The sequence below is a fragment of the Momordica charantia genome, assembly GCF_013281855.1.
Source record: "Momordica charantia cultivar OHB3-1 chromosome 9 unlocalized genomic scaffold, Mcharantia_2.0 BLBB01000009.1, whole genome shotgun sequence".
NCBI classification, from domain to species: Eukaryota; Viridiplantae; Streptophyta; class Magnoliopsida; order Cucurbitales; family Cucurbitaceae; genus Momordica; species Momordica charantia.
The window spans coordinates 112,696-253,351 of record NW_028275167.1 but is presented as its reverse complement, the minus strand read 5'-3'; the positions used below and the strand labels follow the sequence as shown (position 1 = coordinate 253,351).

At 34.8% G+C, this 140,656-nt stretch overlaps 12 protein-coding genes and 3 non-coding genes across 28 annotated transcripts; 5 read left to right on the top strand and 10 right to left on the bottom strand.

Moving 5' to 3' along the window:
- Positions 1-8,436: 8,436 nt before the first annotated feature.
- Positions 8,437-16,138, bottom strand: LOC111024201 (pre-rRNA-processing TSR1-like protein). Of its 2 annotated transcripts, none has more exons than XM_022301837.2 (22): positions 15,927-16,138; positions 15,657-15,752; positions 15,452-15,537; positions 15,295-15,372; positions 15,052-15,174; positions 14,770-14,820; positions 14,524-14,664; positions 14,306-14,428; positions 14,143-14,220; positions 13,908-14,000; positions 13,698-13,811; positions 13,016-13,093; positions 12,315-12,413; positions 12,028-12,219; positions 11,010-11,085; positions 10,719-10,822; positions 10,373-10,632; positions 10,152-10,295; positions 9,850-10,074; positions 9,315-9,393; positions 8,965-9,028; positions 8,437-8,840 (listed from the first exon to the last, which is right to left on the bottom strand). In XM_022301837.2, the coding sequence occupies exons 2-22, from the start codon at positions 15,745-15,747 to the stop codon at positions 8,722-8,724; spliced, it is 2,418 nt and encodes an 805-aa protein (XP_022157529.1). In that variant the 5' UTR covers positions 15,748-15,752; positions 15,927-16,138; the 3' UTR covers positions 8,437-8,721. The 2 variants fall into 2 exon arrangements, with proteins under 2 accessions (XP_022157529.1, XP_022157530.1); XM_022301838.2 differs by having other exon boundaries at positions 15,452-15,522.
- Positions 16,139-19,117: 2,979 nt separating this feature from the next.
- On the bottom strand, positions 19,118-19,824 carry LOC111024205 (RmlC-like cupins superfamily protein). The gene is made up of 2 exons (XM_022301844.2): positions 19,548-19,824; positions 19,118-19,469 (listed from the first exon to the last, which is right to left on the bottom strand). Exons 1-2 carry the CDS (start codon positions 19,661-19,663, stop codon positions 19,244-19,246), a joined length of 342 nt encoding a protein of 113 aa, XP_022157536.1. The 5' UTR covers positions 19,664-19,824; the 3' UTR covers positions 19,118-19,243.
- Positions 19,825-22,013: 2,189 nt separating this feature from the next.
- On the bottom strand, positions 22,014-22,094 carry TRNAL-AAG (transfer RNA leucine (anticodon AAG)). The gene has a single exon. It is a non-coding gene; the product is annotated as a tRNA-Leu (tRNA).
- A 4,139-nt stretch (positions 22,095-26,233) lies between these two features.
- HOT5 (GroES-like zinc-binding dehydrogenase family protein) lies at positions 26,234-33,151 on the top strand. Its single transcript, XM_022301826.2, has 9 exons — positions 26,234-26,395; positions 26,495-26,631; positions 27,853-27,899; positions 28,085-28,410; positions 29,550-29,632; positions 30,390-30,465; positions 31,880-32,037; positions 32,134-32,295; positions 32,800-33,151. Exons 1-9 carry the CDS (start codon positions 26,362-26,364, stop codon positions 32,914-32,916), a joined length of 1,140 nt encoding a protein of 379 aa, XP_022157518.1. The 5' UTR covers positions 26,234-26,361; the 3' UTR covers positions 32,917-33,151.
- Positions 33,152-38,528: 5,377 nt separating this feature from the next.
- Positions 38,529-50,343, top strand: LOC111024191 (DENN (AEX-3) domain-containing protein). Of its 4 annotated transcripts, none has more exons than XM_022301820.2 (20): positions 38,529-38,688; positions 38,991-39,536; positions 40,164-40,361; positions 40,696-40,779; positions 41,564-41,623; positions 43,799-43,843; positions 44,834-45,033; positions 45,136-45,433; positions 45,642-45,751; positions 45,850-45,946; positions 46,055-46,234; positions 46,306-46,395; positions 46,989-47,051; positions 47,184-47,258; positions 47,931-47,981; positions 48,372-48,449; positions 48,856-48,990; positions 49,101-49,208; positions 49,325-49,390; positions 49,950-50,343. In XM_022301820.2, the coding sequence occupies exons 2-20, from the start codon at positions 39,192-39,194 to the stop codon at positions 50,094-50,096; spliced, it is 2,430 nt and encodes an 809-aa protein (XP_022157512.1). In that variant the 5' UTR covers positions 38,529-38,688; positions 38,991-39,191; the 3' UTR covers positions 50,097-50,343. The 4 variants fall into 4 exon arrangements, 3 of the variants coding, with proteins under 3 accessions (XP_022157512.1, XP_087974003.1, XP_087974004.1); XM_088117877.1 differs by having other exon boundaries at positions 49,815-50,092; XR_015787331.1 differs by lacking the exon at positions 49,950-50,343 and having other exon boundaries at positions 48,856-48,974.
- Positions 50,344-64,096: 13,753 nt separating this feature from the next.
- Positions 64,097-74,843, top strand: ABCC5 (multidrug resistance-associated protein 5). Of its 2 annotated transcripts, none has more exons than XM_022301827.2 (12): positions 64,097-64,911; positions 65,097-67,347; positions 67,478-67,798; positions 67,882-67,968; positions 69,067-69,762; positions 70,376-70,540; positions 71,766-72,060; positions 72,242-72,456; positions 73,084-73,389; positions 73,719-73,782; positions 73,896-74,135; positions 74,266-74,843. In XM_022301827.2, the coding sequence occupies exons 2-12, from the start codon at positions 65,233-65,235 to the stop codon at positions 74,355-74,357; spliced, it is 4,596 nt and encodes a 1,531-aa protein (XP_022157519.2). In that variant the 5' UTR covers positions 64,097-64,911; positions 65,097-65,232; the 3' UTR covers positions 74,358-74,843. The 2 variants fall into 2 exon arrangements, with proteins under 2 accessions (XP_022157519.2, XP_022157520.2); XM_022301828.2 differs by having other exon boundaries at positions 64,097-64,915.
- A 1,442-nt stretch (positions 74,844-76,285) lies between these two features.
- Positions 76,286-78,906, top strand: LOC111024206 (uncharacterized). Its single transcript, XM_022301845.2, has 2 exons — positions 76,286-76,415; positions 76,723-78,906. The coding sequence occupies exon 2, from the start codon at positions 76,887-76,889 to the stop codon at positions 78,666-78,668; it is 1,782 nt and encodes a 593-aa protein (XP_022157537.1). The 5' UTR covers positions 76,286-76,415; positions 76,723-76,886; the 3' UTR covers positions 78,669-78,906.
- Positions 78,907-80,788: 1,882 nt separating this feature from the next.
- On the bottom strand, positions 80,789-80,870 carry TRNAS-AGA (transfer RNA serine (anticodon AGA)). The gene has a single exon. It is a non-coding gene; the product is annotated as a tRNA-Ser (tRNA).
- Positions 80,871-82,234: 1,364 nt separating this feature from the next.
- On the bottom strand, positions 82,235-82,316 carry TRNAS-AGA (transfer RNA serine (anticodon AGA)). Its single transcript has one exon. It is a non-coding gene; the product is annotated as a tRNA-Ser (tRNA).
- Positions 82,317-83,324: 1,008 nt separating this feature from the next.
- Positions 83,325-90,121, top strand: LOC111024199 (NAD(P)-binding Rossmann-fold superfamily protein). Its single transcript, XM_088118037.1, has 12 exons — positions 83,325-83,536; positions 83,646-83,742; positions 84,360-84,424; positions 84,609-84,694; positions 84,820-84,904; positions 84,992-85,062; positions 86,105-86,236; positions 88,152-88,267; positions 88,408-88,531; positions 88,615-88,683; positions 89,497-89,617; positions 89,706-90,121. Exons 1-12 carry the CDS (start codon positions 83,440-83,442, stop codon positions 89,843-89,845), a joined length of 1,203 nt encoding a protein of 400 aa, XP_087974163.1. The 5' UTR covers positions 83,325-83,439; the 3' UTR covers positions 89,846-90,121.
- Positions 90,122-93,181: 3,060 nt separating this feature from the next.
- PSB28 (photosystem II reaction center PSB28 protein) lies at positions 93,182-94,303 on the bottom strand. Its single transcript, XM_088117636.1, has one exon. The coding sequence runs from the start codon at positions 93,864-93,866 to the stop codon at positions 93,330-93,332; it is 537 nt and encodes a 178-aa protein (XP_087973762.1). The 5' UTR covers positions 93,867-94,303; the 3' UTR covers positions 93,182-93,329.
- A 289-nt stretch (positions 94,304-94,592) lies between these two features.
- LOC111024183 (cytochrome oxidase complex assembly protein) lies at positions 94,593-99,216 on the bottom strand. Of its 2 annotated transcripts, none has more exons than XM_022301800.2 (4): positions 98,921-99,216; positions 98,288-98,425; positions 95,623-95,810; positions 94,593-94,888 (listed from the first exon to the last, which is right to left on the bottom strand). In XM_022301800.2, exons 1-4 carry the CDS (start codon positions 98,977-98,979, stop codon positions 94,707-94,709), a joined length of 567 nt encoding a protein of 188 aa, XP_022157492.1. In that variant the 5' UTR covers positions 98,980-99,216; the 3' UTR covers positions 94,593-94,706. The 2 variants fall into 2 exon arrangements, with proteins under 2 accessions (XP_022157492.1, XP_022157493.1); XM_022301801.2 differs by having other exon boundaries at positions 98,288-98,422.
- A 963-nt stretch (positions 99,217-100,179) lies between these two features.
- On the bottom strand, positions 100,180-104,478 carry LOC111024181 (hypothetical protein At1g04090). 6 transcript variants are annotated; one of them, XM_022301797.2, is made up of 6 exons: positions 104,142-104,478; positions 103,604-103,883; positions 103,432-103,478; positions 103,272-103,348; positions 103,074-103,182; positions 100,180-102,099 (listed from the first exon to the last, which is right to left on the bottom strand). In XM_022301797.2, the coding sequence occupies exons 5-6, from the start codon at positions 103,177-103,179 to the stop codon at positions 100,496-100,498; spliced, it is 1,710 nt and encodes a 569-aa protein (XP_022157489.1). In that variant the 5' UTR covers positions 103,180-103,182; positions 103,272-103,348; positions 103,432-103,478; positions 103,604-103,883; positions 104,142-104,478; the 3' UTR covers positions 100,180-100,495. The 6 variants fall into 6 exon arrangements, with proteins under 6 accessions (XP_022157489.1, XP_087973275.1, XP_022157486.1 ...); XM_088117149.1 differs by having other exon boundaries at positions 103,276-103,348; positions 103,604-103,936; positions 104,142-104,477; XM_022301794.2 differs by having other exon boundaries at positions 103,276-103,348; positions 104,142-104,477.
- Positions 104,479-106,334: 1,856 nt separating this feature from the next.
- Positions 106,335-111,167, bottom strand: LOC111024190 (Nuclear transport factor 2 (NTF2) family protein with RNA binding (RRM-RBD-RNP motifs) domain-containing protein). Its single transcript, XM_022301819.2, has 9 exons — positions 110,761-111,167; positions 110,519-110,653; positions 109,829-110,138; positions 109,272-109,528; positions 108,727-108,916; positions 108,179-108,300; positions 108,045-108,110; positions 107,590-107,668; positions 106,335-106,851 (listed from the first exon to the last, which is right to left on the bottom strand). Exons 1-9 carry the CDS (start codon positions 110,794-110,796, stop codon positions 106,697-106,699), a joined length of 1,350 nt encoding a protein of 449 aa, XP_022157511.1. The 5' UTR covers positions 110,797-111,167; the 3' UTR covers positions 106,335-106,696.
- A 2,130-nt stretch (positions 111,168-113,297) lies between these two features.
- PRP39 (Tetratricopeptide repeat (TPR)-like superfamily protein) lies at positions 113,298-140,086 on the bottom strand. 3 transcript variants are annotated; one of them, XM_022301846.2, is made up of 14 exons: positions 139,928-140,086; positions 138,927-139,421; positions 131,314-131,423; positions 129,074-129,303; positions 128,302-128,469; positions 126,509-126,866; positions 125,865-126,008; positions 116,687-116,839; positions 116,495-116,611; positions 116,100-116,180; positions 115,873-116,022; positions 115,384-115,689; positions 113,850-113,954; positions 113,298-113,692 (listed from the first exon to the last, which is right to left on the bottom strand). In XM_022301846.2, exons 2-14 carry the CDS (start codon positions 139,384-139,386, stop codon positions 113,573-113,575), a joined length of 2,502 nt encoding a protein of 833 aa, XP_022157538.1. In that variant the 5' UTR covers positions 139,387-139,421; positions 139,928-140,086; the 3' UTR covers positions 113,298-113,572. The 3 variants fall into 3 exon arrangements, with proteins under 3 accessions (XP_022157538.1, XP_022157539.1, XP_022157540.1); XM_022301847.2 differs by having other exon boundaries at positions 113,298-113,689; XM_022301848.2 differs by having other exon boundaries at positions 138,927-139,244; positions 139,928-140,084.
- Between the last annotated feature and the right edge of the window lie 570 nt (positions 140,087-140,656).

Below are 140,656 nucleotides of genomic sequence, written 5' to 3'. Positions count from 1 at the left end.
TTACCAAATTCCACTCCGCTAAGAGGGAAAATAATTAAGGAGTTAATTAAGGAAACGAAATAAAACGGGGGACGGGAAATGACGGTAATACCCCTGGGGTTTGGAGGAAATTACGGACAGCTCAGCTCAGATATGGTCGGCCCGAGTCCCTGTCTGAAAATCAAAAACGTTGAAGCGGTAAACTTTGGTCGGATTCGGGTCCAATCAAACCCATTTCCTTAACTTTTTCTTTAAAATTTAAAATTTTAAATGACGTAGCGATCTCAATTTTACGGATATAATTAATAAATTTCACTCGTCGGATCAAATATTATTTGTACTTTACGTCTTATTTTATTTACTTTTTAAGTTTGGTTCATTTTAATTCTCTAGTATCAAAATATTTGTTTTGGTCTCTAATAAAAAATGATCGTTTTGATCCATTCGTTTGATTTTTTATCTCATTTTTTCAATCACACTTTTAACACAATACTACACTAAATGTAATTTTTAAAATATAATCATGACTTTATATTAAAAGATTTTTAATATATAATGATTTAGTCTTATAGTATAAGTACTAAACTGAACAAAAGTTGAAATTATTTAAACCAGAGAAACCAAAATGAATAAAAGATGAAAGTATAAAGACTAAAATAGTATTTAACCCTTATAAAATAATGGTTAAAAAATACATTTGGACATTATACTTTCATATAAGTAATTATCAAACTTTGACATGTAACAATTTAGTTCATGAATTTTAGTATATAACGATTTAATCTCTATAATTTAAAATCTATAACGATTTAGTCTTACCAAGAAAAATCATATAATTTGAAAAGTATTTATTGCGGTTAAAAAACCACCTCACACATTAACAATATTTTTCATGAATCAAATAATTATCCATTTTAAACTATAATAACTGAATTGTTGCATATTAAAATTTAGCAGAGTAAATATTGCAAATTTTAAATTATAGATACTAAATCAATACCATGACAGTTAGTGACTAGATTGTTACTTATATGAAAGTAAATTCAATAAAGAACTCTTTAAGAAAGTTACTAATGTTTTAATATGGTCAACCTGAACATAATTCAATTGATAAACGTATATATCTCTACCAATAGGTAGTGAGTTCGAACCTTCACCTCAACGTGTTATTGTACTAAAAAAACAAATGTTTTAACATGATTAACCAATTATTATTTTTTAATTATTAGATAATAAAAATATTTAAAGGACTTACTAAGTAAAGATAAAGTAATAGATACACGCACATTCAATTATATCAGCTTTTTTATAACTTCTATTTTCATCTGTATAATTTTAACCTTCTATTTTAGAGACTATAAATGTTTTACACAAACTATTTTAGTCATTGATATTAAGTAATCACAAACACATATTCTATTTATTTATTTAACGGATATATGTACGTAAACAAATATTTAAAACCACATATAAATATTAGTTGAATACGTGATTTTAAAAAGTTAAATCGTTCTTATAGTTTTATACCCTGTCGTTGCTACAAAAATTACAACTTTAGTCTTGTGACTTTTGATTTAGTTTCGACTAGTTTCCTTATACCTTTAAAAGTTCAACTCAATCCTTAGATTGAGTTAATCACCCAAATGGTAAACTGTTTTTTACTCTAAAAAACTCATCCCTTTTTATATATTTTCTTCCTAAATGCCAATGCAATTAATTTAATAAAAAACATCATTCATAATAGAAAGATGTGTCACGTGCTCAATACTTGAGGGCATGTTCAATTTATAAAATCATTATAAAATTTTACCGAAATATACTGACCTAATTAGGCGTTATAAGAACAAAATTGAAACTAACCTCCAATTTTTTTTATTTGGTCGTCATAATTAAAAAGGAAAAAAAAGTTTGAATCAATTAATTTATAATTATATATTGTATTTGTCTATTCGAGCCATCGGCCATAAGCACGTGCTCGTGACAAAACTGGCATACTATGTAAATAAAGGGAACCCTATGGGCTTTTCGGTAAATTGGAAAATCCATCTGACTAATCTACATGGACGGTCAGGATTGCATTAGTGTGGATAATTAATGTTTTATTTATTTATCATCATTAAATTGTAGGATGAAGACAACAAAAATATTCAGACATGGAGTTGCATTAAGGATACGGTCCGTTATACAGAAGCAACATGACATTCAATCACTGTTTGCCACGTATGCCCTCAAACCTTCCTTTCTCGGATCTCATGCTGACCTGGCGCCTTCTCATTGGTCCATTCTCTAAAACGGTACACATTTCTTAACCACGCGCTCAGGAGGGGTCGTTTCCGAATTATTAAACATGTTTGATATTCAAAACATTTATTTATATATAAACAAGTTGGCTTGTAAAGATTTTTACCCTCAAATTTATTTAAAATTTATGTAATAGATTAAACTTTTTTTTTATTTGCAAAGTAATATTTTTGGGAACATTTAATTTTTTTATGTTATAACTTTGTAAGGTGTATGAATTTTTACTTTAAAATTTAAGCTTTTAATTTTATTAAATTTCATTTTAAATTTAGGTATTGTGTGTAATTTTCACATTAAATACAATTTTAGAGAATCAAAAGTTTTTTTTTTAATTTTTCCTTTGATTCTTGTTTGAGCACGTGTGGAGATTAGACGTTTGATCACAAGAAATTGGTAAACAATGTCTTGTCTGTCTGGGAGTAGTTTATGTTGGTACTAAAAAGGTGGGGTAGTTAAGATCACCCAGTTGAATATTGCTCCAAGTCAAGGACGTTTAATTTTGGAATTTAGTTACCGAAAAAGAATATGTCTATTGTTAGTATGAGTAGTAACTATAAATTTTTTTAAGCATTTCTTAACTATTCTTTTATGATCTCAGGATCTCTCTCATTCGAATGTAGTATCGATTCATTCATGTACCCCTCATCCTTACTCGAAGTCACAACGAATAAAAGGTGAGCTAATGTCGTTGAGGTACTGACATGCACTCTAATACTTAAGTGAGTATAAGAACCGATCAAAATAGAGAAATCAACTCAATTTCGTAGTATTGAGAGGGGGAGAATTATGTAACTCTTTTTCAAAAGGCTTACGATACGGTGGATTGGGATTTTCTCTCTGAAGTTCTTCGTAGAAAAGGGTTTGGGAGAAGACGGTTGGCATGAATATATGAAATATTGCATTTTCGATACGTCATTTTCTATCATCATCAACGGTAGACGAAGAGGCAAATTTAAAGCCCAAAGAGATTTGAGGTAGTACGAGGGTCCTCTGAAGGCTGCTTAGAAGATTTCAAAGCTGTGGGAAGTAACAGGGTACAGGCGACTCATCTTCAATTCGGCATATGATATTCTGATTTTTTTAGCCAATGATGAGGAGACGTTAACCAATTTGAAGGAAAGGGTTTGTTGTTTTGAAGAAATACGTACGTGGATAAATCCCAGCTTATTGTCGGCTTAAACGTCAAAGAAGATGAGATCTTATCTGTGGCTTAATTAATGGGTTGTGAGGAAGGTGCATGGCCTCTCTATTATCTGCGATATGTGGTTGGCGAGCTTTTTTTTGGGAGCCCAAAGCAAATCAATATATAAATTAAAAGACTTGTGACTTGTGAGAGAGTAAAGGTTATCAATAGCTATAATAGATTGTGCAACAAAGGAATGGATAATCAAGACTCATAACACTTATTCCTTATATCTTGAATTTTCCTTTGACGATTGCTGGCCATAGTTGGGTTTTTCCTGCTCTTAATTACTCAACTAATCCTGGGAACAAACTTTAATTAACGACAACCAAGCTCAAATCCTTTGGTCTAATGCAGTAGCGGGGCTTTTATGGAGAGTGTGGCAATACCATAATCTTCCACAACATCGAGTTAGACCCAAGTTCCTTTTAGGATCTCGTAAAAATCTTTGTTTCATCTTCGTCTTGCTTGCTATTACTAAACCTTGTTTTAAATTATGGAATCACTCAAATTTTCACCGATTGGAAGGCTTTTTGTAACCTTTTGGTGATTGGAGATATCTCATATCATCTCCTTTTTTTTTATAATCAAAGTTTCATTTCTTGAAAAAATAAAATAAAATAAACTCTTTTATTGGTAGGCAAAGGATAGGAGTTTTGAATGGAAAAAGTGTGTGCAAGCTTGCATACTTAAAAAGTTAACATCGACTCTCTTCAGTTGAGCTTCGCTATGAACTCCTCAATTGAATGATGTGATTTGTGTTCTAGAGAGAAAAAGGAGATTCAGCGAAGTGAGAGAAGACCAGAGGAGAGCCAAGAGAAAGCATGAACCAAGAAATGGGTTGGTACTCGACGACCCAAGTTGGTCCCCCCGACTGACCAGTGCTCGGCGTCAAGATCGTCTCAGCTCCGAGCAGTTCTCGGCACCTCGTCCGAGAACTCAACCACGATGCATGCCAACCCGAACCCATCGCGTCTCGACTTTTGGTCCGACGATAGGCCCATAATAAGATACGTTGGCCCAGATGACTAGATTTTTTAGATGTATTAGGATTCGACTTCTATAATTCCTAGAATATACGGATTCAACTTTTATAAATAGAGAAGTAAGCTCAACTCTAAAGGCATTCACAATACCCTACACTTTATACTCAACTACTCTGGTTCTAACTTAAGCATCAGAGTTCGTGTGGCAAGAGTCACACCGATCTTAATGTTATTATGTTTTGTAGGTGTCGTTGATCCCTTTATTTTAAAAGATTGATGTGAATTTGACGTGATAAGAAACAATTTAGCTAAAAATTGACATTGAAAGATTTTCATTGGGTATAAAAATATTGTTAGAAAATTTGTCTATTAAAACCAAAATAGTCACTTTTAAAGTATAAATAAACCAAGATAGACGTTTCAAGAGAGCGCGTGAGATAGAGAGCGTGGGGAGTGGAATGGGCAATGACAGCGCCACGTGGGAAAGCGCGTCTTTGACACAGCGCTTTGACTTTGAGAAAGCGGAGATGAGAAAAGTTGGAAGCAATCGGAATCAACGGTCAAGATTAAAGATCTTGAGAGTACGGTGCAATTTCAACCGTCCATTGATTTTATTATTATTATTTTCATAAAACGAACATGAAAAGATGTCTCCATTTTCCAATATCACCGCCAATAAAGACGGGAGCTATCAATTATTAATGGTTAATTATTAATATTAATATTCTCAAATACATTATTATTATAATTATTTATTAAAAAAGAAAAAGGAAAAAAAGGGCGGAATTTAATTCACGTGAATGCCTCCCTACTTTTATCAAACGCGTTTAGGCAATTAGTGAATTACTTTATTATAATTGTAACTCAATTCATTTTTAAATGCAATATTACCTTAAACCGAGTTACTATAATCACACTCATAAATTAAACAAAACTTTTAATTATATAAAATTTGGAAGCTATAATATTAACATTTTAAAAGCTATTTTATATTCAACAACTATCATTTCAATCGAGACATAACTCCAATATAAATGTATTTTGAGGTAGGATTTGGGTTAATTATTTGTCAAAATTCACATAGCAATTTGAGAAAACAAGATATTAATGTTGAAATCAATTTTTTTAAAATTGAATTGATCACCCAAACAATCATCGATGGTTGGTTTGGTGGTTGATTTAGGACATATATTGTCACTCAAAAAGTCGTATGTTTGATTCTCATCCTAATATGTTGTTGGACTAAAAAAATTATCGAATTAATTTGATAAAATAAAATAGATTTATTTTAGACTTAAATGTATTTCATAGATCACAAGTCTCAATTAAAAATGGTTGAAAAAGCATGAAACTATACTGTACATAAATGTCATTCAAAAGTAAGATTCAATTATACCATATTGTTTCAAAACCTCTAAAGTCGAGGATGGCAACCAAACTGTTCTTTATGCTATGTCCAGCATCCTTGAGGAATGCTTAAATTTCTTAAGAAAATTGGAAATGAGGAACAAAAAAGGGAATGTTACTCAATCGAAGATTGGTCCAAGTCAAGCATGCTTAACTATGGAGTTTTTATGATTGAGATGTCGAAAATGAAGATGTACTTTGTTAGCACATGTAGTAATTATTCATTTTTTTTAGCCTTTTCTTATCGATGCTTCCATGATCTCAGGATCTCTCTCATTCGATATGATATCGGTTCATTCATATACTTCTACTCTCTACTTGAAAGTCACAGAAACATTCTCAAAGTTGTATATAAATTTTGGAAACAACCAAAAACAAGTTTCTTTTTTTTTTTTTGTTATCTTTTCTAATTTGTGCTATAATTATTTTATGATACTCATTTTTCTTTATTAAAAATAAAGAAATAAGAATATTACCAAACGCACACTTGTGTGGACCCATTTGAGTATGACATTTGTTTGTTAGTCCCTATTTTCATTATTTTTGACTGTGAGGAGATGCCCCAAATTTTGTACCCTAGTTTACTTTCTTGAAAAGTGTGTTTTCTCCAAAATCTTTTGGTTATGAAAGAAGTAATAATCTTTTATCCTTCACCCCAAAATTGTTTTCCCTATATCATATCATTTTTTTTTAATGTGGTCAAGGCCTTCAATCCACATAAGTTTTTAATCAGCTAACGAATGATGGTTTTGAATAATTTTAAAATAAAAAAATTTAACTATATGATATAATTGAAGTTTACTCCAAAATTCAAAAGGATCCATTTAAATCACCCGCACTCACGTGTATATTTAATTTGTTTTTACAACGCACGCGATATCACATTTTTGTTTTCTTTTCAATGAAAAACTTAGGATGAGAGTATTTTTGGAACAATTTTTTTTTCTTTTTGTTTCTCAGCATCACTAATCTTATCAATGGATATAAAATATTTAGTGACAATCCTACTAAATGTTGATACTAGAGTTTCACAGAGGTCCATGTGTCTTTCTATACGGGTAGTCATCAGACACATGAGCCTGCAACAACAATCCTCGACATCGGTGTGCTGCCCCGCCTAACAACCTTTAACGATCAAGTTAGTAATTGGAGAGAAATGTAAGTAGAGATCACTTTAGGAAATTAGTGATAGATCTTTCACTTATCATGTGGTCATGATAGTTCTCTCTTTTAATAGGTGTTCATGGACGACCAAGAAGGAAGTTTCGTACGTGGCATGACGGAGTTTGTTGTCGTACATTTTATTACGAACCATTAAATTGATCCAGATATTATTTACAGTAATTGACGTACTAATACATTTGGTAGGCAATTTATATTAATTAATGTTTATTGTTATGTTAAAAATATATATATCAGTGATTGATTATATTTAACTCACTAATTCCAGACTAAATTGAAAAAACAATCAAACACGTATATTTACCCCACCCATAAAACTAAAGCCTTTTTTTTTTTTTTTTTGCATTATTTTAATTTTATACTTTAACCAAGCTTAGAAAAGTAAAGAGTCCTGAGGTTGACTAATCATAGGGGATTATAATGGTGGCAAATTGGGCAAGTTGGTGAAGAGATAAAAGACATTTTAATTATTATTGTTGTTGATATTATTATTTTGTGTGTGTTTCAAAGTCTATTCAAATTTCAATTTGATGAATTTAAATGGGCACTGCTCAAAGTCATCTGAAAGTCAATGGACGCTATAAAATTGAGAAATTAAATCATTTTATTAGAAAAAATAATAAATTTGTGTTTTCTAGAATCAATGAAAATGTTTGATTGAAGGAATAATGAATGGACTTTTATGCTAAAATGGAAAACTGTGTGTTAAATTCTTAGAAAATGTTGCTAATGAGAAGAATGTTTTTTTTTTCTTTTGAAATTCTTCAAAGAAAATAATTGATTGGCAATAAATAACCTGAAAATAAAAAGAATGAAAAAATAATAATAATAAATAATTTAGGCATATTGAATTTAAGTTTAGCTTAGAGTTCGAAGGTGAAAAACATACCAAATAAACCATAAAGGTTGAAGTAAGCACAAAACAAAAAATAAAAAGTGGAAATCTAAGACACTTATTTGAAAAAATTATGAATTTTTTTCTTTTAGAGTGTCCAAAATTGGCCATTTATGCCGATTCATAGGGACTTCAAATATTTTAGGCTTGAAATAATTTTGCTTTGTAGATTAATTATGGTGTTAATATTACAATTTTTTACTTTTTGGGCTTCATAATTTATTTTTTTTCAAGTACATTGAGGCAAGAGATGTTGAATCTTTATAGTTTTTTGCTTTACTTTTAGGTAGCTTGCAAGACTTGATAAGAATAATACCATTTGGAACAAGAGGTGTTGAATATTGTTGGAGACTCCATTGAAATTTATTTACTTTTTGATTTGATACATAACAACTTCATTTTATCAATTTGTCAAATTAAATATCAATTGTTGACAAAAACGTAAAAATATCGACACGTCAACAAATATTTAATTCTCGATCTTTAAAATTCAACTCGGAATATGGGCACAAATCATTTAACTGCATTGCTGAGGCTCGAAAATAGTTCTCAAGAACCAACCTTCCTGTAGTTTTTAGAATCTAAAAAGTTAATAAAAATTTACACAAAGATTGAGATTGCAATAACATCGAAATCACGTGAAAATGGGGACTGAAACTCTGGTTTTTTGAGACTCTAGAATCAAAATTCTTCCTCCCTGTTGAATATTACATAATAGTATGGTAAAAAAAATAACGGGGAGAGCCAGAAAGAAACATCTACCAAAACTTCAATCTGACTAAAAAAAATCAAGCATCAAGAAGAGGGAAGAGATGCTCCGGCCATTTGGGAAAAACACGCTTGTACAAGCTCATGCAAACGGTGTCATGTTGCTGTAAAACTCCATTGAGAACACACTTCATAGCTCCTGTGTTCCACAAACATGTTTATGTTACAACAGAACAACTCTCAAGGGTTGTGAGCAACATATTAGCAGTGGATGTCAAGGATAATCAAGTAGACAGCATATATTTGCATATTTGGAAGCATACCGTGTGTACCGACAGGTTCCTTGATGCGACCGCGTCTTCCACACTTCGTCCACACATCCACAGGCTGCAATAATGATACAAACATTAGGAGGAATTTTGTAAGTGGCAAACTTTAAACTGACCATCTTTTCTAATGAGAATTATAACTCAACCAGGATCTCTACACAATTTTCTTATCCATATTTTTCAAGGCAAATTCTTTGAGCTCAAGCCTCCATTAGAGTTCCTATGAGCTAGAAAGTTTTCAAGTCCCAGTACATTGATCTCTGATACTAGAGAAGTTCAGTTTCTACCAATCCCAACCAAAAAGCAACAAGATTACCAACTCATTCCTATGCAATTGCTCTTACCTTGAACCATCTCACGTCATCAGGATTATGGAACATGTATCTCACAGTAGCTTTTAGTTTCGATACTCGTTGAGGGTAACTGCACACAACAAAGGAAACCATTTTCAAATTAAGAATAACCATTAGCATCAGCAGATTTATCATATTTATAAACATCATAAAAATCCACAGAAATTTTATAAAAATAAAGTTCAACAATGAAATATAAAATATTTATTTTTGAAAAACGAAACAAAAGAGTCAAAAAAAATCAACTACACTACTAAAAACAATCAGCACAGAAGACGGCTAGCCTTAAAAGGCTTATTTTTAAAAATTTGATTTGGAATTCAAAAGATAGTATCATGTTATAAGAGAAATCTACAAGATAATAAACGTTGCTATGCCAAGATAAATTAGTAGACACCCATTTCAATTTTCTCTCTTCATGGGAAGTATAACTAGACTATTTGATAAAAAGAAAAATAAAAACCAATTCTTCAAACGAGGAGATAAAATAATCATTACTTAATTGATAAGTCATAGATAACTGTACCCAGATAAAATAATCTTCTTCAGGATTATCCGTCTGGGGTCAATGCTCTTTAACGAACCAGAAGCAGCAAATGAAGAAACTCCTTCAACGGTCCTAAGAACTATTAAAGGAAGGGGAGCAAAAGATATAGGAGCATATATTGAAGCAATAGAGAATCTTCCAGCATGAAGAAATCTCTCCATCTTGTGCTTGTCTGAATTAAAGTTGTCAGTTGAAAATATTGGCCTGAAAGTTAAGAGATGGTCACCTAAAAATATAATAGCGAAAGATGGAGGACTCGCATGGCAAAGTTAGAAAATTACTTGGTAACAAATTGGCGAAACCCAACGTGAAACACCAATTTTTCTTTTCCCTTAAGGGGAGGGGAATTTTTATCATGTTTCTTGGTGTTTTGAACTGTTCCAACTTTATTGGAGGTCTCTTCAGATGCATCATGCCGCTTGATGCTGCAACAAGATTAGTTAGAAGCTAGTATTTGAATTATAACAGTAGAATGGGTAACATTTCAGCCATCAGGAAGTACCTGAAATGGAGGACAGACATCTTGGACTCATGCTGCAGAAGTCCACAAGCTGTAACAGGCATTGCCTTGGCTAACTCGCACAATTTCGAAGCCACAGCAACAGGCACTTCTTTAACATGCAGTCTTAAATAGGAGCATGGTGCCACACAATCATCTCTGTTTCCTTGCTCTATTTCTAAAGCTTTAGCAAGAACGTGCTTTTGCGTCCTGGAGATGTTATTGAATTCAAAAATTCTAGCATATTCTTGAGGCAAACTTTCCTGAATTAAGAGACAGAAGTTTTGGCGAATTAATGTATTGTTAAGAAACAGTATGAGAAATCATTATTGGATAAGAGTAACTATACTTGGGGATCCCACGAGGATGTCCTAAAGGATTTGAGACCTCTATACTTTGCAAAGCGCTTTCTGGCAGGAATGTCCATAGGCGTATCCACTTCATCTGGGAATTCTGTAACAAATAAGAAGATTATTGAACATCCAAGTATAACATCTAACACCAGCATCTAACGACTTTCACGCTCAGTAGTAATGCATGCAGAAAATTGACATCAATACACCCACTAATCTCATAATGGAGATGCCACTCCCAAACCGCCATGTTCGTGTTTCTTCATAATATCATAAAGCCGACTAACCTTCATCTTCAGCATGAGCATTTTTAATCTTTTGAATCTCCTCCAATTTTTGTTCGTTGGTCAAGTCTTCACAATCCTGCATTGCGAGGAAATTTAAATCTGAAAATTAAATAAAATCTTCACAACCCTAACGAGTCAATATTTTCAAATAATAAATATAAAACTCATGACAACCCCAAATTTCGAATAAAAATCAGATATGAAAAATCTTTCAATTAAACCAAGTATTTGAAACGTAAAAACTAAAACTTTTCAGTAGAGGCAGTAAACACAATTTATCCCACATCAAATATACATAAAAACTCCAAAATCCTTCATGAATATCAAATATTGAGGTCTGAAAATTTTGTCAACAAAGTCCAAAATTTTTCGATATAAAACAATCCAAACAAATATTGGTTTTCAAAAGAAAACCAAGTACATAAAATGTGAGAAAACTTACAAACTTTCAAAATTCTATTTAGGAAGGATACGAGAATTACTTACTTGAATAAGAAGAACCCAAACAAACTAACAAAAGGGAAAGAGAAGTAGCTACCTAAAAGAAATCTACTGCTAGGCCTTTTCTGAGCACTCTCTCATTGGGAATTTATAGGGAAGAAAAGGTTGGATTCAATAGACCAGATAAAAAATTAGCTTATCTAAATCGTAAATCATTTTCCTTAAATGAAAACGAAATACAAATTTATCTAAGACAACCCAATTATTCAAATATAAATTCAAAGCAATTTATTGAAAAATACTTATCTAAAAAATATAATATTTTTTTCAAAATCATTAAATAAATACTATGATAACAAAAACCCCGGGTGTTACAATTCTTTTAGGATTTATAATTCTTCTCTATTCATATATATATTCTATTTTTTCAGCGTTCTAAAAAGGATCATTACAACCAAAAGGTTGCATATTGAGAATTGCACCGTACGGTGCTAGTTCTCTAGCTTTGACACAATAACCACTATCCGTTGAATAAGGAAAGATAAATCAAAAGATGAAAAAATAATGCAATTCTCACCATCATCACAGAAGCCATATCGGTCTCCTGATCAGAATTTAACTCCAAAGAAGCTTGATCATCATCACTGATGCCCGGATTATTAAGGTCATCCTCTACATTTGGATAACCTTCTCCGTCCAACATCATACCATCAGAGTCATTGTCAACATCAGAATCCTCATCATCTGTCTCACCAATTCTCCAAGCATCCTGTGGATTTCAAAAAAGCAAAGATGCTGACAAGAACTATGAAATTGCAAACATGTAAATCGAGGGGGCGAGAATTAGAAAATTAATATGGAAACCTGATAATCAGAAGTGCCATCAGCAAGTGCAGTTCTCCTCAAACGCTTTTCTTTCTTATTTCTATCCGCCTCAGCCCTGTCTGCCTCAGTTGGCCAAGTCTATGGGGAAAAAACAACAACTATGAATATAACCTATGATGTGGGATGAGGAGATTGTTCTAGAAATAGCATTTGACGTTATGATTGGAGAATATAGCAGCGTCTATTAGCTCTTACAGATTAGTTTGAAAGTAATAAAAAAATTGATGCAATCATAAAACTACAAAGCAAAACAACAAGAACAATAAGTAAAAGAAAATAGCCTATGCCACTTGTCAACATTCTATATCTCTATCTCACGTATAGAATGTATCATACATATTTACTTTTTAACTACTTTTGTTAGATGGAGACTGCAATCATTGAAGAGAGTACTTTTAAGTAATTAACCATTAAATGGATACGATGCTCACATGCTAGGGTGAGTTATCACCATTGAAGGAGATCTGATAGCTAAGAATAAGCAAATGGCTATTTCTAACTGTAGTATAAGTTTGAAAGGAGAAATTCTACATGGAGTTCTAAATATTATGCATTTATCTCCCACCAGCCACCATGTTGGCTTTATTGTTCCCAAGAAATAAGAAATAGCTGGTGAAATTAAGAATAGAAAACTATGCAAGAAAAAGAAGGATCCACGTCTTAACACACTTCTATGATACCTGTTCACCAGACAGAGGATCAGGATCGTTTTCAACAACCAATGGCTCTTGCTCTGACGGATCCAATGAGCGAACAACCTGCATGTGAATAAACTTGTAATTTTAAATGTTGAATGATGAATGATGTGAAGGCAAAGTAAATAAAAAGCATGAGTTATATACAAACATAAAATATCATTTAAAAACATCTCTTCAAACAAAATGCCGAGGAAAATATGCATCTTATAACCTATCAAAGAAGGAAAGTCCAACCCCCAATTTATTCTTTTTCTCAGACTGAACAGTTATTGAAGAACTATTATGAAAGAATAATTTTACAGGAGATAAATATTAATATATCATCGAAAAATTGTCAGCACCATTTGAAAAAGAAGAACAGGTAATCATTTTGATTCAGGAATTGCAGAAAATGACTTTTACTTCCATCTATGTTTTCCTGACTCCTTAACTCAAATCCCAATTGTACCAATAACATGAATCTGCCATCAATTTAGCAGCTATGATCAGAATGATTGAAAAACTCAAAGTTCTTTTATTTTAGTTAACGAGAACATCAATGAGAGGAAATATAGAACTTCGATGAGAAAATTCAAAATAAATAACTCAAAACTAGCAGCCATAGTAGAGAATAACCGATAAAAGACAAGGACATCTCTACCCATGCAATGATGATGTTCATTACCTCCATGTCATTAGTATCCATGGCATCTTGTTCTATTCTTGGATTCAACGGAACTGGATCCTTGAGAACTTCAATTTTGCAAAGCTGGAAATCTCCTGCTCCAGCGACATGAACCTGATGCAAGGGAAGGCAGGTATGAACACCATATCAACTGAACAAATTACTATACCAGAAACAAGAAAATGGCCGAAGCAGAACAAATCACTATACCAGCTGATTCACAGAGAGACACCGAGAACGTAAATAACCAGTGAGAAGAAGAGTACATTTTCCTGGAGTACAATTATCGGCTACCACATCAACCTATGGGATAACCAGAGAATTAGCAAAATGATAACATAATTAACAAATAGGTGTACCTTGTAGAGTAAAAGAAAATAGTAGTCAAAAGATAGGTGTTAAAATACACTTATTTAACCATGTTTACAAAAATAACAATAAGAACCTTTTGAGACATCAAATAAGGCCTTTGATTTCTCCAATGAGGAACAGTGAGCCTTTGCTCCTTAAAAAGCCACATAAACTGCAAATATAAACCATGAAAAGTGTATATAAGGGGGAAAAATGTAAATCAGCAGCCACAAAACAACGAACCTATGCTTATCTACCTTGTGTAACTCATCTTTAGTATCTGCCGGATGAAACTTACAATCCTCTGGAAATTCAGAAGCAATGCTAGAAATACACATTTTTTTGAAGTCATTCCTTTTCTTTATATCAGTGGGTAGGTCCTGCCAGCAAAGAAAATTTACTTTACCTATGCATGCAAAGAATTCTTCACCTTTTAGATTAGAATTCTCAAAAAGGAAATAAAATGGTAACATACTCGAACAAGGACCACGGTACTTGGTAAGCCCAGAGATCTTAATAGGGAAAGGCATTCACTTCCAAATGAATCAATGTAGAGAGATGTGCTTCCTTCAATATAATAGCTCGCAGAGGCCACGAAAGCAATTAGGTCAGCTACCTACAAATTAATAAGTACATAGCCAATGCAGAAGCTTTTGATCAAAATCCAGAACGTGATGTGTGAATAAATAACAAAAGATACAAGTTCATGAGAAGTTAGAACCTTAGCCATCTCCATACATGATTGCAAATCACCATAGGGTGCTTTCAGTACCTAGAGCATATAAATTCAGTGCAACGGAAGCAAACATAAGAATTGGTACACAAAAATTAAAAAGGGTTTGGAACAACTCAATAAAATATGGAAAATTAATTTGGCCACGGCTTCAAAAATTAAAGAAATACGAATTGGGGCTAGTCAAAATTAAAAACACATTTAATAGTTGATGTCCCAATAACATTATTAAAAAAAACGTTTCACTAAAATCACAAAGATACGACTTACTGTTGCCCGTAGTTTGTACTCTGAAGAAGCAACTGTTGATGAAGAAGCTCCGGGAGATAGTAGTGACAAAAGATCCTCAGCAAGAGGATTTAGGTCTACCGAGGCGGAGAGCGCAAAAAGAACCTGTTGAAATTGTAACAAGTAACTATTATCAAAGAGAATAAGAAAGCCGATACAAGTGAGGAAGGAGTAAGTTGTAAAGAAAGCCAGATATGAAATGTTATTGACACTCTAACTACTCACTATAACTCTGGGAGGACTCCTTGATCCACTTAATGCCCTTTTATCCTGCAAAACGGCTGTCCTTTTCTGCTCCCGAATCTACAAGAAGCATATTAAGCCTTCATCAGACTGAAAGGCACCAATGCGAGTAGGGAGAGAAAGATTGGATATTAAGTACCATCTTACTACGCTGATGACGAGCGGCCCGAGCTCCCTTAGCAACACTATTCTTCGTAACTTTGCATTTATCTGATAGCCCAAACACTCAAATTATAAACCAAAAACAACATAAGCCCAGTTCTGGTTATAGAAAAAATCAACCAAAATAAACATGAATATAAGGAAACAAAAAGTAGGGTTTCATAAAGTAGAGAAGAGAAGACCTTTTAAAGAGGTTTTGTGTTGTTGTCTCGTTGCCTTGGTTGAGAAGCGCGATTTATGGGGTTTATTGACTTGAGCCCGATTCCCTGCCATGGAAACTGTGAACATAGCATTGGCATTAGCAGACGATAATGAAAGCAGAAGCTAAGACATGGATAACACTGCCATACCACTATTTTCAGGTGAATTATAAGCGAAATTTAGGTATATAGCAAACAATAGAGGGTCTGATGAAACTTGAAAGACAAGGATGTGGGAGCTAGAGAGAATACCTGAGACCAGAAGATTGCGGCGGAGGCGGAGGCGGAGGCGGAGGCGGAGACGACGGCGACGGCGACGGCGACGGCGGGGCTTTCAAGAAGCCATCGTTGATGAGTTGAAGGTTTTATAGAGAGAGAGAAAGAGGAGTGGGGAATAGAGAGAGGGTAGTAATTCTAATTGATATTCCAAATTTTCCAAATTTTCCAAAGTGATTGTTCCCTTCCACACCACTGGGGACTCTTAAATTAGGTCTATAATTTATAATTTATAATTTATATCGTATTTTAATTACTTCAGTTTTTAAAAGTTTGATATTTCATATATTTGATTTCAAACCATATCAACTAGCAGACATGAAAAATTATATCGTGAAAGCGAGTATAATTCAATGAAGGGTGTGACTCCCCTCTCCAACATACTGTACTAAAAAAATAGAAAAATTATATTGAGTAAAAATGTTTGGAGAAAAGAAATGGGCAAATTTTATTGAGAAAATTTACACCTTCATATAGTCTTTCTTTCATATTATAATGTCGGAATATGCGGGTTGAAATTTAAAAATAATCAATTATCAATAAAATTTAAAACTAAATCGTTATACGATGAAAATCGATTCTTACTTTTGATGACATTTCTTACGATAGGGACTAAATAGTTACAAACTTTAAACTATAGTGATTATTAAATTGTTAGATGCTAAAATTCAAAGACCAATTATTACCAATTAGAAAAATACAAAGATAAAATGTATTATTTAATCTCACTTTTACCATTTGAGTGCAATTTTCTCACTTATTAAGGTTTAAAGGTTTAACTTTTACTTTTGAATATTCATGAATCAAGTTTTTTTTATTTGTAAAAAGTTTGAAGGTTTGGTTTTTGCTGAGGTACAAATACAAGTGCAGTAATTTTTGTAATTTATCTAATTATTCTTTTTAGTTTTTCCAAGTGAGGTTGGGCCGTTGGGCTGTTGCGTGGTTAAGTTAGGTAGGTGGAATAAATGGGCCGCTCATGAATGGTCTTGGCTAATTTGTATGGTAACTAGTCAAAAAATAGGAAACAAAATTAGACACTATAATTATGTAAAATAATTGAATGATATAAAATTTACACTCATGAAACAATTTCATTTAAAATAGTATCCATCACTCGATTTACTAATATATTCTTTTATATCTCAACTCAATATTAATTAATTTTTAAAATCTAAACTTGGTTACTTGTTACATTTTAAATCCCTTAAATTTTGTAGGGTTTTCAAAAGTAAGAAATATCAAATCTCCAAAATCTTCCAAGCTCATATTGTAATACCGGATATAGTTTATATCTTCATATATATATATATAATAAGTAAATTTGGGGATTGTGAGAATAATTGAATATTTTGTAATAAATTTCATTCTTTACGAAGAAGTTCTGGGAGTTGCGAAGGAAACCTCGAGCTCATATTGGTCATGGGTTGAGAACGGGAATTGAATTTTATGAGAACTAATTTATAAATACCGTCTAATTGAATTGAGTGGGGTGCATCCCCGAAATTTTGGAGATAGAGATGGTGTGGAGATTCCTCGATCGAGTTTTTGAATAATCCTAAATCGAAGTCGAGCTGACTCACGGATTCGAACTCACAACCTCTTAATTGGAGGTATATGTTAATTACCGTTGAGCTATGCTCGGTTTGGCGATTAGCATCTACTTATTAGAGAGGAGAGATATATAGATAAACCGACGCCACATCTGAGCGAGAGGTCCTTGAATCATGAAAATTATGATCAGGAAAATTTTAAAATAATTTGATAGTTGCTATTAATACTAATAAGATGTGACTTTCTTTTCTCAGTAGCTCATCAATCCTAAGACTCCATACAATAAACTTTATTCTTGTAAAAGAACAATATCTATACCCTATTTATTAAAGAATAAAAAGAAGAGGGAAAACGGTTGGCCCATAATAGAAAATAAAAATTCGAAGTTATCTCCTTGGTAAGGAAAAGCTGTTGGAATTTGGGACCACATACTTCTTTTATACATTTTTATTTTTAAGCTTAAAATATTATTTTCGTTTGTTGTACTTTGAAATTGGATTTAGTTTGATTCCCTATTTTAAATTTGGTTCATTTTAATTTATCCACTTTTAAAAGGTTTATTTTATCCTATACTTTTAATAAAAATTGATTATTTTGATGCATATTTATAAAAATTTAAAATAAATTATAGACCTAAAGAATTTTTTTTAATATAAAATCATAGTTACATTTCAATAGATATATAGAAAATATAATGAGTATAGTGTCGTGTTAAAATTGTAGTAGAAAAAATAAAATTAAAAACAAGATTAAGAGATTAAATTGGTCACTTTTTAGAGGTACAGTTAACAAAATAAATATTTTAAAAGTAGAGGTTAAAATAAACTAAAATATTTTGAAAATATCAAGATGGTAACTCTAAAACTTAAAATAAAGGGATTAAAATCCTATTTTGAATTGTCATAAATTTTTTTTAATAAAAAGGATAAGTTTAAAGGGAAAATAGCAATCACAAGAAAACAAAACATAATTGACCGGTCAAAGGAACATTAAAAGCTCCCCTTTTAAATATGGGAAACAAGATTGGTTTGAATGGAGACTTTCTCTTTGACCATTTACCTCTATTTCTTAAAATAATAATTATCTTTAATTCTCCATTTATTTTCCATACGGCTGGACATTAAAATCCTTTATTTTCAAAAACTTCATTTTCATCTTATATTTTTAGCTCACGTTTGTTATCGTTTTTTAGTTTTAAAACATATTGTTCGAGTCCCTCTACTTCTAAAACACCGAATATTTTAACGTTTCGTTTTGATTTTATTTTTCATTTCAACTTTTTATTATAATTTAAAGTTTTCAACGACATTACATTTATTATATTTCTTAAAATGTAATCATGATTTTATATTAAATAAAATAAGATTAAAATAGTTATTTTTAGAAATCAAAAAAACAAAATGAACCAAATTTAAAAATATTTTTAACCTAAAACTAAACATGGATTAATAACCAATTGGTAAGTATTTTATACATTTTAATTATTTTATTAGGAAAAATGCTTGTATATGCACACTAACCAATAAAAACTCCTCCCAACTTTGTGATAGGTTCTATTTTTCTGAATAAATATCTATGGATTCATTTAGTTACCATCCATACTACCACTAAAAATCTACATCGATCAAAACTTGACTGGTGGCCATCAAAAAATGAATTCTAACAACATCAGAAAGCGAGTCGGCTTGTAGACTAAGATGAATAAAATTGATGTATTTAAGAAGGAGAATATATGTATAGAATTAGGAAGAAGATTGAAATCTGTAGAACTTATCAACAGCAACAGAGACATCCCAAGTGCAGCTGAGCCCTTTAGGAATGGTGACCAAATCCCCAGCGCCAAACTCTGTGTATTGTTCACAATTGGAACCTCCCTTTTGATAATATGCCTTCACTTTCCCCTTCACCAGATAGCAAGTCTCTTCTGCCTCAAATTTCAGCTGGTATTTCCCCGGCGAACACCCCCATCTGAAAACGCACGTACATCAAATTTTCTAACTACTACTAAACTCAAAAGCTTAAACTAATAGATTAAATTGTACTTACTTTGGCCAACCGCTGATGTTGAGTTCTCGGAGCTTTGCTTCAGAAGGCTTGCTTTCTACTACTATTCTAAGGTCGTTGTTGTCGGGTTCTTGGTCCGCCATGGATCTGTTATACATCTGTATATATGTGCAATCAATCTCTAAAAGGGGAAAGGAATGATCTTTTTGGATTTTTGGATGTGGAAAATAAAAGGAAGGAAGAAGGTTGTGAGATTTATAGAGAGAGAGGGGTTTGTTTTTGGTTTTGGGAGAGACAGGATAGAGTTAATTGTTTCTTGGGTGTTTTGTGTTTGGCTTTATTCTTCCTTTCACTTCACATAATCACACTTTTTTTTCTTTCCTTTTTTTTTGCTTTTAAGTTTTGGACCCACCCACCTCTCTATTCTCTCTCACTTTATTTAGTCGTTGCTATTGTTGGAAAAATATGCATATTAAAGGACACAAAATAAAATTCCGAACGTAACGTTGTTTCCTTAAGACAATTTTGTTTCCTCTATGATGTTCAAGATTTCATGAATAATTGTCTCCCAAGATATGACGGATATACCAATCTGTGAATGCAGCACTTCACCCACAGTACTTAACGAACTAACAGTATTTAATTAAGTGTTCGTACAGAGGAGAAATGAGAGAATTTTGAGGGATCAGTTTTCTATTTTACAAAACTGAGAAGAACCACGTATTTATAGACTATTTGTGGCAATTCAAATAGACATATATTTTCATCTAAAATTACGTCTTTTGATAAAAGGACATAACCTTTACAAAGGACGCACCAGTTCATGAAAAATTGTGATTCTTCAATTTTAACAAAAAATAATTTTATTCAAAAAATTCCAACAACTATTTCAAAAGTTGATGGTTCGATCTCTTTAATCACGTTTTTAAATAAAAAACGGGTGGATCTTAATTTCAATTAAGGAAGTTTTATGATTTAAAGATTAAAGTAGTGGAATATTTTAAAAAATAATCTTATATCTTATGTATTATATGTGAGTTTATTTATGTCGGGCTATAACAAACAAATAAAAAATAATATTTGAAGATAAAAATTAACAAATTTATACACATATAAACCTGTGTTATGTATATAAAATTCAAGTTTTCCATTGAAACGAAAATCAAGTTTCATAAAATTTGAATTTTATATATACCATGGGTTCAAGTTATGTGTTTATAAATCTGTTATTTATGTTTTTAAATAAATAATTGAATAAAAAATAATATTTGAGAGTGTTTGTGGCCTCAATGTATAAAATACTTATTATCATACTAAAAGTCAGTACTTTAACTTCATAATTGTTGAACTAAAAAAAAGTGAGAGTGTTTGTCGACACAGACAGACATAATTCAATTGGTCCAATTCAACTTTAGTGTAAATTTTGATAGTAAAAAAGATCTAACTAACTTTTTATAACACATATTTGATGGAAATTGATAACTAATGTATTTGAACAACTCATATTAGTCACGCATTTATGATTTTGATCCTTGGGAGAACAAATAACTTTAATGTTAAAAAAGAAAATGAGTTATTGACTCGAAAAGGACTCGAAAAGCACAATTATCCGGTTATATGTATTTTATTCAAGTTATTTTCTTATTATAGAAAATAGAAGTATTTGTTTCTTGGGAAGCATGTTTATTATATTACGTTTTCAAATTAATAGAAATAACAAAATAAAGAACAGCATCTCACACGTTTAAAAGGATGAAAGAAAGTTTTTTTTTTTTTAAGATAAAAGAGAATATAAAATATTATTATCATTATTATTATTATTATAAGGGTTTCCCACGGTGGTTCGTTGATTATCCATTTCCATTTGTCGGGAGCTAATGTGAATTTTTGGGAATCTGGCTTACTGGGTCAAAGGGTTGACCAGATTCTTCGGGACACGTGGCGGGATGTGAGTGGAAGACTGAAATATCGAAGTTTGACCGAACTGAATATACTTACAAATTTACCGACATTGCTTTTTGTCAGGTCATTTTCCATCCCCTGCCCTCCACCAATCATTTTCTGCCACCGCATACTAGCACCCAATTCTCCATCTCCACCCCACGTGCTATTTCTCCCTATTTTCTTCCCCTCTCTCTTTTTTCTTTTAATATTAAAATACTATTTTCGTCCCTATTATTAATTGCATAGACTTTATATGTTCTATCTCAAAATTAATTTTGTTTAGTACAATATGTGGGCATGCCCATGCTTGCTTTGGTTTCTATCTCAAAATTAATTAGTAAGAAGAGGAAATATACTTTCACGATGGTGTCTTTTTTGGTTCAACCAATATTGATTGGATTTCATTTTATTACTTTCGGTATTAGAATTTGTGTGAAAATTTTAAGAATAAGAACCAAGATGGTCACTTCGGTGACATAAAATACCATAGAAAAGAAAAAAGAACCAAAATGGTCCATTGCTAACATAAAATACCATAGAAAAGAAAAACATTAATAATAAATTTGTTGAGAGTGGGATTTGAATCCACGCCCTTTCGGACCAGAACCTTAATCTGGCGCCTTAGACCAACTCGGCCATCTCAACTTCATATAATTGAAAGACTAACAAAAAATAAAATTGAGTTACTTTTGAACATATTGTCGTTTTAATATGAATTTACGAAAATAGTTTCTGTTTTAAACTATTTTCGAACATATTGTTGCATGAGAGATTGTCTCTTTAGAAAATGATTTTATTAAATAATGTACCAATTTTATCATAAGTCGTATTTTGAAGAGACAACTTTGAATGGTAGTGGCATGCCATTTGTTGTTTGAAAAAATGACCTCTCTAATTTTTGTCCTTACAAAATCATAGACATACTCAATAAACTATTAATGATGAATAAATTTATATCTTCAATCAAAATAAAACTGTATATACAACTATAGCTAACGAGATCTCTAAAAGTTTAAACTATCATTGCTAGCTTTTAATAATATGTACATTTCGCATTTTACACGTATAGTTATGAAGATCTTAAACCACCCTACATCTTTATGAGCAACATATATAATTGAGATTTTACACAATTTTTTTGCTTATAACTTGCCAAATGATAAAAGAAGTGGCTCAATTATGCTTGAGAACTCCATCATTCAAGGTGAACCCCCACAATAATAATAAAAATAACTCTTATAACTAATGGATGAACCAACTCTAAAAAAGATAAACATATTTATGATTTGGAAAGATGATAAATGATGAAGAAAAAATCTTCAAGATTTCAAACTCTCCCTAAAACAGACAATAATCTTCTAAACCAGCTTGTACAATGTGTGTGATAAGTGGAAATTTGACTCAAATATGTAGTTGAAAACTTAGTTCACTATGATTCTTTCAAACGTACACTTACTTATACTAAGTAGAGGTTCAATAACCACACTGATTTAAGATATGAGATCAAACTTAAATTTAAATATTCAATTACTTTTTTTCTTTATTGACAATTTCAAGTTGCATCTCAAAACAACCTTCGCAATCATTTCAATTATCACAAATAATTGCAATTTGTACAAAGAAGAGAACATAAAAACAACTTGTTTTAGCTCACACATAAAATACATATACACAATCAATAAATATCATGATCAAATTGTGACAATTATATGATTTGAAAATTATTAGTGCTCATAAAGTAGAAAAATCAGTCTGTATAAAATTTGAAACAAGCGATCCAAATACTTACTTCATTTGAAAAAACCTATCTGTTAAAAGGTAAAAAATATTGTAAAATGTATAATCTCAACAAAATATTCTGATGTGTAAGTTATTTTGCAAATTTATTTTGATAAATGGTCAAATGTTTACAAATTTTACAGTGTCAGATTTCTTGATTTAAAATTTTTTTCAAATGTCAAATTTACCTTATTGATGATATTTATATTTATTATAATTTATCTTTTATTTAAATGTAAAAGATTAATATTCCAACATTTTGTAATCATTAAATTATTGTGGGACCTAAATCAATCATTTTCATAATTCCCTAATTTACTCCTTAATATATTCTACTAAAGAATGAAATTTATTACAAAATATTCAATTATCATCATAATCCCAAATTTACTCCTTAATATATTCTACTAAATAATGAAATTGATTACAAATATCTTTTCATTTTATTAAATTTTTTTGGCCAAATTTCAATAATATAGCCATTATAACATATACTTTTATATATATATATATATATATAAACTATATCCAACTATCTTTTCAATGATGTAGAAATATAAACTATATCCGACTATAAACTTAAGCAACATATACTTAACAATAGTGATATAAACTGTAGTCATTATAACATACATTTATATGGAGATGTAACTTATATTTGGCTATAAAGAATATACAACTATATCCCTCTACAATTAACAAACAAAGCAAATAACCTACAAACCTTCCGGTCGGCGATTAGACAATGGCCGAGATAAATAGAGGGCTAGAATGATTGACGGGCGGCCAGTGACAAAAAAGAAACATCGGGATAAACGGACGGAAACAATGGATGGGCGGCCCGAGAAGAAGGAGAAGTTAGACGGATTGTTTCAACGACGAAGAAAAATGGAGACGGCAGTCGGAGACGAAGAAACGCAGACAGCGGGCGAAGACGAAGGAATGGACGAAAATAGAACGATAGAAGAATAATAAAAGTCGGAGAAATGAGGTTTTCAAATTTTCTCAATATTGGGGGATTTTTGAGATTTTGATATTTTTTCACTTTTGGAAAGTCTAATTAGACAAAATTTAAGAGATTTAAAATGTAACCTCCCGAGTAGCTAATTTTGGATTTTAAAAATTAATTAATATTGAGATGAGATAAAAAATGATATATTAGTAAATTGGGTGATGGATACCTAAATAGGGTTGTTTCATGAATGATAAAAGTGTAAATTTTATACCATTCCTTCCTTTTATGTAAGACTATTTATGAATGTACTAATCCTACGTAATATATATAATTTCAAAGAGTTAAAAGGCCAGATATTTGGGCCTTATTATATGGGCCGTCTTCTAAGTCTTAAGTCCATTACGAAGCTGGCCGAATTACTTTGTGCCACGTGGCTAGTCGAACAGACAACCACGTAGCGGTTTATCCAGATTTTATGAAGGGGCCGGGTCGGATATTACGTATTAGGAAAAATCTTACCTTGTCTGCAGGACAAAAATTATTGACATTTTAATTAATTAGGTCTAACAAAATATATATATATATATATATATATATATATGAATTTTCATTATTGTGTCTTGTCGTCAAACTACATTTATATCAATTTTCACATTGAAAAAAACAAAATGAACGGAGGGAACAAATAAACATTTTCAAATATTATAATTCAAACTTATCACTTGTAAACTTAGTACATAATTGCATATGAATAAAAAAAAAGTTTAGTATAATAAAGAAGCGATAATTAAAACAAACGTCCCGTCTTTAAAGAGACTGTTAATAAATTAATTGACATGTGCACAATTAAAATGTAGGTAAATATTGTAGCATGTAAAATGAACCGACTTTAATATTCTTTTTATTATTTTTAGCTTTTGCAATTGGTACTTGTAATTTTAAATAATTTATTTAGATCTATAAATTATGGAAAATTAATATATTTTTATTTATAAGATACTAGATGTATCAATTTGACCTTAAAATTTAACTTTATCAATTTGTACCTTAACTTTGTACGAATAAACTTTAAAGAGTGGTTAAATTAAACATTCCTACGACTTATAAAACATACATTAGCTAAAAACTTATGCATTTAAACAACATTAAAATTGCTGTTGTTTTCTTTTCTTCCCAATATGATTTTTAATTCTGTATGAGCTGTTTAGTGGTTTTGCAAACTGTGATTTTCATTTTTGTTTTTTCTTCGGTTAAAATTGGTGAGTGAGTTACAAAAAAAAATTTAAACTTAAAAGATAAACATTATAACATTTATTTAAGTTTAAATTTTAAATGAACAAAATAAAAAGTTTGGAGTGAAAATTTTGATTTTGTCCATAAACAGTATAAAAAAATTGAGTTGGATTTTTTCTTGTCCAATCTACGCAGTAGATTTAATAACAATTTCACACCTATACAATGGTTACTCATATAATTTTAAAAGAGAAAACAAAAATATTATTAATATATGCACAATATTAATAACAAATTTATATACCGATCCCAGTGATTAAGACATTTTGCTCATTTTATAGAAAGTTTAATCTTCCACGTAATTTCATACTTATTTAATAAAAGAAGGCAAAATGATTATTTGTTAGTATAAATAATTTCTATAGATTAAAAATAAAATATTTATCCATCAATATTTTCTATGAAATATTTATTTAATAATATTTTCATTTATTGTTTTTATTTAATTATTGTTACCCAACCACTATAAATATAATAATGATAACCCCTACAAATATAATAATTAATGATAAGATTATACTTTTATTTGAAAACAAATTATAAACAAAAATAATAAATATTTATTATTTTTATTATTTCCAAATTTGATATACAAATTTGTGGAGATAAAAAATATAAATAATTATCAAATACTTAAAATTTTTTAGAATGAAGCGATTAAAAACAAGAAACTTCATCACGGTTAACCCATCTATATCCGATTAGATGGTGGTGAGTTCAATTCATTTTCGATTGAATAAACAATGATAGAGATATATGTAAATTAGAATTCACTGAAAAACAACATTGTTGAAAACGTAACCTTGGCTTGCGTTGCCTCGGCTGTCACTCTCTCTATAGCCTCTCCTTCCTCCTCCATTTGTCTCGGCGTATTCAGTTCTATCCATGGCTACTCAAGGTCAAGTTATCACCTGCAAAGGTACTCCCTCTACATTTTCATCCTCGCTGCATAATGCATGTGCTTCATTTTATGCGCTCTCGATCTTTTGGATTGAATTGATTTCATGATTCTTGCCAGCGGCGGTGGCCTGGGAACCCAACAAGCCATTGGTGATCCAGGATGTTCAGGTGGCTCCGCCGCAAGCCGGCGAGGTCCGAGTCAAGATCCTCTACACTGCTCTTTGCCACACCGATGCTTATACCTGGAGCGGCAAGGTTGTTTCCTTTTTCCCTACTTCTGATTTTCGCGATTCTATCCAATTATCGATCGCTCTGTGCCGCACGTTTTGTTTTCTCATTTGATGGGTTCATGATTTTTACTTCCTTTCTATTGGGCGGTGGGAGGGAATGCTGGGAGTTTTCTTATGCATAGATGATCATCAGGCCGTCTTCACATTCTACTCGAGTGAGCAAGAGATTGTCTACTTGGAAAATGCTCAATTCTCTAGAGACAAAGAGTAGTAGACTTATCATCCGCTATATTCTTACTAAGTTTCCTTCGTTATATCTTTCTAAATTCAATGTTGTTACCACCAAGAGCTGGAAAGGCTCACGAGGAACCTTTTATAAGAGAGGTACAATTTGGCGGTGGACATCATTTGGTGACCATGGGATTAGGTGCAAGCCTTAAAAAGCTCTGGGCGTTTAGGTATTGGGAATCAACTTACCAGGATCCTAGCTCTAATGGTTAGATAGCTTTGGGGATTAAATATTTCCACTTGGGAGGTCACCCTTATGGCGTATTGCCTTATGACGAAATTCTGGTAGGTTGGATTCTTTGCTGTTTGGTGGGGAAGAATTAGAAGAATATTTTTAGGGCTTGATAGATCTTGGGAGGATGTGTGGGGTTTGGTGCATTTTGATGCTTCACTTCGGGCTTCTAACTCAAATTTTTTTTGTAATTACACTTCCTTTTTTATTACCAGAAGTTGGGGGTTCTTTTGTACAAGTTTTTTGTGCTTCCCACTTTTGGCCTGGCGTTTTCTATGACAGGCCTTCTTTTACTTTCCTTCATTTTATAGAAAGTTTGTTTCGCTTTAAAAATTTGAGGATCAAGTTGGTTGTAGAACAACTGTTTTTAAATTTTCAGTCATCATGTATACCGTTGCAATGCAATCCATACCAAGTTTAGTGTAAAGTATGATCAAGAAAATAATGATAAAATAGTGCTATTATTTTACAACTAAAAGTCAATCACTTTGATAAGCAAGATGTATTTTATTTAATTTGGATTGGAAATAATTTCATTGATTGAATGAAATTACAAAAGAGGGGACGAAAGCCAACCCCTAACATTTTGATGTCATTAGTTCAATACCTCTTCTAGCCAACTGGTACCCACCTAAGATTTGAAATAATTTACAAGTCTTTTGAATGCTGAATGTCATATAATGTTCATATTAAATTTTAAGTTTTCTGATGTTCATTTCTTTTCAGGACCCTGAAGGTCTCTTCCCCTGTATTCTTGGTCATGAGGCTGCAGGGTATGCAATTTTTTTAAAAGTCAGATCCCAGATATTATGGTTTTTAGTACACACACACATACACACACACACACACACACACACACACACACACACACACCATGTTACACATGGTCTGCAATTCTTCCTCTGTATGCTTAACATTATTGCTCAAGCGCCAAGCGGCATGTTACACCCATGGGCAGGATAGTTGAGAGTGTTGGTGAAGGTGTGACTGAAGTTCAGCCTGGAGACCATGTCATTCCTTGTTACCAAGCAGAATGTCGAGAATGCAAGTTCTGCAAATCAGGGAAAACAAACCTCTGTGGCAAAGTTCGTGCTGCCACTGGAGTTGGAGTAATGATGTCAGATCGCCAGAGTCGTTTCTCCATAAATGGAAAGCCTATATATCACTTCATGGGAACGTCGACATTTAGTCAATACACTGTTGTTCATGATGTCAGTGTTGCAAAGATTGACCCAAAAGCTCCATTAGATAAAGTATGCCTTCTTGGATGTGGCGTTCCTACAGGTATAACTTGCATCAAAATCAATTACGTCTCTAGTTGGATTATTTCTGCACTCAACTTTCATCAAATAAAAGAATAAAATGAAGTAAAAAGGCCAAAAAGAAAAACTAACGATTCCACCGATAAAATGGGTACCAAAAAGTAAGAAAATTACGTAATGCGATTGAATTGTTGGTGATAAAAAATAAAGGGAAATGACAAAAAAGACTTGATTCAAGGACCCAAAGAGAAGCTTTTAGACGAGTCAGACTCAAGGCATCCTCCCAAGATTCTTCTACACATGCACAAAAGAGAGAATAAAAAGACTCCTACTCTCTGACCCCAAGTAGTTCAAGAAATTGCAAAAAGACCAGCTTGGGATAACACTCTTTGTGGAGCTCTCTTATTTCTGTTATTATTTCTTTGATTTATACCAATTATGGTAGTTTTTAAATCTCCCCATTGAGTATTATTGTTCACCCTTTCTGTATTATTCAATATTCAATTTTTTTTATCTAAAAAAATTAAAACGAGATAAAATCTCAATAAGTAAAGGAAATAAGTTAGACAAATTACATTCTCATATTTCTTCTGAAACCAAAAGTTTCATATTTATTTTACATACTGTTTCAGGATAATTTACAACTTTAATCATTCTAAGATGCAAAACCTTTTTGTCTAACATGTCCACGAGATATTCAAATTTTCCTTTGAGAGTAGAAGACCTGTAGAACTTGTTCTGACATAAGCCTTATTGGATAACTCCATACATGTACATACAAACTGTATTAATGATAGGGCAAGGTCATCGAATCATGGTCGCACAAAGAATATTACTTAATTTTTAAATTTCTCTTAGTTGTAAAAATTCATTTCTTCATCTTATTAGAAACGACACTGTTACTTTTACAACTAGCATAATTGTCCTGTTTTAGCTATGAAAAGTTAGAAAAAAAAAATGTAGGAAGATTTTAGATGGACATTGTTGCTGTGGTGTTTTCTATCTAAGGAAAGAAGTGAGCTGGTGTTATTTTTGTTTTTCTGTTTTTCTGGTTTACTCATTTCTTTTGAATGAGGGGGCATTGTTCTCATTAAGTAATATCTTACAGGTAAATTATTTTAAATTCATTATTTCATTTGCTGTAGCATATGCTATTTTCAGGTCTTGGAGCTGTTTGGAACACGGCAAAAGTAGAGCCAGGGTCCAATGTTGCTATTTTTGGCCTAGGGACTGTAGGCCTCGCTGTAAGCTTCATATCAGACCTTCCTGTTCTTTTGACTGCCCCCTCTTGACCTCAGTTTGAGTCTAATTTAGCATGGATTTCTTCACGACTTATGTTTTGTCAATGTTTTAAAAGGATATTCAGGTTTAACAAGGTCCAAGGTGAAACTCAATTTTTATGCCTCAGTTTACATTTTCAGTTTTTCAGAGGCTTGCAGCCCTTATAGACAAGAGGTGTACGCCTCCATTGCAAGGCATCTAGGCTTATAGTCATAGGCAATAGGTAGATGGCCTCACATGATAGCTACAAGAATAATACTGACTACTCATATTTTGAAATATAAAACCAACTAATGCATGTATATCTCTGTTTCTCGTATAGAAAAAAAAAAATTAATGCATGTAGATATATAACACTAAAGATACTTTTACCACAGGCTAAGAATAGATGCAAAAGACTAGAAGTAAGGAACGTACTGATGTTTGTGACAGAAATTAAGATGTGGAGAATAGAATCTTTATTTAAAAAAAAATACAATTGATGACGAGTTTTCCGTCCTACTTTAAGCATTTATATCAAAGCTTATGCCTTAGCAGAGCCCGGCAGTCTTTAGCATTCTTAAACATTGGTGTTTGCAGTGGATTGATTGCTGTAAGCAATTTCTTCACGAACCAAGAAACATGACCTAGTCCCCTTCATTTCTATACCTTCTTTCCTTATCTACCAAATTGTTTCTCTGGCTAAAAGCATCGATTTCTTTGTTACCTAAAATTTTACAGGTTGCAGAAGGTGCCAAAGCAGCTGGTGCCTCTCGTATAATTGGCATTGATATTGACAACAAAAAGTTTGAAATCGGTATACCTTGATTACTTACATCCTATGCTTTATTTCTTGAATTTATAATCTAAGGAAAGTTGTTGTGAAGCATATTATAGTCTTCGAGGACTGTGGTTCTATTTTACATTTCATTATGGTCAGATCTTGTAACTGTTCCACGATTTATGAGTAATATTTTTTCCGTTAACATATATTTCTTGAATATGCTTCTGGAAGTAACTTTTTATTAAATGTATGTCTATATGGTCAAACAATCAACTTTTCTATGGCACAACAAACTGTGTCTGGCATAACATAACAGTTTCTTTTCCTATTATATATTTTAAACGTTATAATACTATACTATGTTGAATTTATTTATTGTTGAAAAATGAAAATCCATATTTCAAGAAAATTATCTCTCCAAAGTTTAACCAGTTAGTTTTATAGTTGCTTTGAGGATAAGGAGTTCATAATTTTGTGTTCTTTCTTATTCAATCTGATTGAATTGCTCCTCATTGAACTTGTCCTTTTCTTGTTTTTGCTTTTTGTCTTTTTCTATCGCTCCTTCTAGGGCTGGTATCTTGAGCAATTTTCCTTTCCTTAAAAAAAAATTATTGTCTGCATGTCATTAAGTGATATATTTGAAACAACAGGTCCTTGTTATCTAGCAAAGGAATGGAAACACGGAATCAACACTAACATAAATGGAGGATGACATTTGTCAATCTGATCTTTTTATATTCAGTTTTTTGTTTTCTATTCTTCTTTTCCCAATTTACCTCTTTTTTTGAACATAACTAGATTATGCCTTAACTACCAAATTTTCCCTGTATCTCATCAGTAGTTTGATAATGTTTGGTTCCTTAATCTTTACTATTTTTGTGACCACGAGGATAGATATTAAGTAATGATGCATTTTACTAATTTTGTTTGATTTAAGTGGTAACTTTCCCTAGCTTTTTTAACGCCTTTATCTGAAGTTTGGGATATGAACATCCATTCAAACAGATTTAAGCTCTTCTTTATCTGCGGTTAGAAAGGAACAGGAGGTCTTTTGAGGATATTTCTTACAATTTAGCTAATCTTTTGAGTATTGTACAGCTCACAACCTCTAGGTGGTGCTATACTTGGAGCAAATTTTTTTTTAAACTATGATACTTCAAAATTAGAAGGTTTTTTTGACTTAGCTTCCTGATCCTTCAAAATTAGAAGGCTTTTTTGACTCAGCTTCCTGGGAGGTGGTCCCCTCTTCCTCCTGCCCTTAGCTTAGCCTTGTTTTTTTTTTTTTTTTTCTCTTTTTGTGATTAATACATCTTTCAGGTTTCTTAAAAAGACAAAAAGGAAAAAAAAAAAAGAGCTAACAGTGTATAGTAAGATTTGCACTTTCTTCAATGATTCTTGAGGGGTCAATGAGGTGTTTTTTATGACATTATTTACCGATACCTTGCAGCTAAGAAATTTGGAGCGACTGAATTTGTGAACCCAAAGGAACACGACAAACCAATTCAGCAGGTAATTGTTGATCTGACAGATGGCGGTGTTGACTATAGTTTTGAATGCATAGGGAATGTCTCTGTGATGAGGTCTGCTCTGGAATGCTGCCACAAGGCAAGTGTTATAACCTATAACAGATCTTATTTCGTTGATAGATCATTGAAGTAGCTTTTTACATTTGTAAACATGTGTGATGCATCTTCCTAACAGGGATGGGGAGAATCAGTCATTGTGGGGGTTGCAGCGTCTGGCCAGGAAATATCAACAAGGCCTTTCCAGTTGGTGACTGGTCGTGTCTGGAAAGGAACAGCCTTTGGTGGTTTCAAGAGTCGTTCTCAAGTGCCTTGGCTTGTTGAAAAGTACTTGAAGAAGGTATTTAGCGACTGTTGACCATTTTGTTTTTCGTTATCTTTTTAAAAAATAAGCTCGTCTACTAACAATTTACAACTGCCTTGTTTTCTAATTTACTTTCTAAATACGTCCTTCAATTTTGGTTAAGGCTTAGTGTCTGTTTAGTCCTCTATCTTCAGATGAATCTAATAGGTGCGGTAGATTTCAATTTTTTGTCTATAATAGATTTATGTTGCTAACTCCATTAGTTTAACGCTTCACTATCAAATACCTAAATTTTCTCGAGATTAGCCTCCCATGTAGTCTTTAAATATAACCATTAGCTGCCACATAAACGGTAAACCAATGGAATTAACTTCAAGGATCCATTTAACATAAAATTGAAAGTTTAAGGACCGGTTAAAAACCTTTTAAAAGTAACCAAATAGATACCATCTTGAAAATTAGAGACCTGCATGAAAGTTTAGGTACCAAACTTCTTATTTAACCTTTAAAAGTTACAACCGATCTCATCCATGGTTGCAGGAAATCAAAGTTGATGAATACATAACTCACAATTTGACCTTGGAAGAGATCAACAAAGCGTTTGATCTGATGCATGGAGGCGACTGCCTGCGCTGCGTTCTTTCTGCTCATCCCTAAGTAAGGTCAAACACGGCTCGATCTGTTATTCGTTATGGAAGTTCCTAAAATAATGGTGTCGAAATGTGTGTGATATCTTATAGGACCTTAATATGCAATGAAATGATGGTGTTGTAGCTCTATCCTCAGAATTGGTAAAAGTATTTGGATGCCTCTATGATTCTAAACAGTGTTGACATTTGAATTAGGATGGCTTCGGTGATCATAAATGTCCCAATCATTTCATTCAAAGTCACATCAATATGTTGTTAGTACTTCAAGTTATGTGCTTCTCTAATTTTGTGGATCATGCTGCAAATTAGCTCCTACATCACTTTCATTCATGTGTCAACTTTTTTCTCCCATGGATTATAATTACCATGGACGAAAATATCACCGATATATCGGTAAGTTCACAAGATGCTGATAATAGGGGGTAGATTTTTCTTTTTTTCTTGTTTGTTAGAATTGAAAGATATTAAGCCTTCTAAAAATGTCCATCTTCTTCATTTTAAATTTTAAAATGATACAGTTTATTATTTTTTTAAAACTATTTTATAACATTATTTCTCTCTATCTCTTCTACAGAATGATCAGCCATCAGGCGCTATCTTTAAATTCTTATATATTTCTCTCTTTCTATTACATGATGTCAAATTCTTTAAGTATTTGTTTATTTATTTTATTATCATTATCAAATGATTATTTGTTGTATTGACCATTGACCATGTCTATTTGTCAATGAATCAATCTAATTTTTGTTCATTTATGAACCTTCATTACCATCTATTCTTTTTTAATTAGAGCAGATTTTTTACTTTTAAGTGTTTGATATATATGTTTAAAACAATGGTTTAGGACTTAAATGAGCAATGACTAGTTTCATAAATAAATAAAATTTCACAAATTTTATATAAGTTTTTTTTTTTTTTTTTTGCTGGAATATCTGTCATTATATACATAATTTTTTTTATAAATTTGAGTCGGTTGATATTATATTTTCATCCTTGGTAACCTAGAAATAAACATGGGTGCTTTGGTAAAACTTAAATACATTAAAAGTTGTGGACTAGTTTCCTGTTCTGGTAAAAGTCATGTAAATAAGAAAATAAAGTTTCAGTTGTTACATCACATGTCTTTAAATTTTCAATTATCACGTTTCTATTATTTGATGTTAGTTAATATTCAAAACTTAAAATATTAATTAATTAACCTGACTCAAATTGATTAAGACACCTGACAAAAAAAAAAAAAAAGGAGAAGAAGCATACTTAAAATAATAATTAAAACAGAACAAAAACCCACTCAAAAGTCAGAAAATAGAAAAGAAAAAAAATTAAATAAACCAAAACCTAAAGGTGTGTGCATATGAGTGTTTTTACCGAAAGTAGAAGTTTACTCTTTTATTTTGTTCAACTCTCTGGGCTCAGAAATTTTGAATCTAACTCGAAAGATTATACCTTCACCATTGAGCCATTTCAAGTTGACAAAAGTAAATAGTAAAATAGTTATAAAAATATTTAACAACATAACACATTGGGATTTGATTTTACACTTTTAAATTAGTTTTTTAACTCTTTCTAATATGCCATTTTGTATTAAGGAAAATAAGATATTTATTTTCCAATGGCTAAGAATGAAATTAAAAAATGTCTATGAAAATATCGATAAATATTTTTGAAAAAATCATAAGAATAAAAAATTAATAAATAAGCATTTCATCATTTAAGTTATTGTTATTAATATTATGTCTACATTAAGGATGTTTTATTAATTTCTTTGTGAGAGTATGAAAATACTGATTTATTTTTTAGGTCGATAGAAATTTAATATCATAAACTTGTTTCGATACCAAATTTCTCGTAATAGTATAAAATTTCTTCACCTTTCCTGACTTAGAGCCTCGAGATTTCACAGCTTTCCAAAAGCTCACTTTTTTATTTTCTTCTTTGAGAGAAAACAAAAGGCCAAAAGCATAAACAATGTGTGAATGAACGATTTTCTAGGCAACTAGGCACGTGCCCCCTACTTCCACTTCCCACCTACGAAAATATTATTGCTTAGATACTAAAAAGTATGGAAACTAAAATAGATAAATTAAAAAATATAGAGACCAAAATAGATGTTTCGTGTTTTTACACATGTTTAATTGGTTGTGTAATAGAAACTAACAAGTTTAAAACTCTATTTGGCAGGTGGTTTATTGATCTCAGGTTTGTTAGCTCCACAAACTACACAAATTCATGTTATATAAATAAGTGAACGTGCCACATATGCGGTTATAAAGACTAAATAGGGACAAATAGGACAAAGATTGAAATAGACACAATCCTAATTATTCATGGATCACATTTAGTTACTGTTTGTGTCTAGGTCACTAAATAAATTTTTATTGAATTTTCAATTTTGTATCTAATACGTCTCTAAAGTTTAAAACTATATAGATTACTAAACTTTTAATTTTGTATTTCTCCCTAACAAATTAAACATTTAAAAAATTAATGGATCTATTAGATATAGATCAATATATTTTCAATTTTGTATCGGAAAAGTTCATGAAATTTAAACAATGTCGATTAGGTTAGAGATCTATTAAATATAAAACTGAAAATTCAAGAACCTATTAGACACAAAATTAAAAGTTTAAGGACCTGTTAGATACAAAAATTGGAAGTTCATGAATGTTTCTGCGGAATTTGTGAGGTGCGAGATCTGTGCAAGTTGAGCGACAAAGAAACAAACACTCCAACGTTCAAATCATGATTGAGAGGAGTGATGACGTATTTATAGGAATTAGGTGGAAATATTTTTGTTATGACAACTATCAGTTTGTTTCCATATGTAGGATGAAGCTGTCAGATTCTTAACTTAAGCAAAACGAGCCAAGAATCCTCTACTTGTGTGAGATTCCAAATGAGTGACATTGAGCTCCATTGGTTGGCACTGGGAGGTTGATGGTGAACTACCATTCTCAGTCTACGTGGCATTTTGTGATTCTTTCTCCTAATAATGAACCTACTACATACAAATTTGAAAGTTTAGACACACAAAAAGTTTAGGGGCTAAATTTGTAATTCTTAACAAATTATATACTACCCCAAAAAATCGAACATACGTTTTCAAGTTTCAATAGTATATTTCTTTGTATGACTTAAATATAATGTATACAAATTCAAGTTTCCTAACTCCAAACTCCATAAACTTAGACATCCCTCCTACAAGATTCTTATTTCTTGTGTTATATTTAATATTTATAAATATGATAAAATTATTTAACGACCATTACAATTCTCCCATTTAATACTTTTAACTAAAATTTAAAAAAATCAGAGATAAAATATTATTAAGAAAAAGGTTCTCTGGTGACAATATGCACAGTTCTCTAAAGGAAGAAAGAAAAAAAAAAGGGTTGAATTAATTGAACTATGATTGTCCATTTTGATATTCAAAAAGTAGATTCCTTTAACAAAAAAGTCAACTTCAAAAGAAGATATTCACACACTTTGCAGTTTGCACCCTTAATTTTTTATGGTAATAAAATAAAATTAATTTACATGAAAGGATGAGATGCAATAAATCAAACTTGACTTTGAACAAACAAAATGTAAAAAATTAATTGGTCTAAATGTTCATAAATATTATTTAATGACGATTGCTATTGTAACATAGATAATTTCCAACTTTTCTTAATGGGCATATGAAATTTAAAAATAAAAATAAAATTGTCTTTAAGAGGGAGTTTAAATCATTGAAATTGTTTTGAAAATAAAGATGATTTTCTCAATATCCTTCGTATCTTAATTATTTTTAAAAAATATTTGTCCCCAAATGTTGTATACCTGTTGTTTTGGCTATTATATTTTGAATGTTTTTCTTTTACTTTTTGGATTTATGAACTTAAAAATTTCAGTGGGTTAATAGTTTTTGGGATAATTTGAATCTATTAACCCAAAAAAGTTATATTTAACATAAATCTTGAGATATGATTTTTTTTTAAAATTCAAATACAAATTCGCATAAAACCATATAACATCAATTTTAAAATAGTAACAAAAATTGGATTTGAAGTTCAAATGAAAAAAGATATATTTTAAAGTATAAGACTAAAATAAGGTCAAATTACAAGTTTAGTATCTGAACTTAAAAAAATGTTTTCAATTCCATCGAGTATGTCCTTAACCTATTAAACATTTAAAAAAACTCATGGACTTATTAGACTCAAAATTGAAATTTCACTTTTCTATAAGACATGAAATCAATTTTCTGACTAATAAGTCCTTGAATTTAAGACAAAATGTCAAAAAGGTCAAGAACAAACTAGATTTGAGGGACTAATTAGACACTTAATGACTCATTAAACGCAAAATTAAAAGTTACTCATTCGATATAATATTAAAACTTCATATATATATATATATTAAATACAATTTGTCAACATTTTGTTATTAATTTTTTAAGTACAAATTTTGAGATTGAAGTGACGGGTGCGCTAAGGTAGTGTTTTAAAGACTTATTTAGAGTAGATATTAAATTTAGAAAAAGCATGGAGACAAAAATATAAGAAAGAAGAAAGTAGGAGGACAAAATGGTAATTTAAGATTTAGGTAAATTATTGAATTGAAAAAGGAAAAGAAGATTTATTGCTTGGAGATGACGTGTAAAGTAAGAAATGGACGAGCAGCGGGAACTGGAGATCCAACGGTTGAGATCGAACCGTAACGGCCGCGCGAAAATCAACGGCAGAGGTTTAGGAAAGTGGGGCCAGTTGTTCAGACAGGTGGAAAATGTGACGACACGTCGGTTTTCTCAGAGTCGAAAGGTCAATCGGAAGTTATCACTGTTTCTTCTCTTCTGACCCTGCTCTACTTAATTATTTATTTCTCAAAGTAAATAATTTCAATTCATTTATTTTTCCGAAAAAAAAAAAACAACTTTCTTCATTATTTTCATTTAATACCAAACATTTAATTTGTGGAATGAAAAGACATTTTTGTAATTATAAAATAAAATTATCATCTTGAATATGTCAATATAAAATATATTTCAAATGAATAAAGTATCTATCATCATCTTAAATGTTGATGATTTTGATAGTGATATGCGATATATGTGAAGTTCGATGTCACATATGTCAATTTAAATATAGTTCAAGCAAATGAGAGACTTGTTATCATCCTAAAAATTGATGATTTGATGATCGGTTAGTAATTATAAAATTCAATAAAAAGAAAAAGAAAAAAAGAACATGAAAGATTAACCACCAATGTTTTCATTAAATTATGAAATATCAACAAAATATAAAGATAGTGTTAATAATTAAGATTTTTTAAACTTATTTAAATGAAATCCTCCATTAAAAACAAAAGTGAACATGGTTTTTTAATCTTTATGAGAGAATTTCTATAAATATTTTATCTTTTCCTAATTACAATTACTAAAATGTTAGCCTGAAAATTCTTGGTCGATAGATGTATATCTTCGATTAATGCTAGTTTCTAGAAAAGTAGGAAAAAAAGAGTGAGTGAAATAAATATATAAAGTTGTTTTGTTTTGTTGTGAATGGGGAATTCCAATTCTAATAGAAGGAAGGATTATTAAAAAGAAAAAAAAAAAGTTGAGCTTTGTTTCAACCTGAACCCGCTCTCTCTCTCTCTCTCTCTCTCTCTCTCTCTCTCTCTCTCTCTCTCTCTCTCTCTGTTCTATTTCTGTAAAATTTAATTTTCCATCGCTCCTCTGGTTCTGCGACGAAGCACCAACCAACCCAGAAGAAACTCACACACATCCATTCATCAGGTGAATGCTGCGATACATTATTCATTTCTCTTCCTTCTTTTTTCTCTTCTTCCTTCCCATCCCATCATATCATTACCATTTCCATTTTCTTACGATATAGGCCATGATTTTCACTTCCCCAAATTCACCGGATTCGTAAATGCCCGATTCGCTTCTCTGTTATATGTTTTCATTGCATTCTCTCCTCAGTTTTCCTTCCTTTTGCTATCAGGGGGGATTCTTTCCCTTTCTGCATGGAATTGGAAACATTCACGTTATGTCGTAGTCGTGTGTTTAGTTTTTTGATTTTCGGAATATTTCAGCTTCTCTGCGACTCGGGTGTTGCTCGAATCCTGTTTTAAGAGGGAACCAATTGTGAAATTGCTTTTTGTTTCCATGTGGGTCTGCTCCTTTGTACGCCCAATTATTCGATTGAGAATGTAATGTAATGATGGCGAGAGGTGTTGAGCCGGGCGATGGTAAATTGGTGCAATGAGCGTGGAAGATGAAGTGATTGTATAACAATGGAGACAAGGGAAGATGCTGAAGTGGGGGACGATCGGCCTCCCTCGCCAATCTGGGTGTTGCAACATTTCTCCGAGGAGGCGTTTAGGGTGGCCGGAGAAGCTATCAATAGTGTGTATCATGGGGGCCAGGAAATGGGGGTTGGACATCGACGCGCTCGGAGTGAAATTCCCAGGGCCAAACACAGACGAACCAACAGTTTACAGAGATTGAAATCCCACATGCAGAAGGCTTGGGGATGGGGGAGGGACACACGGGAAGATGATTACGCCTTCTATAGTTTCGATCCTGAGATCATGGCTAATCAAAAACGTCAGTGGTATCAGTTTCACTCCAAATCTCTGGTATCTAATTAACTCCAAGTTTCTGTATTCTTTTCTACAACATGGCTTTCCCGGGATTTTAAACTAAAAGCCGGACATGTTCGTTTTTGAAACAGAAAAAGAAATGATGTTTGTTTTGCATATGAGGTCCTCTTGGTGATGTTATGATGATGGATTCAAGTTGTTCAATGTGGAATCTCCAATGGCATATATTGGTTTGTAAATTAGTAAGACATGAAAATACAAATACTGATATGATTAGTTTGGATTAGCATTTAAAATTGGCGTTTGGTGGAGTTATGATTGAGTAGAACAAAAATGAGTTAAAAGGAAGTCTATAAATACGTCATTGTTGTGCCTCCATATCTAGTTAAATTATTGATCTTTGAATCGGATTATCCAATACCAAAGATGAACAGAGCACTGTTCATATTTACATATAAACTACGCCTATAAGGCTATAACTATAACTGGTGCTCTATGAGGCATATTTTGTGATGAAAAACAAAAGTGTTGTATGATTGCATGGTCTTTCAGATTTTAATGAGCTCAACTGAGTAGGTCTTATTAAACTAAATGTAACCATCATATTTAGATAAATAAAAGAAATGTCAATACAATGAATTTTAATATGTTCATATTTTATAGGACCATGTATACCAGGAGCCCACCTCTCTCTTTGAGCACTTCATTATTGCAGGGCTCCATCCAGATACTAACCTTGAGATTGTGGAAAATGCATTTGCTAAAAGGAAAAAGTGGGAGTTAGAAATGAAAAATAATGAGATGATGGATATGAAAATGCTGGAGAATAGAGGGCCATCACTTCCCCTGCTGGAACCTCAGGTTAACTCTAATCTGGATCAGTCATCTGGTAGAACTCTTTTATATGTATTGTAGAATGATCAAATGTGTAGTGAGTTAATTCTTTGTGCCTTTGTTAATGTCTATGAAGGAAATGGTATTGAGATGCTTCTTTTTTGTTATGCCTGCTGGAAATTTAGTTTGTATAAGAAATTTACTTGCATAAAATTTTGGACTAAGGTAATGGAAACCATTTGGGTCCTCATATCTATAGAATACCTTGTTTCATGTTTATTTTCGGCATCTGTTAACTATTGCTTTATTGTGTTTGTATGTTTACATATCAACGTAATTGTGGTTGTACCTGCACGTACAGATACTTTTTAAATATCCACCTGGGAAGAGGCTGCCAATGCGTCTGAAGGACTTGTCTGCCTTTTGTTTTCCTGCAGGTGTTAAGGTGAGCTATTATCCATCATCCATGATGTGTTAAGGAAGAGTTAGACTCTTTAACTAATAACCATTCTTCATGATGTTGCTTTGATCCATTTATGTAAAAATCAAGATATGGGAAATCTGACTTTTATCAGATTTGCTTTGATCCATTAACCATTCTTCATGATGTTGCTTTGATCCATTAGTTTGTTTTTATATTGTATCTTCCAACTTTTATCACATCTTTCACATCTTTTGGTGGTTCTCTTTTGTATCTTTTCCTTTGAGAGTTTGTATCTCCCGAACTATTTTCTTTCATTATTTCAATGAGAAGTTCGCATCTTGTTTAAAAAAATATGAGAAATCTGGTAAAATATATCTGCCACTGTCAAATTTGACAATTCTACCGCACTATCACCAACATTTTCCATGTCATTGATATGTTGATCAACACCGAGTACAAAATAAGCTATTTTATTACTAATCAGTTGTTAAATGCAAATAAACTATTGTTGTGGTGTTTTGCAGATGTGAATTATTATCATTATTTTTTTGGGGATTTAGATAGGAATTTGAAAACCTTATTGGAAAATGGCTTTTGATGACAGTTATTTTCTACAATAAATGAATGTGTCATTAAGCTATCATCTTTCTCACTTGTTATTTTGTGGATGATGTTATCCTTATGGCATAATGGTATTAGACGGTTATTATTGACTTAATTGTTTTAATTTGTCTCTGTTTTCTGGTAATGTTTGTTTACCAGTAGAACTAGAACAGATATTCACACAATGACTCTAATAACGCAGGCACAGTTGATGGAGAGGACTCCATCACTCAGTGGTCTGAACGAAATTGTTTATGGTCAGGTACCTGGTACCAAATATTAATGTATTTTGTGACCTTGTAAACTATGCCTTCCTATATCTAGTGTTCTCCAATTCTCGACAAGTTTTATCTTCTAAACTTGGAATAACATTTGTAGGGTATGGTAGGATTGAATATGGTGATATTAAGAAAATGGCAATTGGTTTCGCTTTTCTAACCTAACCTAACAGTTGGCTGGGTCTTCGGGGTCGGGTGAAATTTTATAAACCATCTTCTAGACTATCATTTTCTTATATGGTTGTATATGTTAATATGTAGGTTTAAATACTGTACTTTTTAGTTTTGGTTCATATTGGTCCCAATACTTTCAAAATATCCATTTTGATTCGATAATTCCAACTTTTATTCATTTTATACTTTCAATGTTCATTTTGGTCTCTATACCGTTAAATAGCGTGACCATTTCGTTCCCTGTTTGAAAAATTTGTATTTACATCATACAAACCTTTAATACAAAGTTATGGGCTATGAAACTGAATGATAGACTTGTGAGCAAATGTCCATGACCTTTCTCATTGATGAGTTGGACTATAAATAGTACGGGAAGTGTAACTTTTTACAAGATTTGAGACTGATATCTCAGGGAGTTTGAATAAGGAAGATCTCAGGGAGTTAAATAACAAACAAATAATTCAAAGATATAGATACATTTAATATGCCCCGCAAACTTATGACACATTGGAAGGAGACAGATAAGTGCTGAAAGCAATCAATGGTATGAGGCTTAGTAAATGGATCGGCAAGTTGTGATGTTGTGGGAATTTAGTGAAGATAGAGATCCTTGCGAACAAAAAGTTAAGCTAATGGGTTACGATAAATTTAACCTTTTATAGATATCTTAACACTCCCCTTCACTTGTGGGTTTTGAAATTTGCACGAGGCCCAACAAGTGATAATTAATATTAAATGGAGAAGAAATGACATTATAAGGATTCGAACACAGGACCACCTACTCAAATACAATGATGGACTTGTGAGCAAATGTCCATGACCTTTCTCATTGTGGCATTGGAGTATAAAAGAGTACGAGTGTAACTGTTTACAAAATCTGAGATTGAGATCTCAGGGAGTTTGAATAAACAAGATCTCAAATTAAATAATAAACAAATAATTCAAAGATATTGGTATATTTGACAATGACTAAATTTTAAGAAATTTAAATTTTGTTGAATTTAGTGTTGTGTTGGAATTGTGATTGAAAAACATGAGATAGACATTAAATAAAAGGGACCAAAGAGTCACTTTATAAAAGTACAAGATCAAAATGGACATTTCGAAAATGTAGAGACTAAAAGGGGAAAGTTAAAAGTACATAACCAAAATAGACATTTTGAAAGTATAGGGACCACAATGAACAAAAGCTAGATGTATAGGGACCAAAATAGTATTTAAACTATATTTTAACTCTTTGGATTTCTTTTTATTTCTCATTTTTCTTCATTGTTTTTCTCAAGCATAATCGCGTATGTGTCTCTTTCCAGCTTGATATTCTCTTCAAATCCTTCTCTCTATATCTTGTTCTCAGTCTTTGGACTCGTTGGATAAACTTTTTCATTGGAACAAGTTTTATGAGCACTGTAATATCATCTCCCTTTCATGGTGTATACATTTTTTTTTTTTTTTTTTTTTTGTGAATTGGTATTTTTATTGTATAAAAACCTATCATTTTTTTTTCTTTTTGCCTCTAGTTTTATATATCGTGATGGTCATGGTGCTTTTGACAACATGGTCAAGTTTGTAACCTGTCCAACCGAACCAACCCATTTGTTAAAGAAACCACTTTTGAAATTCATTGTAATAGGGCTATTGATTATAAAGTCTTTTGTGGTTGGGGTGATGTCTCATCCCTGTTTCCTTCTTTTGTATTTCTGAGTAGTAGTAAACTATGGTTTCTTATTACCCAAAAGAGCACTATAATTGGAATTAGAAGGATGAATGACGGCAAGCTGTTGCTACTCTTAAAGTTAGAGTTTTCTAAACATAGGTGGAGAGACAAAAAGAATGTCGGTGGAGTTTTTCCTCGCCAATTTTTTCAGTTGAGGATGGTTTATCCTCTATTTCATTAGTAAATGTATCATATTTCATTTATCCATGACAGTTAACTTACGTTTTGGTTTCCAAAAACAAAATGATGCTAGTATGCTCTATTGTTACAGGAACATTTAAACAGAGATGATCTGGCATTTATTTTTTCTCTTAAGGTAAAATTCGTGCCCATTTCTTCAGCTTATGTTGGATCTTAAATTATTTTTGTCGCCACATGTGCCTAAGTCAACCTATGGATGTATTTCTTTTGGAATCTACTTTGATGTCCTTGACTTTTTAAATGCAAGACCGTGAGTCATAAGCAATCCAAAATTCACTTGTTTTTTAATTTATAGTCTAGTTCATTGTCAGTTCGCCTAGAATATTTAGGGTTGTTTTTTTGAGCTCTTTGGGGGGTGCCTTGGGTTTGTAACATGGATTGTTGGGCTCTGATAGAAGAGATTTTGTTTCCTCCTTTTTGAGATAAGAGAAGATTTTTGTGACACACTTGCTTCTTTGCCATTTTGTGCGTGATTGGATGGAGAGGAATAATAGAATTTTTAAAGGATGAAGAGATCCAGAGAGTATATCTCTGGTTCAATACTTGTGGGGGTTAGTTCGAAGTTATTTTGTAATTATTAGTTAGGTGTTATCATTTTGGATTGGAGCTCCTTTCTTTCGGTAGGCCTCCTGTTGTTGGGCTGATTTTTTTAATGTCCTTGTACATTCATCTTGTTTTGATTTTTCTCAATGAAAATTCGGTTTCTCGTGGAAAAAAAAATGAAATTTATAGTCTAGTTACTACTTGGTTGTATATTGTTCTAAATGTGTTTGCAAGTTATGATAAGATCTTCTTCTTCTTTGTACTGATTTCCAATCTTGAAGTATATTCCAGCTGGCTTCTTTTTTTACCTATTCTTAATGGTGGAAGTGTGAAACATTTGCTGAAATTAGGTTATACTGTTAAAATCTGAAACTTGTATCCCAGTGATTTTCTTTTCTTGGGATTTTGGTGCTTATTCTTCATTCTCCTTAACTAAAGCCAATAGACATAACAAAACTTTTATCTTTTCAAGTGGGAGTTATCTTTTTACTCACTCCCATATGTCTAGTTCATAGAATATGAGGGAACCGGTGGTTGCTGAAGCAACTTTCTTTTCCTCCAGGTTGCCAACAATGCGACTCTTTATGGCGTATGCTTACATGTGCTAGAAATCGTTCAGAGGCCACCTGGTATTCTAGGCATCTCAACTTCTCTTGCTCATTCTCCTGGAGTATGCAGCCGTTTTTTGGTTTCCGCACCTCGCTGCTATTGTCTCTTAACAAGAGTACCCTTTTTTGAGTTACATTTTGAGATGTTGAACAGGTCCTTTGTACTTCAGTGTCTTTGTGAGCTACTCTCAGACTCATGAGAGAATAATATTTTCTGGGTATAAATAATTTAATTCTTTTTTGTTACTGGATGCAGTATGATAGCCCAGGAACGTCTGAACCGGGTAACTCAGTTTATTAGTGAGATTTCTCTCACTGATTATGTCCCAACGGAATCAAGACCAAATCAACTGAATGAGAATGTTGACTCTCCCAAAAGGGAGTCCTTCAGTGATTGGATGACATCTGCAATACCTATCGACAGTGCAGTGGCTCTTACTGCTGCTGCTGCAGGAATTATATCTGATGATAAGATCCTAACGCCTTCAGTGAAAACGTTGGAGCCTCGAACTCCTGGAAGTAGTACAACTAGCGAGGCTACAGAGTTGAGTCAAGTAAGGAAAACAAAAGTGAATGATGAAAATTTAATTTACTTAATTCTGAGGCTGCAATAAAATTTTTTTACTACCAATGTAAATTATTATAAGAACACTTCTAAAAGATCTCAATCAATATTAGATGGCGCCTCTGGTTCCTTTTGTGTTTATCATCTGGTGATTAGTGCTATTTTGACTGTTTTGAATTTTTTTTTTTTTTTGCAAGATGGAAAGAACAAATGGAAGCTGTGAGAGTGGTCGTCTCTCTATAGGGAGATCTTTCTCATCAAGGCATCGCGCATTAGAACGCCCGGGGAGTTCTGAATCGCTATTCAGGTGGTAGATTTATTCTGATATATAATATACTCCTATGTTGTTACTATAAGACACCTTTTTCCCAGTACCAGTTTCAGTGATATCATATCATATGGCAGTCCAGTTAGAAGTATGGTTTCAGAAGATGAGGATGATGATCTTTTTCCAAATTCTGAAAAGGAATTTGGTGATGACTTAATAATGGAATGGGCAAGGGTTAGTTAACTTTTATTGCTGATTTTCTTTCTTAAATATAACAGTAATGATTAATTTCTATCTATATCATTATTTATCTAATTGTTTACTTTGTGGTTTTTATGATAGGAGAACAAGTATGATGTTCTGCAAATAGTTTGCGGATATCATTCTCTTCCTGTTCCTGAACGAGGATGTGAATTATTATTTCAACCTCTTGAACATTTGCAAACTATTCAATATAGAAGACCTGCAATTCCATCGTTTTGTTTTTGTGAAAAATATCTAGATTCATTAAATCCAATTGAGGTACTCTTTTGTGTTCATTGTTCTTAGGGTATGTTACAAGTCACTTTAACGGGTGATTAATTCTTTGATAGGTTAAAGCAAAGTTGGCTACAGCTGAAGAAGCTCTTGCTCTGTCAATGTGGACAACAGCCACTATATGCCGAGCTCTCTCTCTCGGAAGTGTAAGCATAATGCTTTTTGCATGATTTTGCAGGTTCAGAAATTGTACATTTCTATTACAATGTATTAGAATGAATTATTGCAACTCCCTTTCTGAATTCTATAACGCAATTAACATTCTGAGTATATGGTTGTTTTGTGAGTTTATATTGTTACTTCAATTTTATATTATGACATGTGAGTTTCCATTGCAATTCCATACCTAATAGAGATATGCTTCTTCATTTGGAAATATTGATGCGTATTCTGTGCTATTAAAATATTAACCCAAGAGGTTGGGTTCAACCAAGACTTGGGAACCAACTATGGTTGTGATAATAGCCTATGGTTTTAACTTGGTGAAAACTGAAAGGGTGGAAATTGTTTGGGTTGAAGAAACATAAAATGATAACTGGGAACTTTGGTTGGTTGTTTTTTTTTTCCTTTCTTCTTCTTATCTGATCAGGTTGGTATAATAAATTATTTTATTATCTTTATGTTTATGTTTGTGTCGCTGATTGTTATCCAATAACTTGACTATTCTCTCTTGATTTTGGTTCAATTGATACCATATGTTTGGTATTGACTTTGAAATTTAATCACTTTGTTTTTTTAGGTTATGCAACTGGTTGCGGGGATTTTACTAGAAAAACAAGTGTTAGTAGTTTGTCCAAACCTTGTAAGTTAGTCCTTTTTTTTTTCATTTATAATCTTGTGTTTAGTTGTTTATTTTTAGCTCTTCACTATTCTGACAACTAAAAATTAATTTTCGATTCGAATTGATTTTCATAGAGTATTTCAATTAGTGCAGGGCCTACTTTCAGCTACAGTGTTATCCCTTATACCTATGATTCGTCCTTTTCAATGGCAAAGTTTATTTCTTCCGGTGAGTTCATAGATAATAATATCTCTAGTAAACTTTTAGGAAATAGATAATGTCTTCAATTTTTCATTGCCCTTAGACTGGCTCATTAACAAATAACAATAACGAGAAGTTTTTATGTTTATAGAAATGGCTCACCACCTTATTGTATAGAAATGACAAATGAGAAAATCTGAATTAAAGGCTATTTGAACTTTGAATTCAGGGTTGGACAGGTAATTTGATTAAGAAATATGATGAATATAAGTTCACTACTCTAACTTATTGGGAGCCAAAAGTAACTGGAAACTGTTAAAGTCACACTGTTTGAATGGTGAATCTGAAGTGGAAGATTGCCGTTTATGTTTGCTTTTCTCCATTGGACATACTATTCATTTCCGGAAAGCCTATTCTGAAAAAAATTATTGTGGTTGAATCAAATTAAAGATGTACGTTTCTTATTCATGCTAATTAACAGTTCAGCTACATAGTACTAGTTCTAAAACTAAAAAACAGAGGCATATATAGTATTTAAAAGATGCTTCTCTGTCTTTCTTGCAAATTTCTAGGAGGAATGCAGACACTTGATTAAATATTTTATTACTGATTTTACGCCCCAACTGGGATAAATTGAAAATTATAACTTGCTTGAATTATTACTTCTTCCCATGTTGTGCTCATCTCCATAATTTTCAGGTTCTACCAGGAAGAATGTTTGATCTCCTTGATGCACCAGTTCCCTTTATTGTGAGTTAACATTGATTTCTTTTATCTAAATCCTTGCTCACAATCAAATGCAAACTTTTTTTTTTTTTGGCCTTCTATCTGTAGCTGATTGGAGGCAGTTAATTTTGAAAATAGTGGGATATTTTATTTCATACCAAAATATCACCTTGATATAAAAATCTGGATGATTACACGTCTTTAAATGGAAATAACAATATGCAATTCTCTTGGTACTTTTTCATTTTATCAATGAAAAGTACTCTTTCCTTGTCAAAAAGTAACAAAAAAATTTATATAGAAGTAAAGAAATAGAAAGTTCATTGATGTAGATGTTTGAGCAAATAGGTTAAGGTTTGTTAATGAATCTAAATTATCTTTTAATGGCTGTTTCCCTTTTTGATAATTTTGCAGGTTGGCACGCACAATAGACCAACTGATATGAAGATCAAAACGTCTAATTTAGTTATTGTTGATGTGCTTAAGGATCAGGTTTGTTGGGATTTTGCCGATCCTTTCGTTTTTCCACTGTTTATGTATCAACCAGGTTTTAAAGTCCACTATTGTTCTGCTTTTATTTAACAAAAACATTAGCCCAACTGAGATGGACCCATGATTATAAAAAGAAGCTCCAATTGTTAGCATCAAAACCAAAGGAAAACTAGTAGACGCCGGAGATGGCCAAAACTGTTACCATTTACGAACTATTTGATCATAGTTATTGAAAAGAATCTCAAAGAGACAAAGACGCAGAAAACTGTTTCCTAAACAGATTCTCAAACGCTCCTTATTGGTTTCTGGTGTTGCTTTACAAACAAATATCTTCTTTTCATTTCGGTTTCTTTCCCTACTCTTCAAGATAGTAGCATTGTTGCTTTTCTATTTTCTGCTCGTTCAGGTTAGAACATGTCCCTTACCAACACTTCCACAATACAAAGAGCTAGCCTCCAGACTAGGCCCAATCCATGCTCGACTGGCAAACAAGCGCTCAATTGCCAAAAAGCATCCTGTATATAGGTGCAATGAATCTCAGGTTATTATGGATTGTTGTATTCTAGCAGACTTGGCAATGTATTTTTCTTCTGCTCCCATGCTTTCTGCTTCTTCTATTCAACTCTCGAATTAACTTTGATTTGATTGCAGGCCGAATACGCCGCTCAGTTTTTGAATATCATGAGGCAATACATGGAGTCATTGTGTTCAAATCTTAGATCTCATACCATAACTAGTGTCCAGTCAAACAACGACAGGGTCAGAGAATCTATAAATTCTGTTTTACTATTCGTCTCGAATCTCCGATAAGATAACCAACCACAGTCTAACATGGCTGATGACTATGAAACTCAGCTCTTTATTTATGATTTCAGGTTTCTTTACTTCTTAAAGATAGCTATATTGATTCCTTTTCTATTAAGGACCGACCGTTTATTAAGGTGATTTCCACTTCTCAGCTTGATTCCTTTGTCATTTATATTATGTTCTTTTAGCCGAATCACATGTGCATCATACTTTATCATATTACAACTCTTAAGTTTTTCTTTACTTCCTAAATATAGCCCGCAACATTTAAAGAAATCCAACTCAAATCATATAGTCACGTAAAAAAACATATGGCAAACATTGTCGGCTTCTATCAGTACTTCTATATCATCTGTGGCACAAAAGTGCTCATTTCTTGATAGCTTTGTGATTTGGTTGTTGTTCATGTTAATGCTTTAGTTAGCTGATTGATGAGTCCCACATAACTGTGAACTATCGATGTGATGTGCATGGAACTCTGCTTCATATTGTATTGTCTACTCTAAATGAATCGGACAGGACAAGATGTTGATGGTCTAGTTCTCGATGTTTTGCAAGAAACCAAGGCGGGAAAACATTGAAACCATCTAGAATATACAAGATGTTTTTGACTGATATTTGAAGCCAAATAATTGAAAGTGCGTCTTGAGTTACAAGGATCTGATGTGATGATTGGGTTGGTGAACTTTGCAGCTATTAGTAGACACACAGCTTTTCAGTGTTCTGTCGGATTCTCGATTGTCGAGCTTCGAGAATGGCTTCGGTGAAGTGAATGCTTCCACAGCTCCAATGGCAGAGCTAGAAGTGCACAAGGATAAGGTGCAGATAAAGAATCCCTGAGCCTGAGCCTGAGCCCTACCACTGATGAGGACAACTGCTGCCTTGCTCAAGTGTTTTTAGCCAAACCAGTTTTGTAACATAACATCAATAGCAATACTGAAAATATCCCAATTTTTTTAGTTAGGATATATATATATGTAATGTTGTGAAATTCATGTAAATGTTGGTTACTTAAATTCAACAATAAACAAGTTGATGCAGAGACTGATTACTCTATAATAAACAAGCAAATTTTCTTGGGCCTGCAGTCTTGTTTTGATTTTGTTTTTTTTTTTTTTTGCAAAGATACATTGATTATTTGAATTCTGATTATTGTAACTAGATATCAAAATTAATCCCAACATCAATTTCCTGTCTACAGCTCTCCTCTTGGGTTTAATTATAAACTATATATTCAAATATAGACTTAAAAAAAATGGTTGGTTGGTTGGATGGGTTTAATGTATTCTAAGTGATCGATGACGATCCGAACATATTTAGTTTTAAAGAAAGCTAAGAAATAGAAAGAAAAGATTGTTGATTAAAATGAAAGTGTTATTGCTAGAAAGAGATTATATTTGTATTTTACTATATATATATATATATATATATATTAAAATAAAGCTTTAAATAGGTTATATATGTACAATGATTATTTCTTAATTAAGGGACATAAAAATCAGTTTGATGTTAAGAACATCTTAATTTGATTTGATTTGATTGATTTTTGGTTTACCATTACACCCCTAAGAACAAGTAAACCATCTTTAGTTATGTTGTTCACTTAAAAATAATTTAAGATGTTAAAAAGAAAAGGGAAAAAAAAAACCAAAACTTTGGACTATAGAAAACAGATCCACTATCCAAAAGAAAAGAAGGATCCATATATTGAATAACAAATTGGGCCCTTCTCTTTAGTCAACTACTAATGTTTCAATAATGGAACTGATTTTAAATATTTTTACAAATTTTATCTTAAAAACAATGCTATAACTAAGTCAACTCTAACGAGTATGACTCGATTGGTTAAGACGTATTTCCTCAACCAAAAAGTCAGAGTTTCGAATCTTCACCTCACATGTTGTAGTTAAAAAAGAAAAAAAAGAAAAAATTGAACTTACTTCAAACTTTTACCGGAGCGAAAAAATTGGTGATCTTACCAGAATTCATGAGGACCATCTTCTATATATTCAGAAGTATAGAAGTTACAAAAGACCGTCAAAATACTTTTGATGCTCGTCAAAATTCAACTAAGATGGTAACATGTACGGCAATGACTATATTAGAGGTTTGTTATTAGTAATGTTTACATGAAAGTGAGATTATAGCTAGTCACGTTACATCTTCGCTATTTTTAACGATCATAGTTTGAGGAAGGTTTGTGCAAATTGCCTTTTAAAATTTGTCCTTATTTTAAACTAAAAAAATTCAGGTATGTTTCGCTGGTTACAAAGAGATGTGGGCTCATCATGGTTGGAAGTTTATACATGATCATACTATGAGATATAAGAATAGAAAAATGGATTTAGTCCATGATTGTGACCTAGAGATATAGTCTTACTTCATATATTATTAAAAACCTTGGATATGCTAGTTGAGAGAAATAATAAGGTAGGGATCCAACAAATGATCACGTTGGAGGATATCACAGGCGAGAGAGTGATTGAGAGGTTATGAAGTTGGCAAGACTCGTTAGTGATAGGATGAGTTTTGAGTTGCATGTGGAGCATGAACTTTTTAATGATGATCGCGATCATAGTGAATACGATGACTCATTTGATGGGTATGTCGATGGGGTCTAGTAGACGGGGAAGTGTGATAACATTGTTAATAAGCTTTGTGAAGTGATTAACTTCACTATGAGAAGCCAGTGATCGATCATCCTATTATTTTTGTGTCTAAGTGGATTCTGAATTATTTTATGAGATTCCAAATGGCAACTAATTGGAACAAAAAGCCACAAATACAATGAAATTACACCAATGCCACTAACTCAAGTCACGCAAACCATGCTTTGGAAGGAGACTTGGCCACCAAGAAATCCAATGTAGAGTCAAACCAAGCATAGATCAAATGGTTAATACACTTATCTCTGATCAGAGGGTCATGAGTTCGAACCCCCACCCCCACAATGTTGTAAAAAGAAAAAAGAAATCCAATGTAAAAAAGCATAAAAAAAAGACACTCTATATTTTAACCCGACTCGTCCTATTCATATGGAGAGTCAGACTAGATTAAATCAGCAATTCCTATTTAATTATATGGAGGCCAAAAGACCTTTCATAAACTAGGAAGACAGCTGTAAATTTAAAAAGTTGCTAAAATTTTTCATCAAATGAAGTAAATGGTCCAAAGGGTAAGTAGAAGAAAGTTTGAGAAGAGAAAAAGAAGGGTAAGAGTGGTATTGGGTTCTTTTAGATGTTAAAAACTTATTGGGTTGAATTATAAATTTAGCAGGTTCAACTTTCATATTAATGTTTCAAACTTAGAAAAATGTCTAGTGGATTTCAGTTTAAAGTATATAATAAATTCTTAGAAACTTTTATTTTGCATTTAATAATTTTCTAGACATATTTGATATTTTTAAAATTAATTCATCTATTAGATATAATATTGAATTGTGTGTCTAATAGAACTCTAAACAAAAATGTTGATTGGGTCAATGATCTATCACATACAAAATCTAAAATTCATATATCTATTAGACACAAAATTGAAAATTTAGAGACTTATCAAATACTTTTTAAAATTTAAGGAGATCTATTAATTGTTGATGCAAAAATTTGATCGGATCGACCAAACCTGCAAAATAAAATTATTACACACTGGTATGGTGCTAGCCACACACGCTCCGATGTTATGAATTTTTCCTATCCATAACACTAGACCTCACTTTCAAAGTTGAAGATATTGAGGTAACCGAAATATCATACTTTTGCTCAGGGAGTATTTGGCGTAAATCCATTATCGGTCATTTATTGTTAGCCATTCTTAGACGATTATCTTTGGTAGGCCATTCTTGGTCTACCATTCTTGGTTCTTCATTTGTTACCGGCCATCCTTTGTCGCCATTCGTGGTTGTCCACGGCCATCATTGGTCCATCATTATTGGTCCACCATTTGTGGTTCGTCATCTATTGTAGGTTAATTATTGTTGGCTTTCTAGCTCATTGATGTTGATCGGTCTTCAAACTTACTGATCTTGATGAACTTTACTTCTAACAATAGCCTCCACTCTTTCAATGAGATTTTACTAGGTCGAAGGCCACCATCTGACAGACAACCTCTATCTTGAGGGTAGTTAATCTTTCGCATTCAGTGTAACCTTGAATCAACAAGACGTTCCATTTAATGTGATTTTTCATAGTTTGTTCACCTCACGAGTCAATGTTCTGTTTAATCAAGTATTTGGGTAGAGACAATAATGGTGACTTTCTCCAATATCATAGATCCATTATGTGAAAGTATTGCTAGTGAAGAAATCCATATGCTTCAAATTTCACGATGTATGAGGCAATTACTACTTGTGGGAAGATGTGATAATATTTGGGTCTACTAGCTATCCAATTGAGGTACGATCGGGGAACAAGCTAGTTTTTGTTATGCTTCTTTGGGGAGTAGCATTAGACTTGTTTATCATAATGATGAGCAGGAACTTGATGTAACGTTGTTTTCACTGTCTATGTTGAATTTGTTTGCTCAACTCTTATCGACTTTAGAATTATCTTTAAACTATTTTGTTTTTCTCTTTAAATGAAAATCATGTGAGTAAGTCGACTTTTTGACCTGTTCATTTATTGAAGGCCAGAAGAATTGAATATTTCCTTTGAGTGATGATAGATCTGAATGATTGCTTTTTGACTAGTTGTTTTGGGTGGCTATCTTGTGAAATTTTCGCAAGATCAAGTTATTATTAGATTTATTTGCTCGACTTGATTTGTAGGACTCTAAACATGACTAAGCGACTGCTTGTTTTGCTTCCAAAGACCTAAATAAAATTCATTCTCAACTCAATTCTTATTATTCATTCTTGGCCCAAGCTTATCTCTCGACCTCGAGCTCGTTCTCGGTTTCAAACTTGTTCTCAGCTTCAATATTGCTCTGAGTTTCGAGCTTGTTTCCTGGTTTTCTAGATCATTCTCGAATTTGAGCTCGTTCTTGGCCTCTCGATTTTGTTGTTTTAATCAAATCTCTTAGGCTTCATTGATTGGCTTTTGTAGCCCAACTAAACTGAGCAGAGGAACTGGCGAGTGATGAGCCGACCAGATCAATTAAGGTCATGAATGGACCAAGTCGACAGAGAGGCCCAGACCGAGCCAACCAGGTCGCCTACAAGACCCAAGCTGAGCCAACCAATTGATTCACTAGTTGGCTTTAGTCCTTGGTTCTTGTATCGATTCTTTTTCTTCGGTCTCGTCTTTAAAAGTTGTGCATGCTCATGGATCTTCTAGGCTTTTAATCAAATCTCTTAGGCCTTAACTAGCTGTGTTTATTCACCCGATTTCAGTTTTCCTTGTGTTTCAACTAGCTAGGCTTGTTCTCTTGCCTTTAGTTTTAATACCTTTGGGTTTTATCGACCCGTTAGGTTTTACTTGCCTAATTCTGGCGTTCATACCCTTGGTTTAGAATTGGCTTGGTTGGCTACTTCCAGCTTCATACCCTTATTGAGTTTTTTAATTAGACTGACTGGCTTTTAATAAAGTCTCTTAGCTCCACTAACCGGCTTGAAATACCCATTAGTTTTACTGTCCTTAGGTTTTAATTGATTGGGCTCGTTCCCTTGCCTTTTTCAACACCTTTGGGCTTTGACCATTTAGGCTCATTTGCCATTGGCCTTCTATACCTCTTATTTTATTGACTGACTTAGTTTGTTTGACTGCTTTAAGCTTTAACTGATTGAACTCGTTCGCTTGCCTTTTTCAGCACCTTTGGGTTTTGACCATTTGAGCTCTTTTGCCATTGAGATCGATTTTCTATATCCTTGGTTTCAGTTCCACAAAAGCCGAGTATTGTGCCTTAGCTTGAATTATGCTGAATTATTTTGGTTACGCTAGCTGGTATATGATTTGTACATTTTCAGTTCTAAGGCTCCACTTCTCTTTAGTGATAACATTTCAGCAATTCAACTAGTCAAGAATCCTATTTTTCATGGGCGAACAAAACACATTGAAATTGATTTTCATTACGTTTGTGAACGAGTTGTTCGTGAAGATCTTGGAGTAAAGTCAGTTTGTAGAGCTAGGTTTTCTGTTTAGAGTTAAGTTGTTCTGTGATTATTAGTTACAGTGGTGGTTATTACATTTCTCTATGCATTTACTATGTAAGCTTTCTCTAAGTCTTAGTAAGAATAGCTGTTTCATGAAGGATTATGACACATAGGACATGAAACATGTTTGACAAGATGGTTTTTAAAAACAAATTTTCTGAAAGAGAGAGTACAAAAGATAATTTTTGAATTTTTAGACCGCACTCACAAAACATCAAAGATAATAAGACATAAAAAAGGAGGTTTTCGTCGTTTGGAACTTCATAAAATAATACTTTCCAAACTTTAAAAATTATAATAAATTGACATTGGGGTTTTGTTTTCTTTTCTTCAAAATTTATATTTAAATCACTTTTAGCTTTTTTTTTTTTATTCTTATAGATTCAAATGTAATACTCATTTTGTTTTTTTTTTTAAGTCATATTTGAAAAATAAACTCACACAAGGCAAACATGAAATTTTGAGGACACTCATCAACACAATTTTTACCTAAAATTTAAAATTCAAAATGGATAATCCCAAACAAGTAAAAAAATAATCTTTTTTCTTCATTTTAATATTTGTTGAAATAATATTTGGGCCTCTTTCACTTTGAAATATTCATTTTGATCTATTTATTTTTAATCTCATTTTTCATCCTAATTTTAACATGACACTACATTCAATATATTTCCTAAAATGTAATTATTATTTTATTTCAAAATTTTTTTGTAAAATTTGTGTTAAACTTTTGCAAAAAGAATATCCGATTATATCCTCCGTAAGAAAAGGAAAAAAAATCTGATTACACTTTTGCGAGTATTTTGTTAAAAAGAATTCCTGAAATTGGAATATTATGAAATTACAAGGTAAGTGGGGCCCATTGTAGATTATTTGTTATTTTTTCTCTCTCCACTTTTCTTTCAGTGTCAGATTCGAAACAGCATTTAATTGATTCATTGACTAACTGTAAAAAAAATTGCTCGCGTTAAATATATATATACACACACATACATATACACTATCCTAAGTCCATATTAAATCAATTATTTTATTTTGTTACTAATCTAAATACTATGTAATGCATATATGTCTCCATGGATTAACATTAAACTAAAAGGCATTATGAACTAAATCAGATTGATGTGGTGTGATAGTAAATTGTGGTGATAGCAAATTGCTAAAAAATAGAGGTTGCCTACTTAATTTCCAAATGATCAACTTTTATCATATTTGAGAAAAGATTCAATTTTGTAAACTAAAAACTCATAAGAATAATATTTATTAATAGCACACGTATATTATTGGTAACATTCTTCAATAAATATAATTCTTTTTGGGTTTATTTCAAAAATGGCAAAACTAATTTGTATTATTGATAATACATTTAAAACATTATTGAAATCTACTCACTAATTTTTGTTAATTATTGTAAATAATGAAAACAATTACTTTTTCTCATTTTTTAAATTGGTCCAAAAATAATTCTATTTTCAATTATTAACAGTGTGTTTGGAATGGTCTAAATGTATCAATATATATAATTATAATAAAAAGTTTTGAAAGGTCAATAATGTCTTAACCAACTGTATTATATTCAAGTTCATCTATCAACATTTAATATATTACTGATAATAAAAATGTGAGGTATGAGAATTTGAACTTCTAACTCAAAGAAAGAGTAGAATGTTGATCGTGTGATTCAATAATTAGAATTCGTTTTGGGTTTATTTTTAAAAAATGACAAAACTGATTTGTATTATTGATAATATATTTCAAATTGGCCCAAAAATAATTCCATTAATAATACGCATTATTGACCATGTGTTTTAACATTAATTTACTCACTCATTTTTATTATTATCCTTATAAGAATTATTTTTGGATTGCTAATCCCAACATCACTCCATAAATAGGTATTACCATTCTAGAAGTGGATAGTTTGTCCAATTCAATTTTTCTTTTGTTAAAATAGCTCAAAATAATTCTATCACTTATTAACATTATTTTATTTACAACATCAGAAAAAAGAAAAAAAAGAAAAGCTAACTAGGAAGAAATACAAGTACTCTAATGTCATTCTTTTATTTACAAATAAATCATGTGTTCTAAAAATAGTTTCAAAACCTTCGTGAATTCGATTAAAATTCACCAATCATACCCTTTTGTTAGTTTTAAGGGAATGTGGAACAAATCGATGATTTTATTTTTTTCTAAGTTTATTTATTTATTTTTGAAAAGATTTATTTTTTTAAGGAATAAGAAGGTGAGAGTTCCAGCTTTAGGAGGTAACAGCTAAGTTATACTTTATCCATCCAAACTAAAAACATTTGAAACTATATTCAAACTATATGGATATATTGTTATAGGTAGAATTAGAGTTTGCCATTGGACCACTTATTCGAGAATACATGTCCAGGCCTTAGCTCGAATATATTGAGGATGAGGTGTTACAGACATGGTAAAAACTCTAGTCAGAACCAACTTGAAAACACGGATGCCACTAGCGTAAAATCTACTAAACATCTATGGAGCGTCGACATAGCAGCGAACGTTTTCCAAAACTCCCATATAAAGCGGCCGAAATCTATTCATCTCAAAGATATGCAATTCCAACAAAACTTAACTAGGTTCGGTTAGATATTGATTCATACTAAACACTAACTTAAGTTTCACAAGGTATGTAGTCGTAGAGATGACAATGGAACGAGACAGGACTGAGGTAGGACCAAGGGACTATCTTCATCCCCACCCGTGGGGATTTTTCCCCGTACCTGCCTCCACATGCAATTTTGGGATGGGTATAGGGGCAGATATTCTCTAGCAGGGACCGTCCCTAATATTATGGAGAGTTTCTCGTTGTTATTTGGATTTTTTAGAATATACTTATTTTTCTTAAAAAAATGTTTTAGTTTCTTAAAATAAACTCAAAATATTATAATAGAACCTAATAAATATTTAATCATTTATTATTTAAAAATTAAATGGATGGGGTCAAAGATACCCTTCTCCACCCTTGTCTCGTTCCCGTTGGAGACCTCGATTAAAATCCCTCATTTAACTCCATATCGGGTCAAATCGGAGATTTCCCAACTCAAGTTGGTACCCGTGGGACCCGTCCCCACGAGTTTCTTTTATCATCCCTACATAGTTGAGCACCAGACTGGTGCAAGGTTCTGTTTTGCGTTTGTATTGGTCATCACCTCAGCTGAAAGATGTCTTCTATTAAGAGTCGACTCGTCGTCTCGTTGAGAATCTTGCATCAACATATATTAATTAGATTTAGTTAAAAACTATCCTTAAAATTACTCTTAAAAGAAGATAATAAACTATTGTTGAAAATAATGAAAAAGAAGAGGACATGTACAGGAGAGACTAACAAATCCTAATATTCCAACGAGGACTGTAGTCTTTTTTTAAATATAATAATTGAGGTTTAGAGATATGTGTCCATTAGCGTTGAGCTATACCTTCTTTGGTAGAACTATAGTCTTTTTTATCTTTCATTGATCCTCATTCTTTTCATGAAAATAAATGGATACTTGGTTTAAGAATCTTAAAAGAGAAGTGTGCCACGTGTATGTATAATTTAATATTACATTACCTATTATTAATAAAACCATAAAAAGTTAGAGAGAGATTAATATCTGATCAGAAATGGGGAAGAATGTAATCATAAATAAATATTGGTCAATTCAAAAGTTTCAACCAACTTTTAATTTTCAACAATGGCGTGCAAAATAAACTCGTGAAAATATAAATATCTGTCGGTAAGGTGAGAGGAATTAAAATATATATATATAAAATAAAAAGAATTTTTACTTTGTTCGCCATTTTAAATTTTAAAACACCACACAATGTACTAATTTTATTCAAAATATTAAGTTATAAATTTAGTTCCTATCATATTTCGAATATTGTCTTATCTGTTCCTTAATCATTATTTTTTTCTTTTGAATCTAGTCCTTAAACTTTACAAAATCTTTAATTATATTTTTAAGCCTTAGGTAATGTTTTTATTTAGACTCTATTTTTCTTGTTAGTACAACAACGTCTGAAGATATGGATTCAAACTCATGATTTTTTAGTCGAGAATATATATCTTTAACCAATTAAACTAGACTCAAATGTGATTATTTAGTCTCCATTCTTTTGGTCTGTCCAACTATATGTTAGATTATATTGATTCAACTAAAATTTATTTAATGAGTATTGCCACGTTACTTTTCGACGATAATTTAATGATGGAAACCAAACACAAAAATTAATCCAAACTTTAGAACATATTGAAGCTTTTAAACGCTTTTAGAATTCCTCAAAAATATTTGAATAGCTATGTTCGTTATAGAAGCTATATCCTCAATAAACGTTTTTATAATTCCTATGTCCTTGAAAATATTTGAATAACTATGTCCTCAATAAATGCTTCTAGAATTCCTAAAGGAAAAAGAAAACTTTTGGAAGCTAACTAATTATATGCTTCATTTAAAAGTAATTTAAAAGTCGTTATTTATTTTTAGAGATCTTAGATGTCCAAAATTTTAGAGGCTTAAAAATACCGATGTCCGATATATTTAGATAACAATGTCTCTTTTGTAGGAAAATTTGTAACGATGTCTAAGAATGTTCGAATAACTATGTTAGTTTTGCAAAATTCCCTTCATATAATTTATTCGTTGAATTTTATATCTCTTATGTCTTTTTATTTTTTATTTATCAATTTATTTTTAATTAAATTTAATGTTATTTTGTAGACCATATTAATTTGATATTTTATATGAAAATATTTTAATATTAAAAATATTTAATTCCAATTTTAACTTATTACTTTTTTCTCAAAGATTTTTATATAACTGATGGCATTTTTATTGGATTATGTTTTTACACTACCCAGTCAAGAAATAATTGAGGGAAATAATATTGATTTGTATGGGTTTCTTTTACATGTATAAGTATTATAAATTTAAAGAGAATTTACAAAGTAACCAAGATATTATATAATTTAATTGAAGTCTATTCTATTTTTTTAAGTACATAAGTTTATCTTTTTTTTTTTTCAAATACATGAGTGTATCTTATCTTAATTTCATATTAGTTGTTTATTAGTGAAAGAATACATTAATTTATTTTAATTATAAAATTTAAAAAATAAAAAAAATGAATGAAAGGCAATATACGGAAAAAAAATATACGAAGAAAATAATGAGAACAAAAGTGTAACGAGAGGATGTCCTCAAAATGGAAATATTAGAAACTCATGTTTCAAGAGGGTATAAAAAACACCTTAGATGCCTCTTGTATGGACATCTCGATATGTTTTCCTACCTTCCTATGAAACAAAGAGGGAATTCAGATGCTTATGTCATAGGTCTCTCATATGAAACAAAAGATTAAGATTATATTATATTTTCTTAAACTTACCAACGATTTTGGTTTTTTAATTTTCATTTTCATCTAATTTTTTTCGATTATAATTTTAACACGAGCTTAACTCACTCAATTTCTTGAGATGTAACCATAGATTTGTATTAACAAAAGTTGGGAGTACAAAGACCAAAATGAACGTTTTAAAAGTACACGAACCAAAATGAAAATTCAAGCCAAAATTAGTTTAGGGACCAAAATAATATTTAAATTTTTTTGTTTTTTACAAAAATGTTAAAATGGCAACATATTTAATAATATATGATGTTATTATATCATATAGTAAAAATTAGGAAAAAAATTATTATGACATTTATAGTGGGTGAGAATTTAAATGGCTTTTTTAGGAGGAAACTTAAATAATCAAGGCGTGTGTAACGAGCTCCGATTATAGGGATCCATAACGTAAGCTACATGATATCGATTTAAATGAAAAAAAGAAACTTGAATGTACGTTCGTACAAATAAGCAGTCATCATTTAATAATATTCAACAACCTATTCGGGTTTGAATAATGTGAAAGGGGAAAAAAAATAAAAGTAAGAAAGAGGAAGAAAAATAGAGAATGGGTCTTGAAAGTGACCAAATAAAGAAGGTAGGCCACAGGGATGGGAAGGCTAATAAATATGACTTCGAAAAGAAAAATCAAATCCATAAAATCTATGGTGACCAAAGTTGTTGGAAGAAATTTAAAGAGTGACGCATTTCCCTCTTTTTCAACTCCTACCATTTTTATAGTGATACCATAATTCATCTAGTAAAATCCAGTCATTGAAATAATACTTAATTTATTGATGCATATTTTACGGAGCTCGGTCAAATGCTTTCTAATATTTAAATTAGAATTCGAGGAGGGTGAATGAGTATAACGACTTATGATTTTTCAAGAGTATTGCGTATTTTGGTGGAAGATATGACTTTGCTTTTTATAAGAAAAATGGGGAATGTGAGGCCCGGACACTCTGTACCTCATACTTGTTTTTAGAAGAGCGATGCGATGATGCAAAAGAAAAGATTCTCTAACACTTGAATCATCATTCTATGGTGTGTCAGTAGACTAGACATTCACGGTTGCACTACTCAAGTTAGCATCGGCTCTGATTTTTGCCCGCAGCGCAACTAATTAAATATATTAATTTTACTATTTATTCGAGAATATTAAGAAAAAAAATGGTGAAGTAAAATTTATGTAGAATCAAATTCGACCAGTAGTGAAAACGTGTAATTTCTTACCAAAAGTACGTTGTCCGTAAAATATAAAAAATAAAAAAGTCTTTTAAGGAGTATTTATTTATATTTATGTTTGTTTCTAAGCATTAATTGTTTTTACTTTTTTTTTTTCCTTTTGCAAAAGATTTCCAAACGTTAGATATAATAAATATTTTCATCGACTTTGTGGCTCAACATTTATTTTGAGTTAATTTTTTAACAAAAAAAATATTTGAGCAATTATTTGGATTCTTCAATGCCCTTTCCATATTGACTATTCTTAGAAATGATTATATATTTATCCATTAACACAAAAGCGAAGAGAGAAATATTAATTGAATTACTTTATGAAGGCATTTTTCTAATAATATCCATTTTCTTAAACTAGAATATGAAATATTCCAGATTTTGTAGCAGTGAATGTTATCATGAATCACATTAACTTCTTCTAAAAAAATATATATAATAAAATAAATAATAATCACATTATTACCCTTTTTTTTCCATTATTACCTTGTTGAATGTTGCCATCCAATTTTTGAAAAATAGTAGTCAATTTTTTTATGAAAAATAATAGTCAATTTTAAGAACAAAAAAAAAATCATTTGAAACTTAACCAACTATTGAAAACCTTACCATTCTCTCTCTTTTCTTTTCCTTTTTTTTTTTTAATGTTTTTCATCCTTCTTAAAAGTGCGTAACTTCTCAGCCAAATTTAAAATGAAAACAAAAAAACTATTTTTTTTTTAAACTTAACTTAAATTTTGAAAACAGATCTAAAAAGAATTTAAAATTTTTATTTTCTTAAAATAGAAAACAAATAATACAATGGCCTACAAATAGCCTCAATTTGTATTTTTTTTTTAAATTATCAGTTCTACAAACTTTTTAATACGTCCAACTACATAACTTTTAGTACAGTAATCGAAAAGTAGCAAGTGTCAATGAAGAAGGAACTTAGATATGAACTTTTGGGAGAAAAGAAAATAAAGGGAATGTGAAAAGGTGATGCTTAGGAACATAGTTTGGTACATTTCCAAGCAAAAGAAAGAGAGAAAGGAAGAGTTTGGTCAGAAATTTGTTTAGAAATGTGAGAATTAAGTGGGGAAAGGGGAGGAGACAATGTGGGCCAAATTATATGGTTCCAACAATCAACTATGACTTGGACACACCTCACTCAACCTTATTATTATTCTTCCAAACTCCTTTTACATCCTTTAAATCTAAATCTAAATCTAAATCTAAATCTAACCCTAGACCAAATTCATTGTTTTTTAAAAACGCGTAATTATTATTTTGGTGGGGTGATTAGATCAGGTACTTCTCTGAAAAATATTGGCGATCGTGTAAACGAAGTACTGTTACCCAAATGAGCTATAAACGGTGATACATGTGATAAACGGTGTGATAGTTTGGCAAAATGAGATTGATACTTTGGTTCGTGACATCCAACAAATTGCAAGCTCCTTCCTTTATATTTCCTTCTTGTATGTTTTTAGATAATTCAATGAGTCTACTCATCTCCTTGCTAAAAAATTCTTTAGTATGGATACCTCAATGTTTTGGCTTGTAAAAGATGGTGTAATCTATTTTTTCCTCAGCGGTAGCTCAATCGGCTGCGGCTCTGTTTTCTTTGATGAATTCCTTATTTCATAAAAAGAATTAAATAAAAATCATTTTGTTGCCTTATTTAATCGATGTGCTTTAAAAATATTATAATAAGTCTTTGTCAATAGAGCATAAATTAACAGTTAAGATATGTACTGAAGTTAGATGTTTTAATCTTCATCCTTAATAGATCACAACTATTAAATTTATTGTCGAAAGTTAATAGTTGTCGAAAGTTTGAGACTTATTAGATGCAAAATTAAACTAAACCATAAAAAATTTCAGGATCGAAGTCTAAAATTTAACCTTTAAAAAAGTTAAAAGAAATGATTGTGTTGTCCACTTGTGCCAAAAAAAAAAAGAAAAAAAAAACTACTCTATCTATTGATTTGAAAGTTAGGAGCTTTTTGACAAACATTAGGTGAGTATATAAAGACAATGAATTATAGAAAAACCAATAGAAAAAGAAAAGGGAATTGTAATGGACAAGGTCCGTATAGGGACACATATATAAAGAAAAAAGATATGATAATGGATGGCATCAGATTCGGAAGTGAGTGAGAAATGTGATGAAAAATCCACCAATTTTGGTTCGTGGAGTGACCTATTAACCGACCTAGCTTAGCTAGCGCGCACCCATCAAACCATACCAAACGACACAATCTTCTCTTCCCAATTCTCAAAACTCAAAAAGGGATTTGTTTTCTTTTGTTGGTTTTGAAGAATTTTTGTGATTCCTCCATTTTTCCCAACTGGGAATTCTTCTGGCAGTGATCTTCCCCGTGGCACAGCGGGCACACGCATGTAAGACACAGACAGAGGCCGGGGCGAGGAGGAAGAACAAAACAATGTACTCACAGCACAACACAACAGAGAGACGAAATTTGAGTGAGAATTTTGGTTAGCGTGGGAGCACCTTCAGGCTCCAAATAGCGCCATTGAGAAACCCAACAACAAAATCCTCACTACGCACGGCTCGGCAGTTTGTTTTTGTATTAAACCCCATAAATCCTCTCCTTTCTCTCTCTCTTCTCTTCTAGTTTTTATTTTACACGAGAGAACAAGAGAGAGTGCTGTCCCTCTCTCTCTCTTCTCCCTCTTTTGCATTTCTTTTTTCTTTTTCTGTTTGGATCCTACTCATCGTCATCATCGTTTTTAATACCCTTCTTTCTTTTTGAGATTTGGTTATCATTTCATACCCCCTCTCCTCTCCTCCGCCTCTTTCTTCTTTGGGTGGATTTATCAGTGGCGAATTGATTGGTATTGGAGAGGCAGCTGGTTTTGGTGCAACTGGGTTTTGGGTTTGCTCTTCGTCCTCAGTGATCACACAGTTACCTCTCGCCGGGGCAGGTTGGTCAGTTTCCACTGATGGGTCTTCTTCTTCTTTTTGTGATTGTTTTTTCCATCTCCCCTTTTGTCCATTTCCATTTCGCTACAGACAGAGACAGTATTTGAGCGTACAACATCTCTCTCTCTATCTTTGAGTTTCGTGTTGACAAAAAATTCATTTGTTGGCATGTGCTATGTGTCTGCAGGCTGTCTACCGAAATACTCATTAGGTGTCTCCGAGAACCCAGATGGTGAAATGCTCATTTTGATAACAGGGTTTTATCTCTCTCACTTAACTCGCCGCCGACTCACTGTTTTGAATCGCCTTCTCCCCCGCAATCAATGATGGGTGTTGCCCATTTACTGAATACAATCCAAGCTTTGTCATCTGATTTACGGTCCTCTAATTCCTTGTCGGAAGCATTTGGAACATTCCCAACATTGGAGCTCGCATCAATTTGCATCAATCTCGCACTTTTTATCTTATTCTTCTTCATTGTCTTGGCGAAGCGGATTTCTGTTTTCGTTGGCCGCCTTGGCATCGTCAAAGATGATGAATCTGGTGCAAATGCAAGTCCAATTCGGCGCCGCGCGGATGGTGAAATTCATGATGTTGACGTCGGGACCAGTTTCAAGATGGCGGTTTCATGTTGTTTCTATGTGTTGTTTGTGCAAGTTTTTGTCTTAGGTTTCGATGTCATTAGTTCAATTAGAGGGGCTGTTAAAGGGAAGGAGGAAGAAGAAGATTGGTCTGTTGTTTGCTTGCCGGCTGCTCAAGTTTTGTCTTGGTTTCTTTTGAGTTTTTTGTCTTTGCATTGCAAATTTAAGGCTTTAGAGAAATTTCCATTGTTGTTGAGGGTGTGGTGGTCTGTGTCATTTGTTATTTGTCTGTGTGCTTTGTATGTTGATGGAAGAGAATTATTCCTACAAGGCCTGGAATACCTTCGCTCTCACGCTGTAGCAAATTTTGCTGCAACTCCTGCTTTAGCTTTCCTAAGTTTTGTTGCTGTTAGGGGGGTCACTGGTATAAAAGCTTATAGGAATTCTGATCTACAAGAGCCATTGCTTATTGAGGAAGAACCAGGATGTCTCAAGGTTACCCCTTACAGTGAAGCTGGGCTCTTTAGTTTAATTACACTTAATTGGCTGAACCCCCTTCTCTCTATTGGTGCAAAGAGACCACTTGAACTCAAGGACATTCCCCTTCTCGCACCAAAAGATCGATCTAAGAACAACTATAAGATTTTGAACTCAAACTGGGAGAAACTGAAAGCAGATAATCCTTCAAAACAGCCGTCTCTTGCTTGGGCAATTCTGAAGTCCTTCTGGAAGGAGGCCGCTTGTAATGCCATCTTTGCTGGCCTCAATACTCTAGTTTCATATGTAGGTCCTTACATGATTAGCGACTTTGTCGATTACTTGGGGGGGAAAGAAACTTTCCCCCACGAGGGATACATTTTGGCTGGAACATTCTTCACAGCGAAGCTTGTGGAGACCTTGACAGCCAGACAGTGGTATCTCGGGGTTGACATTCTGGGGATGCATGTGAGATCGGCTCTCACAGCATTAGTATATAGAAAAGGCCTCAGGCTTTCCAGCTCTGCCAAACAGAGTCATACCAGTGGCGAGATTGTGAACTACATGGCTGTTGATGTGCAAAGAGTTGGGGATTACTCTTGGTATCTCCATGATGCTTGGATGCTACCTATGCAAATCATTCTTGCTCTAGCTATTTTGTATAAGAATGTTGGAATTGCTTCTATTGCAACATTGATTGCCACCATTGTCTCAATTATTGTTACCATTCCTATAGCTAGAATACAGGAGGACTATCAAGACAAATTGATGGCTGCCAAGGATGATAGGATGAGAAAAACTTCCGAGTGTCTGAGAAGTATGAGGATTCTGAAGCTGCAAGCTTGGGAAGTCAGGTACAAAGTGAAGTTGGAGGAGATGAGGGGTGTGGAATTCAAGTGGCTTCGAAAAGCTCTTTATTCCCAAGCCTTCATTACTTTCATTTTCTGGAGTTCCCCAATATTTGTCTCTGTTGTTACTTTTGCGACCTGCATATTGTTGGGTGGTCAGCTTACTGCAGGCAGTGTTCTTTCTGCTCTAGCCACTTTTAGAATCCTCCAAGAACCACTCAGGAATTTCCCTGACCTGGTGTCAATGATGGCTCAGACGAAAGTTTCTCTAGACCGTATCTCTGGACTGCTGCTGGAGGAAGAATTGCAGGAAGATGCAACTATTGTCCTACCTCGAGGTGCAACAAATGCAGCTGTAGAGATTAAAGATGGTCTCTTCTCCTGGGACCCTTCCTCTCTAAGGCCAACTTTATCAGGAATACAAGTGAGAGTGGAGAAAGGGATGCGTGTCGCCGTTTGTGGTGTTGTCGGTTCTGGGAAATCTAGCTTCCTCTCTTGCATTCTTGGGGAGATTCCGAAAATAATGGGGGAAGTAAGTCTTTTAGAATTCTCCACTCTTAATTTTGTCAAGCTTTTCACCTGCTATATCTGAGGTCCTCCCTTCTTTGTTATTGGAAATATTGCAAATTTCTTGAGTACTTGTTCATTTTTTCTATGCGCAGGTAAGATTATGTGGTACTTCTGCATATGTGCCTCAATCACCTTGGATACAATCTGGAAACATAGAAGAAAATATTCTTTTTGGAAGTCCTCTTGACAAACCAAAATACAAGAATGCAATTCATGCTTGTTCACTGAAGAAAGATTTGGAGAATCTCCCGCATGGAGATCAAACAATAATTGGTGATAGAGGCATAAACCTAAGTGGAGGCCAAAAACAACGAGTTCAGCTTGCCAGGGCGCTTTATCAAGATGCAGATATTTATTTACTGGATGACCCCTTTAGTGCTGTTGACATTCACACTGCACTAGACTTATTTAAGGTTATTTATATTTGTTATGGCATTCCATATTGTTCTCAGGTATTTGGTAGTACGGTTACTTACAATGGCAACATGTCATGCAGGAATACATTATGACGGCCCTAGCAGACAAAACTGTCATTTTTGTTACACATCAAGTTGAATTCTTGCCCGCCGTTGATTTGATATTGGTATGGATTGTTCTTATTTTATGTAATTCTTGCTTTTGGAGAGTCCTACTCTGGAATATTTTCCATATATTTTTTAAGTTTTTCTGTCTGCCGCCCATTCATAATGGTAAATTGATTGGGATTGGTCTAGTGTTCTGACGCCTCTGATCTTATGATGTGCTTGCTCTGTTTTCTTCTTTTCATCTTTCTTTCATCCCGTTCATTTTAAAGTCTTTCTAGACATTCTGGCTTAACCTGCTCCTCTCTCTTGCAAGAAACAATTTTTTAATTAATAGGTCAAAAGTTGAAAAGAGAAGTGGAGACATCTACTCAAAAGTCTAGTGAAATTACAAAAAATAACTCCGACTGATGATGACAGATACTAAAGAAAAAAAAATCTCTAGAGAGCATACACTGTCACCATGATGACCCTAAGAATCAAACTATGACACTATCTTCTTAAAGTCTGAAAAAAAATGTGAGAATTTGATGAAGACTGTAAAAAGTTCTCTTGAATTATTGTTAAAGTGTTTGGTTAGCCATTGATATGTAATTTAGAACTTATTATACAAATGGATTAAGGTAACTTCAATCCCACTTCCAGTCCTCTTTAAAGGGCATGGTGTCTTCCTTTTGCTCCACAGAACCTTTTTATTCAATACAAATTTTCATGAAAGTATTCAATAGGAGGATTAAATGCTAAAAAGAAAGGTGAATTCAATGGGATTAACACAAGGCTGAAAACCTATGTTTTAAGAACCTCGCTTGAATAAATGGGGAAAAAATAGCAGGAATGTATAGTACAATCATTGTGATGAAGTCCTCTGATGGTTTATTCAATATAGGTGATTGTAGGGTGACATTTATTGAGCTGCTACTCACATTTTAAATCAATTTTGCAACTCCAGTATGATATTATGTTCATGTAATTTCGACGTCTCCTATGTTTTTCCATTTTTTCCCCATAAAGAAAAAGAAGTATGCAACAATAACTCTGGATTAATGGAATTACAAGGAGTAAACAGAAGATTCTGGAAACATAAAATCTCTTGATGACTTGGATATAAATACTGTTAAGTACTTTTCTGTGTATCACATGTAGTAATGTTATTAATACAGGTTATCAAAGAAGGCCGCATTATACAGGCAGGAAGATACGATGATCTTTTACAAGCAGGAACTGACTTCAACACTTTGGTATGTGCTCATCATGAAGCTATTGAAGCTATGGACATTCCCAACCATTCATCTGAAGATTCAGATGAAACTATGTCTGCAGATGAATCTCTTAACCTTGGTAAAAAGTGTGATCTTGTTGGAAATAATATTGGTAATTTGGCTAAGGAAGTGCAAGAATGTATAACAGCAGCAGAGCAAAAGGCAATCAAGGAGAAGAAGAAGGCAAAACGTTCTAGGAAAAGACAGCTTGTACAGGAAGAGGAAAGGGTGAGAGGCCGGGTGAGCATGAAGGTCTACTTGTCATACATGGCTGCAGCATATAAGGGCTTCTTGATCCCTCTCATAATTGTTGCGCAAACATTGTTTCAATTCCTTCAGATTGCAAGCAACTGGTGGATGGCATCGGCAAATCCCCAAACTGAAGGGGACCAACCTAAAGCGACTCCCACGACCCTCCTTTTGGTCTACATGGCCCTTGCTTTTGGGAGCTCTTGGTTTGTATTTGTGAGGGCTATTCTGGTTGCTATGTTTGGTCTTGCAGCTGCTCAAAAATTGTTTGTCAAGATGCTTACATCTATTTTTCGTGCACCCATGTCATTCTTTGACTCGACACCAGCAGGGCGAATCTTGAATCGCGTAAGTTTCTCCTTCTAAGAGATAGATGTCCATTTCTAATAAATTTAATCATGTTTTTTTTATAAGAAACTGAGTTTTTCATTGAGGCAAATGAAAACAAAAACACATATACAAGGGCATACAAAAAAAAGTGCCCCAAAGGAGGAACACTAACTAAAGAAAGGGTCCAATGCAAAAATAAAACATAATTGATAATTACAAAATAGATTCGAAACATACCCATAAAGAGACATTGAATCTAATGAGATCAAAAACAGACTCATTGTCTCTCTCCACCCCTAAAGATTTTGTTTTTCTCTCGATTCAAATCTCCCACAAAATCGCAAAGAAACAAGGGTGCCACAAAAAACTTCTTTTTTCACATAAAGGAGGAAACAAGAGCGCTTCCTCCACCATAGCCCCCCAAATCTATTGTGAACCCAAGCCACCTCGAAGATCTCAAAGAACCGGCCACAAATAGCCAGAGAAAATTGGCAATCCCATAGGATGTGATCAAGATCCTCTAAAGCCTTCGTGCAAAGAACCGGCCCCAAATCAATTTAATCATGTTATTCACACACACACTAAAGTTTCCTTTCAACTCTGAATTATTTTATTACTTTTCGTCTTATAGGTGTCCATTGATCAAAGTGTTGTGGATCTTGATATTCCTTTCCGACTTGGTGGGTTTGCTTCAACAACGATACAACTTATCGGCATAGTTGGTGTTATGACAGAAGTTACCTGGCAAGTGTTGCTTTTAGTCATTCCTATGGCCATTATTTGTCTGTGGATGCAGGTGAGTACTGATTACAGACTCCCTCCTCCTAAGTTTCTTTTACGATACTCAATACTTTCGTCATATTTGGCATTATGAGAATTTTTTTTTTCCTGTCACTTTTACTATGTCATTCTTAAGTACATCATGCAAAGGTTTAGATTGGTTCTAAAGTATTATGTAATTTTATGGTATAGATTCCAGGATATATAAATTCTAAAAAAAATCTTTTTCTTTTCCCATATTTATTTATTATTCTCTTGTCAATCTGTTCGTGATGTTTCTTTCCATCATTATAGAAAGGGAATGGTACAAACGCTGTAGTCTTAGAAGTCTGCTCTGTTCGAAAAGGAAATGGAATCTTGAATTTTAAGAATAACAATTACAAGAAAGGAAATCTATTTGCTATACTAGCAATAATATATATAGCAAATAATGTTTATTTTTTATTCTTTTTTGAAAAAAAAAACTCATTCTTATCCCCATAACTCAAGTTGTATAACTCTCACTCAAAGGAAAACAACCCTTAAGCTTAAGCATTTCATTTATTGAGCGGTCTCTAACCCCTTTATTTTTGCCTGTCTCCTTTAGAATCTATTTCGATTCTTCATTCAGATCTAGTTTAGTTATTGAGACAATTAAAAAAGGTTTTTCCTTGTTCCAGAATCCTTTATCCTTGCCTTGAATCATTGGGTTTAGACATTACTTCGGTGATCTTTAATCGTTTCAAAATGGCAGCAACATACCATTTTTTGTGATTTCTTTTTATGAAAGAATCATATAAATAATGGATTCTCGCGTGATACACTTTTGATCAAATTTGACGTTTGAATTTGAAACTTGCTCGAATTGGATCCTTTCGATTTCTATATCGAACATATACTTACGAAGTTGTTTCAACTTATTGATTGACACTAACCCTAGATCTCTGCCCTTACAACTGATTGTAAAAATGAGGAATGTCTGAGATTGCAAAAGGACTCTCCAGTTAGCAATAGTTGGAGATGGTAATTACAAAAATTCTTATCTAATGATCTCTTTAATTTTTTTTGAGTTTTCTTGCAACCAAATATAGTAGAGTCACAATGGTTGTTTCATAAGATTAGTTGATGCACGCCCAAGCTAACCCAAATATTCGAATTCTGTTGCTGAAGAATTCTGTTGGTCTTCAGAAGGACTAACTGAAAAGTCAGTTCAGTCTCTATTTTGATGACCTAGAGCTTACTAAGAGCATTTTATTGTGCAGAAATACTACATGTCTTCATCAAGGGAGCTTGTTCGCATTGTAAGCATTCAGAAATCTCCCGTTATTAATCTATTTGGCGAGTCAATTGCTGGAGCAGCAACAATACGAGGTTTTGGACAGGAAAAACGGTTTATGAAGAGAAATCTTTATCTTCTTGATTGTTACTCTCGCCCATTCTTCTGCAGTCTTGCAGCTATTGAGTGGCTCTGTCTTCGCATGGAACTACTCTCAACCTTCGTCTTTGCTTTCTGCATGGTTTTACTTGTCAGCTTTCCTCATGGGAGTATTGATCCAAGTATGTTACATATTCTCTTCTAGATTTAATGCATTTTTGTATGCTTGGTCTTTGTACACTGTTATGGAGTCCTTGTTTCTACAATATAAATTGTCAAAATGGGCTAACATAAATTGGACTTGGGAAAAATTTAAGAGGGGACTGGATTGTGAAAATTTATCAACCAGGTGATCCTTTGTAGGTATGGCCGGCCTTGCGGTAACATATGGTCTAAACCTAAATGCTCGCCTGTCACGGTGGATACTTAGCTTTTGCAAGCTTGAAAACAAAATTATATCTATTGAAAGGATTTATCAGTATAGCCAAATTCCAAGTGAGGCACCATTACTTATTGAGGATTCTCGTCCGCCTTCCATGTGGCCTGAGAATGGAACTATTGAGCTTACTGATCTAAAGGTAAGGGTTTGCCTAGGTTATTATCATGCTTACGAGTGTGCTTATGAGTGTGCGTGCCTGCATTTTTTTTGTTCAATGTGGTATTGAAATATTTTCAAATGTTCAAAGTTTAATTTTAATCTTATAAAGTCTTAGAACTAAGTTCCTTTTTTCTATTTTCTTATTTATTGTTGAAGCTCTGGAGTTATGAACTGTTTTCTACTTTGACAATGGATTGCCTGCTGATATTTGTTTTCTATATTGCAAATTAACCATTATGGAGATTATTGGTTTTTTTTATTAGACAAGAACATTTGTGTTTCCCAGTTCGTGTGCCACATAAATAAGGCTGAAGAATTACTTCTAGTGCTTTTCTATTATGCTTTTTATAAGTCGATTAATTATGAAACTTGAAAAAGTTTTGGATTTCGTCAACCCAGTTTAATAAGATTGATAGAATATGAGGCTTTTGCTACCTTTGATGTTAATTTGAGATAGAAAACCACGGTGGTTTGGGTAAAAGGTGATAAATAATTGTTGTTCTTGAGGTCAGGCCTTAGTACATGTTCTTGGTTAACTTTTAGCATATCCTTGAGACTTGTATCAAACTAATGGTTGTTAGATAAAACTGACAAATTGCTCATCAAGGTTCGATACAAGGAGAATCTTCCGTTGGTATTGCGTGGCGTAAGTTGCTGCTTTCCCGGTGGAAAGAAGATTGGGATTGTTGGTAGAACTGGAAGCGGTAAATCTACTTTGATCCAGGCGCTATTCCGATTGGTAGAACCATCAAGTGGAAGGATAGTTATTGACAACATCGATATTTCTACAATCGGCCTTCATGACCTTCGAAGTCGGCTTGGTATCATACCTCAAGATCCTATTTTGTTTGAAGGGACAATTAGGGGCAATCTCGATCCCCTTGAAGAACATTCAGATCATGAGATTTGGCAGGTTTGATCTCTCTCCAATTTCCACTTAACTACCTACTTTTTCCACTAAAATTGCTATAGTAGTAATTCTAATATACTCTCATTGGGAATAAAACATGAAAACCAACGGGTATCCTTTATTAGGGGACTTATTCAATAAATTTTAAAGTTTAAGCACGTGTTAAACACAACATTGAAGGCGTAGGAATGTATTATATGCTTTTTGAAGTTTAGAGACTTATTAGACGGTCTTGTGAAAGTTTAGGGACTAAATTTGTAATTTAACCTATAATGTCCTTAGTCATAATAAAATAAAATGTGTTTTTCTGATTTATATATAATGTCACCCAGGCATTGGATAAGTCGCAACTAGGACAAATGATCCGCGAAAAGGAGCAAAAACTCGATACACCAGGTATTTGGAGCTAGTGTGTATGGAACTTATCCTCCGTATTCTCTTTTGTTTTGCACTTAATGTATATGTCATGTTTGGTTTTTGATGGTACCATCCTTGCAATTAACTCGCAGTGCTCGAAAATGGAGATAATTGGAGTGTGGGGCAGAGGCAACTTGTAGCGTTGGGCCGTGCACTATTGAGACAAGCCAGAATACTTGTTCTCGATGAGGCCACAGCATCTGTTGACATGGCCACAGATAATCTCATCCAGAAGGTTATTAGAACAGAGTTTAGAGATTGCACCGTATGCACGATTGCACATCGAATTCCAACGGTAGTTGATAGTGACTTGGTCCTGGTACTAAGTGATGGTGAGTATTGCCTGGTAATTGGAAGCCAACAAGGCATTACATTAGTACACTAAAAATAACACAGTATGCATTATTTTAAAATAAATTTAGAGAATCCAGCTGAGATCTTTATTTGGAATGTGGTTTGCAGGTAGAATTGCAGAGTTCGATACCCCGACACGACTATTAGAGGATAAGTCATCCATGTTCCTTAAATTAGTGACGGAGTATTCCACGAGATAAATGGGCAAACCAGACATTTTTGTTAAGATGGGATGCCTAAGATGCAATGAGGCGGGAGGACCGGAACTGGTCGACAAGGATAGGAAACAAACGATTAAATAATAAAGAGAGGAGATGGAGATGGGGCAGCAGGGGTGAGAGTCAAAGTGTAAATTGGAAGTTGTGTTTATGGAACGAAAGATTGATGGTTCCGGTTAGCAAAGTTAGAATGAATGAAGAATAAAATCAAACCCATGTATGCCAAAGAAAAAAAAAACAATAATTAACACGAAAGAGGAATGAGAGTGGCCATGGTTTTTGCAACAATGTAATGGTTGGTTTAGTTAGGGGCTAATTTGTAGAGTTGAGTTAGCCAAATGTTATTTCTTTTCTAGTGCAGCAAAATGACATTACTCTCTAGATTTTGGTATTAGACTTTTTCTTTTTCTTTAGGGAAACTTTCAAAAAAAGCTTTTGAAACTGCAATGCATTTTCCATTTTTGTCAAGTTTTCTTTGGGTTTAATGCTGCTTCCAGGTTGGTCAATGTAGACATAGCTTACAAGTTATTTACCCTTAATTTTCATTAGGGTGAACTTCACTGCATCTTATGACAATTAAATGGATCTATTGTAATAAATCTTCATTTGATCTTGTACAGAAAGACAAATCTATGGCCTGGGTATCAAGAAATGTATAGTTCCAGCAGGGGATGAAGCTTTTCATTGGTTTCAAGGAAAAAAAAAATCTTTTCCTAATCCATACAAGTCTTTTTTATTGAGAAGTTGGACCTTCAAAACGTTTCTGATTGGATTAAGGATGTGGAGAATTTCTTTGCCTATATGGACACTCCTACATGCTGGGATTCTAATACAAACTAATAGGAGAAGGTTAACTATAGTATCGTATTTTTCACAAACTCCTAAACCATCAACACAAATAATATATCACACTTATGAATTACTCATACGAATAATTATCGCACTTGTGATAACCTCACTTAATTCGATATTATCAAATTAATCAATCCACATCATGTAACTTCGTAAGTTTGGGTCTACACTTTTTAGACTGGGTCGGCCTAATGAAGAGAGTGATATATATGCACATATTTCCAATGATGCCTTACAAATGTAGCAAAGAAATTAATAGTAAATTTCAAATAAAGTAACTATTTTTCTAATTTGCAAGTATAGGAAAAAAACGACCTAAATGAAAAATAGAAAAGTCAATTATACTTATTGCATTGATGTACATGAAATCAAGTGGTTCAGTGATATGTTTCATATTAGATATATCATCATTATATCATGATATACTTAAAATGAAGTATATCACCAATATATTTAGTATAATATATATACTTTATATTAGGTACATTAGTTATATCGCAATGTAACTAAAATTAAGTATAACTAACATAGGATCGCAATGTAACTAAAATGAAGTATAAGTGTATAACTAATGTAGTTACATTGTTGATATAACTAATATATCTAATATGAAATATATCTTTAAAAAAACCATAGAGTGTTATTTAAACCAAAATTTTCAATTTAAAAAAACTTTATAATTGATATATTTAATATAAAGTATATCATTTACCTACTTAGTGTGACTGATATGCTTCATGGATATATCAACTACATCAGTAATATATTTCATATTAGGTATATCAATTACATTATTGGATACACTTGATATATCAAAAATAAATCTAATACGAAGTATACTTAGTAATGAGATCAAAATTTGAATAACAAATAAAAAGAAAAATGTGATTTAAAATTTTTTGCCATATTAATAAAACTAAAAAGTAGTAGTTATATTTGCAAACATGTTGGCATTAAAAATGCCTCAAAATTTAATATAAGTAAATTATTAAATTAAATAATTTATAATTTTATAATATCTCATTTTAATTTATATATTAATATTTGATATTATAGTTTGCAAAAGGGAGGCGAAGAAAAACAGCATAAGCCGTAAGGGAAGGGCTCCCTGTCTCCAGTTTCCAGTGTACACCGAATTCTGTCTCTAGATCGTCCCTAGCCTTCAATCGGCTGCTTCCAAAATCCAAGGTTTGTTCACGGCTAAACTTTTGAGCTCGCCTTTTTCTTTCGCGTTTATGAATGTGTTTGGAAGCAGTGTGCATTTTCGTCAGCTAAGTAGCTGTATCATGTCTATTTTGTGTGAACGTGAATGGTCACCTCAAGTAATCTGGTTTAATTATGTATTTGTTTGAGTTTCTCAACTAAAGATGAAACGAGACTTGTTTGTCCCAAAATTGTAACTTATTATTATTAATAAAACTTTTAGAGAATCATGAGATTTGTTTTAGACTTTCAGCTACTCCAATTTAACATTCCAATCTTTTTCCCTTTCTAGAAATATATTTGGCTGAAGAATTCGACAACTTCAGTCCCTATATGGAACGGGTTCTTGTGGAATTCACGGATTTGAAGTTGTGTCTAGTTTTGGGATTTATTTGGTATCCTGATTTTGGATGTTTTGCGGCGAAATTCCATTTCTGAATGTCCGATTGAAGGATTATGGTGAGGGAGCAACGAGTTGAATTGTTTTACACTAGACTTCGTGACTCAGTGACAGCCTCATCATTGTCTCCTCTGCTTATTTTTCCTTCCACTTCTGATGTAGACTCGCTCTGTGCCTTGAAAATCATTTTCCAAGTTCTTGAGTCTGATTCGGTTCGATACGCATGCTATCCCGTGTCTTCTTTTCGAGAAATTCACAAATATGCAGGCCCTAGTTTGTCATCGTCGTCCGCTGACCCGATTTCGATTCTTTTAATTAATTGGGGATGCCATCGAGATCTTAGGAACGTTCTGAATCTAGGTCCAGCTGCTCTAGTGTTTGTAGTCGATAGTCATCGCCCAATTCATCTTCACAATCTGAGTGATCAAAATGATCAAGTGGTTGTGCTTTATACAAGAGATGACGAACTCCAGGCCGATTTGGCTTATGATTTTGATGTCTCTGCTTTGGCCAATGCGAGCGACTTAAACAGCGATGATGAGATTGATGAGGAATCTGAAAGCGATGATGACAATGATAGTGAAAGCGATGAAGATGATAGAAGTGGGTCGAGGAAACAAAGGAGGGTTGATAAAGAGAATGAAGATGATCCTCTTAAGCTTTTTAGAAAACTGAAAAAGGGATACTACCAAATGGGTACCTTCCATGGCAAGCCTTCGGGGTGTTTGATGTATGATCTGTCTCATTCCCTGAGGAAGAACACGAATGAATTGCTATGGTTGGCTTGTGTCTCTTTAACAGATCAGTTTGTTCATGAAAGATTGACGGATGAGAGGTACCAAGCTGGGGTTATGGAGCTTGAACAACACATAAACAGTTCAGTGAACTTGAATGCCGTTACCTCTGTTACTCTTAAAGATGGCACCAAGATCCGAGCCCCTGATTCATCTAGAATTACTTATGACGATGAACCCAGATTAATGCTCTTGCAGGAGTGGAATTTGTTTGATTCAATGCTCTGTTCTTCCTACACTGCAACCAAATTAAAGACATGGAGTGACAATGGGATGAAGAAGCTCAAGTTGCTTCTTGCACGCATGGGGTTTGCACTTGTGGATTGCCAGCAAAAGTTCCAATACATGAATCTCGAAGTGAAACAAAAGATGAAGGATGAATTTGAGCGGTACCTGCCCGAGTACGGCCTAACGGATTTCTACTACAGAAGTTTCTTGAGGTTACATGGCTATAGCTCAAAAGTGTCAGCAGCAGATGTGGTATATGGAGTCACTGCACTGCTCGAGTCCTTTGTCAAAGCGGATGGTTCTAGTGCTTCTAAGCAATTCGGAGTGGCTTATGATGCATTGTCATTGAGCAATCTTGATAAGCTCAAAGCTGGAATGCAGCGGGCAATCAAGGTCCAGAGGTCAATTCTTAGACAGGGGAGCTCTACAATTACAAAGAGTGGTTGTATAAGAAGTGGGAGAAAATTTCGTTGGGTGAAGCTGGAAGATTCTATAGACGCCAAACTGTTGGGGTATCCCCAAGCACTAACAAAGTTTTGCTACTTTATAATGGATGCTTTGCGAGAGAAAGGAGCCAGAATGAAGCCTTTGCTATGTGCTTGCTTATCTCAAGAGCCCAACAAAGTATTGATCGTTGGGGTTTGTGGGAAACCTCGGCTCGGGGCGGCTCGGGGCAATGGATTTGGGAGAGCTTTTCAAAATGCAGCGGAGGAAATCGGCACAGAGTTTTTCCACGAGCTATTTGAATCCTCATGGATTGTTCTTGACGCAGCTGCAGTTAACTCTTTTATGGTTAGATTGACTGAGAAGCTCTAATGTACCACCACAGCCATATACATTATATCAAGTATGTTTTTTCCATTTCTTCTATGGCATATCTGGGAAGATTTCAATAACTTAACTGATGTTCCTTACCAGATCAATGAGATGAAATTATTATGACCCTCACATCTTAACATTAATTGTAGTGATGATGGTTTCTTTAAGATCCCATTGGAATGTTACTTGTTATGTATAAGTATACATTATCTGAAAGTGTTTTCCTTTTCTTTGCTCAGAGCTTTTATGTAACTTTATCTTTCACTTCAGTTCTACTTACTGTATTATTCATAATATCGCTTAATATAAGTCATTTGTACTAACTTCAGATGTTAGATTCATTTATTTTCTAACTTTAATTGGGAATCTGTTAAAATGTTCTTGAAATATTTGTCCCGAGTACATTTTCTGTACCCTTGGAGTTGTGATTCTCTTCATGATCTCATCCTGCACTCAATGCCTTGTGGTTAAATCTTTTTTTTTTCACCCCTGGAAATTGTATCTGCTCAATTTATATTCTCAGGCTTAGCTTCTTTGTCAAGCAGAAAAAGTAGTTGGGTTTTGAATCTTTTGATTGTTGTCTTCTGCTGTTTGGATAATTTTTTCTCTACTTGTCTTTAGTCAAATTCTCTTGGTTTTCCAGCATCTTGGTGTTTAAACTTGAATTCTTTTTGTAACTACAGTCTTGCTATGCTTATCCGTGATTAGAGAGCAGCCCTAGATTAGCGTCTCGGTGTTGTAAACTTTAGGAATTCTTTTTCAAAGCTCTAGATTAGTTTTTGAATGAATTCTTTGATGTATGTTTATGCATTTTGTTTTGCTTGGGCTACTGTAAAGTTTGTTCTCATGACAATATGTCTAAAACTTCTCTAAGAAATCTAATTCACCAGCTTCACACAGTGGATTCTGTGAAAACGCATGCACCTTAGAATGGTTGGGCAAAAATTTGCATACTGATGCATTCATTAGAAATTATTAGAAGTCTTATCATGTTTCACCGCGGATGTATTAGTTAGAAATCATAAATCATAGACAATGCATAAGCCATGAAATGATAACTTGTGTCTTGCAGATGCATTTTGTTTCTTTTTATTTATCCAACGAAAGGTTTTGTTTACTGTTAAATTTCTCGGATCATCCAGGGATCAGGTATCAGGATCTTAAAAAATTGTATTGTTTATTTGGGTAGATGCTACTCATGTATTACATGATAATGGAGATAGAATTAGCTCCATGTTAGTTAATTCATCCAATACGTGAGAGTTGATTAGATATATTGAGACGTTTATGAAGTATTGAAAGCTTATGTCCTTTGGAACTGTACGGTGAGACTCTCCTTTGGCTCCTTTGGAAGTCTTAGATTGTATAGCTCCTTTGGGGAGGGTTCCCTCTCGTTGTTCTTTGCTTTTTTGGACTCTTTTGATTTGGAATCCATCTTCTCTGTTTCCTATAAAAAAAAAGTGTATTGAAAGCAAATTTGTATAAGTTTTGAATTTGTATGACTGGTTAAAGAGATAATCCATCATATATAGAAGGAAAGAAAGTTATAACATTGATAACATCTTATTTTGTGTTGTAATTATATCTTTTGTTTTTTATAAATTTGTTCTTGAATCATGAACCATCGACAAAAAGAGAGCAGGAGAGAGAAGCAAGAGCATAACTTGCGATCTAGTGAGAAAAAAGATAAATAGTTGGCTGACATGCTAAATCTTTTGAGGTTAAGCTACATTTTCAAAAAGGATACTCATCCTTATATTTACCTAGTAACTAAAGATCTTGAATCCAGCTCTTTGCCAAGTGTTGTTGTGTCCCTTTTGCAGGAATTAAAAGCCCTCTTTGAAAGATGAATGGAATACCATCAATAAAGATATTGGTATACTGACAATAGACAATTAAAAATACCATTTCTAAATTCATATATCATCATTCTCGAAATAAATAGTGATGGTAAAATACTTAATTTAAAAATAACAAAATTCAATACATAAATAACAAAATTCAAATCTGTAAATGATTAAGGATAAAATTGAAAAAGGGAAAAAAAACCCACAATTGATCTATTTTCAAAAATGAATTATTAGTAGTAATAGTAAAAGAAATGAAATGAGAAAAAGCGTGAGCGGCAGGATTCGAACCTGCGCGGGCAGAGCCCACATGATTTCTAGTCATGCCCGATAACCACTCCGGCACGCCCACTGGATGTTCAATTCATGAGCCTATTAGTATAATTTTAGACCTGTAATTTTCTAGTCTAAACATTCCGCTTATTCTGATACTCATAAGCTGTATTTTTATTTTAAAGTGAAAAATGTTTTTTTTTTTAAATTAAATTTCTAGAATCCATACTCACACCATTTTTTGTGTGCTCTCTTTTCCCATCAACTTAATTTATCAAGGCATCAATCTCCGTGATGAGTTGTTGAGTCCCAAATGTTGTATTAAAAAAACGTAACAATAATTAAGTCTATTGAATAAATTAATATATGGAACCAACATAATGCACATTTGCACATTAAAATGATCAAACTATTTCATTGATATTGCAATGATTTAGGTCATTGTTTAACTATTGAATTTTCATTATTTATTTATTCGACGAACATCATCAAGTTTCTGACCAGAGCGGAAAGTATGTATGAGGGAAATATAAAAAGGTGGCACTAATTCAGCATATATCGAATTGGACGCCCAGCAATCAGACCAGTTTAAATTTGCAAACTTTTCAACAAGAACAGCCATAAACCCTAACATAAATAAGTCTTTAATATTAAAAAATTATTAAAATTAATTTACAAATTGATGGTGTAATGTCAAAATACTTTACCAACATTAACATAGCTCAGCGATAATTGACATCTACTCATTTCTTCGGAGGTTCAAACTTTCATACCCCCAATTTGTTATTAAAAAAACGTTAAAGTACTTTATTAATTGAATTGAAAAATATTATATATTTTAACTTAATCAAATAAACATCTCGCTCACCTATAATTTATTATTATTTTTTTAAAACCCCAGTCATTTCATATAATTTAGTACATAGTAACTTATCTTCACTTAAAACTGGTGTACTGACAATGGATAACATCATATAAACTATCATTTTTAAGTTCATATAACATCATTCTCTAATTATTTAATAATGATAAAGATTTAATTGAAAATAAGATTCAATAAATAAATAATAAATAATAAAATTAAAATTGGTAAAAGATTAAGGGAAAAAAACTCAAGGGACTAAACAATATAATTAATCTATTTTCTAAAAATAATCATCTTCTATGAATTATCAATAGAAATAGTAAAAGAGGAGAAATTGAAATTACAAAAAAAAACAAAAAAAAAGCGTGAGCTAATGATAAAGATTTAATTGAAAATAAGATTCAATAAATAAATAATACATAATAAAATTAAAATTGGTAAAAGATTAAGGGGAAAAAAACTCAAGGGACTAAACAATATAATTACTATTTTCTAAAAATAATCATCTTCTATGAATTATCAATAGAAATAGTAAAAGAGGAGAAAATTGAAATTACAAAAAAACAAAAAAAAGAAAGCGTGAGCGGCAGGATTCGAATCTGCGCAGGCAAAGCCCGCATGATTTCTAGTCATGCCCAATAACCACTCCGGCACGCCCACTTGATGCTTGTAATTATAGTAATTATGTATTTAATTCTTAATTTTCAATCTTTAACGATATATGCATAAGCTGTATCATCTTTGAAAGTGTCAATGAGACCTAGTTTTAAAAAAAAGGCTTTACTCTTGGATAATTTTTTAGTATAATAACTATTAAAAAAAATGTTAGATTTTTTATTTTTTTTGAACAAAATCAAATAACTTTGACTTTTTTCTACCAGTAAATCAATTAATTTAGAATCAATGTTTTCTCATCTTCCTAATCACATATATATTATAATCAGAATGCATCATAGTACAACTTTCATATATATTACCATCGATTTTTCTATTCTTCTTTTCTTCCTAAGCTTTTCATATCCGTACTAATTATTTATGGTAGAAATATTTAAAAACCAAAATAAACAGCGAGGCCTTTCTACAACTGGGATCTTAGGTGATCACTTTATTTTTCTATGGCTTAAGCCGGTCCTTATCAAGGAGTTCTTCATTTAACTGCAACGCCAAGGATTCTGAAGAGTGAATTTCGACGTCTCTACTCAAGGATACTGTCGGAGTTGTTCTCTTCATCGATGGCTTCCAAGGATTTCTTCAATGGAGTCGAATAAGAGTCGCTTGTACTGCTATTTGTGGTGGTGGGTATATTATCAGTCCAAGATCGCCATTCTTTCATGGGTTTTGGAATGGAACCATTTTTGGACGAGGATAAATGCAAATAATAGAAAATTGAGCCCTTCTTTCGTTTTTTGATTATTTTATTTTTTAATATAATATAACTTAATACGGGTAGATCTATAACTTTCATATAAGCTTCTATTATTAACGAGTGACAATTATGAAAATTTTACTAAAAATGAAGATCGGTGAAATTAGGATCTCCAAATAGAGTTGTAAAATTTTCTCAAAAAAAAAAAAAAGAAAAAAAAAGAAAGAAAAAAGAAAAAAGGGAGTTGTATTTGGACTTAATTTACAGAAGCATGGGCTACATTGAAGCCCACTTGAAAGGGAACCCAAAAATCAAAGCCTGTACGTCAAAGTTCCTCGCTCTGCTCTGTTCTGTTCATACAAGCGCGCTCTCTCTCTATCTCCCTCCGTCATCACTCCGAGCAGATTCCGAGCAAAGATGCAGGCCGTTTCGAGGCGTTTGGCGCAGCACCACAATCTCAACTCTCCCTCATCAATTTCTTCCCTCAAGATCATATATCCACTTTCTCATCACTGTGATCCCTCTCATTTCCTTCCCCTTCTCTTCATTCTCTCATTCCTTCCATTTTTAAGCTCTTTAATTTGATTATTCCTTTTTTTTTTTTTCTCTTTTTCTCTTTTCAGATTATGGAGCTGATCGTCCACGCTATGAATCCACCTTGGCCACCAGGGGAGCTGGGCACCTCGTCCGCAAGGGCACTGGTGGGAGATCGTCCGTCAGGTAACCTAACCGTATCTTTTTCGCATTTGAATTCTCCTATTTGTTCGTTCAGCCAATGTTGTACAATTAATGTTGGATTTGTGTGCTTTGGAACTGTGACCGAATTTAGGATGTGAAATGAATAGAGTTCAGGTTAAAAATTTTATTATCTTTCCAAACAGTTTTTAGAATTAAAAACAACAAAAAACAGTTTTAAAAGATTACTCTGCAAAATATGTTTTAAAAGATGAACCTAAACAGCTTCTAAGATTCTAATATATAATGTCTACTTGACAGTCTGTACTGTGTTTTATCATTGAAAGTCTCCCCTTAACTGAAATATTTTTCCTTTTACTTCTTCTATTGCCATTGATTGCTCGATCCATATGCAGATAACGATAAACATTTGTTAGATATAGTTTTTGTATTGAGTAATTTAAATAAATCATGGTGTACCCCTACGAAAATTTCTTACCTCATGCCAGCTTGTATGAGATAATGTAACTTCAGTCTGAATTGGTTTCTCTGTTCCTGTCAGATAATCTGAGTATAGGCTGATCTGTTTTCCTTTAAAATGTCTCTTAGTTTTTTGTTTTTAAGGTCTCTTAGTTTTTTGTTTTGACTGTCTCATTTTGCAGTGGGATTGTGGCTACTGTCTTTGGTGCTACTGGGTTCCTTGGTCGTTATGTTGTACAACAACTAGGTAATAGATGAGCATAAATGATGATTCACTTTGTTTTTCCCCCCCTAGATATTCAATTTATTATGCGGCTGAATGCCTTGTATTTATAAATGGTTCTGGTTGTGGATTTGGCAGCATTGGCTCTATTATTGATTATGTATCAATTTTCTGCCATACATGATTTTGGAAATGAATTTTGTTTCAGCTAAAATGGGATCCCAGGTGTTAGTCCCTTTTCGAGGTTCTGAAGATTCACCTCGTCATCTTAAATTAATGGGAGATCTGGGACAGGTAGAGCAGCATATGATGTTGTAATACAATGGATGATAGCACTATTTATTCTTTCCATGTGCTGCTGAATGCCTACTTTTCCAACTCCCCATTACATTGATCATCTCAACTTCTTTTTCTCCCAGATAGTACCAATGAAATACAACCCAAGAGATGAAAGTTCAATAAAAGCTGTAATGGCAAAGTCTAATGTGGTCCTCAATCTTATTGGTATGGGCTTCCTGTTTTCTTCCTTCTTATAAAGAGTTTGAATTTTTTTAGCCTTTTGAGATTGGAAATTGCCATCTTTGTTGACAGGAAGAGAGTATGAAACAAGAAATTACAGCTTTGAGGAAGTGAATCATTCCATGGCAGAACAACTTGCCACGGTATAATTTTTCACTTCAATGCTGTTAAAATACAAATAAATAATTAAATTTATCGCAACCTATTAACTTAAGTTTTTGAGTTTATTGATGATTTAACATGATAAGAAGTCCTATATTTGATATAATGTCGTTTCCTTTCCATTTAATATTGACTAGCACTTGTTGGGCCTTGTGTAATTACATGATAAGAAACAATTTCAAAATTTTGATTGATGAAAGTGAAATTAAAAAAAAAAATATATATTCCGAATAATAGGATAGTGAAAATTTTCATTGATCAAGTTAAAATGTTTTCTTGTACTTGGTGTTCTCTTCACAGTGTTTTTTTGTAATTACGGTTTAATACATATTATTGACAATTTGGAGTCTTATTAGTAGTCTCCCTGGCTAAATCGGGGATATTTCATCTCCTTTTTATATTCCTTCTCTTTTGATTAATGAATTCTTTTGTTTCCTATCAAGAGAGTGGGGAGAGAAATGAGCATCTTTTAGGAGTCTTTCATTGTTTCTATAATAAATTAAAATAAAATAAAAATTTTTTAGTGTACTTGTGTTGAGGTGCTTTTTAATCACTGGTCTATCTTTGTTTTCCCCTTGAAGATACTGCTGCAGTTAACATCCCATATTCATATCAGTAGAATAATTCCTAGATGCTGAATATTAATTAATAAAGACAATAATCAATATAGACACAGAAATGTGTAGAGAAGCTGCATATATTAAGTTGAAGTATAATATTTTGGAAGTATGTTGTGTATGTAGCATATCACTCAGGTATGATGCAACTTCTTAATATTTTTCTTTGTTTCTCATTGACATATAAACTTTCTTCTTTATGTAGGCAAAGGAAAACTTTTGATGATCATATTGAACTGAATTACAAATGTGCTTTCAGTATCTTTCTATTTTAAGCTAGAAAATAGGAAACAAAGAAGAAATAACCTCCTAAATTTTAATTCGTGTCTTTAAAGTAGTTCTCTACCCTCTTCTCTTTTTGAGTCTGATGTAGATTAGGTCTTTGCCCTCCTTTTCAATATTGTAGATTGCCAAAGAACATGGCGGCATCTTGAGATTTATTCAAGTTTCCTGCCTGGGAGCATCTTCATCATCTCCTTCCAGATTTCTGAGAGCCAAAGCTGCTGCTGAGGAATCTGTTTTAAGAGCATTCCCAGAGGTAATTTGTTATCATTTGTTTCCTTATTTTGAGTTGATAATGCTACAAGAAGTTGCGTAGTAAAAAATATAGTTTTTCTAATGGTAGTCTCATACCATTAGAGAATCCTACAAATTTTGATTTTTCTAACTATTCATTTATCTTTTATTTTTATGGGAGCAGTATTTCGTTTATGAAGGCTGAGGTGAAACTGTGTTTAACGCTTTAAGCAAAATCATGAGCGGAAAAATAAGTTAAATGTCTGACATTGCATATTAGCTTTAAAGATTGCATGGATAGAAAACATGCTAAGTTCAGATCCTTGACACAAATTTGCTACCTACAAGGAATTGGATGAAGTCCACCCAATCATAGAATTGCCCAAAGAAAAGATGGACTTCCGGTAATCTATCAAAATTTAGCAGTTCCAATGCTAAATGAAGATGCTCTCTAGGGAGTTCCTCCAACACTAAATGAAGCTGCTCTCTTGGAATGGAAGGGGTTTGGATTTCTGGAAGAAAGGAGCCCTACCCATCACTTCCTCACCATCACATTTCCACTTTTGACCCATTGCCAACGTCGGCATATTAGATTTGTCTCATCTTCTAGTGTCACAACTTCAGATTTGCCTCGCTGATTGAACCTTGAGTCATCAAGCCTTTCTGACTCGGCCTAATTCGGTTGTCCTATGCGACTAGTGCGGCCGAAAGGCGAATCTCTCCTTGTAGTTTGGCGACCTAAGGGGCGGACACCTTTTTTTGTTATCTAAAGGTGAAGACTTTGATGTGGGTGAACACTCGGCTCAATGGGTGAACATGATGGCTCGGGCTTCGTGCATGTTCCAACCTTATCGTCAGCGTCTCCAGATCTGCCTCATCTCGATTTACACTTCAAATTTGTCTCATCGTCAACGTTTTCCACCCAGATCTTTCTCATCTTGTGTCTCCACTTCAGATCTGTCTCATCCTTGGTGTCTCTACTTCAGATCTACTTCACCATTGGCGTCTTCACTCCATATATCTCACTGGCAGCAACTCCACTCCATACTTCATATTCAGATCTGTCTCCAATTGATTACTCTTTTGTTCACAAATCTTCAAACATTGCATCCCGAAGACCCACCTTGAATCAAATCGAAAATTTTGTGCGTTGGGTTGGGTTGGTGTCAGTTAAGCATTCGGTTCATTCGGGTAAGTGAACCAATCAACCCGAAATTTCGGGGTCCATATATCCCTATTAAGACTCTCACATATATTTGGACTGGGGGTGTGTATAACCTGTGCAAGCATCTTGTTAAATGGGAATGGTTTTCTCAACCTATTCTCTATGTTAAATGAGTTGGATCCTAATGGCTGCCTGCCTGACGTGAACAAAAAGATAAAAGGGGAATAAGCTGTGGAACTTGGAAGGAGATTGCAAAAGTCCCTTCCTCAAATAGGAGATTGGAGAATTTCTAGAGGAGTTCAGAGTGCTTAGGGGAGGTTTGGGCTATGACTAGGTTCAGTCTCTTATTCTCAACGACTTAGAGCTCATTATTCTTAAAAGAAAAAAAAATGAAAACTTGAGATCTTTTTTGTTTTTTTGGTTAGGATCCATTGTACAGGCTCATTTTATAGTTGGCTCTTCTTTTCCTTTCTTATTCCTCGTATTGTTTTTGTGTTGGCGTTCTTTTATTTGTCTTAGTGGAAGCTTGGTTTCTCATAAAAGAAAACCTTATTTTTTACCCACACATACGCACATCTTTATATTATCTACTGAATAGTGAAGGTGATGGTTCTCATGTAAGCCCATGCAGAACTTGTTAATCCAGCAAATAACACACGAATATTTCTTCAAGCAAATGTTAGAGATTTTTAATATAATTTTAATTACAAACTTTTTTCATTTATTAAGTGTTTATTGTAAGAGTTAATGTTTCTAAAATGTTCTTTTACAGGCAACAGTTCTGAGACCTGCAGCTATGATTGGTACAGAGGACCGTATTATGAATAACTGGGCACATTTTGCTAAAAAATATGGCTTTATTCCCCTCTTTGGAGATGGATCTACAAAGTATGTAAATCATATATTTGTTGAGTCTGTATTTCATATTATCAAAAACACATATTGTTGGCATTGAGTAGTTATAATTTTGTCGGAGTCCTGAACTTTTTTTCTGACAATTATCCTAACAACCACCACTTTCATTGCAGAATCCAACCTGTGTATGTTGTTGATGTTGCTGCTGGAATTGTCGCAGCCTTGAGAGATGATGGTACCAGCATAGGAAAAGTTTATGAATTAGGTGGTCCAGAGATCTTCACGGTGCATGAATTGGTAAGTTACTTTTTACAAATATCCTTTTCCCCCCAGAAAAAATAAAAAAAGAAATTCTTTACACATTTTTAAGTTTTATGCAGGCAGAGATTATGTATGACATGATCCGTGAATGGCCTCGCTACGTGAAAGTCCCTTTCCCTATTGCAAAGGTAAATAAGTAAAAGTTGTCAATAATGTGCAACATTGTATCCATGTTTTCACTTGTGTTCTTTGTATATTCCTCGCTATATTCCTTCTTCGTTAAAATCAGATTTATATTTCGTCATGGCTCAAATGTTAAAGATAAAGTTTTCTAATTCTTTTTGCAAACTTGAGGATAGAAAATTCTTACAGAACCAAACTCCTTTGATTTGTCAACCGCTCAATCAATTACTTGTGTCGAACGATAAAGAAAAGATAACTCTATTTTCCTTTTTTTCCTACTATTATGCCCAGTTGTAGAGGCCTCCCCCAACTCCTTGGTGGTACAGAATTTTTGTTTGTATTTTTCATTTGTTCCGACAGAATTATGTTATTTATCCTGGAAAGAAAAGAAATATATCCACAGCTATACCTATTTGAAGACTTTCTTCAGTGAGTATCGCTGTTATACTTGAATCAAGAATGAAGTTTCTCTTGAAATCAACTCTGACATCCAATTTGGATAGAAGATTCTTCCTCTTTCATAGTTCTGAAAATTGATCCTTCATTGCATGGAGGGTCCTAGGTTCTGCATGACTGTGCTCGAGGTTTTGATGGTGGTCCTATACGTTTATGTCATGGGTCAAAATGGTTGCTAGCTATTTATCTAATATAAAGAAGAAAAGAAATGGTAATGCATATTTCAAGAATGAAACTGCATTCTGCTGGTAACATAATTTTCCTGAAGAAGTTGCTTTTTCTTATACTTTCAGACCCCATCCCATTGATGTATATATTATAAACTTGTTAATTGAGAATTAAATGCTGCTGTTTGGTGTCAGGCAATTGCTTCGCCCCGAGAAATATTACTTAACAAAGTCCCATTTCCATTACCAACGCCAGAAATTTTCAATCTGGATCAGATCCAAGCTCTAACACAAGATACAGTTGTTTCTGAAAATGGTAAGCACCTCATTCTTTTCCTCTGCCAATTATAAAGTCAAGTTGTTTCCTAATACAATACCCTCTGATCTTGCGATTGGATTTGCAGCTTTGACTTTTGACAATCTTGGAATTGCACCACATAAGTTGAGGGGATATCCTGTCGAGTATCTTATATCGTACCGTAAAGGTGGCCCGCAATTTGGTTCCACAGTCAGTGAGAGAGTCTCTCCTGATTCTTTTCCATAGGCTTTTGAATATTTTTTGGAGCAACTGATATTTTGTATTCACCCTAGTTGAAAGGCTTTGACAACGCCCTGTTTATGTCTCCATTTGATTAAATAAAATGGAGAAAGTTTCAAGTTCAACCCTCGTGTATCCTTATCTTCTTCATTCATGGCTTAGAATGCAGTCCATTTGGTGTTGTAATTAATAAAGGCTGGGATGCTTGGTTACAGCATATTATGATCATAAGATGTGCTTTTCCAGGAAAAGGAAAAATGACAAAATTGGAGTTTTTTTTTTTTTGGCCAAGTTTGTGGGATATTTATTGGATGTTGGAAATACTACTTGAAATTGTTTGAGATGGTATCTCAAGTCAATGGTAAAAGATGTGTAATAAGCTAAGCTAAATGAAGGGTAGATGATTGGCTTATAATCACAAATTGAGGCAAATTCATTTTTTTTATATAGGTAGAAGCTAATTTTATTGATGATATGAAATTTAAAAAAGGACAAACCTATCCAAATAAGTTACAAACAAATTCTCCAATTGGATATACGAGAATTCAAGTTGTAATTGTTAAAAGGATTACATTTTTATAGCATGTGGTGGCAAAAAATAAATAGATTCTAAGACTTGTTGAGAAGAGTTTTCTTTGTCGTTGAAAGAGTATAACATTTTTCTCTTTCCAAATTGTCCAAATGAAGGCTCTGTTGATGTGTAGTCGGCAAAGCTTTGCCTTTTTTGCTTGAAGGGATGATGGAGTAAGGAGAATCAAAGCCAACCAATCTTGCAGATTATTGAGTAGAACCACTGTCCAACCAAAGAGGATAAAAACTGCTTCCAAATCATAGGTGTAGGGGCATTACATAAAAATGTGTGATTGTGATTCAGATTTTGATTTGCACAAGTAGCACCAAAAAGGGGATATAGACCACCATTAAATTAGTTGGTCATGTTTCACAAAATAGGCACATGTGGTTCATGTTATGTGTACTAATCTTGTAAAAGGGCATGGATGGGATTGAGTGTGAAGGGTGTAAGCTGAGTGCTTTTTAAAGCTGAAAAGTGGACTAAGGAAACCCATTGCACAAGGAAGGAAGCAGAGAGAAGAGAGCAACTTTGAGTTGAAACTAGGAAGGAAGAAACATCAAACACAACATTGAAGAAGTGATGGAAGCAGGCGGTGGGGCGTTCGAGCGGGCAAGGTCGGGAGGTATAAACGACAGAGGAGCTTCAATGTCAGTGAGGCATGGATGTGCAGAAGGCAAATTGCACAACTGTTGCTGCATAAACATTTATGTAAACAGCAACATTCAGGGAGTGAGCAACTCAATATTGAAGAATGGGAGTGAGGTCAAAATGGGAAGCCCAGGAGTTTGGTTCTTCTTTGATCAAAATCCACATCAAAATCCCAACCAATGGCAATGGTTATGGCTGTTGGTTGGTGCTGTGTTGCTGCTCATACTCATTGTTGTTGTGCTGTTGGCGACACCTAAGTTGGGAATGTTTCATTCTTAGACTCTCCTTTTGGTTTCAACCTAATGCCAATGCTTCATATCATCTCCCTCCTTCAACACTTTCTTTGTCTTATTATATCCTTTTAGATCAGTTTCATAGTCACAATTAGTTGTTCAATTGGATACCAAACATAGTTGGTTAAGTTATAAATCTACCTCTCATACTTGCATTTTTTTCAATTTAATCTAGGTTCTTTTTCTGTTTTATCATCAATTTAAGAAATTCAAGTAGAAATTGAATGTAGTAGGTTAAATCATAATTCTTATTTCTTACTTTTACTCCAATTAAATTGAAATTGAAAGACATAGAAGTTGATACATTCTTACTTTCACCTTTCCACATATAAAATCATAGGACATACTTCTACGGTACTACGCTAGATTTTTTTTTTCAGTTTTGTTGATTCTCATGATATAATCACATGATATGATGTCAATGTTTTGGTGATGTCATCATTCAATTTTAGAAATGACGAATGATAAACACTAGAGATGTTCTATAAATTAGATACAAGCACGTTGCCAACCTAAATATGGCTGGATTGGTTAAGGTTTATATCATCAACCAAAAAGTTAGAAGTTATAAATATCTCCAACTCCTATTGAAATCAAAACAAAACAAAAAGAAATTAAAAAAAAAACCACAAACACGACCTTAGCTAACATATTCATATTTCTTATGATATTTTAGGTTTAGCTTTGATTTTCCAATAAAATTCCTTATTTCTTCTTAATATTCTCTACAAACTTAACCTAATATTTGTTTCCAACATCTTTTAAAACCTTAATAAATTATATTTTACTTTCCATTTTGTGAATTGTCATTGTTACTCAAATATTTTCTTAATAATTTATGAATTCACAATCTTTCAATTTGAATGTATGTCGTTAAGACATACTCAAGTTAACTTCTTATTACTATGTTTTCAAAAGTTAAACAAGAAATAAAATCAAAATCAAACTCAAGATCGAGGGACATCTACAAGGATAACTGGCTTGTGGTAACAAAGTGTTCATAGCTACATTGTTTTTTGATCCTTCAATGCTGGCTCTTCCTATCATTGTAAAGCAAAATTCACAAGTGTTGGATTGTTCACTCATCAATAGAGAACTTGAGTTAGACTTAGATCATCATGAGACAGTCTTTGAACGGAAGTTGCACCCAGAGCCATATAGTCGAGGGCACGCCTACCTGAGCATCACGCATAGCTCCCCTTGCAACTCCCACACCACATATGGGTCCGTTGCCGCAGGCGAGGGCACACGATAGCCTCCTATGTGCCTCTAAATCAAAATCCAGGCTAGAAGCGACACATGCACCCATCGTAACCTCACGACTCCCAAAGACTCGTGTCGTTGGTGAAACCCTCGTGAAAGATGAGTCCCAAAGACACCCTGTAACATAATTCCCACGAGGAATAGGTAGAATCATTCTCAAACGACTTAAATGAGCGATAGGTTTTAGTTCTCGACTTTTTTTTGATATGCCATGTGGTGTGATAGTTACATTACGATCGTACAAACTAATGTGGTAAAATATACTAATTTGATAATATTTTTATGATGGTTGGACTTCCACTCTTCCTCCCTATTCTTCTTCCTCTGATTGTCGACACCCTTTTTGGCGGTCGTCGCCTCCTTTTCCTTTGATCGCCATTTTATCTTCTTCGCCGGTGGTCGTCTATTTGGTTTACTCCATTAACAACCATATTTAAATTTAGTGCTAAATAAAAGAAATATGGCAAAAAATAAATAAATACATTTTCAAGTAGGTAAAAAATAGTTCAACGGGCTAAAATGGTGATTCTAGGTGCAGAAGTGGCTAAGAATACGAGTTCCATGGAAAAGCAACAAAGGAATTAGTCATCGCATTCGTTAATCTTAATATAAAAAATTGAGGAATAAAATTGCGACGCATCAACAGAGCATTGATCGGGACTCATTGAGGCAAACGCAACAAACAAAATTGGGGAATGTAGAGATTAGGGATTCATTTCTTGACGAACTGCAGGCCATTGGCGTTGGAGTAGCGCTCCATGAATCTCATGAACCTGTCCCACTCCCTGGGGGTGCGCATCACGTACTTGGCCTCGATTCCGGCGGGCTTCCCGTTGACGAACTTGGCGTTCACATCCACCGACTGAATCACCCCTTCCTCGTCGATCATGTAGAAGCCCGTGATGTCCCCAACCTCCGCCGAGGAGTCGAACACCGACGGCTGCTCGAACCTGAATATGGCCATCCCGTTGCTCCCGTCCCGGGATTTGGTCAGCCTCACGTCGGGCACCGTCTGCTCGTCGGTGCCCTGGATGAACTGAATCTTCGGCTGCACCATCGCGATGCAGAATCTGCGCCGCCTCAGCGTCTGGCATCTGGACGCACTCCCGAGAGTGAGTTTGAGAGTGAGAGAGCGGCCGTGGAACGTGGAGAGGGAGCTCCGGTGGAGGGTTAATTTGGTGGGCGGAAGGAGATGCAGATGCGAAGAAGCAGTGGAGGTGGTGGACGCCAGAGAATGCAGAGTCGCCATTGATGGTTGAATATGCAGAGCAGATCGAGGCGAGAGAGAGAGATAAAAGGAAGAGATAATTTGAAGTTGAATGGTGTGTGGCGTGGAGATGGTGGATGCGTGTAACCACCTCACCCATTCACTTTCCTTTCACACAAATTCTTTTCTTTCCAAATTATCTTTCAAAACTATCTACATAAGCTTTTAATAAATAACTATTTTTCTCCCTCCTTTCTAGTTTTTTTCCAAAATATAAATAAGACCATTATTTTATCAGTCAAAATTTTAAACTACAAACAATCAATTATTATATGGCTTAGGTATTCTTAAATAGAACTTACAATCATTTCATTTGTATTCCTAAATTTCCTATTTTAATTCAAAAGACCCTTATCCTTACCTCTATTACCATCAAATGATTGATGACTAAGAACTGATCATGTCCTTAACATCCAAGTGCAATAATAACCTTATAGTTCAAATGCGATTCCTAAAATTTTCTTCTACCATTCCATTTCAACAGATATTAGAACTAGAAATCAACCAAACACAAGTTAAACTCCGAGTGAGTTTTCTAAACAGCTTTAGCTTCAGAGGAAAAGACAAGTTAAAATATTGCTCTCTTGGCCATTTAGAACTAATCTCACAACACAACTGTTTGATTCTACATTATCTGATTTCAAACCTTATGATATTGAATATTTTATGGTTTAAACTAAATCTCAAAGGCAATTAGACCAATTGGTGTAGATAAAAAGAATTATTTTGATCAAAATCATGTTGAAACAGAACACTAATATAATAAAGAAATGCTAAATTTTGATAATATTATTATTTTCCCAACAACCTTACCAAACGAGTTCATCTCTGGTGTGTGTCTGTGTCTGGAGGCTGACAAGCGACGCAGGCAGCGGGAGGAAATTTCTCAGTGAGATTGATGCGCAATGTCTGCTCCTTCCCTTGGTTTGCAGGAACATGTAGAAGTGCATCCATGATTAGAATGTCCCACTCACGTGGCCGGACAAAAGAGATCCAGGACTCCTCTGTTCACAATTCACATAAACAAAATACAACCTCAGCTTTTCTCTCCCCTAAACAAAACCGAACTTTTCATTGAGAAAAATGAAAAAGACGAATAAACAAGGGCATACAAAAAACCAGCCTTACCACAAGACCGTTAACTAAAGAAAGATGCTCCAATCCATAAAAATAACACCTAATTGATAATGACAATAAAACTTCGAAACCAACCCCTACTGGAATTTATCTAATAATTATCCAAACATACTCCCCGGATAATAAACCAAGAGTTAAACAAAACGAAAAATATATAACAAGATAATAAAATATTTGATAGAGGATGGTTGTTAATTCGTGTAAAAGAAAACATAATACACCAATATTTCCCATTTTAAATACATTGAAAGCTGAAGCAAAAGTAAAATTAAAGAATTTGATTATATACCAAACATCTTCCTATTTTTCCTCAAAGCCCTTTTCCAAATAATTCACAATTGTCATTCCATTCTTCAACCCCAAAAAGTGGCAGTATATAGCAGAAACAATTACAGGAACAATATTTAAGCCCAAATCCGCAAGAAAATTTCTATGCATAATATCAACTTTAATAAAATGGTAATATAAATGTGAAAAATCAAATAGAAACTTTCACCTGAGATCTAACCAAAAAATAAATAAATAAATAAATGTGAGAAAAGGATAGAACTGAAATTAAGAAAAGAAATTGTAGAGCAGATGACAAGAAAAGTATCTCAACCTCCACTACGAACTGCCTTCAATTGGAGGATCCCAGTGCCCTGTGGTCCTGACACAGGAAACGTGCAGGATAGAGAATGTCTCTTATGAGCTACTGCAAGTGATGCATTGTACCATGGACCTTTAACAATGGGTTCCCCAATAGCATCTCTAAGTGCTTGGTTGTTTCTGGCTTTCTCTATGGCTTTGCTGGAAAATTAATAAAATCAAAATAAGTCTTCTGCTGGAAATCAACTGCAAAAGAAAATCACAACTGTACATTTAAAAGCCTTCCTCTCCAAACAACTTTCACACGTCTCGATTACGAAAAGCTCATTACAACCCTACTTTGGTTCCTTCTTCTTCTCTAAATAGAATTCTTAGGCTAGCACAATTTCTTTTTCAGAAGTATTACTGAGCACTAATAACTCTTAAGCAGTGTATGTATGGATATTATATATATATATATAGTAAAAAATTTAAATTACAAGCTTAGTCCCTTAACTTTAAAAAAGCTTCAGTTTTGTGCCTATTACGTGCTTGAGTGTCTAATAAATTCTTGAACTTCTAATCTTGTATATATAAGTTCCTTAACTTTCAATTTTGTGACTAATAAGCCACTAACCTTTTCAACATCTTTTAAAAGTCATGGACTTACTAGATGCAAAATTACATGTCCATGAATTTTAAATACTTTTAATAGGTAAAGGATCAATCTAACCTCCCTTCTCATATTATCATCACTCAGAGGCCAAAGAAATGGTGGACCAAATTGTAGAGTTGCATAAAGAAGTTCAAAAGCATTTGGAGATGACTGATCAAAACTGCAAAGAACGTACTTACAAGAAAAGACAAAAGAAGATATTTAATGTTGGCAACTTGGTCGTGCTTCATTTGCAAAAGACACTTCTACCAAGTGGATCTTACTACAAACCAAGCAACAAGAAGCTATGACCCTTTTTTTATAAGAAAAAAAAAAGCCAAAAGCTGGAGACCCGCCTAAAGAAATGACCTCCAATCCAAAAGAATAACAACTAACTAATAATTACAAAGCAACTTCGAAACAGGCTCGGGAAAGAGACTTAAAATCTAATGAGCTCCCAAATAGACTCCCTATGTCTCTCCACCTCCCTACAAATTTTGTTGTTTCTCTCCATCCAAATCTCCCACAGGATAGGGAAGAAACAAGCCTGTCGCAAAAAACTTCCTTTCTCACGAAAAGGAGGGAAAAAAAGCACTTCCTCCAACAAGAAGCGAGGACCCTTCAAGATTCTAGAGAAATATGGAGAGAATTCCTACAAAGTGAACCTACCAAATCTCTATGCATCAATTATACATTCCATATTGCGGACCTATTTGATTAGCATGCACTAGATGTATTCTCTTTTAGCTGCTTAACTCAATTATGAATTATTCTAGGGAGGGATGGATCAGAGATCAAAGATTCAAGTGGTAGAAAAACAGCAAAACGAGTGCTCCAGAGTCGGCCGAAGATGGCTTCGAAGGGAAGGATCTGATGTAGGGTTTAATATAATTAAACCTATTCTGTTATTGCTAGTTGTTAGTAGCTGTTAGGTTGTCAAGTAGTTAGGAAATTCCAGCAGTTGGTGGCTATTAGTTAGTTAGTTAGCAAATTAGTTACGGTTTAGTTAACCAAATACTAGAATAAATACTAGTATTCTCTGATAAAATGTTAGGTGATGATTTTAATATAAGTTCCTTCCATTTAATCACATCACTTGTTCTATTAGGGCCCCTCAATTACCTGGTCTTCCTTTTGGAGGTAAAACACAAGAAGCAAATTGTTTGGTGTCCAGTAAGACATTCCAGACAACAATCAAAAAGTTGTGGCAAGCTTTCAATCCCTCGATGAGGCAAACTAGTCCTAGTTCAGGTGGTTCTGAGTAATGTAGTGTTCCTATTTATTTTCAAAAAATATTGATCAAGTCCTAAAAAAGATCAAGAAGGAAATGACTCGGATAAAGGGTCTCATCTTAATTGGAACAAGGTGGCTTACTTATTGAAAATGGTGACCTCGCCATGTATACAATAAGCTGAAAAAAATAATTGGCTCTCCGTTGAATATACGTGCCTGGAGTATTTCATGGTTAGAATGAGTTGGGTTAGGCTTCTACAGTCAACAAAAATGCATCCACTTGAAGCCCACGGAGATCTATCATCTGTTTGCACAATCTCATGCAGAAAAGTACTAAACCAGAGAAACTGGACAAATAACGGAGATTTTAAGGTCCCACAAGATAACCAGAGCAAGGAAATTATGGAAGGGAAAGAAACCAAACAGCCCTATCTTGTCCCCTCACTGCAAAGTTGGCAACTGAACTCTCATGGTAACAATAGCATAAATGTCATTGAATACTGATATGGGATATCATCTGGTCAGGCTCATTAGTTCGTCTGAAGTGAAAAGAATGTAAAAACCATGGCCAATTTTAAAGGTTGAGAACCAATGAGATTCGACAACTTCAATATCTTCTTTCCTTTAAGCTATATGGCTACGAAGAAGTCAACATGGCAGTGGGAAGGGTTTCCTTGAACTCCAAAGCACTAATAAGTTGAACATAACAGCAAACAAGCAATTTCAAGATACATCAGTTTAATTACGCCAAATTTGCTTAACCGATATAATTCATCCAAAATTCAAAAGGCAGTTACAACTGGACAAATACCTGCTACAGCTATGATAAATGGCAAGATCATCTAAAGCACTCAAAGCAACACCACCAGTAACAGTAATAAGTACAAACGAAACTGCCTTACGACCCCAGAATTTATTCACCCCTTCTTCCGCTGGCTTTATGGAACTGCTGCAAGTAAAACTTAATCTGAGATCAACTATATCCATTTGGGAAACCGATAATTGATATCAATGGCAATGTTCTGAAAGTAAAGTCCAACACTTTATTTGTTTTGATAAAAAAAAAAACAAATAAAACAATTCCAACTCCTCCACTAGTACACCTCGGCTCCCAATTTTCGTCATGGAGAAAGGGGAAGATAACTTCACTGCACCAAATCTCAAAGATTCAAAGACTACCTTGAACAAAAAAAAAAGGGAAGGAATAGAAAACGTTTTGCCAGAGCTATAAACCAGCCAAAGGTGGAAATTAAGCCTCCTAGACGATTAGAACATAAAAAAAGAAATAAAATTTTGAAGAACCCAAATAAATCTCAATCGCGATCAATTCCATTGATTGGTAAACTAGGAGCCGGTATATAAATCCGAGAAATGGAACTGTATGCTAAAAGCAGCAAAAAGCGAAAGGGAAATAAGATATGGGGATTAGAAGGAGGACACGCACCTGGAAGGTTGTGTGGTTGGAGAGCGCTTGAAGATGGAAACCAACCTTTTCGCCACCATTTTTCACTTTCCTTCGCTCAGTGGAGCGCTGTTCCGTAGGCACAGAACATTCTAGCGGGGCAATACTAGAGAGGTACGAGGAAACAGACCGGCGGCGAAGGATTTCGCAGACTCACCTGCAGAGTGTATGAGGGCGGCGGCCCAGTCTTGGTTTTCCGCTCTTGGGAGTCGGATTTTGGCAGTGAGGCCCAAAGCTGGAGGTCAGGGCTTCGATTTTTGTTTTTTTTGATCCAATGGAGGGCAGAAGATTATATATAACGACGTGGTATCAAGGAGTCCTTTCTTTGGTAGGAATCCAAGATTTCCATACGACCAACATTTTGATTCCTACATTTGTCTCTACACTTGTTTCTATCCTTCATTTTAATTTTAATACTTTGAAGCAATTATTTATTAACAATATTTATTATCATAAATATATAACTTTTTAGTGGTGGAGTTGGGGGATCAAATTCACAACATCGTGGTTGGAGAGTACTCGCTTTGACATAAATATTTAATTTTAAAGCAGCATTTTTTTACGAACGACATATATGTTCATAATGTGATAATAAGAAAAATATTAATGTTGAAAATGTAATTTATATTAAATCAATATGAATTAATTTGTTCTACGAAATAACATAAAAAAACAAAATACTAAATTAATTAAAATAAATCTTTTATATTAAATGAATGTATAAATTATATGAATATTCGTAAGGATATTCTTGAAACATTCTATAAATTTTCTCAAGAATAAACCATCCAAAATAAATATTGCTATCTAAATATTATTGGATATCGTTATAAATTTTAAAATTTTAGATATTTGTAGATGTCGGAACAAATGGCCCCTAAATTAAGTGCATGTTGACCAGCTAGACTTCAATTATAATTATAATCTAAAAAATAATTATAAAATCTTTTATCTTATTATCTTTATCATTGACTATATTATAAGAAAAAATTTAATGGGTAAGAATTTACACGGTCATGTTTACAAAATATAGCAATAGATTATGATTTTACAAAGAGAGAGTTTTATAAGACTTTTGGTTGTTAAGATTTATGGTTATAGCAAGTTCAGTAAGAAGTTTGTAACAGCAGACTGCACCCAGAGAAGAGTTGAATCCCTAATGCTTCTTCACCCATCTTACTACACTCTCTATTTACATTCATTCCCCACGAAACTTTTTAGCTGAATCCAATCCAAGAGAGTTACAAAAGAAAACGTCTTTAATTGGACAAAAAATAACAAATGTGAGTGATTAATTCCATGTTCATCTCAAGTTGGTAGGCAGCTGGAAGCATGTCTCAGCCAAGAATCAATACATTAAAAAATAAAAATAAAAAGTATCCAATTTTGTTAGAATTGAGTTGGGTATTCTAAATATTGAATCCAACTCCAATCAAGTTCTCTTGTCCTGTTTAAAGGCACAAGCCTCCTTCAACAGGCCACTCCCCTCAGGCTGCCATACAACAACCATTAATGGCACTTACAGTACCAGCAGCATATGTAGAATGGTCAATGAATCTAGCCTCTCTCATCTCCTTCCCAGTTGTCCTTCTCCTTCGGCCCAGTAGGACCGCCCTCTCCAAACAATTCCGCTGGCAACTTTTTTAATATGTTTGCAACTGAAAATCGAATTGTCAACGGAAGGCGATTGATCATTTTGTCGAGCATCGTTCTCGAACTATACAGAATAGTTGGACCCCATTCTCTCATGAACTGCAACCAACAAGGCTCCACAATGCCACTGCCTCCCAGGTACTCTGCTGCAACTATTTCGTAATGGATGCTTGAATTAATAAAAAGATGACTACGTGCACAGTCATTCCTTATTCCAATCCCGAGAGTCGCACAGCCTTGTATGTAGACCCCAGGATGAGGGTAGCTAGCATGTCCACTCTTTGAGGAGTAAACTATCGCTTTGTTCCCTTGTATGAACTCCAAATTGTAAGCATCCACCCACTCGCCACCACTGTGCTGGGAGAAGTAAATACTCCAAAGCTCTCCTGTAAAGTTGCAGATCCTGAGAGTGAAATGCTCCCAGTCCCCCACATGTTGTCCAATTTTCCCAAGACTAATATTCACCATTCCAAGTTTGAGAGTGGCAGGTCCATTGAAGGGACAGAAAACCCACATAGCAATATCCGTGAATGTCCCACCCAGTGCTGGCTTCACATGAACGTAGAGTTTGGCGCTTGCCAAATTTCCACGTATGATTGTGTCTCTACAACTGTCGATTGGAAAATCCATCCAAAATCTATCGTTTCCCCCACCACCTGGCAAATTTGTGCCACAAACATGTATGGCCTCCCCAGATGAAATACCATCTCTGTGTAATAGCACCCCATTTTCAAAAAACCATGAAACAGAAGATGGCAAGTAGATCTCTTTGGGATGGAAGAAGACAGTAGGTCCATAGTGGTTGATAAGAGCATGAATCTGATCAAGGTTGGGCATTGTAGGTAGTGTAGAATCTAGGTTTTTTAAGCATGCAATAGGAAGCTCTTTTTCAGTGCCTTTGTGACTACCACAGTAAAATGTTCCTATTGGAACTCCCTTACCTAGCATCCCTCGTTGACATGATCTTGTACTCCAAATCTGTACTAGAAATTTTGGACACTTAGAATTGATATTAAGCATTAGGCGGTAAGTTTCACATCTATCGGTTAAATCAGCTCGAACACACCTTACTGCACCCAATTCAGGCTTTTTTAGCTTGTTTGTAACTACATAACCCATGGATTTATAACCATCAGGCGGTTGAGGTAGCCAAATGTAGGCACATTCGCTGTACTTGTCCTCACTCCCATCATCTGGACTCCATATCAATTCATAATCAAGGGGTTCCACAAGGGCTGGCAATTTGACAATTTTGCTAATGTGATCACTTTCCTGAAAATAAGCATCTACTTCCCTCGCCACAAGAAGATAACCGTGCAAGGGCCGGTCATTAGGTTGGCAATAGTGACCAAGGCAGTGGAATCCCTCAGGTATCCTTAATGGTCTGTAAAATGTGACACCGTCATTATCTCGGTAGGTTAGATTGCAGCCCCATATGGATACAAATTGGGTGATTTTCAGAACCTCGATTTCCCCAAGACTTGTTGTTCCAGAAGCAAAACGTCCACCTATAAAGACATGCATCAAGTCCCATTAAAGCAGAATAAATATTTGCATCTTAACTGCAACAACATAAGTAAAAACTCTCTTTTTTATTACTTGTTCACAAGTTATAGTACTTGCATGATTCCTATTCTAGAAAAGCAAACTCAACACGATAAGACACCAATATTTGAAGAAACTAAAGACGGCTGTTAATATTAAGAGAACGTAGGCTGACATAAGCCTAGTAGGAACATCAACAAAGATGAAATGAAGAGGATACCGTTTTTCCTACATGATTCAGTTATATTGATGTATTACTGTTTGCCATGGAAGATTACTACACAGATTTTCAATTCCTTTTCAATATTTTCCCCTAATGAAAATTTATCTTACAAAATACAACTTTCCAGGCTATAATAACATAAAAATGTTTATGGATGCTCTGCTCTACTCTACTGGCATCCTTAAAATATTGTGTGAACACATCTTTTTTTTTATATAAGAAACAGCACTTTCATTATCAAAAGTAGGAAGTACAAAAAAGCGTGGGAGTGTGTGAACACATCTTGAGATATAAGTCGATATAAATCCTAGTTTCCAGACCCAAATGATGCCACTTATGGTTCCTTTGTTCCCTTAGTTGCATTGTGACAGTGCTTCCTTCCAAAGGACAGTATTTTTCCCTTCAAGCTCGGACTAGAATTTACTGGCAGTATAAAACAACTGCCTCATAGTTTTCAACAAGAAGAGATCAACATTAAAATTCTCTCTAGCTTCGGTGCTAGCAATTTTAAACTACAATATGAATTAATTTATCAGGGGAAAGGAGAGATTAACTAGTTTGTCCAATGTTCCTTATCAACAAAAGCCATAGATTGAGTCGAAAATAAACAAAGAATCGCCTCAAATTCAACAAGAGGTAATAAGGGAGAAGAGAAGACAAAAGATGAACAAAAGCCAACAGTTATAATGAAAACCATTTTTGAGTATCATATACCTTGAGGCCATTCGGGAATTGGCGAAGGCAACGAGAAATGGTCGGGCTCCTCCGAGGGCAAAAGGTAGTGGGCATTGCTCCAATGGAACCAGTTGCATCTGGACATTGTCTGGGTCAAACCATTCAGGAGTCAGGGAAAAGTTATACAGGTAAAAGAAAGACAAAAAAGAAAAGATACAATATTGTCCTTTCTTGTACCTACATGATATAAAGGTTGACGACTGAACTCTTACGGTAACAACAAGGCAAACGTCTGATCAAATTCATTAGTTCATCTGAAGTGAAAATACATGGTTTGAGAAATACAACGACCTAAGTAACGTAAAACCATAACCAATTTTAAAAGGTTGAGAACTACCTTGATTCGACAACCTCAATAGCCTCTTGCCTTTATAAATTAGATGCCTAGACAGAATGGTGATGGGGAGAAAACAAGTGCATTACAAAGGAATCAGTTTATTAGACCAAATTCAGACTTCCATTTGCTTAAAATTTATAGTTCATCCAAAGCTTTAACGACTCACGCATACCTGCTACAGCTATGATAAATGGCGAGGTCGTCTAAAGCACTCAAAGCTACACCACCAGTAGCAATAGTAAAGCACAAACGAGACTGGTTTATGGCCCCAGGATTTATTCACCCCTTCCTCAGATAGCTTAACGGAACTGCTCCAAGTAACCCTTGATCAGAGATCATCATGTTCTATCCCACCTCATCCTTTTCGAAAACCGATAATTGATTTCAATGACAATGGTTTTTAAAGGTAGATTTTGGTAATGGAAAACGGAGGGGAAGTAACTCCACTGTAACTGTGCCAAAATCCCAAACAATACCTTTAACCAAAAAGGAAGAGAAAGAAGACCTACCAGCATTGTAGACGAGCAAAAGGAGAAAATTAAGCCTCTTAAACGATCAAAACATTCAAATGAGGAAGAACTAAAGAACCCATGTGTATATCTTTCTAAAAAATGTGGGGGGTCAATTCCATGTTCGAAGTGGGTGAGTATAAAAATTCCAGACCAGAAATGGAAATCAAAAGCGAAAGATGAATAAGAAATCGCGATTACCTGGAAGTTTGTGGCATTGGAGAGCAGTCGAAGATGGAAACCGAGCTTTTGGGGTGCATTTTCAGCTTTGGGGTCGTTGGGGCAATCCAAAAACTGAGCCGAATGCCCTTTCCAAATGCCATCAAATCAGTTGCATCAGGAATTCGTCTGGGTCAAATTTCAAATCAGAATTACAGAGCAAAAATTAAGAATTTGTGTCGGTGATGGAGAAGAAGAATAACTATTTATGTTGATATGGAGGGAAGGTAGACCGATCAAACAAAAAAGAAACTGAAAGGAAAATAAAGGTTTGCCCGATTTGTGTGGACTCACGACTCCATCCACCAATCAACTGGAAACTGCAAATGGACAATTTACATGATTTTATTTTATGAGGAAAAAATATAAAAATTATGATATATTAATTAATAAAACTCATAAAAATTATTCTAAAAAATATATGTTGATGAAAAAATCTGCGAAGGTACATACAATCACCTGGGAGGTCGGGCGGCGATACTTAGAGCGATTCCAGGGATACCTGCAAGGAGGTAAACCACTTCAACGCGTAAGTCAGTAAGTAATCTGTGCTCAACATATCAGGTTCAGATAGATTTCATACTTGGACATGTGATGTGGTGGTGTATTTATAGCGACTGACTGGGTAGATAGCTATCCCATCGGGATATTTCCCTGCATCGGGCTCCCCCGAGCGACCTCTGATCCTGACGTAAGGCTTTTCCTCCCAAGTAGTAGAGGCCGACCTAACCGCACTCAAACACGTTGGGCGCCCGTAGCTTGACCCCAACAATATGATTTATTATAAATAATTAATCATAATTATTGAAAATTTAATTTTTATTCTAAATTATTTTAACTAATTTTTTTAAGGAACTAATTTAAATTAGTTGAAGACATTGTTCAGAGTACTTAATTAGTAATTTAAATAAGTAGTTGCATTCATTTAATAAATTTTTGTTAGTAAAAATGAATTAAGTATATATTTTAATAAATTAATATTAATTTATTGTAATTAAATAATTAATGATATTAGTTTTGGAACATTAATATCAATTAATTAAAAAATAAATAAATACTATATAAACATAAAATAAAATTACATATAAAATGAAGGAAAATAAAAACAAAAAAGAAAGGGGGCAAAGCGAAAATGTCCTTTATTTATGAGTAAAAATCATGCTTGGGAGTAAATGTCCATGTCTGTCGTTTATAAACCTATTCTTAATACAGGTAGGGGTGGAGAAATTTTATTTATTTATTTGAGGCTATTGTTGTCCTACGAATTATTGTTTTGCCCTCATCATTGAAAACACATGAAACTTAGTGTTGGAAGTGAAAATCGCAGGCTGGCCATCAGCCTTTAAGCTATTGACCTGCGGAGCTATTCAAGCAGAATTAGAGGGTTGGCAAGATTACCTCCGTAATCCTAGTCATAATTCTTGCAACAGGAGATGAATACACATCACTCCATCTAGTAAGGTATGAGAATTCTATCTGAAATCGACCTAAAGATCACGCGGTCGGCAAAGGTGGTGAGTGGGTCCCGTACTCATTCTTCGCTCTTCCACATACTGGCATGTAACTCTACACTCAAGTGGGATGGTGTCGCCGTTGTCTGCAACTTTAACTAGGTGTTGAGGTTAGCCAACTCCAACTCCTCATGTCTTATGGAGACAGCCCAAAGAGTTCTTTCCCTTGGTGATGGACCTTTGTGAGCTACGGCTAATATCCTCTCCAAGAGATTTCGAGGCAGTCCCCGACACGACATGGCTGGCTTTGATTCTCCCATAAAACTATGTGACAAAAAATTGAAAGTTGATAAAAATGTAAAAGTCGTTGTAAATAAAATGGGGGGGAGAGAAATATGATATTATAAGGCGATTCCTATAGACTACACGAGGAGAGGAGAGGAAAAAGACCACCACCACAAGGCCCTCCCCCTTTCGTTCCAATCCAACAGGATTCCATTCCAGAGGCAGAACACAGCAAGCAGGTTTCCGATTACCAATCTTGTTTGGATTTATCTGTATATAACTGGATCGATTTTGATTTAGAGGGCGGTGGAAAGGGTCACAAGATGGTGCTCATCATTGCGTTGCACCATAACCAAATACAAACTTCAATGCATAATGCTTTTTCTTGCCTTTACTAGCATGTTCAAAGCTATTGCGAAACAAGAATAACAGACAAGTATAGCCAAAAGCAAACAAGTTCCTTGTAAGATTAAGATTAATGAAAAGGATCATCAACTCTGAAGTCTTTTCCCTCGCAATGTGCCTAACAAGTGATTGTACTTGAAATACCAAAATTTCCCACCTTCAATTGCATCTCAAAAACCAATCAAGGGGGAAAATCACCACCACCTTATCTTAAATTAATTCCTCACAAATTAACGTCAACTCACGCTCAGAACACAATCTAGTACAAACCAATTTTCTCTAAACCACTCACACGGGGAGACACTGCTTTCTCTGAACCCAACCACCTTCATATCAAAACTCTTCCAGAGTTTCATCTCCATAACGGTTATGCACAAAGTAGATGATTTGATGATACTATTGAACCTTGTGATAGCCCCGCTGAGGGAAACCATTGCCTCTCAACCTGCCGTAGTCACTGCCATCCTGGCTGCTTCCTCGGCCCAAATTACGAGAGCCAAACCGTCCTCTGGGGGCATCTGACTGGTAATTGCCTCTACCTCTTCCCCTCCCTGATCATTGCACCAATAAAACACGCATCAGGAACCATCCCCGTGAAAGCCAATGCAAATAAATCACCATCATTCATAAGAGCTTTGGGTGGGGGGCGGTAAATCAAACAACTTTGCTACTTTCAAGAATTAGAAAAAAAGCACATATACTGGAGTTGGCATTTCTTGCATTTCATGAAATTCTTGAAAGGGCTTCTTTACCTTTCCAAGAGCAACAATAATAGGGAATTTTGTTTTGACAAAAAACAGTGTTAGCAATAATTATAAATTAAAAGAAAGCCTGACAAGAATCAAATTAGTATGACACTAACCCCCCAAAGCATACATGTAGCACTTCCTCTTATCCTAAAAAGTTATTAACCACGAATCAGCATCATTAATTCATCATGAATGTTTACGAGCTCAGCCCATCCAGGTAAGTAGAGATTTAACATAAGCAATTTCTTAAGAGTTTCGATGAAAGTGACACCATAATTAATCCAGATATCTTGCCATCTTGGTTAAAGTTTTATGTATAGCATCTTTTCAATATGGTTATTTTAGTAACATGCAGAAACAAATATTTTATTTTTAAAAGAAATGCTTCCATCAAGAAAAATGAAAGAAACGAATTCATGGACACATCTAGTAAAAGATAATCCAGAAAAAAAGTGATAACCGGAACAAGGATAATTTCAGCCAGTTCAGAAACATTATTAAACACAATTGATTGTGTTTCAGAGGTATATCTGCACTTACTTCCTCCCCGAGTACCGCTGCTGTTTGGCCGCCGTTCCTCTATATAGACTTGCCTTCCAGCTATATGAATTGGAGATGCCTATAACAGAATTTGATTTATACGTTACAATAATTCATATTAAAATCTTTTCCATATGTAAGACAATCATATTCTACAAGAGAGAAGGAAAATCCGATTTTAAATGGCACACCAAATGCAAGAAAACTAGAGAAGTGTTACACACGCACAACAGCTCAAAGCACAGTCCAGAAAGTATTTCAATAACAAGTCTCAGAACCATAAAAATCAGAAGATAAAACAAAAACTCAACTCAATAAATAAATTGGAAAGGGAAGAGGGAGGAATCTCATATAAACTCGGTTTGTCTGTCACGGAAACCTAAACATAATAAAATGTCCCCAGCTAATGCAAAAAAAAAACTAGCCAAAAAAATAAGATGTTATAGGGTCCAAACCTTTAGAGCATTCTGAACACCAATAATATCTTCAAACTCAACGAAAGCATAACAAACTCCAATTTCCTGTGCACAGAAATCTATGTTTAGCTTCTAATGAATAACCAGCAAACATAAAAAAGTAAAGAACTGACCTTCCGAGACCTAATGAACACACCATCAGGCTGAATTCGACCAAAGGCTTTAAATTCTTGCTCTATTTCAGCTTCGTTGACAGAAGGCGGCAAGTTCCTAACGTATACGGATTTTATTTCACCTGAAGAGAGAACAATAAAAGACTAATCAGATTCTTCAAGAATGAAAATTACACAAAATCCAAAGCAAAGATAAAACTCACAATATTTCTATTTCAATGTATCAAAAAAAAAAAATTATAGTTGCCCGTGTAAACACCATTATAAAAATTTTCCCATGTCCTTTACATGGTTATTTCAGATGTTTGGCAAGCAGAATACCGTACTACAAAATAAACCTGAGAATAACTGTCATGCAAATTTTCAAGAAAAGTATGGATCCTGGATACAGCTAATGAAAAGTAGTTAAAATCTCAGATGTAAACCAAAAGATCAATAACCTCATACCACATTATAAAGACTGGAGTACAAAAAGAAAACAGTGATCAGACAATTGCCCTGATTTAGATTGTAAGCACCCAAATTTTCAGATGAATCAAGAATTTGACCTTCATCTTCTACACCGAAGCCTTCTTCAATTGTATCTGCTCCAGATTCAGGGACATATGATGGTGCAGGGTTTATCTGTTGAGGGGCAGGTTCTGGAGTATGGTTCCAGTCAGAAGTAGCTGCAGCATTTGGATAAAATGATGGTTGGGGAATAGCTGATTGTGCTGATTCCGCTCTAGCAGCTCTCAACTAAATTTCAATAATATCAACATATAAGAAAATTATCTTAGGTTTGAACCACTCATCAATAAGGGGATAAATAAATATTTGGTTCAAGTTGTAATTACTGAAAAATTGACAGAGCCCTAAGAAGCCTTTAATCTTAGGACTATAATGAAACAAAATAATAACGTATATAGCTTTTCAACTTTTTATTTCCTCAAAAGGACGAGGTTCTGTTTACCGACCCCTTTTTTTACTCCATTATTTTAGTCACAAAAACTATTAAAGGACTAAAGCTTGATGACATATTGCCACCGCACACACAAACACAGTATACACAAGCAGACACCAACACTAGGAGTAATGGTAATAGTGCACATACAATGGAAGCATAAGTTCTCTTTTCTGGCTCCCCAACGGGTTCATCAATCACTGCAGAAAGAGGCTCCTGCACGCTGTCAACTACATTTTGATGTGAAGTAACCAAATCCTCCACAGGGGCCTCCTCCACAACAACTTCAGTTTCAAATTCCTCCTGCTGCTGTTGCTCAGGGAGGCTGTATTTATCAACTGGATCGTCTTCTATGTGAACCGAGTCCACATATTCTCTGGCACTTTCCTCCAAAACATAGTCCGAAACTACCAAACCAAAATCAAGAAAAGTACCCATCTTAATAACGTTAGCCGACTAATCCAACTATTAATGATCCATAGATAAATTATTTCAGCAAACAATCACTTTCAACTATAACTATACTCAGGCTCTTCTAAAGCTAGGACATACAAGTGCTCCAAGAGATTGAGTACACCATGTAAAGGAAAAAGAATCTACTAACCATCGCCACGCCACGCTAAAAGTATTTTGTCCATCTATCTATAGGAAAATTTAAAAACCCAAGTGATTTGTTGCCCAATTCTTCAATACTATTGACAAAGTACCTGGTGGATCTGGAATGGAGCTGGAAGCATTTAGTTCAGCTTCAAATTGATTTTCTGATAGTACGGGCATTGGATTATGCTGAAGTATCTCCTCATCCATGAAATGAAAGATATCATTAAGAACAAAGTAACCCTTCTCTTGAGGAGCGAGAAAAAAGGTCTGCACAAACTTCCTGATCCCACTGAACTCCTTTGACTTTGCAGAACCTGAAACCACTACTAGAATACCTCCATTCCAAGAATCCATAGAGTTGATTGTCTTGATCGAAAATGCAGTGAAATTTAGCGACATGATAAGCGTATGTATTTGCTGCAGGACAAAAATGTTAAAATAAGAAACATGAGAGTTATCGTGCGGAGCAGAGCTTCTCACAGTGACAACAAATTAATGACAAAGAGACATATGTTCCGTTCTTTTCTCTTGACCCAAGTCCGTAACACTGAAAGGAAAGGTTCGGTCAGAAATCAACTAAAAAACCAGTAGCCCCGTGATGATATTTCGTAGCACAAACCCTAATAAAGTATAATATCTACTGGTACCTACAGGTTAATAATCAAGAAGTCTAGATGGAATTTAAAACTCCATGTAGAGCTAAAAAGTTGCCGGAGTCTTAAATCAATAATAGACAAATTACCAACTCAATAAACGAAAATTGAGACATTGGCATAAGAATTAAAAACAACAAGTACCAGCATTGTGGAAGCAGTCTCGGAGGAATCCCCATCAACCCGAATCATGGAGCTAGCTTCGGAGTAAAACTGGTGAACAAGGTCAGGCTGCTGCCGAAGAACATGGTAGTACTGTTCCACAAAGTAGGACCCAACCTGCAGCATCTCAAAATCCATATCCACCCCATAAGAAAAAGCAAAAAAGATAGACAAAAACATGCAGAGAAAGATACGTAAAAGCAAGGTGAGAGGAAGATGGAGACCTGGACAGCGCTGACAGATCCAGAATAAGCTGCCATTTTCACAACAGTAAAAATAAGGGTGCTCGAAAAGTAAAGCTCAGTTCACCGAGGAACGCATGCAAATCCCGAAATCGTAAAGAGCAGTAGCGTAAGTAGGAGAGTGGGCAGATCAAGGAGGAGGAAAAAAAAAAGTAAGGGGAAAACCCTAAGGAGTAATTGAGGAATCTGCTAAGGTTGTTAGAAAGGATGGGATGAATTGTGGATTAGAGAATCCGGGAAGAAGAAGAAAAGAGGAGGAGGAGGAGGAGCCGCCGGTGGAGAAGGCGGAGATCGTAGAGATGGCCAATAAGGAGGAACCTCAAAGGCAGCACAAGCAGCAGCAGATCTATGGAAGGGGAAGCCAAGGGATTTTTCTTCAGACTTTCACACACACACAATTCGCTTTTATTTATATCGATATCAAATCACGGCCCTTCGATCACTGGGACCCACCTCTCCATCAACCATGCCACGTTATTCCCTTCGCCAAATCAACGGCCTGGATCTCCGCCTGCTTCTCTTCTCTGTTGCTGCTATGCTTTCGTCGGGTGCCTGCTGGTCCGTATACGTGACCCGACCCGACCCGTGTCAGTTATAGGGGAATGTAATGTTAAATTTTGAAAAAATATGAAACTAAAATTAGTACTTTTTATTTGAAATAATATGGTAATTTTGTAATGTAGGAATCTTCAGGAAAAAGTTTCTAGTATACCTAAATCGTCTTTATACGTGGACAAAAACTATCAAATATTTACAAATAGTTTCAAAGTTAACATTTTCTTATAAATAACTTCAAAATTACAATATTTTTACTATTCTTTCTTAAAAGTACAATCTTTTTGTCATTTCCTCGCTAAAACTGAAAGTGGTGTTTTATTGTAGCTCTAGAGAGATATTAGGGTCAATTTGAAGTGGGTGAATTACATAAATCCTGCGTGCATTAATTTTAAAATTTTACAAAAATTTTAGTTTTCAATTTAATGAGACCAACCAAAAACTACTTTGTGCCATTAAAAAAATTAAACTAAACTAATAATATTTCTGTAAAATATCTTTATTTTATGCGATTTAGTATGATTTTTCTTTCGAAATTTATTTTTTTTTTCTTTTTTCCTCCTAGACTATTACATAACAAATACTGAGGATGGAGATTTTTTCTCTTTTTCTGTTGCCTTTTTTCTGTAAATTTTTCTTATTTTTAGAATTTTGAGTATACATTATTGTATGGAAGGTAACTCGTTTTTCTCTTTTTACGCCAAAAAAAAAGGTCAGCTTTCTGTCAGGACTAATTTGAATATTGTTTTCTTTTTAAATTTTGAGAATAAAATGAAATTTTACGAATATAACAAATTCAAATCATCATTGCAACAACTGTTGCCATTTTTAAAACTTTGAGTATCTTTTGATATATGGAAGGTAATTCAATTATTTTCTTTTTACTTTAAAGAAATACTTTAGGTCCATTTTAAACTCCAAACTTAATAGAAAAAATCTTGTACCAAATATTTAAATTTAAAAATATTAAAAGTAGTATAAATGTTTTAGCTTAATTTGGAATAGAATTTATTAAATGAGAATGTGTATATGTATATATTTTTTAATATTTTAGATAATAAAAAAAACTTAAAATGGACAAACAGTTATCTTGTGAGGCTATCATTTCTGGAAAATATGTGTAAATTAATGATGAGACTGAAATGGGATAAGGGTTGAAACATATCTAAAAAATCTTTCTCAAAATATACTGTTTCGAAAGATATATATACTTTAAATACACTGCCACTGCCAGCAAATCTTATTTGGAGATTGATGGCTCTTTTTTATTTTATTTTATTTTATTTTTTTGAGATATTTCAATATTAGACTAAATTCTACACTAAATCCATTGTTAGAAACTTTGTTAATGAAAAGCTTATTCTATCTTTAGGTTACTGTTAACATTTGTTAACAAATTTTTTGTTTTTTTTGTTTTTTATGCCCAAGGGCCTAATTAAAAAAAATAAGAATTTTAAAAGATTAAATACCAAATTGAGAATTACTATGTTTTGCCTCAAATATAATACTTATAAGATGTTGTTCAACAATAGTGTTCAATGAGTTTTCAAAACGACCAAAATTTTGAAGAGTCCAAATTTTGCCAGTAAATATCTGATTTTCTTCAAAATAGAAGCCAATGAAATTGGCTTTCAAACGTAGTAGCCATCATTAATCTAATTTCATATATTGATTGTAAAAACGAGTGAATATAACTTTTTTAAACACCTTAGCTCGAATTCAACGAAATTCACTGTACCATATTCTGGCTGAGAAAACTGGTAATCCAATCAAGATCAAATAAAAAAAATGAAAAATGAAAAATGAAAAAACTGGAAGTGATGAAACCTTACTTTCAAACTGGTAATCCAAAAATAGGCTTTCAAACGTAGTAGTCACTCCCAGTTTGATGCCACAACCATCTATGCACCATACTAGGGGTCTGCGTCTGCCCATATATAACAGAACATTCACAACAAATGGAGTCGAGTCAAGTCGGTTGAAATCATTACCTTCCGAAGCTACTTAGCAATGAAAAATTCTGATACCCAAGTTACCATTTTGGCACATCAAAAATTAAAACACAAGAAGAATTGGGTGGAAGAAGAAGATTCTAGAACTGTCCCCTAGTTTGTGTTAGCCATATGCCATACCCATGTCCCTAAAGAACAATGGTACAGGAGAGGTCAGATGGATCGTATGGTACATGAGGGAAAAATTTTAGATTACAGTTACCAGTAAAGTAAGCTAATGGGAACTCTTATCCATTCATGTAGTAGCCCCCATAATATGGCTGAGCGGCTGAAGCTGGCTGTTGCGATGGTGCTAACGTTGCTGCTTGAGCAGTAGGCTGGGCATAACTCTGAGCTGAATACGCCTGCTGCACAACAAAAACACAAAAACAGTATATGCATAAAGAATGACTTGACTTTCTGGCATTGGCATACATCAAACCCAAAGCAGAGGCTTATATTCTCCTTTTTTTCTGAATAAGTTAAAGAGGGCAACTAGCAAAATATTCTTAATCGATTTAATACCTGGACAGGGTATGTAGGAGGATACGAGGCATAAGTGGAAGCTTGTGACACTGATGTGGACACTTGTGGATTCGTGTAAGTGCTTCCATACCCACTATACGAGGCCTGTGTTCAACAAGATGGGAAAAAACACACAACGCTTATTCCTTTTCGTTTTGCAGATGCATATTGTGATCTTCAAATTAACGCATGCTAATATCAAACTATCCAAAGTGATTAAATTATGTGACAAGAGTAGAAACAAAGTACATGGAAACAAGAAATTGAAAAAGATGGAGAGAGAATCATGCAACTTCTCCTTTACCTTCCATATGTGACTTGCATGCGAATAAAAAAAAAATACTTGTGGATCTTTTTTGTAGTTTTCTGCTTTTAACAATTAAACTGGACAACTAGTCAATTAGTTCACCCTTAAAAAAAAATCAGAATTTTGAAAGCTTGATAACCATTTTGTTATATTTTTTTTTAAATAAGCCTGTTTAGCCACAATTTTCTTGCGTATGAAATTCACTTCGCCAAAAGATTTTTGAAATCCTACCCAAATCTTTAAAAAACTAAAAAAAAATGGTTTTTATAAATTTGCCTTTGCAATCGGAATTTGGTTCCCAATATAAAACTGATTTTAAAAAGATGAAAAACAATTAAAAGAAATTATGAATAAACAAACTAAATTTTTATAATACTCTAAATGAATTCATCATCAAAATCAAATAATTCTCTCACCGCTTCAAAAAAAAAACTAGAATTAAAAAACAAAGGAAATTGTTGTACACAAGCATGAGTTTTAAAAATAGAAGGAAAAAGAAAAGGACCTTTCAAATGGACGTGGACCTAAATAAACTCTATATTACCTAAAACAGTAATTAGTATAATATTGAAACGGGGAGTATAAACGAAAAGAATGAAAAGGGATCATTAAGCAGGGAAAAAATAACTGCAACAAAAAACTAAATAAAAAAACCCGTCTACATAATAAACTAGGAAAGAGCAAATTAATATAAACTGATTTGACATTATTGCCCCAGAAATAAGTAAAGAACTTGACTATATTCCGGACTACCTTCAGACCAATTATTGTTCCCTTCCTACCAAACCACAACTCTCAAAAATATGGTCAAATGACAACGGAAAACAACCTTTTGTTAAGATCCCAACCACTAAAAGATCAAAAAAATTGAATAGAAACTGCATTCTTCAAAGGAGTCCACATATACAACAAGAAGCTTCACCTTAAATCATGCAAGCTAAATGCAAATATTCACTTTAACAGACACAGTTCCCCAATCCTCAGAACAAGGAAACAGAGTTCTTTTCCTTTCATTTTGGGTGGTCTTGTTTGTAGGCGAGAGTGTGGTTGGAAATAATTGTGACGGTGAGAATGAGATTATGATGATGACAATATATGAAGAAATAATTTATTCTGGACCAATAAATTAAAATGCACCGAGGAAAAACATATGGGTAATTTTTAACAAAAACTGAAAGACATATTCATATGAAAAAAAAAAAAAGAACAAGATGAAAGGGCTTTTACCGATTGGGTATATCCAGGCGCCCATTGTTGCTGCCCCTGCGCTTGAGCAACAGGAGGCCACGCTTGTGGTTGTAGACCATAGCTAGCTGCCCACTGGTTTTGACCGGTTGGATAAGCACCCATCAAAGATTGTGCTGGTGAAGCAACACTAGGATAAGGTTTGGCCATTTTTGCTTTTTCAGAAGCTAGATAATCATCTGCAAGGCGTTTTTTCAATTCTGATGTACTCTTATGTGAAATGAATAGCTTGGCATGTCTATCCTCGGCCTTCTTGATAGACTGAACATCTCCAAAGAGATTCAGAAACTGCAAAATTATTCATGAACGCATTCAGGAAAATACAATCCAAACAACTCTTTTTTTTTTTTTTGATAACCAAACATATTAGAACGCTGGAAATATTTTTTGGTAGGAAAATGCCAGAAAGATTTCATCTCATGAACATCTACTTCCAGATTTCAACACCGTCATGATGAACTTTATTTGTACCTCCAAGAAAATGCTTGATAACTCCTCCCTCATTGAAGCACTCACGACAGTTGGATTCTCTGTATTGGGCATTATGACCTTCTCAACTAATGAATCTAAATAATCAATTCTCTTTGCTGTTGACTGAATTGCCTCAAAATGTATCAAGGCCTGGATGAATCATGGAGGCAAAGAAAATACATTAACCACATGAAAACACGAGAGAGAGAGAGAGAGAGAGAGAGTACCTCAATGAGTGGTTTAGATAATTCACCATGCTCAACTGCCTTATCCAGAATTTCTCTAGCTTTTCCTTCATTCTTACATACCTGTCAACAATATGAATAGAGAAGGCTCTATGAAAACAACGCTTAAGAAATCAAGGAATAGAACATTTCAACAGATCATGTCCCCTCATAACAGACTGCTATTAGATAAATGAATAATTACAAGAACTGCTTAAAAGTTGAGCAGGTAATAAAGAAAAAATGGCAAGTTTCTTTTCTGAATATGAAGGAATAAATTTCTTGCAGAACTGTGGGTGTAAAGAAGCATAAAGAAAAACTACAAAGGAACAAGTGCAGAAAGCAGAATTATGTTAACACTCCAAGTAGTGCAGGGACCACAATTTTGGCCAACATACCAAGTTCAGAAACCTCGAGTACTGAGCATATAACAGTGGCAATGCACGAGAATGTTCTTTTCCTTTTTCAATAGCAATGGCCTGTTCATATACAGAGTACGCATCTTCCAGGTTACCCTGAAAATTCCAACCACCAAATGAGAAAAAGCATGCATCATCAATATGTACCATAACTTATTTAAAACATCTTACCAGACGATGTTCCATATTAGCATGCTTAATAATTGCTTCAAGAAGACCAGGTGAAATTTCAGTATGCACAAGTTGATATGAGGCTCGAGCACTGGCAATATCCTGATTCTGCTCCTTGAACCGAGCAGCAAATAAATGGATCTCTGGTCGTCTCTGTTGAAGTTTTTGGAAGTATATAAATATTTACGCATACAAATCCATATTTATAGATAATTTTTTAAAACAAAGCTTCACCTCCGTGCATTACAGACAACAAAATCTCAAGACAAATTGGATACCTGCTGTCTAACTTAGTCATAGGGGGTACTTCCTTTTTGTCCAACTTAGTCAAAGGGGATACATGTTATAATCCAGCTTGCTCCTCAACATTGTAAATTTCAACTTAATTCCATTCAATTAGTGCTCCTCATAATTTACAAAAACTTAAAACTGAGAATTGTAAGCAAAAGATGCACCAAGACATTTGTTAAAAAAGAAGAAATGACAATAATTAATAAAACAAAAGACTTCCATATAGGGAAGAAAAATGAAACCAGATTAGCAGTGCTTTAAACTGAGATAATTGAATTGTTCAATCACTCGATTGAACTAAGAAGGGAGGACTTGGTGGCTAAGCTGAGAAAGGGTTGTGTACATAGGTATCGGAAACGAGGGCACAGAGACATTTATGTACCTATTTCATATACGACCCATGAAAATTTTGACTTTTTTACTCCTTGAATCTCTAGTTTTCCAAATAATTATATATTGGAGTGGAAATACATGGAAATACGTCTTAATGTCTCCCATAACTTATGTATGGAACTATTGAAACATGTAGAAAAGTATAAATAATTATCTCTGTTTCTATGATGGCTTAGTACCTTAGACAATAACAAGCTGGGCCTTAAATTTTTTGGTAACTGGAAGGTTGTGTTTTAATCATTTGGAAAATAGTGTGCCAACATCAACGATGTTGATTTACTGGTGAACTTTCTGATAATTTAATATGAGATGTAATATTGATTTACTGGTGAACTTTAGCTTGACTATACTCCATGCCATCCTTCTCGAAGATACTTCAACCAAACCTTTCTGATAATTTATTGATTAAGCCATTTACTGTATTAGTTACTGTTGCAACCATATACTGTAATTTTTTTTTTTGGTTAAGAAACAATTTCATTGAGGTGTGAAATAACAAAAGGGGGGTGTGAAAACCCCACAAATCAAAGGAGTTACATGAAACTTCTCCGATTGGTCAAAAGAGAAACCATACTATAAGAGTAAAAAAGTGGAGTGTCATATACTGTAATTTGTAAGTGTACATTTGGTGACAGTTGCAATACTGGTCAATGGTAGTTACATTTCCTTGTTTGGAGGATGCAGGAAACACCAAAGTACACAAGCAGATACCCTACAACTTGCGCAGCCTAGCAAAAACCCTTTCACTAGTAGGCATCTTTTAAACGAGTCCCACCCCTCGACAAAGATTGCAACTCCTCAAGAGTAAGTACACCCAAGAAAGAGACCGAGTAGATGACAAAGATGGCAACCCTTCAGGAATAAAAAGTATGATTGTGTCATGTGTGTGTGTGTGTGTGTATAGGGAATGGTGACAGGGTGGGGAATATATTCCCCAATCTCAATCCCAACCATATTTTGAACCGGGATTCCTTACCCCATTTGAGTATTTTATTCATCCCTAGACAGGCCTAGCACTTATGCCAATTTTTCATGCCTCAATTAACAACCTTGACTATCAGTCTACCACACATCTTACATGTCATCATCCTTGCTTATGTTGCACATAGTGTGCCTACTTGCTACACTCAGTGTTGTGGGCATGCTTGTCCAGGGTGTGTTACCCATGGCCGCATGTCCAAACCATCCTCACCACTCGCTTTCCTTTCATGTCTTTAAAGCTTTCTAGTGTAATTTTCTTGTATCGGGTTTTTGGGGTTGTAGGTGGATTTTGGCCGAGCGGCTTTGGAACTAGGTGTGTATTAGTAAGATATGTAAGCACGCCAAATTTCAAGCCAATCAGAGTTCACACGGGCCCTGTAGGCCACCGAGTGACTCTTCGCCACTTAGGACGTCTACACCTGCCACACCAAAAATGCCTTATAATGTACCTTAGGGGGGACCAAGTAGTCATCAAACCTCCCCCCGACCAAGTGTTGTATACTTTCTTGCAATCAAATCTTTCTTGCATCCAATGTCTACAATGCTTGTTTTAAAGATGTTTTCAACTGTTTTTCTCTCTCACGTTTTCTAAAACCAATTTTCTCCTAAAACGTGAGCGGAGGCTAGACCCACGACCGAGATTGTCCGCAACTTACAGTTTTTCCCGGCTGACTTGCTCGTTTGAGCTAGAGCAAGTGCCGCACAATCGCTCGAGCTGCTTTGAAAAGGTGCGATTGTGACAAGTGGTATCAGAGCTTAGTTAGCTCCTCGACCCGAAAAAGTCCGGAACCATGTCGACGACAAAACAACTGAGCAAGTCGCACGTCGACCGACTGGTAGAGATAGAAGAACAACTTCTCTACCTAAGAGAAGTCCCTGATTCCCTCCGTCTGCTGGAGGCGCGAGTTGATGAATTCTCCGAGAAGTTTGGAGAAATAGACGCAGTGAATGCCCGTGTAGACGGGTTGCCGATACAAGATATAGCCATGACGGTTGAGACCCTAGAAAGCAAAGCTACACGTCCTGGTAGCTTCGAACGTGGAGATAGAAGTACGTATGGGAGAGTTAAACAACTCGCATTCGGCAATGATGCAATTGTTTAACGAAATGACAGAAGACTTCAAAGTGACCATCGACACCCTCCGAGCTGAGATGACGGAAATAAGCACTAGAGTGAACCTAACCATGCGAGCCGTGGGAAATCAAGCTCCCAACCAAGCGAACATGGGGTTCAACAAGTTGAAGGTCCCAGAGCCCAAACCATTCAATGGCAATAGAGACGCCAAAGATCTCGAGAACTTCCTGTTCGACGTAGAACAGTACTTCAAGGCTACGGGGACAACGTCAGAAGAGATGAAAGTGACTTTGGCCACCATGCATCTTACTGATGATGCAAAGCTGTGGTGGAGATCTAAAGTCAACGACATTCAGAATGGTCGATGCACGATCAATAACTGGGATGATCTGAAGAAAGAATTGAGGGGTCAGTTCTTCCCCGACAATGTCGAGTTCATGGCTAGAAGGAAGCTACGTGAACTCCGACACACTGGAACAATCCGGGACTACGTGAAACAATTCTCTGCCGTGATGCTGGATATTCGCGACATGTCAGAGAAAGACAAGGTGTTCGTCTTTATCGAAGGATTGAAACCGTGGGCCCGAACCAAGCTGTATGAACAAAGGGTACAAGACCTTGCCACCGCCATGGCCTCTGCCGAAAGATTGCTAGACTATAGCAGTGAACCATCCCACCCAAAAAAGAATGCTACAAACCCCATTGGGAGAAACAAGACGTTCAAACCCTTTACCCCAAAGAGTGGGGGAGCTGACAAGAGACCTCAAGGCCCGAATCCCGGTCCTTCCCGAGGACCCTATCCACAAAGTCAAAACGCTCAAAGGCCGATATCATGCTTCTTGTGCAAAGGTCCCCATCGGGTAGCTAAATGCCCACACCGAGCTGCCCTTACTGCCCTTCAAGCATCCGTTCAGTCGTGCAATGAACCTGAAGTTGGAACGGATTGTGAGAAGGAAGAAGACGAAGAAACACCTAGAATGGGGGCGTTAAAATTCCTATCTGCCATTCAAAAGAGGGTCAATGGACCCAAAGGAACGTCCGAAAAGGGGCTTATGTTCGTAGATGCTACGATCAATTGTAACCCTGCAAAGAGCACCATGGTGGATTCGGGTGCAACCCACAACTTCATATCAGAACAGGAAGCCCACCGACTGAAATTGACTATTGAGAAGGATACGGGTAAGATGAAGGCCGTCAACTCCGAAGCTCTACCCATTGTGGGAGTTTCTAAAAGAGTGACGTTGAAATTAGGGACGTGGACAGGCAGTGTCGATTTCGTAGTAGTTCGCATGGACGACTTCGACGTTGTACTGGGGATGGAGTTCCTCATCGAACATAAAGTCATACCGATGCCTCTGGCCAAGTGTATGATTGTCACTAGTAATAGTCCCACTGTGGTCACAGCTAGCATCAAACAACCTGGTGGCATAAGGATGATATCCGCGTTACAGTTGAAGAAAGGCCTCAACCGGGAGGAACCTACCTTTATGGCCATTCCGATGGTCGAACAGCCGGTGGAGACAAGAGATGTCCCACCTGAAATTCAAGTTGTCATGAGAGAGTATGTTGACATAATGCCAGATAGTTTACCGAAGACCTTACCTCCTCGACGAGGGATTGACCACGAAATCGAGCTCATTCCAGGAGCTAAACCTCCAGCAAAGAATGCGTACCGAATGGCTCCACCGGAGTTAGCCGAACTCCGAAAACAGCTAGATGAGTTGTTAAACGCTGGGTTCATCCGCCCAGCTAAAGCTCCCTTCGGAGCCCCTGTGCTGTTTCAGAAAAAGAAAGATGGGACGTTGCGTCTGTGCATTGACTATAGAGCCCTCAACAAAGTCACGGTTCGCAACAAGTATCCCCTCCCAATCATAACCGACCTGTTTGATCAATTACATGGAGCTAAATACTTCACGAAATTGGATCTCAGGTCGGGCTACTACCAAGTGCGTATTGCAGAAGGTGACGAGCCTAAAACTACTTGTGTGACGAGGTATGGGGCTTTTGAATTCCTCGTGATGCCTTTCGGATTAACGAATGCCCCTGCCACGTTCTGTACTATGATGAATCAGGTCTTTCACGAATATCTCGATCAGTTTGTGGTAGTCTATCTAGACGATATAGTGGTATACAGTCCGACGCTGAAAGAACACCAGATCCATCTCAGGTTGGTCTTCGACAAACTAAGGCAGAATCAGCTATACGTAAAGAAGGAAAAGTGTGCGTTCGCACAGAAGCGGATCACGTTCCTTGGCCACGTGATCGAACAAGGGCAAATCAGTATGGACACAGATAAGGTAAAGGCGATCCAAGAATGGAGAGTCCCTACCTCTGTGACCGAGTTGCGCTCCTTTTTAGGGTTGGCCAACTACTACCGACGATTTATCGGAGGATTCTCAAGGAGAGCCACCCCAATGACGAGTTACTGAAGAAAGGAATGACCTGGATGTGGTCGAGGGAAAGTCAGGACGCCTTCGAAGATCTAAAGGCGGCCATGATGAAAGGCCCAGTACTTGGGCTAGCCGACGTGACGAAGCCGTTTGAAGTAGAAACGGATGCTTCAGACTACGCGTTAGGTGGTGTCCTTCTCCAAGACGGTCACCCGATCGCTTACGAAAGTCGCAAGCTGAATAATGTGGAACGACGTTATACCGTATCAGAGAAAGAAATGCTAGCCGTCGTTCACTGCCTCAGGTCTTGGAGGCAGTACTTGTTGGGCTCATATTTTGTGGTAAAGACGGACAACAGTGCAATTTGCCACTTCTTCAATCAGCCTAAGCTAACATCCAAACAGGCCAGGTGGCAGGAATTGTTAGCCGAGTTTGATTTTAAGTTTGAACACAAGGCAGGAAAGTCCAACCAAGCTGCCGACGCTCTTAACCGTAAAGGCGAACATGCGGCCCTGTGCATGTTAGCCCACATTCACGCCAGCAAAGTGGACGGGTCGATCCGTGACCTTATTAGAGAATATCTTCAAAGAGACCCCTCCGCCCGAACTGTGGTCGAGCTGGTTAAGACCGGGAAGACCCGCCAGTTCTGGGTTGAAGGGGACCTATTATTTACAAGAGGAAACAGACTGTACGTGCCAATAATGGGAGACCTGAGAAAGAAGCTCCTACATGAGTGTCACGATACACTATGGGCTAGTCACCCGGGGTGGCAACGGACTTGCGCCTTGCTGAAAAAGGGGTACTTTTGGCCAAATATGCGGGAAGATGTGATGCAATACACGAAGACCTGTCTTATCTGTCAGCAAGATAAGGTAGAAAGGACTAAAATAGCAAGGTTGCTTGAACCCCTACCAACTCCTACGAGACCATGGGAGAGTGTGTCGCTCGACTTCATCTCTCACTTGCCCAAGGTAGGAGAACATGAAGCCATTCTTGTCGTTATCGATCGATTTTCCAAATATGCAACTTTCATTCCGACTCCCAAGACGTGTTCCGCCGAGCTGACAGCGCAACTGTTCTTCAAACATATAGTAAAGCTATGGGGAGTTCCGACGAACATCGTTAGCGACAGGGATGGCCGATTTACAGGAACCTTCTGGACGGAACTTTTTTCTATTCTGGGTTCAAGCTTGAACATTTCCTCGAGTTATCACCCACAGACTGATGGTCAGACAGAGAGATTCAACAGCATGCTTGAGGAATACCTGCGTCACTTCATCGATGCCAGACAAAAGAACTGGGTCCAGCTGTTAGATGTGGCTCAATTCTGTTTTAACGACCAGACAAGTTCCTCAACAGGAAAGAGCCCCTTTGAGATTGTGTGCGGAAGACAGCCGTCTCTGCCACATATTCTTGACCACCCGTATGCGGGGAAAAGCCCTCAAGCCCACAACTTCACAAAGGAATGGAAGCAGACGACAGAAATTGCTCGAGCATATTTGGAAAAAGCTTCCAAGCATATGAAGAAATGGGCCGACCGCAAGAGACGCCCTCTCGAATTTCGAGTAGGCGACAAAGTTCTTATCAAGTTGAGGCCAGAACAGATTCGTTTCCGAGGACGCAAAGACCAGAGACTCGTGAGAAAGTACGAGGGACCCGTGGAAGTCGTTAAGAAGGTGGGGAGTGTCTCGTATAAGGTGGTGTTACCAGCTTGGATGAAGATTCACCCGGTGATCCACGTGAGCAATTTAAAACCTTACCACCCCGACCTTGAGGATGACGAACGCAATGCTGCTGTGCGGCCCGCCATCGACTTCAAACAGAAGGAAGACAAAGAAGCAGAAGAGATCCTTGCAGAGAGAACCAGAAAGGTGGGGAGACCCGTTCAAAAAGTTCGAGAATTCCTCGTCAAATGGAAGGACCTACCTGATGCAGAGACCAGCTGGGAACGAGAAGAAGACCTTGAAGCCTGGAAGACGAAGATCGAGGACTTCAAGCTGCAGCAGTTGACAGGGACGTCAACCGTTTAAGTGGGGGAGAATGTTGTGGGCATGCTTGTCCAGGGTGTGTTACCCATGGCCGCATGTCCAAACCATCCTCACCACTCGCTTTCCTTTCATGTCTTTAAAGCTTTCTAGTGTAATTTTCTTGTATCGGGTTTTTGGGGTTGTAGGTGGATTTTGGCCGAGCGGCTTTGGAACTAGGTGTGTATTAGTAAGATATGTAAGCACGCCAAATTTCAAGCCAATCAGAGTTCACACAGGCCCTGTAGGCCACCGAGTGACTCCTCGCCACTTAGGACGTCTACACCTGCCACACCAAAAATGCCTTATAATGTACCTTAGGGGGGACCAAGTAGTCATCAAACCTCCCCCCGACCAAGTGTTGTATACTTTCTTGCAATCAAATCTTTCTTGCATCCAATGTCTACAATGCTTGTTTTAAAGATGTTTTCAACTGTTTTTCTCTCTCACGTTTTCTAAAACCAATTTTCTCCTAAAACGTGAGCGGAGGCTAGACCCACGACCGAGATTGTCCGCAACTTACAGTTTTTCCCAGCTGACTTGCTCGTTTGAGCTAGAGCAAGTGCCGCACAATCGCTCGAGCTGCTTTGAAAAGGTGCGATTGTGACACTCAGCACCCAGCACCACTATCTTGCAAACCTCAATGCCCTACAACGCTAGCTTACCTGTGCATCACACCCCTATCGCCGAACACCCAACCTATCATACACGTTAGTCTTGTCATGTTGTCATATACACACACCCACGCATCCGATCCTACACATTACACTGTTAGGACTTGATAACTAGAGGTAAGATGGAAATTGAAAAGGCAGTTTGTTAAGAGTTTGTTATGCAATAATTTTTAATGTAGAAGGTTTGGGACGTAGGTGGGGTAGGAAACATTCTAATGGTTTAGTCTTGACTGTTCTCGATAGGGGAAGGATCTAAATACCTCGAAATACTTGGGAGTATCTCATTGTATTTTCTTAGTGATGTTTCAATATTATTTCCAAGTCTTATCATCTAGTTCCAACCAATGGTATCAGAGGATTCATTCTTTTGGATGGATATTGATGTACCAAGAAAATTGCTGTTAGATCTGAATAGTGCAACACAAAAGGGGAAATGATGTGTGATTTTGCATCAAGGAGCACGACAAAAACAAAAGTGGCAGATGCAAAGATAGCAAACCAGAAAAGTAAGAGTTACTCTCTTTCCTTTAGAGAAAGAGACTCTTTTCCACAAAGAGAGGCGTTTTTTAATCATTTACACCCATGCCCGGAAAACCACTCTTCGAATTATAACCTAAAGGGAGCCCTAGGTAAGAGGACGGAAAGTCAAACACTTCACACCCAACCAGAGAGGCACAAGAGAGGAGCTTGGAAGACTCACAGCAATGAAGGTTGAAATATTAACGCTTAAGATGTTTAAATGCTAGAGGAACAAAGGAGTGGGCTACTCTCTAGTTTGAGGTTGTATGGTTTGAGCATATATTCTTGCAAATATAAAGATATGAGGAACAATTTATTAAAGTAAAACAAATTTGTTGGTTGAACTTGCATCCGGCAAGTAAACACACTGCTATTCGGATGCAAAAGATGAATCCTTCCTTTAGCCTTTCTCCAAGTTGGTTTGTCCCTTGTAAAACAATTGCTGTTACATACTACATGATCCACAAGGAATTTAGCCGATGTGGCATTTCTCCCACAAGACTCAAGCCTGTCTTGCACATCCACTAAGTAGTCATCCGTCAAAAAACAAAGCCAAGGTTTGATGGTTAAACCTTCTTTGGGATATATGGTTGAGAAATAAAAACATGAGATTCTTTATAGCGAATAGCAAAAATGAGTGAGGAATTATAGGCTACTCGAGGTAAGGTAAAATTATTGATCCATTATAATTCAATGTTTGCATGCATAAAATGGGAAATATGATTGACGCATTATGAGCAGTCTATGATTAAGATTAGGTAATCCTTAATCATGAAAACCACGGCAAGTTATCATAACATTGGTACAATGGTAGATGCATGTGTTGCCTACCTTGACAAAAACTTGGCTTGCCCGAGCAAGAGCGTTATTGGCAAGATCCATACTATTGCTTGCTTGCATGCATAAAATATATCGTATCCAGTACTCAGGGTAGTTGGCACAAGCAATAACACATCTCTCGTATAACTTCACCACCTGGTCGCAAGATCAAACAACAAAAAAGGAAAGACATATAAAATGGTCTTCACATTTAGGATACACTAAGTAAAGATGTGATAAGAAACAGAAAAGAGATATGCAACAGAAATACTCCTCAGTAGAATAGAGAGGCCCCTCAAATATGAAATGAGGGACCCTCCTTGCCTGACAGACAGATGGTTAGGAAGATAAGATACCTGCATGCATAACATTGGAATTTTAAAAAGAATAAAAAGTTACTGTACAAACACATCATGAACCTAGAATCTCCACTGATAAATGAGAGTTCGAAGTACTTAGCCTTAAAGAAACCAAATTGAAGGCCCCTGCTTTAGTCTCAGTTCAAATTCCCGATTAAATAGTTGCTTCATCCAATGGTTTAGCCAGTAAGGCATATGATGCAGCAGATATTTTTTAACTGTAAGTCAATACATAACAAGGACGACTAAAAACTAAAAATTATAAACATATTTAAAATCTGAAACAAACAAAAGTACCTTATTTAAGTCTCCTTCTTGTTCTATAAAATCCAGGTAACTGTGCCAATTATCAAGCTCTGCAACATTTAGTGGCCGAACATGAAAGTAGGGCCTTCTGATAGCTGTTTCAAAACCAATGATCTTAGAATCGAACTCTTTAGCTTTCTTATAGATTTCTTCTCTAATGGCGATATACTTCTCCAACTCCTCTGCTTCTGTTAAGCCAGCACTTACAGTTTTAGATGATGGTTCTGCAGCATCAGGATGACCTTCCTCCCCATTTACTTGATTACCAGCCTCTGATTGCACATCTACTACAGCTTCCTCAGAACTCTTCAATTCTGACAAAGGTCGACTTGCAGCTAACTCCTTAAAGCTGTGAAGCATTTGCATCGTAGTCCAGAGGGGAAAAAACATTATAGATCATATATCAGGAAAATAAGTTCAACAAAGCCATAAGGATTGTATTAATCCCATACAATCAAAAATTAAAGACTTCATTTATTTTACTAAGAAACAATCTATCTGATAGCTTTTCCTGACACAAAATGTAACTTAACAAAAAAAAACAGGTGCAATCAAAATCGAATATTTTTAAAAAAAAATTTTTTTTTGGGGGGGGGGTCAAATCAAACTACTGTGTCAATAACAGCAAAAATAAAATCAAGCGAGGCAGATCCAGTGAATGTACAAGAGTGGAAAAAGTTTGGTTTTCCAGTAGTCAATTGATGATCCCGGTTGATAGTAGTTGTTGGCTTCAAAATCATGGTAATTTTTTGTGTTTTTCTGCTGCGCGTAATGGTCTGATAATGCTTTGTTGAGTATCTGGTTTGTGGCTGCAGTTAGAAGAAGATGCTGTTGGTTTTAAAGCCATTCAGTTGGTTCAATGTTTAAATAAAAGCAGTTGGCAACACTAAGATTTTGGTTCGATTGTTGCCTCATGCTGTTACTTTTGATCTGCTGGTTTCAATGTTTAATAATTAATCTTTGGGGCAGGAGATATAGTTGTTTAGTTTTGTAATGTCTTTAGTTGGTCAGTTAATGTTAGTGTTGTTATAGTTTATTTTGCCAGATCTTTAGGGTGGTAAGAAGCAATGTATGTTGATCACATAATTGCCAAGATTCAATGAAAAGCAGCAATTAACTCAAGAACTAAGGTGCCGTGTGATAATCATTTCATTTTTAATTTTCTGTTTTTAAAAATTATTCTTGTTTTCGTACGATTTCATTAGTAAATTTTTTACCTCTCTTAAAAATATATTTGAATACTTGAATTCTTAGCTAAATTTCAAAAACAAAAACTACTTTTTCTTGTTTTCAAAATTTGGCCTAGGTTTTGAAAATGTTTATAAAAACTATACAAGAAAACAAAAGAACACATGGGTAATGTTTCTAAATGTAACTTTAAAAATGAAAACCAAAAATAAAATGGTTATCAAACGGGCCTAATCTACCCTTAAAGAATAAGAGGAAATTTAACAACTTCGAAGGCAATGGCTGTATAAATACAAAGTTCAGCAAATATTAAAGAATGTGCAACTTTTTTCCTTCACTGAAAAGAAGAATGTATGACATCAAACTCGATCGGGAGACAGACAATTTCTTTTTTATAATAAGTATTTGTTCCCATTTTCTACAACCCCCAGTCAATGAAACGAAATGTCAATAGAAAGTGGAATAAGTCCATCCAAAAGTAGCAACTCAAAAAAAGAACTCCATTACCATTGTTCAAAAGCAAAAGAATCCAGATCACTGAAAAGAGCAATATCAAATTATTTGAATAGATGGTTACCAAGAATTGCAAGACTCACCTATTGAAATACCGATCCAACTGTTGATTTGGATTCTCCAGTATACGTGTATATATCATGGCAAGACGGCCCCACTCCTGCTGCATGTACTCATATTCAATATATTTATCCCAAAGGGGAAAAGAGAGGTAATCTGTCCCGACATAAGCTAATCCTCTCTCGAAAAGCCTGAAACATCATGAACCAAGAAAAAGGTCATCATGTAAATAAAGATCAAGTGGTGCAAAAGTATCCACAAAACAGGGGCAGCTGCACTAACGTTGAAGGTGAAGGAACAATTTACTCTAACAGCATATGACACTTCTGCATGCTGCATTTACCTTCCTAAAAAATCATATTATGTCCGTGAATGAAGCAACGAAAGAGGCCATCTTAGCCCATAACTGAACGAGATATTCCCAGCAGCAATTTGTATATTGATGCACCTCAGTGGGCCAAGGTTAAACAACTGCCGTAATTCATTCATAACTACATACTAAGGCATAAGCCACAATAGACAATGGGAAGTTGACACTATTTCTTTTATTGAAAAAATGACTAAAAAAGGCAAGAAACAGTGTAGCCCAAATCATAGGAATGCACATTGGAAAATGAAATTCCAATATACATTTCAATCAAATCTTTCTGCCTTACACGTAGGAAATCACTGGTACAGCCATCTAAAACGAGGTTACAAGCAAAAAGAAAAAGATTGTTATCAGGTCCAAGTAACTATGAATCAGGGTAATGGAACACAAGGAAAAGCACGAACTGGACAAACAGAAGTATATACCTTCGAATGGTCTCTGGATCTCCATAAGTACTAAGCGTGAATATGCAATAATGCAGCCAAATATCAACTGAGTAAGTAACCCCATGTACTGCTCGTTCATACACCTCAACAACTTTATCAGTAGATCCAAAACGTGCCTCATGATCAGCATACTTCTTCCAATAGCCATAGCATAAAGGAAATTCTGCTAAAAAGGCATCATAAACTCTCCGGATTTTCAGTATGTTGTCCTGAAAATAATCAAAGCAATTTCACTTAAAGTAGGCAATAAGTCTTCTCATAGAGATATGATTCCAGTGCAAAATTCAGTTCACGTCAAGTTTTGAGAAATCAACATAAAATGTGAAAACAGATGTATCATGCCATTATTACAAAAATGTGCATCAAATAACTCACACGTAGAGAATAACCAAACAAATTAAAGAAAATAATAGAGTTTTTTCAAGCTCTAAAAGAGTTGTAAAGATATGCACTAACAATATATGCTCATATAGATTATGAAAGAAAAAGTCCATGCTATTAGCAATATATCCATCATGATAACCAGAGATATATCTATCACATGGATAAACCATCAATAATCAATATTATTAAAAGATATAAGCAAGTCCATTCAAGCCAGTTTTTGGCGAAAGCCAAATGCCAAACTGACTTATCAGTTTGAGAGATGACATGGCTGAACTACTCATTCAAATGACATCAAGAGACGACACAGACTAAAAGGGCAAGGGGCAAGATGTCCCTTTTTCCGAAAGGGGTTACATAAATGCCCTCCAATCTAAGTTTATAGCAAAGGTAGGATAATTACAAAAAAAAATGTGTTAAGCACTGCAATTTGAGGTCGTGAACAGTACAGAACACAAAAGAGAAAAATAATTTGACTTGTCTAAAAAAAAATCTAACATTCCTTTTCTAAAACCAATTTTTTAAAAAAACCACCACCCAACCAAAATTAATTAAATTGAACCAACCAAATTAACCCAAGACAATAAAATCTTTCAAAGCCAAACCAATCAACTAATTTTGGGCATGATAATGTATCAAAAGGAACCGACTGATACATACTGTCAGCTTTATAGTCAGCTTGCACCCCTAAATACTATCTAATGTACTTCATTTACATATAATATATTTTAAGGAAAAAGAGGAAGAGAAGAAGACTCTAACAACATTCCTCGACATCATAACTACCTGAATCTCAACCTCTCCTTTTCAAGACTTGAAAATCAAGTACTATCAATTGGGCCATTGGTAGGGCAGGATAGATAAAGAAATTTCTTTTTTTTTAGTTTAAAAAGGGTGGGGTGATTCGACCTTTTACCTTTAAATAAAAAGTAATGTCTTAATCCGAGAATAGATAAAGAGATTTTATATAAGTTTGTATGTATGTGTGTGTGTGTGTGTGTATAAGAAACCAACTTTCATCCAGAAAAATGAAAGACAAACAAAGGTGGCCTTAGAAAGGCCATGACCAAACCAATAGGGAGCTAAAGAAAATGTACCCAAAAAAAAAAAAGGAATCGTGGTGATAACCATAAAGAGATCATTATTCCTTCGGAAAATCCTTCTTTACAAATTGAGAACCAAGGATTAGTGAACCGCCACAAACACACATGAAAGCCTTCAAATACAACCCATTAGGAAAGTAGATAATTTTTAACTTATATTTTAGTTTCAACCCAAGGAACTTTTCAGTTTCATTCACACTTCAAGAAACCCTAAAGCCTCCCCGAGCACCATGATTGCCACAATGACCATAAAGAGATAATTGTTCCTTAAGGAAATCTTTCGTCTCAAAATTAGAAGCAATGACTAGTGAGCTACCAAAAAATCCAATATTCTAATGGGCAATACTTTCACGGCCTCAACCATATAGAATGTTACTCATCCCAAAGATGATCAGCCAGAAGTTGTAGAAGGCCCAACATATCTATCTAAAACTCCAAATACTCCTCATAAATGAGAGCCCACAAGTCTCAATTGGTTTCTAAATAACCAAAATAGACATCTCTCCCTCATAACAAATTTTTCATGGCAACTCTTTTGTTCTTAACCCACCCATCAACATTCAAACTAATAACCTTCATAAACAACAACCATAGCCCGAGCAAACTAAAGGACACCTTGTTTTTCATGATCATAATTTAACACAGTATTTGTACTTCATAAAAGATTCCACTGATACCATGCTAATTCAATCATAAAATAATAAAACTGTACAACTTGTTATTCTTGTGTACCTCTGCCACCTTCTCTGTCTCTTCGATCAAAGAAGTCCAAGCATTAAAATCTAATGAATTAGCCCTCACAATGTTCCACAGTCTATCTTCTTCAGCAGATAGCGGAGGTACTGCCAAAAAAAGGAGGGAAAATATAAGGCAACAAAATATAAACGAAAAGTTGCGTTTCCTTTTTAAAAAAAAAAACAAAGGACACAAAATATCAAACATAATAAAGTAATTACAGTACTGAAATTGAAAAGAAGTTTAGCAATTGTGTAACATAAATGTGCAAACTACTTTCTTCATATATTTATAATGGTTGAGTTGAGTACAAGGTCTCACCCAGAGGAGCAACATGAAATACGGATTAATGGCTCTTTTTCAAAAAACATGGTATTGAACAAAAAGCCAGAGACAATAATGCGTCAAAATGTGCTTGGAAGCAGTATCTGAGTCATAATAATGACAACTACAAAGCCAAACAAGAAGATGTGCAGCTACAGGGGCCAAATTGTAGGTTTTTCAGGTCCCAGAAGAAACACGTAAATATTTCAAATTTTTTCTATTCGATCACCCATGGTGGCTCTAGAACCAAAGGTAAAGCTAAACTAATGCTAGAAAGTCAAGAAAACTTATTAAGAAGATTTTCTTATAACAGTTTTCTTTGGGAGGTTAGCCAAAAGGCTGTAAACAAACATGATAAGCTCCAACATAGGATGCCCTCTATGGTTTTATCTACACAATGGTGCCCAAAGCGCAAGAAGAACCTTGAGTCACAGCAACATCTCTTCATTTCCCGTGAATATGCTGGTCTTTTTTTGGAATTTTCTTCAATCTAGCTTCGGATGGTATACAGCTCTCCCAAACGACCCAACAATTTCCTCTCTATGGTTATGGGAAATCGTCCTTTCAAAAAGGAGAAAAGGCTTCTATGGATGAATTTTGTAAGAGTTTTTTTATGGGTTACTTGGCAATATCGGAATCACACAATTTTCAAAGGGAAGGAACTTACTTTTTCACCCTTTTTTTACGCTATAGTTCCTTTGGTTATTGATTGGTGTAGATGTTCTCCTCTTTTCCTTTCTTGTAGCTACACTTCTCTTTTGTCCAATTGGAGATCTTTTATGTAACTTCTTCGGATCGAGGTTTCCCTATCTTTTGTAATTTCATATTATCAATGAAATTTTTTCTTATCAAAAAGAAACATTAACCATTTTCAAAAAAATTTATTTTTTATTTTTAACATAAAATATAAATTTGACATTTAGCAAGCTCCTCCTTAAAAAACCTCCCAAGCTGTTTTTTATTTCACACAAAATATGAACTTTCATTGAGTAGTATGGAAGTAGAAGACATGGCTAAAACTACCATGTCACGAGCAGGATCCTATCCTGATGCAAACTGAGAAGGATTTTTTATTAGAATGTGAAAGAGTTGCCTACAAATGAATAGGAAAGCTCCTATTTATAATAAAGGAGCTGGAAACTAGCCGTTAGGCTTATAACTAACTAACAGCTAACAACTTAAGCCTTAACTAACAGCCTAACCGAAAATATGCTTAATAAGACTACATCAGAATTTTTTAACTTGGAAATTAGAACCAAATGGCATCTACACCACTCGCTCCCTCATTAAAGATCTTACACAGCCATGCTCTCCAAAAGGTTTGTACGAAGGCATATGGAGGGACTCATATCCTAAAAAGGTGAAATTCTTCCTTTGGGAACTTAGCCACCGTGCTATCAACACCGGTGATAAACTACAAAGAAGACTGCCTTATATGGCTCTCTCCCCCATTGGTGATGTGTCATTCAAACTTTGAGACCCAACAGCACCTCTTCGTTTCGTCTCCTGCCGCTTTGCAACCAAATTCTGGAACCTCATCCTTAGCACTTTTGGTTGGTACACTGCTCTGTCAACGGATCCCCCTCACCTCATTGAAACTACTCTTAGTGGACATCCATTTAGAAAAGAGAAAGCTCTTATTTGGCAGAATTTTATACGGGCTTTCCTTTGGGTCACTTGGAGAGAGCGCAACCAACGCATCTTTAGCGACAAAACTCTCCCTTTTGAAAAAAATTTTGAAGCTATAGTCCTTACCGTCATTACTTGGTGTAAATCCTCCCCTATGTTTCACAACTATAGCTACACTTCCCTTTTAGCCAATTGGAAGTGCTTCATGTAATCCTCCTTTGAAGCTTTTGCAATTTCATATATCAATGAAATTGTTTCTTTCACAAAAAAAAAAGACTACATCAGAATTCACCCCCTGAAAAATAAAACTTGTCCCTGAGTTATGTTGCCAAAGAAAAACCATCCGAGGCTTCATAGTGTGTCAAATCTGCTACATAAAGATAGGGCTGAAGCTGTATTCTGGGGGTAGCTCAATCTTAAAGGCATTAGGCCCACACTGTTGGAGAATTGGAGAATTGAGAAGGGGCAGATCCTCTTTTTATTGAGCTTATGAAATTTCCCTGGTGGAAACCGACCTTTTCTTAAATAAACCATAACGAGATCACCCGTTTTGAAATCATGTTGCCTTCGTTTGTGATCAGCCTGTTGTTTGAACTTTGAAGTAGTAGCCTCCATATGCTCCCGAACCTCCTAATGCAGTTGCACAATGTGTTCTGCCATTTGCTCTGCTTCTACATTAATATCAACATTGGAAGGTATATTAGTAAGGTCTACCGTTAGACGGGGTAATTTAGTATAAACTACCTCAAATGGAGACTTCCCTGTGGTTCGATTTTTCATGTGATTGAAGGCGAACTCACTTGCGCAAGAGCAAGGTCCCATTGTTTTGGTCGGCTACTAGATAGACACCGAATGAGGTTGCCTAAAGTGCGATTTGTGACTTCCGTTTGTCCATCGATTTGGGGGCGGCTAGTTGTGTTGTACTTGCGCCAAAAGTAACTAAGAAACTTGACATCCCGATCGGACACAATTGTCTTAGGAATTCCATGTAGCCGAACAACCTCTCGAAAAAATAGGTTAGCAACATATACCTCGTCTGAATTCTTTTAACATGCTAAGAAATGGGCCATCTTACTGAATCTGTCCACTACTACAAGCACGGAGTCGAACCCACGTTGAGTTTTTGGAAGACCAAGGATGAAGTCCATCGAAAGGTCTTCCCAGATGGATACCAGGATTCGAAGTGGTGAATAAAGGCCTGTATTTTGGGCTTGCCCTTTATTTGTTTGGCAAATGAAGCAGCAAGATACATAACTAAGAACATCTCGACGTAGTTGGGGCCAATAGTATCGAGAGGACACTAAATTATGTCTTGCCGCGGCCAAAATGACCAGCTAAGCCGCCGGCATGTAATTCTTTAATAAGAGCCTCCCGAAGGGAAGTTCGAGGGATGCACAAGTGGTCATCTTAAAGAGGTACCCATCTAGTAAATGAAAGTCTTTTGTGTTACCATTATTTGTCCAGTGGAGCCAAATATCTTTGAAGTCATCATCAGATTCATATGTGCTTGGTAAGCTTTCAAAAGCTATAATTTCCCCTTGTAGGATAGTTAAAAGCGTTCCTTTCCTACTCAAAGCATCAGCCGCTTTATTGGTAACCCCCGATTTATGTTTGATTACGAAATCAAATCGTTGGAGAAAAGCATGCATTCGGCTTATGTGTTTTTGTGTATTCAAGAACTTCAAAGAAAAGTGGTCAGTGAATAAGATAAACTCCTTGTTAAGGAGGTAGTGCTCCCACTGCTTAAGGGCACGAACTAAGGCATATAATTCTTGCTCATACGTGCTCCAATTTTGGAAGGAAGGACTTAATTTTTCACTAAAATATTCAATGGGGTGGTTATTTTGAGATATGACAGCTCTTATTCCGATTCCTGAGGCATCTATGCTAACTTCAAAGGGTTGAGAGAAATCGGGGAGGGTAAGGACGGGATGTTCTACTAATTTATGTTGGACAGTCTGAAAACTTTCAATTTGACTAGGTCCCCAACAGAATTTCCCTTTTTTTAAACAATGTGTTAAGGGTGCAACCAATGTACTAAAGTTACGTATAAACTTCCTATAAAAGGATGCTATTCCTAAAAAACATTGTATGTCTTTGACAGTTGAAGGAATAGGCCAATTTGAAATAGCTTGCGTTTTCTTAGGATCCATTTTTGAGGTATTTTGTCCAATAATAAAGCCTAAGAATGATAACTCAGTGGTGAAGAAAAGACATTTCTTAAGGTTGATAACTAAAGCATGTTCATATAATGTAGAGAAGACTAGTTTAAGATGATTTATATGGTCGTTTTTGTTTTACTATAGATGAGTATGTCATCAAAATAAACCACAACAAACTTATTGAGGAAGGGAAGAAATACCTGATTCATAAGACGTATGAAGGTGCTTGGAGCGTTAGATAGGCCAAAAGGCATTACTAACCACTCGAACAAGCCTTCATTTGTTTTGAACGTCGTTTTCCACTCGTCTCCTGGTCGAATCCGGATTTGATGGTAGCCGCTTTTGAGATCTATCTTGGAGTAGATAGATGCACCTCCTAGTTGATCGAATAGATCGTTGATACGTGGGATAGGGAACCGATATTTGACTGTAATTTTGCTAATCGCCTGGCTATCCACACACATCTGCCAAGTGCGATCCTTTTTAGGTGTAAGTAAAGCTGGGACTACACAAGGGCTTAGGCTGGGCTGAATATGCCCTTTGTCTAATAGTTCCTGTATTTGATCATGGAGGATCTTGGACTCCCTCGGGCTCATGCGGTAATGGGGTAGATTGGGGAGATGGCACCGGGGAAGAGATCAATTTGGTGTTGAATATCCCGGATGGGTGGCAGATTTGTGGGGGGAGTGGTGAGTGACGGGTATTGGTCTAATAGACTTTGAATATTGGCCTCTATCGTAGTGGTGGTATGATCATGGTTGTTCTCAAAATGTTTAATTACCAAGCCAAGGACTGGGCCATCCTTGTTGGAAAATAGATGTTTTCCTTTAGAAAAATAGAAGAGCTGGCCTTTGTCCTTGGGTTTTGAAGTATGAGAAACTGTTAAGGGTAATAGAACAACCGTTTTCCATCCAGGAAAATTCATATGTATTATCCCTTCCTTTATAAGCTGCCTGAGTATCAAATTGCCAAGGTTGGCCCAAAAGGACATGACAGACGTCCATGTCAATAACATCACAGATTATTTGGTCTTTATAGTTGTTTCCTATGGAAAGGAGCACAGTACATATACTTGTAACTTGTGCCTCCCCTCCTTTTTTGATCCAACTGATCTTATATGGTGTCGGATGAGGAGAGGTTTTCAAATTGAGGGCTGTCACTAGTTTGCTAGAAACTACATTTTCCGTGCTACCACTATCAATGATAACATTACATACCTTGCCATTGATTGTGCAGCGGGTCCTAAAACGGCAATGACGTTGAGGAAAGGACTCTGTTTTGGGTGTGAGTAAAATTCTTTCAAGAATGCATGATAAGGGTTCTCCTTCATCGGGTTGTAAGAACAATCTCTCGTCACACTCCTCTTGATTTAACTCCGGGCTATCTTCCTCAGCTTCATCCAAAAGGTGGATAGCTCGTCGTTGTGGGCAATCATTAGATAGATGTCCTGTTTGCCCACATCTGAAGCATTTCCCTAATGTAGGACGGCTGTAAACATTCCCAGCCTTTTTGGTCATGGAAGTCTCGTTGGCTTTGTTATCATCTGATATCTTTCCCCTAGAAGTAGACGCAGAGGTTTGGTTAATCAGTTTATCAGGTGTAGGGGTTACCTTTTTGGCCGAGTCAGTGAAATTTCACCGTTGGTACTGATTCTTGTAGCGATTAGTGACTTGTTCTTCTATGGTGACAGCTGTGGCAATGGCCTCATCGAGGTATCCAATAGGTTGGATTTGTAGCCGCTCTTTGATATCTGCTCGGAGGCCGCCAATGAATCTTGCCACTTGATATTGGTCATTTTCACCTAGATTGGTTCTTGCTCCTAACCTAAGAAATTCCTCTATATATTCCGCAATGGATCTTGTCCCTTGGCGGCAATTTTGGTATTGATTATAGAGGACCTACTCATAATTGATGGTAAGAAACTGAGCTCTCATCAATTTTTTCATTTTTTCCCACGCCCGGATGGGGTGTTTGCCAAAACGTTGGCGATTTGTTTCCAACTGCTCCCACCAAGCCGAGGCTCCCCCTTTCAATTTGAGGGCTACCAACTTTCCTTTTTTATGGTCAGGGGTGTTCATATATTCAAAAAAAAAAATTTCAATGTTTTTGATCCATTCAAGAAACCCTTCAATATCAAGTTTCCCATCAAAGATGGGTAAGTCAACCTTCATTTTATAGTCTGAAGGTTCTCTTCGATGGGGATGATCATACCGATTGCCATATCGATTAATCTCCCAGGGAGGAATGTCATCTTCATCACTTGAAGAATTGACAACCAAGGCTCTGTTTCGATGATGACCATGCTGTCTATAGGTGGGTTTATAAAATCTGTGGGGTTCTTGATTTTTTTTGGAGGTATACCATGATAATCATTTGGTAAATCATGGTCAGGGTTGGTGCAAGAGACCTGGTGCAAGGGAGGATAAGGAAGTGGTTCTTGTTTGAGGGAGGGATCTTGAAGTGGGATGGGTTCTTGGCGCAATCTTGAAGTTGTTTGCTTAACGCCATCATCAATCTTGATCCCCTTATCGCGAGCCTCCTTCCCCTTGTTGTTTCTTTGTTGTTCTTGATGCAGATGAATGTCATCCAATTTGTAAACGATTGAAAACAAGATCTGACGGATCTCAACCACATTCCTTTGGAGTGTTTCAACAGCTCCTTCAACCACCATTAGTCAGTTGGCTGAGGTTCGTGGAGAGAGGGCGGATATTTCTTCCGTCTCTTTGTCGGCAAGATAAGAATCTCCAATAGCTGAAGTAGGTTTCGTTCCTACCATTGAAAGCCCAAGATTTTTGAAACTCTGATACCAACTTGATGCAAACCGAGAAGGATTTTTTATTAGAATGTGAAAGAGTTGCCTACAAATGAATAGGAAAGCTCCTATTTATAATAAAGGAGCTGGAAACTAGCCGTTAGGCTTATAACTAGCCTAACTAACAGCTAACAACTTAAGCCTTAACTAACAGCCTAACCGAAAATATGCTTTATAAGACTACATCATATCCCTTGCAATAAATTCTCTCGACACTCTTCAAAAGAAAGAAGCATTTGCCATCCGACGTGACTAACTACTTAAAAAAGAAACTACACTGCCATCGGGAAACAAATTATCCAGATACAGAGTACACTAAATTACTAATCACTTTCTTTTACAAAGTAAGAATACACTCCTTTTTAGCCACAAACAGTGTCTATGCGGTACCCAGATACACAAGATCCATCATAGGGTAGAACAATCTATTCAACGGAATTCAAATTCAAGTTCTTTAGGAGCATTGATCGAAATGAATGTCTTTTTTCTATCAGAAGCTTACTATTAAGTTTTAAGTGTCTAGGCTAGGTCCCTCTGATGTTTATTTAAGACTATACACATATTTTTGGGTTTCTCCTCTTCACTCATATTCTTCTTGTTATATAGGTTAATATTTGTTCAAATGCTTATTGCCCAATGAAACTCTTGTAAAAGTACAGAAAACTAAAATAAGATACACATACCAGAAGAACCATCAACAAAGTGTTGTTCCTCAGATGCCTCGCCGGCATTCTCATTAACATTTCCATTCTCAAGTGATGACGCATTGACTTCTTCGGCAGCAACACTTCCATTTAAAGAAGTATCACGACTGACAGCTTCAGCAGTTTCCATTGCTGTATTTTCTGATACATCAGCATTCTGAGTATGATCGGTCCCTACAACAGCTGCCTTTGTCTCGTCCACTTCACCAACATGATTTCCTTGGTGAACAGAATTGGGATCCGTAACATAAGCATTTCCATCCCCCATATCTGCAGAGGTAGATGAAACAGAAAAGTCTGCAGTGGTCACAGATTGAAAAGCGCCGGCATGAGGAATTAGATTCGAACTGCTATCTGCATAGCCACTTGAAACATATCCAGCAGATGTATATCCCATGACTTGAGATGTTTGGGCAACTACAGTTTCAGTGTCCCCCATGCTTAAACTACAGAACTATATCTTTGATAGCCTAACTGCATGCATTTAAACAACTATCATAGAATTGACGATGAGGGGGGAAAATAACAAAACCCAGAGAAAAGGAAGTGGCCTTTAAAAATGCAGCTCGAATCAAACAATGATACCCAACGTAATCCCTGGACACATGTGCCAAAAAAAGAGGAAAAAAAACAGAAGAACTGCGGTACCCTTTCCGAGTGAGTGAGTTCCGAAGAATTGAGTGTGGTGTGTATGCCAGTTCAAAGTTAATCCATAGATTATGCAGATGAATATGCACTTAAAAATAACCTCTTCCGGGTTGAAGTCGAAATGAAATCTTGTTTCATATGTAAAACATCACAGCACAGTATATAAAAAAACTATAAAAAATAAAGAAAAAGTAAGAGAATGAGTTGAAGAATATGGAAAGGCAGACACATAAATTGGAAAAGTGGTGGGGAGAGAGGGAAAATATGCTAAATCGGAATGGATGACACATAAGAAGAGAGTAAGGAGGAGAAAATGAAGGAAGAAGAGTTACCGGAAGCGAGAAGAGTTGTGTTGTTGTGGAGAGTGGATAGTTGTGGAAGGGAAGGGAAGGGAAGGGAAGGGAAGCGCAGCCGCAGCGCAATTGAGAAAAGGCCTTGATTCCCTCGAGATTGGGAAAGCCGAGGCCGAGGGCAAATCAAATCAATGCTGATGAGATTACCGTTTTCCACTGTAAATCGGCCCAGCCCGATCCCAAACCTTTGCCCTATACCCTATTACCATTATACCCTCCCCTCCAAACTATCAAATACTTTTCAATTCCTTCTTTTTTTTCCTTGAAAGAAATGAGTGAGATGTCTTCGTCTTCAACGCTAATCTATGTTGGTGCGTTCCTTTTGAATTCATCTAAACGTGTTTTTCAAAAAATTAGTATTGTTTTGGTTAAATTTTTAAATACTTCTTGGTGTATAAATTTAGCTTCTAATCGAGTCAAATTCACACCCATTGTTAATAACAAAAGGGAGAATTGTCATCGACTTGCAAAACCAATTGCTAACCACTTCAGATGCTCAAGTTAGTATCGGAAATAATCTAAGTAGATAGAATAGGGTTTTTTTGCATACCTCTATGGTTTGGTTTCCCCTTCTATTTATAGAAATCGAATGTGAAATCATGCCTTATGGGCCTATGCAATTTGTAGCGGACCACCGATTAGATCGTGGTGTTGTTGGCCCATTTGGGAGTTTCACCAAGACAAATATGTTTGGGCTGAGTTGCACGG

What these genes read in the sequence shown, in the direction of transcription:
- LOC111024183 (XM_022301800.2), bottom strand. Translation starts at nt 98,979, where the DNA reads ATGGTGGCGAAAAGGTTGGTTTCCATCTTCAAGCGCTCTCCAACCACA. An exon ending in CCAACCACACAACCTTCCAG is followed by an intron (nt 98,426 to 98,920) that starts GTGCGTGTCCTC and finishes TTTTACTTGCAG; the next exon opens with CAGTTCCATAAAGCCAGCGG. An exon ending in GAAGGCAGTTCGTAGTGGAG is followed by an intron (nt 94,889 to 95,622) that starts GTTGAGATACTT and finishes AATTGTGAACAG; the next exon opens with AGGAGTCCTGGATCTCTTTT.
- LOC111024191 (XM_022301820.2), top strand. Translation starts at nt 39,192, where the DNA reads ATGGAGACAAGGGAAGATGCTGAAGTGGGGGACGATCGGCCTCCCTCG. An exon ending in TAATAATGGAATGGGCAAGG is followed by an intron (nt 45,947 to 46,054) that starts GTTAGTTAACTT and finishes TTTTTATGATAG; the next exon opens with GAGAACAAGTATGATGTTCT. An exon ending in ATAGGTGCAATGAATCTCAG is followed by an intron (nt 48,991 to 49,100) that starts GTTATTATGGAT and finishes ATTTGATTGCAG; the next exon opens with GCCGAATACGCCGCTCAGTT.
- LOC111024199 (XM_088118037.1), top strand. Translation starts at nt 83,440, where the DNA reads ATGCAGGCCGTTTCGAGGCGTTTGGCGCAGCACCACAATCTCAACTCT. An exon ending in TCCCTTTCCCTATTGCAAAG is followed by an intron (nt 88,684 to 89,496) that starts GTAAATAAGTAA and finishes GTTTGGTGTCAG; the next exon opens with GCAATTGCTTCGCCCCGAGA. An exon ending in TACAGTTGTTTCTGAAAATG is followed by an intron (nt 89,618 to 89,705) that starts GTAAGCACCTCA and finishes TTGGATTTGCAG; the next exon opens with CTTTGACTTTTGACAATCTT.
- PRP39 (XM_022301846.2), bottom strand. Translation starts at nt 139,386, where the DNA reads ATGGGGGACACTGAAACTGTAGTTGCCCAAACATCTCAAGTCATGGGA. An exon ending in CAAGCCAAGTTTTTGTCAAG is followed by an intron (nt 116,840 to 125,864) that starts GTAGGCAACACA and finishes AAACTTCAACAG; the next exon opens with AGACGACCAGAGATCCATTT. An exon ending in TATCTAAACCACTCATTGAG is followed by an intron (nt 116,023 to 116,099) that starts GTACTCTCTCTC and finishes TGATTCATCCAG; the next exon opens with GCCTTGATACATTTTGAGGC.
- LOC111024190 (XM_022301819.2), bottom strand. Translation starts at nt 110,796, where the DNA reads ATGGCAGCTTATTCTGGATCTGTCAGCGCTGTCCAG. An exon ending in CTCCATTCCAGATCCACCAG is followed by an intron (nt 109,529 to 109,828) that starts GTACTTTGTCAA and finishes TTGGTTTGGTAG; the next exon opens with TTTCGGACTATGTTTTGGAG. An exon ending in AGAGAACTTATGCTTCCATT is followed by an intron (nt 108,917 to 109,271) that starts GTATGTGCACTA and finishes ATTGAAATTTAG; the next exon opens with TTGAGAGCTGCTAGAGCGGA.
- LOC111024181 (XM_022301797.2), bottom strand. Translation starts at nt 103,179, where the DNA reads ATGTCCAGATGCAACTGGTTCCATTGGAGCAATGCCCACTACCTTTTG. An exon ending in AATTCCCGAATGGCCTCAAG is followed by an intron (nt 102,100 to 103,073) that starts GTATATGATACT and finishes ATGTCTTTATAG; the next exon opens with GTGGACGTTTTGCTTCTGGA.
- PSB28 (XM_088117636.1), bottom strand. Translation starts at nt 93,866, where the DNA reads ATGGCGACTCTGCATTCTCTGGCGTCCACCACCTCCACTGCTTCTTCG.
- LOC111024206 (XM_022301845.2), top strand. Translation starts at nt 76,887, where the DNA reads ATGGTGAGGGAGCAACGAGTTGAATTGTTTTACACTAGACTTCGTGAC.
- HOT5 (XM_022301826.2), top strand. Translation starts at nt 26,362, where the DNA reads ATGGCTACTCAAGGTCAAGTTATCACCTGCAAAG. An exon ending in CTTGGTCATGAGGCTGCAGG is followed by an intron (nt 27,900 to 28,084) that starts GTATGCAATTTT and finishes ACCCATGGGCAG; the next exon opens with GATAGTTGAGAGTGTTGGTG. An exon ending in TAGGGACTGTAGGCCTCGCT is followed by an intron (nt 29,633 to 30,389) that starts GTAAGCTTCATA and finishes AAAATTTTACAG; the next exon opens with GTTGCAGAAGGTGCCAAAGC.
- LOC111024205 (XM_022301844.2), bottom strand. Translation starts at nt 19,663, where the DNA reads ATGTATAACAGATCCATGGCGGACCAAGAACCCGACAACAACGACCTT. An exon ending in AACATCAGCGGTTGGCCAAA is followed by an intron (nt 19,470 to 19,547) that starts GTAAGTACAATT and finishes GTGCGTTTTCAG; the next exon opens with ATGGGGGTGTTCGCCGGGGA.
- LOC111024201 (XM_022301837.2), bottom strand. Translation starts at nt 15,747, where the DNA reads ATGGCAGGGAATCGGGCTCAAGTCAATAAACCCCATAAATCGCGCTTC. An exon ending in CATGTATGGAGATGGCTAAG is followed by an intron (nt 14,665 to 14,769) that starts GTTCTAACTTCT and finishes ATTAATTTGTAG; the next exon opens with GTAGCTGACCTAATTGCTTT. An exon ending in CTTATTTGATGTCTCAAAAG is followed by an intron (nt 14,001 to 14,142) that starts GTTCTTATTGTT and finishes GTTATCCCATAG; the next exon opens with GTTGATGTGGTAGCCGATAA.
- ABCC5 (XM_022301827.2), top strand. Translation starts at nt 65,233, where the DNA reads ATGATGGGTGTTGCCCATTTACTGAATACAATCCAAGCTTTGTCATCT. An exon ending in CTGCACTAGACTTATTTAAG is followed by an intron (nt 67,799 to 67,881) that starts GTTATTTATATT and finishes CATGTCATGCAG; the next exon opens with GAATACATTATGACGGCCCT. An exon ending in TCATGGGAGTATTGATCCAA is followed by an intron (nt 72,061 to 72,241) that starts GTATGTTACATA and finishes GATCCTTTGTAG; the next exon opens with GTATGGCCGGCCTTGCGGTA.